We start from the raw sequence: 141,364 nt of genomic DNA, 5'->3' as shown, positions 1-141,364 counted from the left end.
CTAGAGGCTAAAGCTGTCCCAAGACCAGGTAATATCTCCGGGTCTGTAGCCTTCCCATCTCTCCGTAGTACTGGAATTCTGATGAGTCACCTCTACAAACACAGCTTCTCTTCAGGACTTCTTGTCCATGCATCTATTGACACAGTTTGACCTGGCCTCATCCAGTCTCTGCGAATCTCACTAGGCGCCTGACGTGGCAAGATCCTTTTTTTATGTTCAGGTATCATTCTCTCCTTGGTAGGCTCACCTTATAATCATCAGAACACACACATCCCACGGTCACCAGCACTTACATGGGCTCTACAGGACAACAGACAGGATTCTCAAGTTCAAAACAAAAACAAAAAACAAAAACAAACCAAAACAAACAAACAAACAAAAAGGTATCATTTCCTCCTGGATTGATTCAACTGTACTGTTAGATCCTAAATTCCTTCCCAGGGTGAATGTTTTGTTTTGTGTCTCAGCAAATCAGCACCCTGAGCATGCTTGGCCAGGGGAACAGGGCAAAAGATTCAATTCCACTGTCTTCTAAACTGTAACCCAGAAGGAGACAAAATGCCAGTCCTTCCTTGCTCTCAGGAATCTGCAGGTCAGGAAAGAATTTCTTCCAGGGTGGCCCAAGACTGGGAAAAGCAGCAGCTGCCTTGGGCTGGTATGCCTTACTCACACAGCTGAAGCGCACGCTGGGGCATTAGCTCAGGGCAGAGTTTCTGACCAGACTGAACCAACGGGAGATACTTTAAGAAGGGGTATGCATTTGCAGGGGACTGAAAAGAAGCCCACTTCCCCAAATCCAAGTTCACCCATATCTCAGTCCCTGGTATATATATATATAGGCATCATCTTCTATAGCCAGGAGATCTTGTAAATGTGAATAAATGAAGGCCCTCGAAGTGGGCGGCCTACCCTGCATCATTGGTGGGGCCCCCACTGTAATCACAGAGTTTTTATTAAAGGGAGGCAAGGGGCCAATGAAGAAGGTGGTGCAGCGAAGGCCGCAAAGGGTGGAGCATTGTGTCCAGGAGTCGAAGCCTGCTGCTTGGTGTCTAGCAGCAGAGCCAAGGGACTGGGTCACTCCCCGAGGGGCCAGCCCTACATCCCTGACTTCCCAGGGGAGCACTTGTCTCTGCAGGTGGTGCTGAGACATTCTTGATGAGGTATAGACTCCCCCAGCCATGCACTTCCTTAGGCCTCCCCAGATCCACTCTAGGCAGAGAGGCCAACAACTGACTTTCCTGTGGGTTTGTGACTGGACGGTGGGTTGCTTATGCCGTGAGGAAAGCTCACACCTCCTGCCAGAAGGATACAGGAGTTGCTTTCTCTAGGGCTACCAAGTCACTATAAATAGCATCAACTACTCTTTCACAGTACTGGCTAGTTTTGGGCCAGCAGACACAAGCGAGAGTTATCTGAAAGGAGGAAACCTCAGTTGAAATGATACCTCCATAAGATCCCACTCCAGGGCATTTTCTTAATTAGCGATTGTTGGGGGAGGGCCCAGTCCATAGTGGGAGGTGCCACCCCTGGGCTGGTGGTCCTGGGTTCTATGAGAAAGCAAGCTGAGCAAGCCAGTAAGCTGTACCCCTCCATGGCCTGATTTAGCTGCTGCCTCCAGGTTCCTAGCCTGTTAGAGTTCCTGTCTTGACTTCCTTTGATGATGAACACTGGTGTGGGCTGTAAACTGAAGAAACCCTTTCCTCCCCAAGTTACTTTGGTCGTGTGTTTCATCACAGCAATAGCAACCCTAAGGCACACGGGTTTGGAAAGCAGGCTGAAATCGAGTTGCCATGGCTCCAAGGGCTCTGGGGATAATCTCTCTTTGCCCCTCTTAGTTCCCAGTGACTTCTTAAATCCTCTGGTTTAGAGTGACAGAACTCCAGGACCCGCCTTCTTTTTCATGGCAACTTCTTTCCTGTGTCTCCATGACTCAAACACCACCTTCTTTCTCTTATATAACACCAATATGTAGTGATATTTTACTTGTATTTTAATAAATAAAGCTCGCCTGAAGATCAGAGTGCAAAACTAAGCCACTAGAGGCCAGGCAGGGGTGGCACACACCTTTAATCCTAGGGCTTGAGAGACAAAGGCTGATGGAGCTCTGTGAGTTCAAGGCAGCCCTGGGCTACACAAGATCAATCCAGAAACAGATCCAGGTGGTGGTGGCTCACACCTTTAGTCCCAGATTTTGGAAGTCACATGCCTGTAATCCCAGCCCCAGGGAGGTGGAGACAGGGGCGATGTGCCTGGACAGAAAGAGAAGTAAAGGAGAAGAGACAGGAACACACTGGAGAGTGAAGTCTAAGGATTTGTGGAGACAGAATCTTGCCCTTTCTGTCTGAAGATTTGGTAGAGGTAAAAGGTCTCTAGTGGTTGACTCCTTTGCCTTTCTGGTCTTCACCTTGAACCCCAATATCTGTCTCTGGGTTTTTATTATTCGTGCTACACCACATTTGAATGTAAGGCCTAAATTTAAGGGTGATTTCATTTTAAAACCCATGCCTCGTTACATACATGAAAATACTGTTTCTAAATGAAAAACAAAGTATCAATGGACACACTACAGTGGATTTTAATTGGGCCAACAGAGTTAAGATAAATATGAAGAAAGCTTACCTGAGGTAGGTGGTACCCCCACCCCCAAAATAAAACAAACCTTGCACTCAAGGCAAGAGATCACATGGGAGGCCTTGGAGACCAAAGCGCTTGAGAGCCAGGGGAAACTCTTCACACAGAAGATTGCCTGAGTCTGGACTGGGGCGAAGGGGAAGGAGTTCTTGAACAAGAGGAACTAAAGGTACCGCTGGGCCTCTCTACCTGAGTCCTGGGAAGAGGGCGACAACTTTACCATGACAGGAGTTTGGGAGAATGATCTGAGCCCACAGGGTCCAGGATATGAGGGGTCAAGGAAGACGACCAGGGATAAAAAGATAAAGGCAGAAAGTTGGGGACCAGAAGGTCTTGCATGAGCTGATGGCTCATGTCCAACAATTATATTGAGAGATGAAGGCGTAAGTCACAAACAATCCCACACCAGTTAGGAATTATGATTAATAGAATGGTTATTTATTTGAAGGGGGAAAACTTACAGATCACTGTCCTAGAAAACAGCCCTATGCGCCTATGCGCAGAGCACGAAGGGCAGTTGCTGCATTTTTAAAGGAGAGGCCACGCCTCAATGGGCTGGTATCTCAGCAGCTATTGGCTGAAGGAGCAGAAGGAGCTCCAGCAATAGAGAAGTGGGGAAATGGGCCAAGGTCAACAGAAAGCTAAATAGAAAAAAAAAAAATGTTGGCAAAGAGAAAACAGGATGTCTCAGACACAGCAGCTCCTGGACTGATAACCACAGCCTTTCATGAGGGAAGCCTGGAACCAAAACCTTAACTCCTTGGTAGCTCTTCTTTTTCTCTTTAGCTTCTTTTTTTTTTTTTTTTTTTTTTTTTTTTTCCGAGACAGGGTTCCTCTGTGTAACAGTCCTAGTTGTCCTGGAACTAGCTTTCAAAGACCAGGCTGGCCTCAAACTCACAGAGATCCGTCTGCCCCTGCCTCCCGAGTGCTGGGATTAAAGGTGTGCGCCACCACCGCCCTGTTTGCACTTTCGTCAGGGCCTCCCAGAAAGTGTTGGCTCGGCCCAGATCCCAGCAAAGGGCCTGGCCTGGGGAAGTCCCAGGATGTGTCGGAGCCCAGCTCTGAATGGCAGCACAAATAGCACTGTCCTTCCGGCAGCTGGCACTGTGGCTGGAAAGGGAGCTAGAGGCTCAGCTGGTTTCTCTCCACCAGCCAGAGGACATGCACCAGGCTCTGGGCATCCCTGGGGTGAGCTTACGCCCCAGGATACTCGTCTGTCATCTGGGGAATACCTGCACCACTTACAGATCTGATGGAGGCAGGAAAGGAAGGCAAAGATAATTTATACTGAAACCAAAGGGAAAAATAAGGAAATATGATCTCTGTGTGCTTCTCAGCACAAATATTCTACTTCTCTGCTAAAGAGGTATGTCCGACTTCCACACTTGTACTATGGTATGTGCATACCCTACACACAAAATAAGTAAATTAATAAAATTAAAAATGAATAAAAATATGGGTAGGGGACCAGATGGAGTCCTGCGTGAATATGTATTATTAACATGGGCTTGGTCACGTCAAGGACCTCAGTGCCTGAAACCCATGGACATTGCAAAGCCGTCCCCAAGTGAGGCTCAGAGGCGAGGCAAATGTGGTCTAAATGTGAGTGTTGATGAAGGATTGGTCAGTGTGTGCAGAAACTCAACCATAGCTTGCTCTTCCCAGAAGGTAGCAGCCCGAGACCACTCTGACGGAGACCAGCACTAGCTAATCCTGTCTCCTTTGCTGGGCATCTTCTGGGTTGTGTGGCAGGTCCCCTCCTTCACCGTGAATACAGTCCACCCTACCACAGCTCTCTGTGTGTGTGTGTCTGTGATTTCTCCATTCCCCAGTCGGGTTCCCACGACTAAACCCTGCAGGATGAGGCACAGGTACTAACAGACCTTCGAATTATTGTGTGTGGGTTTTCTTTTCCCTTTTGATTCTTGCATTTATTTATTTACTTGTTTGTCTACTTGTGGTGCTGCTGGATTGAATTCAGAACCTTGCACATTAATTAAACAGATACTCTATCAAACCCTGAGCTGTAGACAGACTGCTCTTTCGTTCCTAGCTACCCAGACCCACCCAAATAATCACACCGAAACGATATTAACTACAACACTGTTTGGCCAATGGCTAGCTAGCTCTTACATCCTAAATTAACACATTTCTATTAATCTATGTATCACCATGAGGCTGTGCCCCACCAGTAAGATTCCACATCACTGGGTTTTTACATGAATTTCGTGTGTGTGTGTGTGTGTGTGTGTGTGTGTGTGCACGTGTGAGCACATGTGTTACAGTGCATGTGTGGCAAGCAGAGGACAACTTTCAGGTCTGTTCCCTCCTTCGTCCTGTGAGTCCTGGGAATCTAACTTCGGCTGTCAGCCTTGCAGCAAGTATCACCCACTGAGCCATCCTGATAGCTCAAGGCCTTGGTTTTTTGAGACAGGTCTCTTATCTATAGCTCAAGCTGGACTCTAATTTATGGTTCTCCTGCCTCCCCCTCTCAGGTGTTGCCAACACACCTGACATGATGAACAATTTAAAGGAAGTGCTAGGAACTGAACCTAGGGCCTCCTGTATGCGAGGTAAACGCTCTACCACTGAGCCACAGCCATAGCCACAGCCCCCATGGACCTAGGGTCTCCTGTATGCGAGGTAAACGCTCCACCACTGAGCCACAGCCACAGCCCCCATGCAGATTTTAGACAAATATTTTAATAAAACTCCAAAGCATCAGAACATCCCTCCAAGTTACTTCACCTGTGTGATCATCAGCTTCCTTTGTGAACTGGGATGCTCTTCCTTTGGGCAGGGACTCTCTGAAACTCTGCAACACTCTGGAAGGAGAAGTTTGAATTATCTGGTCTGTCTGGAGCTCAGGTTACTCCACTGTAAACTAAGAATCATAGCATCCGCCTTCCAGGATTCACTCCAAGGAGCTGACACGCGGTGTTGAGAGAACTGGAACACAGCAGGCTTTCTCGATCTCCGTTTTTTTGTTTTATTTTGTTTTCACTATTTTATGTTAAAAGCAATATTATCAATCAAAGAGAAACATCTGACATGAGATGAAATAGTTTTCTTTATGCTTCTATGGGAAGGAGACTTCTAAAGTGGTTTCAGTGCCTGCTAGCCTCTAGTATCCTTTATTTAATCCCCTTCCTTTCGGGAAAAGTAGAATCTGTGACTTATTTGTATTTAAGAAAAGCATGACAGGGGCTGGGGAGTGCAGTGCTATGGGAAACTGGTTGTGCCAGAAAAAGCTGTAAAGTTCCCTGCACACACTGTTAACCAAGAAGGAAATCTGTAGGCGTATGTAAGTAAACTCAATTTAGCTAAAACCTTGTTGTCGAAAGTTGTAAATCTTAAAATTCAAAATATCTCTAAGCATTAGCCTAGAAATTGTAAAAAAAAAAAAATTCCTTTGTCCATGCCTAATGCTTACTTCTTGCTCTAAAAGGGGGCCAGAACCCCCTTTGCCATGGTTTCAGAAGCCCGAACTCCGACTGTGGTCTCAGGTAGCTGATAAGCTTTTTGTGACCCATAGTGATTTTTTTTTTCCTGGAATGAAGTTTGCTTCTGATTTCATAGACGTCAGGCTCTGTTCCCCATCATTGTGCAACCCCGGACCCATCAGGGAGATAACTTAACTGACTGCTCTTGCAATGGACCCAGGTTCAGTTCCCACCCAGGACGCACGTGGAGCTTAAAATAGGCTTGACTCAAATCCAGAGGATCTGGCGCCCTCTTCTGGCCTCACAGATATCAGGCATACACGTGGTGCACATCCATCCATTCAGGCAAACACTAGTACACACAAAATAAAAACAAGTATTTTTTTTTTATAAAATATGACAGTTTGTTGTGGTGGAACATTCCTATATTCCTCCGAGGCTGGGTTTAGGAAACGGAGTGTCTGAGTCACTGTCGCATTGCTGTGAAGAGACACTATGGCCAGGACAACTCTGATAAAAGAGACCATGTCATTGGGGCTGGCTTATAGAGCAGAAGTTTAGGCCGATGTCATCATGGCGGGAAGCATGGTGGCGTGCAGCCTTGAGAGTCCTACATCCAAATCAGCAGGCAGCAGGAAAATACATTGGGCCTGGTTTGAGCATTTGAAACCCCAAAATTCGCGTCCAGTAACACACTTCCTCCAACAAGACCACACCTACCTCAACAAGGTCACACCTCCTTAGGCCACTCCCTAATCATTCAAAGATATGGGCGGGGGAGGAGGGGGCATTTTTATTCAAACTACCACACTAAGGTGGGATAACTGGGAGTTTGAAGCCAATACGGCCTACATAGCAAGATATTACCTTTGGGGGGAAGAAAGAAAGAAAAAAAGAAAGGCAGAGGTGTGCCTGCTGGGGTGGTGGTGGTGGAGGGTGGGGAGTAGGATGTGGTAATTGGAGAAGCCTCAAGCCTTCCTTGGGGTACCGAAGTGCACCACCACAGGCCTGCACCACCAGAACCAGCTCGGCGTGCAGTTTCCAGTGATTATATTTTTAATGAGACTGGGGATAGTGGAGTCCCAATCCCAGATCTCTAGGTTAGCCCTCTAACCCCAGGGACTTCTGGACTTTTTGTTGTTCTCGTTATTGTTGCCCTTAATTTAAATTGGTTGCTGTTTGTGTTGTTGAGATTTTTCTCAGCTATTATTCAGAATTAACTGCAACACTTTGAGAGTCTAGTAGGTTCTCAGGTGTTTCGAAACACATTTTTTTCCACAAAATCCTGTGGTAGTTTTGTTTGTTTAGGTTTTGATTTATTGTGTTTTATTTAGGGTTTGGTTTATTTGGTATTTGGTAGTGGGGTTTTGAAACAGGGTTTCACTTTCTAGCTCAGGGTGACCTCAAGCCCCAAATCCTCCTGCCTCAGCTTTCCACAAGGTGTGGTTACAAGTATGTACCAATATACCTGGTAGCTACTTTGTATAGGTCTGTCTTGTTTGTTTTTACTTAATAAGATTAGGAGTTATTTGGTATTTATTGTTTGTGTTTGAGACAGGACCTCACGCTGTAACACAAGTTGGTTTGGAACTCACTATCGAGTCCAAAATAGCCTCAGGTTTGCAACAGTCTCTGCCTCAGGCACCTGTGCTGTGAGGGGGTCTCTGCAGATGTCAGGCCAGAAACAAACCAAGAAGAGATGAGAATGAAAACCCGGGGCAGACTGACTTCAGTGACCTTTATCAAGACGTCTAAAGCGTCTGATATCAGGCAGCTTACTCCGAACATATTTAAGCCCAGTATAATTTGGGGAAAGTTTCCTGGTGTGATACAATCCCCAGCGCACAAAGAAGCAGAATTGCATTGAAACAGGGTACATGTGATTTCTTCCAAGAAGATGGGTTCTAGAGGTAGGCTGCCTGTACTAGCTGCAGGGCCTAGGGACACTCTGGACTGGTCTCAGTCATGCTGATACTGTAGAGAGCATTTGGACAATCAATCACCTCGGGTCCTGGTTGTGAGAGTTTGGAGAACCTCTGGCTGTAAGGGTCATTTAGATTCCTACGTCTCTAGTCCTGGTAGGAGCTTGATACGGCATGGCCCAACAGATAATCCAGATCATCAGGCTGTTAATCTCTTCCAATTCCCAGCCTTCTGGGTGGAAGAGCGGGTTTTTCCTATTGGAAAGACAACCACACACACTTAACAGTCCTGGTTTCTCTGGAGATCTGTGGGCTCAAGGATTTGTTATGCTCGCAACATTGCTGGGATTCCATCCACCAGCCAGCACTCCTGGCTAACAATATTTTTAAGAGCACATGCACAGTAAACTACAATTATAAACGATAAGAATGAACAAGAAAAAGCTTTCCCCTCCCCCAAATTCGTACAAGTAGCCACCATTGTTGTTTCTAATGTAAAATTCCAAAACAGTGATTTATATAATAACAACATATATATGTATATATATAACCTATTTACATAATAACGACATATGTGTGTATATATAACTGATTTATATAAAACAGCATATATGTGTGTATGTATAACAGTGATTTATATAATAATAACATATATGTGTATGTGTATATATATATGCATATATGTATACATTTTCTTTCCTACTTATACCAAGAGGGATCCTACCATCTACCAAGAGGTGAAATGCGAACTTAAACCTAATCAAACCTCTACTGATTTGTGCTGAAAATACAGAGGAGAGAGACTAGGAGACACCATATGATAAGGAAAGCCACCAATAGAACCAAGATGGAAAAACTGCTACAGAAACAGCCCAGTTGCTTCAACTAAGGAATTACAGGGGGAAAGGCCAAGAGGATACACAGTATCATAGAGTTAGAAAACATTACACTCGATCATGGTATGTATAGGACTCCTCAATTTCAAGTTAGAGGTTTGTTTTGTTTTGTTTTGTTTTAAGGTTAATTCATTTTGATTTTATGTGTATGAATGTTTTTGCCTCCATGTATGTCTGTGGACGGCACACTTGCTTGGTACCCAAGGAGGCCAGAAGAGGGCCTCAGATCCCTTGGGACTGGAGTTACAGATAGTTATAATAGGGGACCTGGGAACTAAACCCTTATGTGACAGCAACAAGTTTTCTTAACAGCTGAGGATCTCTCAGGCCCCAAGTTTTTATTTTTGTTGATTTTGTTTCATTTTAAAGTTTATTTGAAACAAAGTCTCAGTCTGTAGTCAAGGCTGGCCTTGAACTTAAGATTTTCCTGTGCCTGAGTGTTGGGAGCGTACAACCATGAGTGGGCGTGGTTGATCGGCAGTTATGATTAACCAGACTAGCTTTAATATATAATATTCAGCTTTAATAAAGGAAAGAAAAGGGAACTTACAAAAGCCAAGGTTCCAGTGAGGAGCTCAGGAAAACAAAGAGAAGGCAGGCCGCACACCCGCAAGATTTTATAAGTAAATATTAGCCTAAGGGGGACACGCCTTACAAACAAGGTGATTGGCTAGGCTTCCCCTTCACAACCATACCTACCAAAGATTAGTTTTTCACATATAAATATAAAAAAAAAATCTCTAAGTAAAAAATGGTGGGGTATTTGTTCAGAGGTGTTAGCTAGCAACTTTGAAGCACATGCATTCATGATTAGGCATGGCGACACACACCTGTAATCCCAGAACTCCAGAACTTGAACCACAGTTATGAAGATGCCAAAATGTCTGAGGTCATCCTGGTCTATAGTGAATTTCTAGCTAGCCAGGGCTGCATAGCGAGAGCCTTCTCCAAAATAAATGTAATGTGTTTTATGTTCACATGCTATAACTCAACTAGGCAACCCAGGGTCATTTTGAAGGAAATTCCAGATGCCATATTATGTCTCAATGAAATGTTTCTTTGGGTATCTTTAAGAGATAAAGGCTGTGGGGCTAGCACACATCTAAAACAATAGGTCATTATGCTTTAATTACTAAAGATACAGTTAGTATTCAAATTTCAGTTTCCATCTTTGTGTATGTATTTGAAAAACACTTTGAATGGAGCCAGTTGATATGGGAGGTCCCTCTGTGTGCTGTGATTACCATTAATGAATAAAGAAACTGCCTTGGCCTGTTGATAGGGCAGAATTGGGGGGGAGGGGAACTGTACTGAATGCTGGGAGAAGAAGGCAGAGTCTGGGAGACACCATGGAGACGCCTGAGATAGATATGCTGAAACTTTGCTGTAGTGAGGAGCACCCGGCCGCCTGGCTAGCTTATGCCCTGAAATAACAACACACAAACTGTATTCATTTAAACACTGCCTGGCCCATTAGTTTCAGCCTCTTATTAGCTAATTCTCACATATCTTGCTTTAACCCATATCTAATAATCTGTGTAGCACCACGAGGTGGTGGCTTACCAAGAAGATTCTAACCCACGTCCATCTTGGGCCAGAGCTTCATCACGTCTGCCTAACTTCCCTTCTTCCCAGCATTCTGTTCTGTCTACTCCACCTATCTAAATCCTGCCCTATCAAAAAGCCAAGGCAGTTCCTTTATTAACCAATGAGAGTCGTCTGATGTAGGTGTGTCTTCTGTCTATCTGATGATTTCATTGGTTAATTAATAAAGAAAACTGCTTGGCTTGATAGGTTAGAACATAGGTGGGTGGAGTAGACAGAACAGAATGCTGGGAAGAAGGGAAGTGAGTCATATGCAATGAAGCTCCGACCCAAGATGGACGTAGGCTAGAATGTTCCCGGTAAGCTACCCCTCATGGTGCTACACACATTACTAAATATGGGTTAATCAAAATATGAGAGTTAGCCAGTAAAAGGCTGAAGCTAAAGGGCCAGGCAGTGTTTAAATGAATACAGTTTGTGTGCTGTTATTTCGGGTATAAAGCTAGCCGTGTGGGAGCTGGGCGGGACGAAAAGCAGGCCTGCCCGCAGATCATCACTACAATCCTCCATCACTTTGCTGGTAGGCCACGACCTCATGGTGATGCACAGATTAATGGAGATGGGTTAAATTAAGATGTAAGAGTTCAGGGGCTGGAGAGATGGCTCAGTGGTTAAGACCACTGGCTGCTCTTCCAGAGGTCCTGAGTTCAGTTCCCAGCAACCACATGGTGGCTCACAACCATCTATGATGAAATCTGGTGCCCTCTTCTGGTGTGCAGGCATACATGCAGGCAGAATGCTATATATATATATATATATATATATATATATATATATATATATATAATCTTTTTTTAAAAAGGTGTAAGAGTTCCTTTGGAGGGCAAGTCTGGTGCCAGCAGCCGCGGTAATCCCAGCTCCAATAGTGCATCTTAAAGTTGCTGCGGTGAAAAAGTTCATATTTGGATCTTGGGAGGGAGCGGGCAGGCAGTCCCTGTCACCACCTGTCCCCGCCCCTTGACTCTCAGAGCCCCCTCTATGCTCTTAGCTGAGTGTCCCAGGGGCCTGAAGCATTTACTTTGAAAAAACTAGAGTGTTCAAAGAACGCCCGAAAAAAATGTAAGAGTTAGCCAATAAGAAGTTAGAGCTAATGGGCCAAGCAGTGTTTTAAATAATATAGTTTCTGTGTGATTATTCCAGGTCTAAGCTAGTCGGACGGCTGGGAATGGCCTCTTTCTAAAGCCAGTGAGAAGGCTCAGGGGGCAAAAGCATTTTGCTGGAACTCACTTGGTGGAAGGGAACTTATTCCACAAGTTGTGAGACCTTCACACAAATGCTGAAGTGCAAACACCCACACACACCATGCACATCACACACCAAGAGATACAGACAATTAAAAAAATGCTTCCCAGCATCCTCGTGTGGCAGCTCACAACCACCTGCAACTCCAGCTCCATGGGCTCAAGCAACCTCTCTGGCCTCCATGGGTCACACACACACACTTGGCATATACTCAGACAGACATATACATGCATCATAATTTTTTAAAGAAGTCTTTTTTATATTTATTTATTATGTATACAATATTCTATATATGTGTGTATGCCTGCAGGCCAGAAGAGGGCACCATACCCCATTACAGATGATTGTGAGCCACGATGTGGTTGCTGGGAATTGAACTCAGGACCTTTGGAAGAGCAGGCAATGCTCTTAATCTCTGAGCCATCTCTCCAGCCCCTAAAGAAGTCTTTAAAAAAGAAAATCTCTTATCGATGTGCTTCAGGGTTTGTTTCCGTAATGATTCTAAATCCTGTAAAACTGACCATTAAAACTGACCATCACATATACCTGTTGAGTGGGAAGAACTGAGATTCAGTACAAGGCAGTCTGGAGTCAGATTCTGTGCTCTCAACTTCTAATGGGAGATGAAGTTACGAAGTATCTAAAAAGTATGTGTTTGGTTGGGTCCAGCTGATCTTTCATTTGTTCAGCAAGGTCAAACTTCAAAGAAAACCAAGCTACAATAAGAAAGCCACTTGCTGGAGAGATGGACGTGGGGTTAGGAGCACTGGCTGCTTTTCCAGAGGGCTCAAGTTCTATTCCCAGCACCCACACGGCAGCTCATAACTGTCTATAACTCCAGTTCCAGGGAACCTGAGGTCCCTTTCTGGCCTCTGTGGGCACTACACACATACGGTGCAAAGACATAGATGCAGGAGAAACACCTATGTACAAAACATAATAAAATATCGGAAGAAAGCAGCTTGCAGGATACTGAACTGTCTATTGTCAACCCGATTAGCCTGAAGCGCCATTTCCAGTTTAAAGAAAGTTCCATTGTAATGAACAGTCAGAGGACCAGGGTACCATGCATCTTAGAGCACTGGGCCAGGACATGCCATGTTGCCTCTGAGAATTTGAGTTCCCTGTTTTTAGTGCCATCCAGTTACTCTCTGTTCCCAATCAGGTTAGCGTGGAGCTCACCGAGTTCTTCCACGTCAGCTATCTCGAATCTGATCTGCAAGCATGGCTGACAACACTACCCTCTGCACACTACGGCTCCACCTCTCCTCCTCATCACCCTCTTTCCTACTCCCCTGGGGCCTTTGCCCACACTGCCTACTGCTTGAAACATTCTTTCTGAACCTTCCCTGCTCTTGGCCTACAAGCCTCTCCCTTGCCTTCCTCTGTGGTGGCTTTAATGGCAAATGGCCACCGTAGGCTCCTATATTTGAATGATTGGTTGTAGTGATATTTCATTTGTATTTTAATATAGCATGCCTGGTGATCAGAGAGTAAAACAGCCCCACTGGCCAGCCTTACAGACCAGGAAGTGGTGACACACACCTTTAATCCCAGCAGCCACACTAGTTTGCCATAGAAACTCGGCAGTAGTTGTGCACACCTCTAATCCTAGCCTTAGAGAGGAATATAAAACGAGAGGAGACAGCTCTCACACGCAGTCTCATTCTGAGATTCCTGGAGGCAGGGCCGCCATTTCAGACTGAGGTAGAGAGAGGTAAGAGCCAGTGGCTGGCTGTTTTGCTTTTCTGACCTTCAGGTTGAACCCCCATATCTGTCTCTGGGTTTTTATTAATCATTGCTTCCCAGTTGGTGGAACTGTTTGAAAAGGATTAAGGCGTGTGGCATGTGGAGGTTTGTCACCGTGGGTGGGCTTTGAGATTTCAAAACCACTCACTGTTTCTAGTTAGTTCTCTTTAGCTCTCTTTAGCTCTCTTTAGCGCTCTCTCTCTCTCTCTCTCTCTCTCTCTCTCTCTCTCTCTCTCTCTCTCTCTCTCTCTCTCTGCGTGCTGCATGCGGATCAGGATGCAAGCTTTCAGCTACTGCCCCAGAGCCATGCCCGCCTATCTGCAGCCACGCCTCCCACCATGATGGTCATGGACTCTCCCTGAAGTTGCAAGCCTCCAATTAAAGGCTCTCTCTTTTATTAGTTGTTTGGTCATGCGACTCTTCCCTGCTGTCTTAGTCACTGTTTGTTGCTGTGAAGACACAGTGGCCATGACATCTAAAGGAAACATTTAACTGGGGCTGGCTTACAACTCAGAGGCTTAGTCCATTATCACCATGGTGGAGAGCATGGTGGCACACAGGCAGATACGGTGCTGGAGAAGTATCTGAGAGTTCTACATCCAGATCCATAGGCAGCACACAGCCTGGCTTGAGCATTTGAAACTTCAAAGCCCACTCCCAGTGACACACTTCCTCCAACAAAGCCACACCTACTCCAACAAGGCCACACCCCCTAATTCCCATCGAGGAGTACTACTCCCTAAAAAACAGCATTCAAATATATGAGCCTATGAGGGTCATTCCTATTCAAACCACCACCAGAGCAATAGGAAAGTAGCTAGGACAACCCTCCAACAGTGAGTAGGACACCTCGCATCACACTTCCCCATCTTAAGACTTTCCATTTTTTATTATCGTCACTGACTTAACATCTTTCTTTCTAGGCACTAAAAGTCTAGGGAGCCAGAAGCCATGCTGTTCTGTTTAATCTTGTATCGTCACTGCCTAGACAATTGTCTGCCATCTAACAGACAGGAATTTGTTTGTTCTTGTTTGTTTCTTTGAGACAGGGACTATGTAATCCCGATTGTCCAGGAACTCTCTATGTAGACCATACTGGAGCCCAGAGGAGAGCAGAGATAGCCCTGCTCCCACTTGCACAGAATGGATGTTTGTGTGTGTTTCATCTCTCCCTCTGTGCTCCCATTCAACTAAGGGGGGAAACTTTTACTGTGTTTCTCTATGGAATCGTCATGGCCCAAAGTTGGAGAACATTCAAAAAGTAAGGGAAGGAAAAGGAGAGAAAAAAATACAAGAGTGGGGTAAGGACTGGGGCAATCCATTACACATTAACAGGTAAGTGGATTAATAATTACATTGTAGTCAGAAAAAAAATACTGGTATGTGTGCACCAAGATGAACAGATCTCTAATATGTTAAAGTCAGGTGTGGTGGCTCCTTTCTGCAGCCCAGCACTTGGATGTCTGAGGAGGGATCCCTGCAGAATTGGTGGCAGCCTGAGTTACACAGTGAGATCTCACAATAACAAAAAGGTGTGCACTGGGTTGTAGTTCTGCAACTTGTTCAATGATCCCAGATGAGCCATTTAAGCTTTCTAAGGCTTTCCCCATTATCTGTAACATAAAGACAACAATACTGAAATGTACCTTAAACAGTGACTGTGAAGAGTAGTAATAATAATATTATACAATAATAATAATAATAAATAGTGACATGACATGTGTAAACTCCTAAGCAGAGGACCTGGTCAGCAGTCAAGTGATCAGTAAGTAGAAGCAACAGTTATTTTTGCAGCAATTATTATTGACCTAAAGTAAACAAATGAACGGGAGAAGTTTAATGCAAGGTTAATCTCGCTGTACTAATTTCTCCTGCAGGGTTAAAGTACCGGGTTCTATTACCACTTCCTTCTTCGTCTGTGTCTGCTACAAGACTATCATAAGAGCCTAGGGTTGGGGGTTTGGGGGTGCCCCAAACAAGCTACTAGGTCTCTTATGCTGGTGAAAGGATGTGAGTTGGTAAAACCCTTCCCCCAAATGCCCCCACAACCCCCTCCTCCTACCAGGACAAGCCAAACTGGCTGGAGCTATGACTTCTGGGATGGAAAGTCAGTCTCCCAATTCCATTCCCAAGGTTAGCCACCACCCTTCTGGATTTCGATGCAGGGTGCTTTCGGAAGGGGATGGAGGAGTTGAATATTAAGTATGGATATTTCAATCCCTCTTCTCAAATGCAGAGCATTTTTCCAAATGCCCAGATTTTCAGGTAGTAGTCCAACTTTCTCAAGTCCCATAAAACTAAACTGGAGACTTTGCCTCCAACAGTTTGTGAGGGACGGCAGAGCAGGTCTTCCGTTTCCATCGCTCTAAGATGGGAGATGATAAGGGGACCAACTTCCTAAAGTTCTCTGTGAAGATAAAATGAGCCAGTATATACAAAGAGCATAGAATACTCCCTAGTACATCCCATGGATTCTGCAGGTGTTGGCTAAACTTTACCAGGGGTTTTATTTCACACATCCTGTTTGTAATACCTTTTATACATGGTCATATGTTTCTCAGCCACTAGGCTTCAACAATGGCCTTGATGTAGGGTATTTCAACCCCAATGCACCTCTGAGGAAGAAGTTTGGCTGGAGGAAGGTGTGTGTGCATGCATGAGCATGAACGTGTGTGTGCGTGTTTGTGTGTGTGTGTGCCTGTGCATGTGTGCCTATGCGTGTGTTTTTGAAACTAGGGCCTCAGTGCATTTTTGGCAAACCTTCTGAGCTACACCCCAAGCCCTGGCTAATGGCTTAGAAATGTTTCAAACCAGAGGCACCCAGCTTTTCCACAGCACCAACCACAAACGGTTATATCTGCTCATTTTATTTTTTGAGAAAATGAGTTGCACATAAAACAATCCAGCAAAAATTTGAAACTAATTGGTAATATGATTTAATAACAACAGCATCTGGATTCACAAAGCTCCTTAGTCAGCTCCAGAAACCCTTAGCCTAACACAGAACCGAGAAAGCGATCAGAGAGCAATCGAGTGCCCTCACCAGCAAAATCAAGACTGTGAAGGGAAAAGTCACAAAAGCAAGCCAAGGCAGCTGACTTCAGACGGAGACAAAAGTGGGCAGTGTTGGGCATGGCCATGGGGCCAACCACTTAGCTTCCATCAGTTTCACTAGGAACTCTGGGGCCTATCTTGCAGAACCCTCTGAAAAGTAAATGAGAGGGAATATTGTAAATTGAAAGTTCATCTCAGTAGGGAAAAGAAAAATTAGGAATGGGGGATGCTGGCGGAGGTAGAAGGAGGCTTTTCCCCAAAGCCCAGTACTCTCAATTTAATAAAAATCCAAGAGTTTACTCTAAATTGGAAAAAAAAAATTAAGGAGCCTACTATGGCCAGCTCCTGGCAAACACACACATAAACACACACACACATATACACACACATATATATACACACACATATATATATACACACAGAGAGACTTAACACCTCTGGCTCTGCTTCAGTTACACTGAGGTAATTGTATTAATCAGGGTTCTCAAGGAACAGAACTTACAGAGTGAAATATATTTGTGATTTTTTTTCATAAATATATGGCTTACAGGCTGGGGTCCATCTAGTCCAACAAACAGTGGCAACCTACCAACAGGAGGCCCATGAATCCAGTAGCTGTTGGGCCCACCAGGCTGGATGGCTCGTCTTCAGTATATTCCAGAATCCAGAAGTAGGCTCTAATGCCAGTGAAGCAAGAGACCAGCCAACAAGAGCAAGCTTCCTTCTTTCAAGTCCTTTATACAGGCTGCCAGCAGAAGGTGTGGCCCAGATTAAAGGTGGTTCTTCCCATCTCAAAAGGTTCGGACTAAAAGTGCTTCTTCTCACTTCAAATCATTTAAGAAAAAAAAAATCCCTCACAGGTGTGCTGTCACTTTCGCTTTAGTTATTTCCAGATGTAGTCAAGCTGACAACCAAGAACAGCCATCGCATTAATTATAAGGACGGATTGGGAGAATCTTCAATCATTTCTGTTCCATCGAACAGACACCCCCCCACACACACACCCACACACGGAAACAGTTACAAAAGCAGTGATACAGAAATTAATTCAGTAATAAATCCTTGAGCATTTGGAGTATGTCAGGCATTTGCGGGCTCTGGACTTATCAGAACATCAGGCCAGCTTGACCAGAGAGAGACAGTGTAAACAGGAAAACAAACAACTTCAGACAGTGTAGACGCGACAAGCAGGAAGAAGTTTAATTCCTTGTGTTGGGTGAATTAGATCGCTTCATGGGTCCGGAGCGAAAATGAGCAATCTTTGTGGCAGCCCGGCACTGCGGCGTTACTAAAGCACAGCAAAGTATTAAACGGGGGAGGGAAAAAAAAATCATAAGCCACGAACAGGAATCTAAAGCTTGAGGGAGAACCCCAACAGACTTCTACCAAAGCCGCAGCAACGCTGAACGTTTGTATTAGTAAACCAATCAGTTAAGGGCGAGGACACCGTAAAGGGGGGGGGGGGGGGGGGATCACAAGCCACGAACAGGGAGGGATCTAAAGCTTGAGAACCCCAACTGTCTTCTACCAAATTCGCAGCAACGCCGCACGTTCGTGTTGGTAAATTAATGTTACAGGCGAGGACACCGCCCTAAACTACCGGAAACTGCCGGCACCCAGAACACATAATATAACTGAACCGAGCGACTTCAGTTGTTGAGTGGTACACAGCATTCGTCCCCACAGGTTTAGTTGTGTACTGGAGCCCTCTAACCGCCAAAGTAATCAAGTCAGTCATCTCATTTTAGGTAGACAAAGTGCCCGAACAGTCTAGAACAGGGAAGAAACCCGGACAAAAGGCCAACCTCCATTACCCTAGTTTGAAAGTAACTCCTAGGAGCTAAATGGGGTGCGATGAGCTCTACAGCCAACTGCAAACCAGCTCAGACAACCTCAAAACTACAAATGCTTAAAACTGTGAAGTGTACCTTCTCCAAGACCCTTAAAGTTTAGCTTTGGAATAGGAACTAGAAACTAATGCAAGTGGACAAAGCTCTTTCCTGATTTAAGCGGGTGGTTCTGTAAGAGCAAAGGGGGCAGCGAGTGCCTCATCCAGGCAGGCCTCTACTTGGCGCTGGTGTACTTGGTGACCGCCTTGGTGCCCTCCGACACGGCGTGTTTAGCCAGCTCGCCGGGCAGCAGCAGGCGCACTGCCGTCTGGATCTCCCGGGACGTGATAGTAGAGCGTTTGTTGTAATGCGCCAGGCGGGAAGCTTCGCCTGCGATGCGTTCGAAGATGTCATTGACAAACGAGTTCATGATGCCCATGGCTTTGGACGAAATGCCCATGTCGGGGTGTACCTGCTTCAACACTTTGTACACGTAGATGGAGTGAGTAGCTTTCCTTACGACTGCGCTTGCGCTTCTTGCTGTCTTTCTTTTGCGCCTTGGTGACTGGCTTCTTGGAACCTTTCTTGGGAGCCGGGGCGGATTTAGCCGGCTCAGGCATGATTGCAAAACACAGGAGAGTTGCCTAGTAAGTGAGAAAACAAGCTACAATCCAGGCGAACTGAGCCTTTTATAACTACCTTATGTAAATTAGGCCTCAATACTTTTCATTTCCATTGGTTCATGCATGAAACTTGTGTTTTCAGTACAAGCCTACGTAACAAAGACTAAATTTCAGATTTCATTGGATTTCTCTGCGAATAAATTGCAACCAATGAAAACCTGGTTCATGACCCCACCCCTAGGAAAGCGTATAAAGGCCTTAAGACGTTAAAACCTAGTTTTGTAGTAAAGTCTACAAAAGTTAGTTTTACTGTAAAGTCATGTCTGGCCGCGGTAAGCAAGGAGGCAAGGCCCGCGCCAAGGCCAAGTCGCGGTCGTCCCGCGCCGGCCTGCAGTTCCCGGTAGGGCGCGTGCACCGGCTGCTGCGCAAAGGCAACTACGCGGAGCGCGTGGGCGCGGGCGCGCCCGTGTACATGGCGGCCGTGCTGGAGTACCTGACGGCCGAGATCCTGGAGCTGGCGGGCAACGCGGCCCGCGACAACAAGAAGACGCGCATCATCCCGCGCCACCTGCAGCTGGCCATCCGCAACGACGAGGAGCTCAACAAGCTGCTGGGCAAAGTGACGATCGCGCAGGGCGGCGTCCTGCCCAACATCCAGGCCGTACTGCTGCCCAAGAAGACCGAGAGCCACAAGACTAAGAGCAAGTGAAACTGACGTCAGCCCCAAAAAGGCTCTTTTTAGAGCCACCAAGTCTTCATTAAAATGAGCTTATGCGCTAGCTCGTGATCAGCCCTTTTAGTTGACTCTTTGGTGGCTCTTAAAAGAGCCTTTTTGGGTAAGAAGGGATATTGAATGAATTATTTGTTCTTGCCGGGCTTATGGCTCTCTGTTTTCTTTGGTAATAAAACAGCCTGGATATTGGGCAGGACGCCGCCCTGGGCGATGGTGACCCCTCCTAGCAGCTTGTTGAGCTCCTCGTCGTTCCTCACAGCCAGCTGCAAGTGGCGCGGGATGATGCGCGTCTTCTTGTTGTCGCGGGCCGCGTTGCCCGCCAGCTCCAGGATCTCGGCCGTCAGGTACTCCAGCACGGCCGCCATGTACACGGGCGCGCCCGCGCCCACGCGCTCCGCGTAGTTGCCCTTGCGCAGCAGCCGGTGCACGCGCCCCACCGGGAACTGCAGGCCGGCGCGGGACGACCGCGACTTGGCCTTGGCGCGGGCCTTGCCTCCTTGCTTACCGCGACCAGACATTATGGCGGAATAGGCAATAACTGCTGCTTTTTCAAGAAAAGGATAAGGAAAGGTGAAGCAATTTGGGGTAATTTATAAGATCTGTCGGGAGGGGTGAAGGAAAAGTAGTTTGATTGGTTGAAAGCAGAGCTGCCTCCAATAGCCAATGGGAGAGCAGAAGGTAGACTCCGTGCTTTACATCCTGCAGTACCGGAAACGACGGATTTTTTTTTTTCCCAATTTACCAATCGATGAGCGCCACATTAAAGCTCCCTATTTACACCTCAGAATTTTTAAAGGCAGAAGACTTTCGCGGAGCTGTTTATTTTAGTATGGTAACTTAAAGGTTTGTTTTGTTTACCTAGTTCATAGCTGGAAAATCCAAACCACCACCACCACCCTCAAGAGCACAGAAAGGCACTCCCCTCAAAAGTATTGGATTTTTTTCCCCCTGAAGCTTTAAATTACTATTCAAGTCTAACCTTCCCTGTCTCTTATAGGCAGGCTCCTTAAAAGAACTAACGAAACTGCCTCCCTCCCCTTCCTTAGCCTTGTCTGTGGCTCGCCCAATCCCCCATCTCTGCTCTGAATCGTTTGACCAAGGATTAGATGAGTTGCCATTCTTTGACCTCTAGGAGGCGTCTATCGCCACCATACTTGTTCCCCCCAGCTTTCAAGATATCTCCCTCCTTTGATCTCTTCTCCCATTTTCTTTACCCTGCTCCTATTCTCTCCCCTCGTCTAAATTCACGAGTTTATCGGAACTATCCTATCCCCAGCTCTTAACTCTGAGAAAGAAGGCTGGCAAGCTTCCTGCTAATCCAGACTCGTTTACCTCAGACTGCTGTATCAAATCAACGCTTACCAGATATTTAGCCCGTTTGTCTCAATGAGCATCTTATAGCATCTGAACGTGAACTCCGCTTTCCTTTGCCCTCCCCCAAGAATTGCACACACAGAGACTTTCAGGTACCAAGATAGACTCTGATCTTGTCTTTGTCACAACACTGTATCCTGTCATTTACTTCCTTAACATCAATCCACCCTTGTCCACTTCGTTTTCCTCCCTAAGATTCCAGCGACAAGCCGGAATGAATAGTTTTGTCTGCAGACTCTGGCTTGAACAATCGTCCCCATCCCCACCCCTACCCCAGCACTTGTCCTATAAACTCTCTGGAAACCCTCTGTTTCTTCCTTTCTAGTGTCTCCTCCGGCTCCTACCTAGCAAAACCCTTGCCCTTTTCTTGGTAACCCTGTGAAGGCGGTAATGCTTATGAAGAAAACAATAGAGTTCAATTCTGCCATTTTAGCGCTCTTCTAATATTAATTTTCATCCTCTTTTGGGGGGGTTATTTATTTTTATTTTATGTGTGTGGGTGTTTTGTCTGTGCCTGGTGCCAGTGATGGGCAAGGCCTCTAATCTTCCGGAACTAGAATTGCAGACTGCTGTTAGCCATCTTGTGGGTGATGAGCGTGGTACCTAAGTCCTCCGGAAGACTAGGCAGTGTTCTCAATGACTGCTGAGCCACCTCTCCAGCCCCTCACTGGCATTTATTGAATGTGCACCACTGGCCAGTGAAGGATACTGGTCATTAACACTAGTACAAATGAAATGTCTAGAAATGGCAGCAGCCTAGTTAATTATGTGAATTAAGTTTAGTTAATGTTAGCTATATACAGAAATTACTCCTAGGGAAGATGTCACATACTTGGGGAATGACCAAACCTAGTCATAGGGCTTGAGGTCACAAGTCTAACCCCACTGAGGTATGAAGATTGCCAAGAGTTCAAGACTAGCCTGTGCTACACAATTCTTTTTCCCCCCCGGCAAGACATGGCTTCTCTGCATAACAGCTCTGGTTGTCCTGGAACTAGCTCTGTAGACCAGGCTGGCCTCAAACTCACAAAGATCTGCCTGCATCTGCCTTCCAAGTGCTGGGATTAAAGGCATGTGCCACCACTGCCCAGCCACAAAATTTTAAAAAAAAAATCAATGAAGGTGTTTCCTTAGTAAGTGAAATGTACCATAATTCAGAAAATAATCCTAACCCTTTTTTTGATGATTTCATTTCATTTTAGAAAGTGAATGAGTTCACAAAATTCACAGGTGGCATTTATGATGGGAATATGTTGTATTTCTCCAACATTAAGAATATACAGAGAGCCCAGAAAGACAAGTATATGTACTCTCTCATAAGTGGCTTTTAGACATAAAGCAAAGAAAACAAGCCTACAATTCACAATCCCAGAGAACCTAGACAACAATGAGGACCCTAAGAGAGACATGTATGGATTTAATCTACATGGGAAGTAGAAAAAGACAAGATCTCCTGAGTAAATTGAGAGCATGGGGACTATAGGAGAGGGTTGAAGGGGAGGGGAGAGGAAGGGAGGGGAGCAGAGGAAAATGTAGAGATCAATAAATCAATTGAAAATCTAATAAAAAAAGAATATATAGATAGAGCACTCGCTGCTCTTGGAGAAGATTTGGGTTCAGTTCCAAGCACCCACACAGTGACTTGCAACCATGTGAACTCGAGTATCAGGGGATCCACACACCCCTCTTCTGACTGTGGGCACCAAGAAATACATTCAGGCAAACAAAACACTCTACACAATAAACAAATCACGGGGCAGTGGGGTGCATGCCCTTAAGAGGGAGGTGGATCTCAGGATGAGTTTCAGGCCAACCTGGTCTACACAGAGACCTTGTCTCAGAAAAGTGGAACTCAGAGGTTGAGAAAGGAGAGCCTGCTATGGGAATGTACCTAATGCTGGGGTCATGCTTTCTTTCCAAATGGCTCATAAATTTCCGGAGTATTTTGTTAGCATAGAAAACCATTCCACTATGCAAGTTCTAACAGTATCAACTTTTAAGACATTGGGGGCTAAGAACAAAACCTAGATAACAGGGAACACCGCCACAGAGCCCTGGCACCTTATAAGGCCCTGCTTGATGAGCCAGTGAACCCCATTCCTTGGACCTCTGGATTTCTTTTCAGTGACCTGTGTTATGAAGAAGGCTAAAGGGAAAGCCGAACCCAATAAGCCCCGTGCTAGAGGCTACCTACAACATGGGTATAACTTTCTGTTTCACAGATAAAGAAAAAGGGGCTTGGGGATTTAGGCACTTGCTGAAGATCACATTAGTTATTCACTATCCCAAGTTTTTCAGACTCAAAGAGCATGCTCCTCATGGCTTCATAATCTTTCACTCACCAGATCCTGGACATAATGAAGTTGTCAGCGTTACAGCTCGGATGGAAAAGTGTCCTGGCGGCTGAGAGCCCAAGGAATCCCACCCACAAAGTCACACTGCACAACAACCTCACACAAGAGATTTATTGGGAGGAATAAAACCAGAAGGTTGGCTGCCTCTGCTCGGGTGAGAAACAGCAGGAGACTGAATTGGATACAGGGCTTATATGGAGTTTCCTGGGAAGGGGTGGAACTTTTCAGGGTGATGCTTTCCAGGGTGGCGATTGGTGGGATTTAATGTCCAGAGATTGGATTTTTTTTACTCTGTAAAATGGGGGAAGGGTTCAGCAGTTAAGGTAATTAGAGTATTCTGTGGGTGGAACCTGGCAGCTCGAGGTCCTGGGTGCAGAGGGGCTGGCCACTTGTGTGGCTCAAGGGACTTACAGAAGTCACTTGTCCGCCATTACTTTCCTCCTCTGTGAAAGAGAATATTTTGAGACTTTAAATTTCATACAAAACTTTCTTAGATAAGTCTACATAGGCCAGGAGGTATCTGTTTATTGCTCTCTAGAACTCCCTTCCCGGTATTTTAACCCAAGTCTGCCTGGAACATTTGCTAAGTACACAACTGTTCACGAGCTGACGACTGTTTCCTTTGATGCCTCTGGGATTATTTGCCGAAGGCAGCTGAGTTTCTTCCCAGACAATTTAATTAAGCAAACATTTATTTTGTGCTCTACCTTTATTCCAACTGTAGTCCCTTCTCCTCTCCTTCCCCTTCCTTCCCCTCCCTCTCTTCCCCTCCTCTCCCTCCCTACTGCTCGCTAGTCCCTACAGGAGAAGAGCCAGGCCTCTCCATGGCTCTCCTCCCTGAGCCTCCAGGTGCCTGGCTCATGTGCTTCCTCTCCTCTTGGCCCAGCGAGTTCTCGCTTTTCCAATTTCTGCCCCCACATCCTTTGTGAGGGTTTCCCCACTTCCGCAGTGGCAGCATTTGCCCCCGACCTTTTATTGATGCTTTTTCACCTTCAAGTCTTCTCTAGATTTGTGACAATAGTGATTCCTTCTACCCGGCTTACAGTCGGTAGTTAACTATTTGGATATAAATTAATTAAACAATACTTGGAGAGAATTCATGGGTTTTTTTTTTTCCTATGGTATTTGTGTTACTCCACAACACTTTCCAAAAGCCACCACATGCTGGTGGAATGCTCGCCTAGCATGCACAAGGCACTGTGCTGGATCTCCAGCGCACCAAAAAACGGGCATGTGGTTCATTCCTGCAATCCTAGCAAATCAGGAGACGGCAGCGGAAGATCAGGAGTTCAGGGTCATCCTTGGCCAAAGAAGCCCACCTGAGACAGATGAGACTCTTGTCTCTAAAACAGATATTGGAGGTGGGGGCTAATGAAAGTCACCCTGCTCTAAAAAAATCTATAATCATTTAAAGGTTGCTGCGGGGGAGATATTTTCTTCAGTCTGGAGTCACTGATAAGTCTCATTTTCCTGCAAATAACCCCTCACCCACAGTCCTATAGCCAATAGTAATTAAACTCAGTGGGTCACAAAAGAAAAAAAAATATATGAAAAAAATAGTAAGACAGCTTTGAATAAAAATAAACATTTACAAAAGAAAGATTTGAATAAGTTACCTGTGGGCCAATAGGATTGACTCCCCAGGGTGCCTTCTGAAGCAGGGAAATTTCCTCTCTCTTCATGTGGGTACACTTGTGCAAAACTAAGCTGTACAGTTAAGATGTCTAAATTTTGTGTGTGTGACTTATACCTCAAAGAACACAAAAGTTAGTGAACAAATAATGAAATGATGTCACGCCATGGGGTAACAGCGAGTGGCTCACTGGGCCACCCAATCCCCATGTTACAGGTGTTTATTTTGTGTTGTGGCCACACAAAGGAGCCACCATAATTTCTCAGGACCTAATGCCTCAAAAAATTTGGATCTGCCCAAGACAGACCCTTCAACAAACAAGAGATATTATTGCAACTATGATTTTATTGTAAACAAAGATAACAAGCTTACTATATACAGCTTACACTTAATTTTTTTTCTTTTAAAAGGAATGAATAAACAAAAAATAAAAATAACAATTTTTGCTTGTCAAGTTCAGTCTCTTTATGTGTATGTGGTGACCATGAGTAGCCGAGGGCACATATTTGGACATATTTGGTACATCTTTATGTTCTGGTTAACTTACCTTAATATGCTTCTTTTACTCATTTATTTTTATTGAATGACTGGCCATCATACCTTTGCGGTCATCCTAAAAGTTAAGTTTACCTCTTAAAGTGCTAAAACGATCCGTATCTTAAGCCTTCAGACATGAAAAGCACTGTAGAAGCTCCACAAAACTCTTTGCAAATGTAATAATAATGTTGGCCCCTTCCCATCATACTCGGGTTCATTTATCCACCCAATGCAGTTTTTGGTTCTTAATACAGGCCTTACTGTATTGCCCAGTCTTACCCCTGCCTTTCTTACTCATTAGAATCAGAGACAGGTGCTACCATGTCCTAGCCATTCCATCTAATACTTCATACTGAACAGCTGAGTTCACCAAGACCTTGGTCTCACACGTTTAGAATACGGTAAACGCCATGCCCTCTGCCTGGAGGCTTCTTTCCACGGGTTACTTATCTGCGCCCATTCAGATCACTGAATGTCATCTTCTCAGGACCACAGCTTCCCAGTATTCCCCAGCACAGTGGATTAGCAAGTATCCAGGCCATGACCCCTGAGCCTTGATCCCATGACAACCTAGAGTGTGTCAGGCCTTCACTCCTGTTCTTTCCCCCACAGTATGGACAAAGGTTCCTCTTGTCCTCTGCTGCCTCAAACACTCTCCTCACGCACTAGCCAGAGTTGTCACTGAGGCAAATATTTTCTTTTTTTTTTTTTATTTTCTTTCTTTTTGATTCTGTTATGGGTCTGGGGTCATTCAGAGATTGACCAGTCTGAGCGTTAACAGATTTTAACAAAAAAGATTCTTTTATTCAAATATTTGCACCAGGTCTACACCCAGGACTCCAGCCACTTTCGTCAGGGCTTTATAGAAGTTGCAGAGTATTTGTTTAACTATGCAAAGATGTGTTGCCTTTGTTAGACGATGAAAAGATGTGTTGTGCCGGGCGGTGGTGGCACACCCCTTTAATCTCAGCACTCAGAGGCAGAGGCAGGAGGATCTCTGAGTTCAAGGCCAGCCTGGTCTGTAAAAGCTAGTTCCAGGACAGGCACCAAAGCTACAGAGAAACCCTATCTCGAAAAGAAAAGATATGTTACATTTGTTTAACAATGAATAGATGTGTTGCATTTGTTTATGCTGTGGAATATTTGTTTAACTATGAAAAGATGTGTTGATGTTTTACCTTGCCTGCCTAAGGTACCTGACTGGTCTAATAAAAATCTAAATGGCTAATAGCAAAGGAGGAGATATAGGAGAGACTTCTGGATGGGGAGAATAAGTAGGAGGAATTTAGGCTTGGGGGAAGAAAGAAAAAGAGATGCCAGGGAGATAGCAGGGGCCAGCCAGACGAGGAGGGAAGAAGCAGGAAAGTGGAACATGCAGAATGGAAAAAAAGGTAAAAAAAATCCCAAGGCAAAATGCAGATGAATATAAACAGGTTAAATGAAGTTAAAAGAGCTAGTGGGACAAACCTAAGCTAAGACTAAAAATTCATAATTAATAAGTCATCTCCACTTCTTTATTTGGGAGCTGGTTGGCAGCCCAAAGAAAATTTCAACTACATGTATAAGAAAAGAACATAATGTTACATTCTGGTTACATGCAAGCAGAAGGTTGCGTTCTGATTTGCAAAGTCTTGGTTATCTGGAACAAAACAAGCTTTTGTTTACAGAAGCAGAAACCATAGTTAACCTTATTACAAGACCAGACAAATACAGGAACAACCCTTAGCAGCCCTTAACATTTAGAAAGTTCCAATTTTGCTTTATAGGTCTCTTAAGCACAGTAATTTTAAAGCTGGCATCACAATTCTTTTTTGATCATGTGCTTTCTCTTCGTGTGACTTCATACACACCCCACGCACACTCACCTATCCCAGTAATTGTGTTTCATCTTCAACAACCCCTGGCTAAGAGACACCTCCAGTACACTTCCCAAGTGCTAAAATTAGTGGACAAAACTTTAATAAGAAACAAAAGCATTATTTACACTCAAAATATACTGGTCTTTCCTAGCCTAAAAGAGAAGCATCCCAAGATAGTTGATACCTGGGACCTCAGATAATGCGAACCCTCTGTACCCAGTCATCCCTCAAGGGATGGGTTCCAGTGTGGGTACCAACACTGCAGTGGCATATGAAATGGTGTACTATTTTGTCATTTGTTCTGCAGGGCTAGTGGTGAAACCTAGGGCTGGGTGCATAGTAGTGTAGTGTGGCAGTTTCTTCCGTGATGGATACTTTCCATCTTGAAGGGAAACTCTTAAGACAGAAAGTAAACTCAAAATAGCTTCAGGAAGTCCCTAAAGATGACTAGAGTCACCAGGTCCCTCCATCCCTAGGAGTAAACAGTAAAGACTGCAGAGAGTGACTCTCAGAGATGCCCAGCTACGAAACCTGAAACATTAGGCCAGCTGCCTAGAAGAAGTAGAAACCAGCCAAGCTGCCTGGAAGAAGTATAGACAACTGAGTCACCTGGAAAAGATGCTCTCCAACCTCTTTAACTTCCTTCCTATGGACTATGCAGTGTGCTCCAGGTTCCCGGCTTTGTGAGCTGTCACTCATGCTGGAGTGGGCTTGGGTGATGAAGCTCTTTAGTCATTTCTGCTCATGTAAGTAACTCCTCACCCACATTCCTATAAGTAACCCCAATAAAACTCATTGGTTCATCAAGTTGAACTTTGGTGATATCACCACATTGGTCTGTCTTGGGCTCCCTGTCTGGGGTGAGTAGATGCTTGTCTCCCCAGATGGACTGACTAGCTAGTATGAAACCAAAACAGGAGCCACATTGTTATTAAGTCTCCATACTTTATAAGAAAAAGTTTCTGTTTCTTAAGCCTAATGTATCCTGCAAACCATGTTTTTCAACCTGCACTGAACTTGTGACCCCATGATATATACCTACCCCTTTGCCTTCCTAATCTCCTGAACCTGTGATATATGATTGCCTACGAAAATGTATCTGGGAGACACCTTGATAGCTCCCCTTCCATGTGATGTATTCTTGCACACTTCTTTTTGAGACGGTTTCTGCCAGTGCCAGAGGACCAGCAGGTGGCAATTGAAGGTGTCAGCCCACCAGGAGGCAAATCTCTGATGGGTGAATCTTGGATAGGCAAGACCCCAAGACCACAGACTCCAGAGTGTCTTTTGCTTCTGCTGTGCCTTTACATGTTTATCTTTCTCTGGTATCTGGCATGGTGTGAATGGGTGTGGGGAGATCCTCTCTTGATGGAGGACTTTCATTGGTTAATTAATAAAGAAACTGCTTGGCCCAATAGGACAGAAAATTAGGTAGGTGGAGTAAACAGAACAGAATGCTGGGTAGAAGGCAGTGGGGAGACGCTTCAGGCAGTCATCATAAGCAGTCGCCATGCCTCTCCTCTCCGAGATGGATGCAGATTAAGATCTCTCCTGGTAAGCGACCACCTCATGGTGCTACACGGATTACTACATATGGGTTAATTAGCCAATAAGAGGCTGAAACTAATAGGCCAGGCAGTATTTAAAAGAATACAGTTTCTGCGTAATTATTTTGGGTAAAGCTAGCCTGGTGGCGGGACGCAGCCCCACCACACCATCTACACTCACTGCCTGTAATGGAGTCTGTTTATCTCGTGGAAATATCCCATTCTACTGGGCATTTTTACCTGTGGTAAATTATTATGAAGATGATTTTCTCCTGAGCTGTACTATCTCATTGATAACAATAATGTTAGTATAAAGAGAGTTTTGATGATTGAAAATAAATACAGGGGAGTGTCATACGGCTAGGGCCTATGAGTTTCACCTGAGGAGCTGTATAGATGGCAGTTTAGGTTAATATTAAGGAAAAGAGTTGAGTCCTAGGGGCCAGGCTGGGTCGATCTCTTTTCATCTTTATGTTGAAAGATGCATTCATGGGTTTGGGTGTACATCATAGCTGAAACAAAGCCTTAGAGTGACTTCAGGTTAGATTAAGATAGTTTGGACAGGCTCCAAAGCTACACAGAGAAACCCTATATAGAAATATATATATATATATATATATATATATATATATATATATATATATATATATATATATTGATAATAGTTTTGAGGTTAGGGATTAAAAGCAAAGCAGCCCAATTATTACTAGTGACGTACTTTCCTTGAGAGTATTGGTTGGTAATCAAAGATGATGATTATGCTGGATGGTGGTGGCACATGCCTTTAATCCCAGCACTCGGGAGGCAGAGGCAGGCAGAGCTCTGTGAGTTCAAAGCCAGCCTGGTCTACAAGAGCTAGTTCCAGGACAGGCTCCAAAAAACTACAGAGAAACCCTGTCTTGAGGAAAGGAAAGAAGGAAGGAAGGAAGATGATTAATTCCTTGTACCCATTTCTGTCCTCAATCTCCTGCTATAAACACTAATGATGAGTGGGTATGCACACAACAGACTTAAAGTAGAGCTGACTGATTGTTTTTCATCTACAAAATTTGGGTTTGGGGCTGGAGAGATGGCTCAGTGGTTAAGAGCACTGGTTACTCTTCCAGAGAACCTAAGTTCAATTCCCAACAACCACATGGTGCTCACCAACCATCCATAATGAGATCTGGTGCCCTTTTCTGACCTGCAGGTAGAACATATGGGCAGAACACTGTATATGTAATAAATAAATTTTTTAAGAAAAAAAAATTAGGTTTGTGATTCCTTTAAGATTCCTTATAAGAAGTACAAAAAGACAAGATCTCCTGAGTAAATTCGGAGCATGGGGATCATGGGAGAGGACAGAGGGGGAGGGGGAAGGAAGGGAGGAGAATGAAGAAAAAAATATATAGCTCAATAAAACAATATATTAATTAATTAATTTTTAAAAATTCCTTATAAGATTATCTTTCAAGATAAACAATAAGATGATTGGTCCTTTTTTTATAACCAGTAAAAGAATATCTTGCTTGCTTACATTCTGTTAATCTAAACAAGTTGCTTGGGTGTGTATGTGGGTGTAGTGTGGAGCTGTGGGCGGCTTCCCACCGCCCGGCTCCCAGCCACCGGCTAGCTTTACCCGAAATAAGAACACACAAATTGTATTCTTTTAAACACTGCCTGGCCCATTATTTTCAGCCTCTTACTCACATCTTGACTAACCCATATCTAATAATCTGTGTAACACCATGAATGGTGTCTTACCGGGAAAGATTCAGCACATCTGACCTGGTGGCTGGCTTCATCGCATCTCTCTCTCTCAGGAGAGGTATGGCAGTCTGCCTCAGAGAGGAGAGGCGGGGCAATTTTCTGAGCCATCTACCTCACTTCCTTTTTCCTGTTCTGTCTACTCTGCCCACCTAAATGTTGGCCAATCAAATGGGCCAGGCAGTTTCTTTATTAGCCAATGGGAATCCTCCATCATGTGGGTTCCTGGGACAACTTGTTTTTAGCTTGTACTACATAAAATGTTAAATCATGTAAGGGAAGTGAAACCATGTATTCATTGTAATCATTCACTTGAAAAGTAGACTGTACCACACTATAATTTCTATATTGCCTGAAAAAGATTGTTGGGGTATATAAATTGTAGAGGAAAAATAGAATACAGAACACAGAATAAAGGCTACAGAAGAATGAAACCATCCACAGAGTGTGTGAGTGTCCCTTTCCCTTACATCCTCCCTTTAAAAAGGTCTTTTGAACCCTGTGCTGCTGGAAGCTGCCCCCTCAGGCAGCAAAAGGTGTTTCTGTGTAGCCTTGGCTGTTTTGGAACTGCTCTGTAGACCAGACTGCCCTTTAACTCACAGAGATCCACCTGCCTCTACCTCCCAAATGCCAGGATTAAAGGCGTGCACAATAACCACCATCTTTCTGCACTTATTTTTATTGCCTCCCTTCTAACCGCCAATGATCCCTGTAGCTGTTCTCTACCCCACTTATCTGCCCCACAGGCAGCCTTGAGCCCTGAGCCCCCAACTCTTCTGTCCAGGTGCTAACAGCCAAATATCTCGACAACTGTTGTCTGTCAACCTTAACTCTTCCTCATAAAAGGGACCTCAAAAGCCAGGGAAAGACTGTACTCTGAAATCTGGACTTAGGGGGAGGCAGTCATGTGACCAGTCCCTTGTGTACCTTTAAATGGAGCTTGCTTTCATCAGACAGCCGTGTGAAATTGGTTTGTTCTCAAGCCTAACATTATATGTCATCTTAACACAAGCTATAGTCATCAGAGAGGAGGGAGCTTCAGCTGAGAAAATGCCTCGGAAGACTGGGCTACAGGCAAGCAGGTAGGGCATTTTCTTAATTAGTGATTGATGGGGGAGGGCCCAGTCCATTATGGGTGGTGCCATCCTCATGCTGGTGGTCCTGAGTTCAGTAAGAAAGTAGGTTGAGCAAGCCATGAGAAGCAAGCAAGCCAGTAAACAGCGCTCCTCCATGGCCTCTGTGCCAGCTTCTGTCTCCAGGGTCCTGCCCGGTTAGAGTTTCCATCCTGACTTCCTTTGATGAGGAACACTGATGTGGAAGCATAAGCCAAACAAACCCTTTCCTCCCAAGTTACTTGGGTCATGTGTTTCATCACGGCACTAGTAACCTTGTGACAGGAGAAGCCTGTCACAGAGCAGCTAACCAAGCACTTTAAGCTGACCTGTATTACTAACCCTTTTTGTTATTTTTAAGACAGGAGCTCCTTGGTTGCCCAGGCTGGGCTTGAAATCAGTATGTAAGTCAGGCAAGCCTTGAATCTGAGATCCTCCTGCCTCAACCTCTTGAGTGGCTAGGATCCTAGGCCTGAGTCACCAGGCCCAGTTCTCAGATTTGGATGCAATCTGTTTACTTTAAGTCATCTCTAAATTACTTACAATGCCTAATACTACGTAAATGTCATGGAAACTGCTGTTATACTACATAAATGTCATGGAAACTGCTGTTATACTATGTTGCTTGGAGAAGAAAAAAAGTCTGTAACTGGTCAATATGAACGTAGTTTTTAGTTTGTCTGGGTTTTTGTTTGTCTGCTTGTTTGTTTATTTTCAAGACAAAGTCTCTCACTGCCAGGACGCGGTAGCACACGTCTTTAATCCACAGCTGGGAAGGCAGAGGCGGGTTGATCTCTGTTCAAGACCAGCCTGGTCTACTTAGCAAATTCCAGGACAGTCAAGGTTACAGAGAGGGAAAAAAAGTCTCTCACTGTCTCACTGTATAGCCCTGGCTGGCCTGGAACTTGTAACATAGATCAGAGTAACTGGCCCTGAACTAACAGAGATCTACCTGCCTCTGCCTACCCAGTGCTGGCATTAAAGGTATGCCACCATACCCAGCTTTATACACACACACACACACACACACACACACAAATTGCCAATGGACTTAAGTCTGGTGAAGGCCAGTTCTCAAAGATGACGCTGTCCAGATATCTTTGCAGAAGGGATAAGGAAGTAGCCTTGCATCCTCAAGCCCATTTCTAAGGCACTAGTCCATTCTGAGAGCAATGCCATCTTGGCCTCACCATTCCTAAAGTCCCACCCCGGGTCACTACTATAACAAGCATTATGATCCCACACGAGTGTTGAGGGCACAGTCAAAGCATAGCAAACAGGTGAGAGGTAACCCAGACCACCAACTGGTATTAGATGGGCAGGCTGTATGAATCTTCAGTGCGGAAGCTGCTATAACAGTATTTTAGGATGGCACCTGGTTCTTAGAGGACAAGTGGGTATATTTACAGCAGTTACAGGTGAAATAGTTTACACCCAGAGGTTGGAGACGTGGATGACTCAGTAGTTAAGAGTTAGTACTGCTCTTGCGAAGGACCTGGGTTTAGTGGCCAGCACACACGTTAGCTTGCAAGATTCCACCAGCTTCTCTTAGGCTTCTCAGGCACCAGGCACTTACACGTATTCAGCAAACACTTGTACACATAAATTAAAAAAAAAAAAAAAACAACTTTTTTTGCAATTGAAGTGATTCAGCAAAAATAATTATTTTATTATCATAATACACACATTCAAAGAGAGATGTGAAACAATTCTAGCAAAATGTTGCTGGTAAAAAAACAAGGTGTGGTGCTATAAACCCAGCACTTAAAAGGCAGAGGCAGGAGGACGTCTGTGAATTCAAGGCCAGCCTGGTCTACACACTGAGTTCCAGGCCAGTCAAGACTTCACAGTGAGACTGTCTCCAAAGCGTGGGGATAAAAGACCAGTGGATCTAGGTAAAAGCAAGATATATTGTCTGCTACTATGCCAACACTGTAATTTTTCTGAAAGTTTTAAATGTATCAGAAGCTAGGGAAAATGCCATTACATGTTAAATATCGTGAGTCTAACAATCAGCATTATGATTGTATAGCAGAATGTTCATGCCCTCAGGACACCCAGGCTAGACCACATCAGGTCTGTAAAATTTATTTTCTAATGACTTCAGCAAAACAAATTTAAAAAAACATGTCTGAGGTGTACCTAAAGTACTTAAACATGTAAATGCATGTGTACGTATACAAATGTAAGAAACGGCGAGCCTAAGGCCGCATAGTGGCTCTGAGCATAGGGGCACATGCCTGTCAACCCAGTCCAAGGAAGGTGAGGAAGGAGATTGTGAGTTTGAACCCAGCCAACCTATGGTTATTTTATCAGTATCAGGGTCCAGGCCCCCAGCACACCCAGCTCAGACTGCACAGAAATCCACAAAACAAACAAAACAACAACAAAAAGCAAATCTAGTAAAAAAGGAGAAGGCATGGAAACCAGGGCTGGAAAGCAGACTGATCCAGGGTTTTCTCTGAGGCCCAGATGAAAGGACAAAGGGAACAGTAGTTGTGTTGCCGAGGGGCAGACTTGGCAAGGTCTGAGTTTCAGTTCCTGGGGAAAACGGCTCCTCTCACCCCCACCCCACCAAGAGCTGTGGTTACCAGTCATGAGGCAGATGTGTCTGAAGTATCCTATGTTCTTTAGCCAACGTTGTCTGACTTAGCTCTCTGCTGGCCTTGGCCATTTTCTTCTGCAAACAGATGCTGTATTTCTTAATGAACTGGCTTGGCATAAGACCTACCTGGTCTGTGTACGACCACCTAATCCTAGCTTTCTGTGTTCCTTATCTTCCCATCTCCTGACCCTCCCCCTTAGGACTCACACCTCCCTCTCCCTACCCTCTCTCTCATCTGTTTTTGTTTTTTTTTTTTATCATTATTAGGTGTCTGGGGCGGGTGTATGTAAATGAAGGTGCCTGCAAAGGCCAGAAGCAGCCTGCTGTGGGCTGGGTACAGGACCAGGTAGGTCCCCTGGAAGAGCAGAAAGTGCTCTTAACCACTGAGCTGCTTTCCAGGCCTAGGACTAAAATTTTTCAAAATGGAAAATATATATATGTGCTAAATATATATATATGTGTGTGTGTGTGTGCGCTGAATATTATTATATATTTATTATTATATATTTATTATATAAATAATTCATTTATAATATAATTTATTATATATTTATTTTATAATATAATTTATTTATAATATAATTTATCATATGTTTATTATACGATATAATTTATTTATTATGTAATATAATTTATACATAAATATTATGTATTTTTATGTATTTATTATGTAAATTTTATATTTATTTGTTATATGAATATTATGTATTTGATATATTATTAAATATGTGCTAAATATTATATATTTTATGTCATCTATTTATGTCATATGTATAACATAAAATAAGCTTAAATTATATAGCATCTTGAAAAAGTAACACCTTGTTACATTTCTAACTAAAACCACTAGCTTTCAACTGCCACCTAGGGGCTGAAGAGATAAAAGCACCTAAGAAAGCCAACTAGCAGGATCTGACCCCTGCCTCTTCTCCCCACTACTGCCCACTTGTTGGGTCCCATAAGGCGTGCAAATAATGGGGAGCAGACCACAGGAGTCTAGAAACCAGAAGCAAACTTTATTCCAATGACCATGGGGAACAAGAAACTTCCAGTTCACTGTGGGCACAGGTCAGAGTTCGGGCTTCTGACACTGTGACAATGGAAACAGGTTTTGAACCTCTTCTGATAATAAAAATCACTCACAGAGATCCACCTGCCTCTGCCTTCTGCATGCTGAGACTAAAGGCGTGCACCACCACTGTGCACCCCAGGATGTCTGCCTTTAAGCAGAAAGCGATTGTTAAAAGTTAACAATGAGGGGTTGGAGAGATGGCTCAGTGGGTAAGAGCACTGACTGCTCTTCCGGAGGACCAGGGTTCAATTCCCAGCACCCACAAGGCAGCTCACAACTGTCTGAAAATCCAATTCCAGGGGATCTGACACCTTCACACCAATGCACATAAAATAAAAATAAATCATAAAAAAATAAAAAAAAGTTAACAGTGAGTGTTAGCTTCAATTCCCCAAACTATGTTTAGGCTTGCAATTTTATATCCTGGGCTCTTCACACTCATTCAAACAGTACAGCAACAGGAAGGCCCATCAAGGAAAAACTGACTCCTCTGGGCGAGAAGATGGAACCTCTGTCTTGGGTGGAGCCCTAACATTCTGAACTACTCAGACATGAACTAACTAACTAACTAACATAACTAACATGAATCCAGTTAGGCTATTCCACCACCTGGTCAATGGCTCCTGGGGAGGCAGGACCACCCTTAGAAAGCCAGGCTCAGCTGGGCAATGCTAGCCCAAGCACTCGGGAGGCAGAGAGAGGTGAATCTCTTAGTTCAAGGCCAGCCGGGTCTACAAAGTGAGTTCCAGGACAGGCAGTGATACACAGAGAAACCCTGTCTCAAACAAACAAAAAGGTCAGGTTCACCTTAAACCTTCTTAAAGGGATGGGTGGAATAACTGTCTCTTTAATTAGATGATATATATTTCCTTCCTCTAACTACACACACACACACACACACACACATACACCAGTGTTAGTATTCAGGCATCTGTACTGGCCTGCTCTTGGGGTCCTGACAGGGTACGTCCTCAGCTGCACCCACTGAGAGCAGCATCTCCTGTGCACATTCACTATGTTCCCTTTTAAAAGGGGCCTGACCTCCTCTCTCTCTCTCTCTCTCTCTCTCTCTCTCTCTCTCTCTCTCTCTCTCTCTCTCTCTCTCTCTCTCTCTCTCTCTCTCCCACTTCTCCCTCCCCCTCTTCTCACCATTCTTTTCCCCAGGGACTGGTCTATGCCTCTTCTCTGTCCCCTTCTTTTCCCCTTCTCTCTCCTCTTCCAATAAACCTCCCCTGTGAGCCCTCTTGTATGGCGTGACTCTCTCTTCCACCATTTTTAAATAAATAACTACACCCAGGACGGTCCCGACTAGCAGCCGTGAGGTTGTGTTGGTGTTCAAACTGACACCATGACCGCTCCGTGGAATGGTTTAGGGGGAGGTTTTTATTAGAGACGTGAGAGAGAGAACAGCCAGGCCAACTGGAAGAGTCCAGAGCAGAGAGAGAAGTAGACTGAACACGGCCCACAGAGTGGTCCTGGCCTCGAGAGAAGCCGGAGCGGAGCAGAGAGACGAGGGGGAGAATAGAGAGCGAGAGAGCAGAGAGATCAACAAAGAGAATGAGTAGCTGCTGGGGGGAGGGAAGCCCCCAGCTGGAGGGAGTTTAGGGTAGCGGGGAGGTTAGAAGGCTTAGGATGCTAACTCGGAGGGAGCCTGGAGGCCAGCGTGGGCTTTGGTTTGTTAATAGGCACCACAGACAGCCACTTTGGAGTTAGAGGAAAGGGAATTTCCTTTGGACTTGGCGGCTGGGTCTACCCAGAAAGGTACAACTTTTTCTTTATTCTTTCTTTCAGACGCTGTCCAGACCTGAATGTTCTTTTTCTGGTGGGCTTCCTTACCGTTTGGTTGAAAGTGTCATTTCAGCCCCTAACATCCTTATCAAAAGAAGTCTGGGATGTTTGGTTGGAAGCGTCACCCCAACTCCTGGCATCCATCTTGGAATGTTGGGTGGAAAGTTCAATTTTAAGTCCCCTCCCCTGGGAGTTGCCTCAGTCCAGACTCTATCTCCGAGAAAGCCCGCCAACCGGTGACCCCTCCCCAGGGAGGGTCAAGACCTCTCCCACAGGGTATTTAAACTGGCCCCCCCACCACCACCGAACGCAGGGTCTCTCCGGTTCTCCTCCCCCACCCCCATGGTTTTCCAGTCTTCCTCCCCAGGGGGTCTGAAGGGCCTCCCGGGAGCGCTGGCATCCATTAAACTTAGCCTTTTTCTAATTCGGTTTGATTTGGTCTGATTTGGATTATTGCGTCGGCGGAGGGGTTTACCGGGCTGGAAAAACTTCACAGTTACTTTTTCTCTAAAGCTTCTGTCTCCACTGTGTGGCTGTCCTCTATGCAGGACTAACTCCGGCAGCAGGGCGATTTTTCCTGCTTGTCTCCATCCTTCCCCCTTGGGGAAGCTGTTGAGATTACAGCTTGCCTGCCCTGGTATTTATTTGGCTCTGTTTTAAAAACAAAACCATTTAATGAAGTTGTCTTCTTTGAATAAATTTTGCCTTTTCTTGACCTTTGAATTTTCCCTGTGTTTTATTTCTTTAATCAGTGGAGAAAATGGACTTTTTCCTGCACCCTATTACCGTCATCTCTGCCCCCAGAGCCCCAACCATACCTGTCTTACCTACATCCTCCTACTTCCAGAGGGCAGAGCTAACACTCCGAAACTCTCCACTGCCTGGGTTTGGCACATGAGGTCCAGAAAGGAAAGGAAGGCAGAAAGGGTAAAGGGGAGCTGGGAATGGAAAGGCACGCCTCGGCCCAGAATCTAGTTGAAGCTTCTTCACCATCTTTGGTGATGCGCTCCAATATGGCTTACATTTGCTGAGAAGGTTGTTTGCATAGCCAGTGTTCTTTTTACATACAGATATTTCAACTAACAATAAAATAGCCCTGGACCATGCTTAAAGCCTAAGCGTGCATATCCCTTACATACCTTCCTGAGATATAAAACTATAGATTTCTGGAAACCTCACAAACAAGACAATAAGCCATATTTGCAGTAAAAGTATATCTCAACTCACCTTGTGTAGCCCTGATGACAGGGTTTTGCTTTATCAGATGTCATGCTGTCTGTTTAATCTCAGAAACCACCTGTGATCACATTTTGAAGTCCTTAGCCACCCTTAGGGATGTAGCTACAGAAGCCACCAAATTATAAAAGGCTAATGTAAAGATGTACCTACTCCCCTTGAGAAGCTCACCACCCACACTTGTGCGTACTAACCTTTTCCTCAGCGCTGTTGGGAAGCTCCACCCAGCCCCGCTCCTCCCATTCCAGACCCCGCTCCTAAACAAGCCTGCCATCTGTGGCTCCACCCCCAGAGGGCAACAAAAGCCCCCTCCTCGGTGGTTCCCCTCGCGGTTTCTCTTCTTCGCCTGGGACCATGAAGACTGCTTTGCTCAGATTAAATCTGTATTTATTAATTTGGCCTGATCTGATTTATTACATCGGCAGAGAGACCCAATATTGGGGTACAGAAACCTTTCATACTCCAATCAACCTCCATGCTTAAATCAGTGTTAAAATAAATCTCCCCTTAATAAATTCCACCTCTAGAAGAACGTGGGGATATGTGGTTTTAATCCCTGCACTTGAGAGGCACCGGTGGGCGGACCTCTGTGAGTCTGAGGCCAACATGACATAAATGAGTTCCAGGACAGCCAGAACTACGTAGAGAATAAAACGTTCTCAAAAAAGCAAATAATAACAAAACAAAATGAGTAAAATAAGCTCCACCTCTGTGTTATACTGACTGTCCTGAAATTCTTTTCTGCAGCAAAGTCGAGAACTTGGCCTCCCCCGAGTAGATGTGCCTGACAAATCTCATCAGGCTGCTACAGTCTGCAGCAGCATAGAGTTGACCATCCCACTGCCAGGGGCTGCTGCAGGTCCCAAAGGAACCAACAGCTAAAGGTGGTGCCTGTTAGCGTACCAAAGTGCACAATGGCCCTCTAGGCTGGCTCGGTACCTGTAGTGCCCCTCAGCTCCTCTCACCCAGCCCTATCCTAAACCTCTCTAGCCCAGGGGCTTCCCCCAGCATCTGACTCCTATACAACGCTGCCATTTCAGCCATGAGCTCTCTTGGTTCTCTTGGTTTTCTCTCTCTCTCCTCTCCTCTTCTTGTCTCGTCCTCTTACACTCTTGTCTCCTCTCACTCTCCTCATGGCCTAATTCAGTCTGCTAATCCCTCTCCCAGTTGTCTCTAGCTGTACTCTCCCTCATAACTACAATAAAAAAAACCTCCTCAGTCGTACCTTGGAGTGTTCATGTCTCATTTCATTCAGCTACCACATCCTGACCAAATACAGTAAGAAAGTAGTCTTGTTGCTTCTTCTAGAGTGAACTCTATAAATCTCTTTAAAAGTGTAGTAGTTTGAACGTAATTGGCCCCCATAAACATATAGGAATTGGGACAATTAGGAGGTGGGTTTTGTTGGAGTAGGTGTGGCCTTGTTGGAGGAAGTGTGCCATTGTGGAGGTGGGCTTTGAGGTTTCCTGTGCTCAAGTTATGCTCAGTGTCTCAGTTCACTTCCTGTTGCCTTGGCATCAAGCTGCAGAACTCTCAGCTCCTTCTCCAGCACCATATCTGCCTATACTTAGACACTGGGACTGTGGGTTAAAAAAGCAGTTGAAAGTTTTAAGTGCTGCTTAATGGGCCATCCTAGTAGGAGCATGGAAGACAGTGGTGCTGAGAGTGATTTGAACTGTAGGGGCATGACTCAAAAGGTTTCAAAGAATAATTTTAGTATGTTGCCTAGAAATTGTTCTTGTGGTATTTTGATGAGGAATATGGTTGCTTCTTTCCCTTGTCCAAAGAGTCTGCCTAAAGCTAGAGTGAGAGATTTGAATTAATTCCATTGGCAGCCTAGTATAGGCTATGTCATGTTGTTACTAGTGTTCATGTTTATAAAGATTTATAATGAAAAAGAGCAAGCTGAGAAAGAAAAAAATACAAAATGTACAATTTGAGGAGAAAAGGAGCACCAGGAAGTGGAATGGAACTAAGTCCTGTGTTCAAGGAGATAAACAGATTAAGAAATGGAATTAAAGGTAAGATGGATCTCAGGGTAAGATCCCATTTGCTAAGTTTCCAATTTGTGAAAATGAATTAAAGAAAAGTTTAGAGCCGGGCGGTGGTGGCGCACGCCTTTAATCCCAGCACTCGGGAGGCAGAGGCAGGTGGATCTCTGTGAGTTCGAGACCAGCCTGGTCTACAAGAGCTAGTTCCAGGACAGGCTCCAAAGCCACAGAGAAACCCTGTCTCGAAAAACCAAAAAAAAAAAAAAAAAAGAAAAGTTTAGAGCCAGTATGGTGGCACATGTCTTTAATCCCAGCCCTCCAGGGACAGAAGCAGATGGACCTCTGGGTTTGAGTCCAGCCTGATCTACAGATTCAGTTTCAGGACAGAAAATCTTAGGCAGTGAAGGAAACCTTGGAAAACAGAAAGCTGGTGAAGATGTAATTGAATGGGAGAGCCTTGTTCCAGCCCCAGCAAGTAGTAGAACTTGACAGCTTTGGCTACATGGTTCTGGCTTTAGAGTTAAGGATAGAAGAAAGGAGTTATGGAATAAAGCCCCTTAGGCCAGGCATGTGTCAGGGGTGTCCCCAAACAGAAACCTAGTAGACAGGCCATTGTGTGAAGCTGTGAGGGAGAACCCTGATTGCCTGGGAGGCCCCAAGATGTCAGAGATGCCAGAGTCTTGGGATACCTGCTGAGGAGAGCTGCTAAAAGCCTAAGAGAAAGAAGTGTGTTGCAGTCAGCAAAGCTGAATAGAATTGCTCAGTGTGAGTTCACTTCCTGTTGCCTGCAGATGAAGATCTAGAACTTCTCAGCTCTGTTGACAGAGGTTTTCTGTCCCTCCTGGTCCCGCAGACATTCAGTCCCAAAGAAACACATAGAGGCCTACATTAATCATAAACTGGTTGGCCTATTAGCTTAGGCTTCTTAGTAACTCTTTCTTACATCTTATATTAGCCCGTAATTCTTGTCTGTGTTAGCCATGTGATACCTTTACCACTGAGACATGCTCATCTTTCTGCCTCTGTGTCTGGGTGATGACTGCAGACTGACCAACTGACGGTTTCCTCTTCCCCAAATTCTCCTGCCTCTGCCTCCCAAGTGTTGGGATTAAAGGTGTGTGCCACCACGCCCAACTATTCTCTTTCTTTCTTTTTTTATTTTAAGGACTTTTATCCTTTTTCTTTTCTCTCCCAAGTCTACATATATTTTTAAACACACTGTATACCACTTAGAGGGTTTTTTATCTAATTCTATTTTTACTGTATATCTCTCTCTTTAATTTGATCACATGAGTCTTTAATTTGCTAAGCAATATGGCTAGGATTAAAGACGTGGCTTTGACAGCTGGATCCACCCCATTCCTTAGCTTTCTGGAGTCCAGCCTCATGGCAGAGGTACTGGCCAGAGCCATATTTATTGCCCAACTCTATGGAGTTTCAAGGTTCTGCCACCACCAAGAAGCAAGCTGTCAGCTATTCATAAACACCTACCACAGATTGGCACCCCATGTTAGGCACCAATATGTTGTATGAGGATGCTTGTGTGTTCCTGGCTGCCCAGACTCCCAAAATAAACTGTATTGATTAAATCACTGCTTGGCCCATTAGCTCTAGCTTCTTATTGGCTAACTCTTACATCTTAATTTAACCCATCTCCGTTAATCTGTGTATCCCCACGTGGCTGTGGCTTACTGGATAAAGTTCCAGCATTTGTCTCCGGCGTGGCAACATGTCTTCTCTCTACTCCACCTTCTTTCTCCCAGCATTTAGTTTAGTTTCCCCCGCCTATGTCTGTTCTGCCCTGCTATAGGCTCAAATAAGCTTTCTTTATTCATTAACCAATAAAAGCAACACATAGACAGAAGGGCTTTCCACACCACAGCTCCTTCTCCATCACCATGTCTGCCTGTACACCACCATGTCCCCCCATGATGATAATGCACTAAACCGTTTTGAACAGTAAGCTGAAGACAAACGCTAAAAAGAAATCCCACTCTAGCTCAGAACTGAGTGTAATAAGGAGTTATTTATTTAGGGGTAGACTCACAGATCACCGTTCTTAGCTTGAACAGGAAACAGCAACCGAATCCCGGTGCTGGAAGAGAGAGGGAACGTGTGCTTTACATAGACATATATAGTATAAAGAGGCCACACCCGAGTGGGTCGGTAACTTAAAGGCTACTGGCTGTAGGATTTCTTATAGCAGTAAGCCACTCCAATTAAATGGATTCCTCTCTAAGAGTCATCATGATGTCTCTTCACAGCAGTAGAAGCCCTAACTAAGACACCAAGCTCCTTTAGTTCCCAAGTCTGGGGGTGACACTTGCAGTAAGCCGTCGTCATACAGGTGGCACAGTTTCGTGGTGCCCCTCTCCCTGCTTCCCCAGTGCTCTGCAAACTCTGAGAGCAAGGCTTGTCTTTATTCTCCAGCCTCCAGCACTGGTCTGGCTCATGATTCTGTGCTTAGGATATAGAACAAGGCTTCCATTTTCTTGTATGTATAATAAATGATTGGGACCCACGGGTGTGACTGTTAGATTTAGAAGTAAAGCGACAGAAGGTAGAACGAGACCAGAAACTGACCTCAACAGGTGAGCCTGTTTATCAGTGCACACCGAGAGGGACAGCCTATCTCTCTCTCCGGAATGAAGGGGTCTGCGAGAGGAAAAAAAAAATGCTGCTTGGGTCTCTATATATAGGGGTGACTGAGAGGCTTTGGAATGAGGAAGTTGATGTAGCTGTAGGGGGCTGCATGAGGGTCTTCAGTTTCTTCTTCCTGGACTTGCTTACTTTAAGCAAGACAGATTACCATGGGAAACAGGCTGTCTCAGCAGACATTTCCTCTGTTGTGACTGACCTGTTGTGCAAAGTCAGATGTCATTGCATAGGAATCCTGTTTTTACTTTGGAGGCACTCTATCACTGACACGGGACAGTAATCCCAGCACGTAAAAGGTAGAAGCAGGAGGATCAGGAAATAACGGGCATTCTGGAGAGGTGGAGGCCAACCTGGGCTGCATGAGACCTTGTTTTTAACTAATCAATTATAAAGGAATAAAACTATTTGAGTTACAAAACCAAGAAACAACAAATTCGGTGCGACGATCCCAAATTTGCAGGAAATCCTTTTATCCTTGTATTTGCTTTGCGTTGCTCAAATTCCGGACGTCGCAGGACTTGGCCTATTGGGAGGAGCAAGGACTACAATTCCCATGAATCCTCTGGGTACTACGTAACTCCTGCCAGACGCAACCGCTACAGCATTTCCTAGCTAGCTTTCCGACGCTCCGTAAAACTGAGGTAACGCAGGCTCCGCAGCGAGTACAAAGGTACCCCCCCCCCCCCAGGGTCTGAAGTGGGTGTTAGGGCTCTGACTCAGCCAAAAGGACGAGGTTGCACACCCTCCATTTTTGCAGCTCCCAACCATGCCTTCCCAGTGTCCTTAGTGCCCAGCGCTCCGGTCGTCGAACAATCGTCCTTGTCCCTCCGCTGCCGGCGTAGAAGCGGCGTTAACCCGCCACGCAGTGCGGAGGCGGTTTTGGGGTGCGTGGGGAGGGTGTGTGGACCCAGCTCTCAGCCCTGCGCCCTTGGTCTCTCCGCAGCGGATGCTGAAGGCGCATTTGGCCCGGTGCATGGTCTCCATGGCCACGCGCGCGTGTGTGTCGCGGGACAGCACGGGATCGGCGGCTGGCGGGCCAGTGGAGGCCGCCATCCGCGCCAAGTTGGAGCGAGCCCTGAACCCCGAGGTGCTGGAGCTGCGCAACGAGAGCGGCGGTCACGCCGTCCCGGCAGGCAGCGAGACGCATTTCCGTGTGGCGGTGGTGAGCTCTCGGTTCGAGGGGCTGAACCCCCTGCAACGGCACCGGTTGGTTCACGCGGCGCTGTCGGAGGAGCTGGCTGGGCCGGTACACGCACTGGCCATCCAAGCGAAGACCCCCGCCCAGTGGAAGGAGAACCCACAATTGGACACTAGCCCCCCCTGCCTAGGTGGAAGCAAGAAAACTCGAGGGACCTCCTAATACCAGATTGGGAAAACAACCATCCGAATGGGCCAAATGAAAATAAAACCACTAAGTCACTACTACCTCATACCTTGATTTGTATGGACCACTACCCTTTATGCTAACATACACCATGCAGAGGTAAAGAAGCTCCTGGCCAGCGAAAGCTAAGCTAGAGAGAGCAGCTACTCACAACTGCCCTTGCTTAGGCTAGTCAAAAAGGGCTGCCCAGTCTGATGAATCGGAAAGGGCCATGAAAATAAAAGAGAAGCTGCCTCGCGGGGTCAAAGCTGTGTTCTAAATAGCTGCTATTATTGTGTGTGTGATGGGGGTACATGACACCAGGGCCCTTATGCAGAGGTCAGAGGACAAGGACAACTCTTGGGAGTCTGGGGAATTAAGGTCATCAGCTTTACACAGCTGTTAGGCCCCTTCAGACGTTTTTGTGAGAAGAAAATTACATGTAGACTAGAGAAGGGGTCCATGAAGAAGTGAAGTATTGGTTTTTACAAGGATACCAAGAGGCCGGGCAGTGGTGGTGCACACCTTTAATCCCAGCACTCCAGAAACAGAGGCAGACAGATCTCTGTGGGTTCGAGGCCAGCCTGGTCTACAAGAGCTAGTGCCAGGACAGGCTCCAAAGCTATAGAGAAACCCTGTCTCGAGGGAAAAAAAAAAAGGATATCAAGATTAAACCGGAAAGGAAGAAATCCCTGTATCTGAAGCAGGAAAAGAACCGAAACAAACACAGCCTGGTTTTTCAAGGGAAGTTCAGGTGATGCTTAAAAGCTGCTTTTCAATGCCCTGTATGTGGACATTGTCAAAGAAAGGTGTTGCTGACCATAGTTTGGGCCGAGGACGAGGCTCAGTGGCAGAACACGTGACTAGCTCCTCTGAAGCCTTGGGTTTAATCCCAGCAAAGCAGATGTGGATGATATGTATATGGCTGAGTATATAACCTTGACCGTTTCTGACTATAAGCCGTTGCTAGATTGGACCTATTGGGCCAGTTATTAAAGGTTTCAGAGCCCTGTGTAGTGGTGCACGCCTTCAGTCCCAGTATGAAGAGCAGAAGCAGGCAGATCTCATTGAATTCAAGGCCAGTCAGGACTTAATAGTGAGGCTTGCCTCAAAAAAGAAACAAAAACCATGTGGTTTGATTAAAGTAGCAATGGACTAGAGTAAAGGAATCAGGAGCAAACTGCAGGGAGTAGGAATTCCCGAAAGAGAGCTAGTTCAGCACTTTGGAGCACTTCCTGCTCTTCCAAGAGTCCAGGTTTGCTTCCCAGCACCCACAACCCACCCTAACAACTCCAATCGCAGGGTATCTAATGCCCCCTTCTGGCCTTGATGGGTACCAGTCATATACACATGTGCAAGCGAAACACTTGTGCACATAAGATGCATGTTTGTGTTACTTTTTTGCAAGAATAACAAGGGCTCTTAACCCATAGGGTCACCTTTTTTTTTTTTTTTTTTTTTTTTTTAAGAACAGCTTAGGGATCTTTATTTTTTTATTTATTATTTATTTATTATGTACACAATAGTCTGTCTGTGTGTATGTCTGCAGGCCAGAAGAGGGCACCAGACACCATTACAGATGGTTGTGAGCCACCATGTGATTGCTGGGAATTGAACTCAGGACCTTTGGAAGAGCAGGCAGTGCTCTTAACCTCTGAGCCATCTCTCCAGCCCTAGAGTCACCTTTCCAGCCGCCACAAATAAATGTTTTTTAAAGAAACAAAATAGATTTGAGGTACCCTATTCCACAATAATAAGGGGGTTGCTTATTTTGGCTTTGGAGAAGAAATGGTTTCAGCAACACTATTTTACCTTCCCCAGACTGTCCAGGTGCAGTCAGACGTGAGTAGAGAAGCCAAGAAGCTGACAAAGCCACTTTGAGTTTTAAGGATTTGTACCCTTTATTTTTCAGCAGTATTTTTCATTTCGTTTTTCACATCAATGAATCAGGTTTAGGGTTCCCCAGGAGATGAGAAAGTAGATGTGTCTCCCCTGGGGCTGTACAGGAGAGGGCTACGTCCAGCAACGGAATGGTGAGAGAAGGGGCACACACGTACACTGGGCACTGGAGGAAGAAGGCAGTCCTCTGAGCAGACACCAGAGTTAAACAGTCACTACCTGGTTCAGTGTTACAAAATCAGGGAATGGCCTTGGGGGCAGGGGCACCAGAGGAAGCGTGAGGAGGGCGAGTTTGGATTTTCTTTGTTGTGGTTATTTTAACTTCCTGTTAGCTTTTTAACATTGTACAAACAGCTAAAAACTCGAACGTGTCACAGCTACAGAGGAGGCGTGGCTACAGAGGGTGGGTGAGAGAGGGGGTACCAAAGAAAGCAGCCACATGGGGTAGGGAAAAACGGAGAGGCAGCTCTACCTACGGAGGCTGTTCTGTGGAAGGGCGAGATGGGGAAACTGAGGCTTCTGGTCCCTGCATTAGGAGTCCCTCACTGCCCAACCTCTTTAAGAAGGGTTGAGGGGAGGACCCCTGCTTCCTGCCCCTGCCCCCAACTCCTTGTGCTTTTGGCTCTGCTGGTTTGACCTTATGCCTGGTTATTTTCCCTTTCTTTCCTCTGGTCCCCTGCCTAGGAGGACAGGCCAGGTGGGAGGGCTGTGGCTAGTGGGTGGAACCTCTCTAGAGAAGGAAGGAGAGTGAGGCCTTGTCAGATGCCCCCAGGTCTCCCTAGATGGCAGGACTCTCATCCAGGCCTGGCTGGTGCTCCTCCCTACCCCCACCCCCCAGCTCCAACACAGAAGACTCTGGGAGGTAATAGAGAAGAACAGTGTTGTGTGTGTATGTTCACTGACACTACCACCCTTGGCTTATATGTGAACAGTATAGTGGTACCCCTACCCCCTGGCATACACACACACATTCACACATACATACACACACATATATATACACACACACAGAGTCCTGCTAAGCTGCCTCAGAACTTATATATAAATAAGAATCAGAAAACTAATTCCATAAAATCCAGGCTTCACATTTGTAGCCTGAATTGAGGTGAAAATGGAGGCCAGAGGGCTGAGGTTTATTGCTACTCCCCAGCATCCTTGGGAGGTTAGACGGCACCCAAGGCCCTTCCCACTCAAGAAGTTCTTTTGGTCCAAGCCTCAGCCCCCAACATAACTCCATACCTGTGGTTCACCATGGTCTAGGCAGAGGGAATGAAGGGGAAGGCAGAAGTTCTGGAACCCCTGGAGCAGGGAAACAAGGGCTCCCCACTAACACTGGGGGAGAGAAGGATGCAACCCAACCTTCTCCGGTGCAAAGTCAAGGGTGGCAGCAGGTGTGGGGGGTGCCTCCTCCCAAAAGTGGGATGAAGGGACCTTCCCTGTAGTCCCTGCCCATCAGGGTCACACACATGCACACTGGCACACACAGCTAAGACACCAAACACAGGGGAGTGAGGACCAGGACGGCAGGGCAGGGAAGGGATCAAAGGAATTATTGGTCTCACAGTGTGCCTGCCGTCCCTAAAGTCCTGAGCCCCTATCCTCACTGGAGTACCTGCCCCCGGGTCTCCGGCAGCTTCAGGGCCAGAGAGCTACCAAGAGCAAGGGCAGCTGAGGCAAAGAGGATAGGAGCAGCCTTGGTGATTCCCACAAAGGATGTGAAGATGCTGATCCCCAGAACTGCTGCCAGCTTGCACAGGGCATTGAGGAAGCCAAAGGCGGTGGTCCTGCTCAGGAGGCCCCAGTGCCAAGCCACATGGCCGTCAGGGCCCAGAAGAAGGAAGACAGGCAGGCGGAAAAGTGAAGCCGGGAAAGATGGCCAGCGTTCAGGAGAGGGGAGAAAGGATGGAGAAATGAGGGGAGAAGGTGGGGAGGCAGACAAACCGGGAGACAGAGAAGGAGACAGAAGCATGAGGTTAGTAGTTAGAAGTACAAGGAATGAACACCGAAGCTCCCAACTGTTCGGGGAAAGCTCAGCAGGGATGTGTGTCCTGTCCCTAACGATATTCTTCCCATTCAGCCCCCCACTTCACCCTACTTCCCCCGTCCTGCAGCTCCTAAACCTCCTCCCCTGCCCCCACCACACTACCTCTTGTCCGACGGGTAGAGTTCAACAGTCAGCACGTCCAGCGCGTTCCAGGATGCAATGCTGACCCCCCCAAAAAGACAGAGCAGAGCGATCATGGCTGACTCGCTGTTCCCGAAAGATAGGAAGAAGCAGGAAACACAGGACATCACACTGGAACCAGCTGGAACCAGAAGGGAGGCAATGAAACCCAGCCGTGGTCCACCTTGCCATCAGCTTGCTTAGCGACATCTCCAGGTAACTGTTTCCCAGGGAAGTCCTCAACGCCTGTGCTTGTTACTATCGGTAACAGTGACAGCCATTTATTCAATACCAATTTAGAGACAAGTAACTTGAGTACTCAGATGTACCTACCCGAGACAACAGCCCTCCTTTCCTACGTCGCTGGTGCAAGCTCACCCAGGGCACAGCCTGCCCAAGGTAAGTGGCAGAGCTGAATCTCCAACCTATAACCTCAAAATCTGTACCCTACTTGCCTGACATTCTCTTTTACCACCTAGAGTAACTTCTAGGCAAGATCCGCCCCCATTTTGCAGCACCCCTAAACAAAACGAGACGGGAAAGCTCTCTGGCCAATCTCTTCTGCGGCAGGAGGTGAGAAGCCTACTGAGAGCCCGCCCCAGCCCCAGCGGCCTCGATGCTGATCAGCACCCAGCCCTCATCGCCTTACCAAGCATTCTGAGCCTGCCAATCTTGTCCATGAGTAGGGCAGACACGATATTTCCAGGAAGCACAGCCAACGTCCCCAAGAAGCTGACAAAGTACACCATGTAGGCACCTTCACCGGTTCCTGTCACGTCGAGTGGGCAACCTTCCTTATTGTGCAGGAATGTGCTGTTTACCAGACGACTGTTCACAAACTTGTACTTAAACAGGTCTAGGAGATCAAGACACAGAGCAGATGCTGAGGTGGAAACAGCTCCTGCTGATGGCTTAAGGATCTGCTGCATTTGTGGAAGTTAGAAGTCAGGGGCTCTCAGCATTATCCCTGGCACCCATTGCAAAGCATCAAATAAGATCACCATGGAAACTAGCAATCTTTCAGCAGACCGTACTCAAGAAGCACGGCGTGTCTGAGGCTTTGCTGGTCTTTGTTTCTTGTTTGTCCCTTTTGTCCACCTGAGCTGGCTACAAACAGGAGCCCTGCTGCTGGCCTAGGAACTGCTTCAAAAGAAAACATTAGACATGAATCTTAAAGTCCTACCCTCTTTCTCTTTCTTCTCTTTCTCTGCAAGGTGGGAAAAACTTGCACAGTACTCTATTTTGAGGTGAGATGCTTCAATCTCACAGAGCTACCACACAAAACAGCCATCTAGCTAGGACCATTGTTTAAAAAGTAGATTCGGAGGGTTTTTTTTTTTTCTTACATATTTTAAAAAGATATATCTTAGTAGTGTGTGTGTGTGTGTGTGTGTGTGTGTGTGTGTGCCATGAGCTCTCAGAGGCCAGAAGACAATGTTAGACCCTCTAGAACAAGAGTTACAGGCACGTGCGAGCTGCCCGATGTGGGTTCTGGGAACCCAACGTGGATCCTCCGCAAGACCAAGTGCTCTTAACTGCTAAGCCATCTCTCCAGCACGCTTAAAGATTTGGTTTTGAAACAAGGTCTCACGTAGCCTGGCCTGGTCTTAAACTCGCTATTTAGTAAACTTGCCTCCTGATCCTCCTGCCTCCACCCCCAGGGTGCGCTACCATCCTCAGCTTAGCTGTTTGGTTTGTTTGTTTCTTACTAGGGACTGGAACCAGAGAGCATCACAGGAGCTGGGCAAGTGCTCCACCCACCACTCAGCCACACTCTCGGCCCTTTTATCTGTTTTCATTCTGAGACAGGATCTTATAAAGTTCTGTGGGCTGGCCTTAAACTCTCTCTGTAGCCCAGGCAACTTTCAATCTTCCTGCCTTGGCCTTCTACAGAGGGGGATTACAGGTCTGTGCTGCTAGCTGGGCTAAGAAAGAGATGGGTGCCATGATCCCCAGTCTCTTCCTTTTTTTAAATATTTATTTATTATGTATACAATATTCTGTCTGTGTGTATGTCTGCAGGCCAGAAGAGGGCACCAGACCTCATTACAGATGGTTGTGAGCCACCATGTATGTGGTTGCTGGGAATTGAACTCAGGACCTTTGGAAGAGCAGGCAGTGCTCTTAACTGCTGAGCCATCTCTCCAGCCCCCCCCCCCCCAGTCTCTTCCTTATTGAAAATCCCTGGGGGCTGGAGAGATGGCTCAGTGGTTAAGAGCACTGCCTGCTCTTCTAAAGGTCCTGAGTTCAATTCCCAGCAACCACATACATGGTGGCTCACAACCATCTGTAATGAGGTCTGGTGCCCTCTTCTGGCCTGCAGACATACAGACAGAATATTGTATACATAATAAATAAATATTTTTAAAAAAAGAAAATCCCTTTTCATTGTCTTCCCTTTTCCTCATAACCCAGATTACCTCCTTCATACTCCCATTAACAATACCTCACTGAACTTTTATAATCACAGCTAAAGATAAAGACATGTGACATTTCCCTCTGATAGTCGATCAAAATACCCAATGTTCATTCTATGTCCCAAATCACTGATGGTAGTCAGTAAGCGACTCCAAGGCTCCAGGGGACTTTCAGCTTGAGAACTGTAAGCTAGAGGAAGAGGAAGCCTCCTTCTCCCTTCATCCAGGTCCCAGTCCTTAGTCTGACACCCGCTGGCCACCTTACCAGTGTTATAGAACACGGTGTTGATGAACGTGCAGTTGCGGAAGAATGTGTTGCTGGACGTGACGTCTTCGAAGTAACACTCCTCAAATAGGGAATCCTCAAAGGACACTGACTTCAGACGCAGCCCGATGAACCTGCAGGACCAATATGATGAGACACGCCCCTTCATCCTCAGCCCCTCACTGGCTTTACTCCCCTACAGAGATCATCAGCACTGAGAACACACAGGCCTTGCCTGGGCTCAGACTCATCACAGTGACAGAAGTAACAGGGACAGGGAAGAGTGGCGTTGGAAAGTCCCCACGTACTTGTCATTGAAGTACTGCCCCCCTCGGTGGATCTGATTCTCCAGCGTGAAGTTAAATGTCACATGCTCTACACGCTCCCCTGGAAACACTTTGGTTCGAGCTGCATAGTCCACAGCCTGGAGATGGCGGATCATGTCAGGGAACCAGACAGTCAGACCGTAGTAGCTGGAGAATCAAAGGCATGGAGTCAGACAGGACAGATAAGAGCCCTACCAGAGGGAGGGATGAACACTTCACCTGTGTGCTTACCCCCGCCTCAGACACACACACCCCTTCCAGGACTGTGGTTCTGGGGGCTTTAAGGTCTGCTTCCTAGGTATTCCCTCTTCTTCTGCCACCTCCAGCCCCTTAGCTTGTCTTATTCCCATTCTCTCTGAGGCTTTAGATCCCCAGCCACCCCGTCCCATGCGTCTCCACAATGCAATGCCCTACCTCAGTGCGCATGGCATCACCACACAGACTCAAGAGCTAGCTTTATCTAGTCCTGGCAGAACATAAACTATAAGGACTGGAGCACGTCTACTCATCCTACTGCATTGTCCGCACAGGATAAAAATGGATACCCGCCAGCCTGAACTACAAGCTTGATGAATTCGTTAAGTCGGGAACCCGGATAAGGCATGGCGAGGATGCGGACAGACAGCATCTTCCCTCATCATCTGCCCTTCATTTCCAGTCTCCTCGCTCTCCGGTCCACACACAGCCCTCTCACCTGAAGGACATGGTGAACCACACACCCATCATCATTAGCGTGATCCGCCGGTACTCCGGACTGAAGCAGGAGAGGAAGTTTCCCCACACCTACAAGGGACACAGTGAGCGCCAAGGGTGGCTACACCCCCGTCCCTACTCATAGACCCCCATTTTCGTTTGTTTTTCCACCTCCCTCAGCTCACTTTCACCATCGCACGGCCAAGCCCTCCGCCCTCCATTTCTCCCACTCCCTTATCTTTCTCCACCATTCAATCCCCCATTACCTGACTCCCCAGGCTCAAAGCCCGGACTCCCCAGCGCTGGTACCAGGTCCCTGTGTCCGACTGAATCTCAATCAATTCGTCCTCCTGATGAATCGTTTTAATGTGGGTGACCTGGGTCCAGAAAAGGGGTGAGTTGTCATACACTATTTCCCACCCCACTCCGCGTGTCTCGCAGAGGCAAAGTGAGAGGCAGGGAGTGACATAGTGCCCGCGGGCAGGGGTATCACTGAACTACAGTGCGGGCATCCAGAAAGGGTCCGAGAGGGGGGTTGTAGTCAGGACAGCGGGAAGAGCAGCACTTACTGAGAAGACCCGCTCGGGATGGCCCTTGGCTCGCATGTTGGTGTCGTGAACCTGCTTCAGCACCATCCAGGCTTCATCGTGCTTCCCGTTCTAGAAGCACAAGTCTAATTCCCAACACGCCCTTCAGGGCAGGCTCCCAGATGCAGTGTTACAGAACCCATCCCTCCAGTCCGTCTTCCAGGATCCCAAGATGCAAAAAGATTCCCAGCTCCCCTGCAACCCTAACCTATGGGGATATGCATCAGCCCGAGCTGGGGTACAGCAAGGCATGATCAGACTCGGGCGAGAGTTGGGGTGTGGGGGGATTGCAAGGGAACAGGTGCCAGCATAGGTCCTAGGTATTTCTTCAGTAAAACAGAAAGGGAAAACCCAAGATGTGGAAAATGATGGTCGAGTATATGGCTCGAGGCGGAGCCACATCCCAGTCTGCGCTAGAGACAGGTGTAGTTGGAGGTGGGTGGATCCCATCCTGAGCCTGCAGAATCTTAAGCCACCCATAGATGGGTGGGTTTCCTGACCTCTCCAAACCCCTCTGGAGACACAGTTTAAGACAAAGGAAGCAAGATAAAGTCCCCTAGAGTCATGGGCACATGAAGGAGGAAGCAGTCCCAGGAGTGAACCAACCCCACAGCCAGCATCTTTGTCCCCTCCCCATCCTACCAACGCAATCCATTCACCTCTAGGAAGAAGCGGGGACTCTCTGGCTGCGTAGTCAGAGCCCCGATGGCAAACACAGAGGGGAAGGCACAGACGAGGACGAAGACCCTCCAGCTGTGGAACTGGTAAGCCGAGCCCATCTGGAAACTCCACCCTGACAGACAGTCACGGAATCAGCAGAGAAGCAGGAAGCTGAGTGCCCCCATCATGGGGAGCACAGCAGAGGTGGGAGAGACTCCTGCTTACCGTAGTGGGGAATGATGGCCCAGGCCATTGCAGCCGCATACACCCCGCCGATCATCCAGAACATGCAGAGCCAGCTCAAATGTTCCCCACGCTTCTCCTGGGCCAGAAACTCCGAAAAATAGGAGAAGACAATGGGGATGGAACCGCCAATCCTGTACCGTTCACAAATTAACATCAGAAAACAGCCATCTTCCCAGTCCCCCATCCCAGCACTCTGGGTCCTCAGTCCCCAATCATCTCCACCTCATACATTATGTCCTACAAACTCTTCTTGCCACCAGCCAGCCACCAAGTCATCCTTCTTGGGACGGCAGGAAACAGGCGAGCAGGTCTCAAGGCAAGAAAAGAGCAAGCATTCAGCCTTGAAGGTGGCTAAGACTCGGGACAGGGTAAGGCTGAGGCCCGCTGGACCTCAGTGTAGAGTCTCAGAGACAGTTAGAGGTCAGCTGGAGGGCTCAGGGATGAACCGGGCATAGTGTTCTGCATGTTACCAGACAGGCCTTGGGCAGACAGAGCTGGCCTGAAGACGGGGTGGGGAGTGGGAAAGGGGTCCATTCACTCCATTCACACGTATTTAAGGTGTATCCAATAGGCCTAACACCAGCATACCAAGTGTCTGTTACAGCAGCGTCTTTAAGGGTTTAGGATGCGGACACTCACCCAACCCCAGAAAGGAGGCGGCAGAAGAGGAAAGTGCCGTAACCCTGGACGAAGGACGAGAAGAAGGCGAAGACACTGTTGACTGAGAGCGAGATGAGCAGACACTGCCTCCGACCCAGCCGGTCAGCCAGGCCGCCCCACAGGAAGGCTCCCACCATCATGCCTAGGTACACAATGAGGCCTGCGGAGAGGAAGAACCCGGAGGGACGTGAGTCCATACGCCTCAGTTCTCCCAACAGCTGAGCACTGTAGGGGTTAAAACTCCTGGAACAGAAACTCTGAAGAGCCTTCTAGAAGCTAAGTCTACCCAAAGACAGGGAGGTGGGGGGAGATGGGTGAACAAAGACGAATCGTCATTACTGCAGACCAGGGTTCAAAGACAAAAAGGCAAATATTTAAGAAAAACCCTCCCTCACTTTCCTCCCCTTCCTTCTCCCAACCCCCTTCCTCTCTTTCCTCTTCTCTTCCTTCCTCTATACACATAATACTCACCCCCAACTCACCTAAAAGTAAAATGGATCTGCCTAGATTCCTAGATGCGCCCCCATCCACTCTACCCTCCCAGTTTGATTTTTTTTTTAAATTGTGTGTGTGTGTGTGTGTGTGTTTTTTTTAGATGGTGTCTCACTATGTAGCCCTAGCTGTCCCAGAACTCACCGTGTAGACCAGGCTACCTGGAACTCATAGATCCACAAGCCTCTGCCTCCTGAGTGCAGGGACTAATGGGGTTCATACACATCACCCCTGGCTTCCCCTCCCCTCCCCCAACACAGTTGTGATGCCTTCAGAGAAAGAAATTTCTCGTTCCTTGGAAAAGGGGTTTCAATACAACGTTTCTCCTTTATCCTTCTAGCCCCAATACTTGGGGTCCTAAGATTCCCCCGGTTTATTGTTTCTTTCCAAAAAACATATTGGAATTTTTTTTTGTTTTGTTTTGTTTTGTTTTTCGAGACAGGGTTTCCTTGTAGTTTCTAGAGCCTGTCCTGGAACTAGCTCTTGTAGACCAGGCTGGCCTCGAGCTCAGAGATCCGCCTGCCTCTGCCTCCTGAGTGCTGGGATTAAAGGCGTGCGCCACCACCGCCCGGCTTGGAATTTATTTTTTAAATCATCTCCAAATTTTGCATTTTATCAATGCCCAAACCAAGCCCCAAGAGAGAGACCTGTTCACGGCAAAGCCAGCCCTCTATAATTTCTCAGTGAGCCTATAGGATTCCTCCTTCTAGATCCCTGTCAGGAAAGGCCATCAAAGACATTCCCAGTCCCCAGACACGTCTATGTCTGAGATGTCCCTTCCTACACTACTCCAAACAGACCCTTCCCATGGGTATCAAAGCGTTTCAACGCTGTTGTGCTTGCTCTGCAGCAGGGAAAGGCAACTCAGCACCAGGGTAGAAGGCTTTGAAGACACACTGCACAGTAGCCCAGCCCACTAGGGCCATATCCAGCAGTTAGGCAAACTACCACCCACTCAGACACTATTAGTGAAAGCCCCAACCCAGCTACAATCCCTCTCTTTCACATACAATTTCATTTGCTCAGCCTCCAGAAGAGGGTGTCTGGAGGGGGGGGGGGCGGTGTGCGGAGGGTCAGTGGGCCCTCTAGGTATATCATATACAGCTATTGGGAAGATCTGGGCAGTCCCCAGCAGCAGGGTGCCCACAGGGTTCTTACCCAGCATGCCTTTGTTGGAGTCAGACAGGCACATATCTTTCTCAGCACTGGGCAGCACAAAGCCCACCACAAAGACCTCGACGCCATCTGCCATCAGCGCCAGACCCAGCACGAAGTAGAGTGTCCACTGGAAGCGGCCATGGCCACACTCCCGGAGGATGGTTTCATACTGCTGAGCCAATTCTTCCCGGTCTTTCCGCCGCTGTGCCTCCCCGCGACCCCCAGGAGGACCCTCCCCATCACTCAAACCTCCTCTTACTCCAGCCAAGGGTGCCCCATCTGCCATCCGTTCGCTTTTGCCCCCAGATTCTGCCCTGGGAATGCCCTGATATTCCCCCTCGTAGATCTCATCATCCTCATCGTGGCCCTCAGTGGCATCACTGGAAGCGCCGCCTTCCTCCTCATCCTGGGCCCCTTCTCCGCGGTAGTAGCCACCAGCAGGGGCCGGGAAGTCATCGTCATCATCTTCCTCCTCAAATCGGGAGTAAGACCTTCGAGAATATTCATCCTGGACCCTGTCCAGGCCCTTCACCACCTTTTTGGTCGCGTGCTTCTTGACTTCTTTGGCGATGTCTTTGGCCCCACGGATGAACGCTGCCCGGTCTCGGAAGCCTTCTTCCATGACGGGGCTTGGGCGCACCTCACTTGATCTACCTCCCTCGTGGTTTCTTTTACAGCCTTTTGTTCAACAACTTGAGGGGTCAAGAAGACCCTCTCCCCAGAAGAAATGTGATCTGGTATCTTTGGGCTCAGAACAAGAGGAAGTAGGGCCTGGCCAGTGACAACAACGGTGAAGGAAGGGGAGAGTTTTGTTCTGCACCCAGTTCAATAGGGGGAGTAAGGGAGGAACCGGGGAAGCAGGGGGGGTGGGACAGGAAAGGGGAGCCGGGTTGGAGAGGAGCCAAGATATCTCAGGGAGGGCTGCCGACTTCTCCTCCAGGAGCCTCTGGAGACCTAGAAAAAAAGAGAGGAAAAGGAAGTTCACTAGGCTAGTGAAGGAGGGCCAATATGGAACCCCTCTCAACCCAGAAATTGACATAGACCATGTGGAACAGGAAATGCCTCTACCTCAGGCCACCAGCCATCAAAGAGAGATGATTGGATGAGCTAGCTGACTGTGGGCCACCCAACAGACAAGCCCCTTGACTTTGACCTTGGAGGGTAGCTCTACAGGATTTGCTCTGGAAATCAGCCTTTGCCTAACCTCTGCCCACACCCAGTTCAGACCCACTGGGAAGAAAACTCGGAGACACGAGAATTCCCTGCTCTGGTCTGATGAGAGATTCCCATTGAGACCGAGCTGAGGTTGAAGTGCCGACGGACAAGCCCTCCTCCCAGGTTCCTCACGCCACTGATGACTCTGAAGGCGGGGCCTCCACAGATCTTCCCTGGAGGTCTCCTCAGGAGAGATTTCTCCCAATTTAGCCTAGTAGGTAAAGATCAGCCTCCAGAGTAGGAGGGACTTGGGTTTGGCACGGATTACACGAGTATGACATGTCTCCGAGCACCCAAGCCTGGGCTCCCTCTTACTTAAATGGGGAAAATAAGGGTTTAGCAGCTCAATGCAGATGTGCTGACCTCAGGCCCTGGCATAGGGAAAGTGACAGAAACATGTTAGCTCTGGTGTCGTGGAGACAGAAAGGCCCACAATGGGACGCCCTGCAATCCCTCCCAGAGATGCCTCAGCTGAGCCACCTCTGCATGTTCTGTAGGGTGAACAGCAGAAAGGGACATCATCAAGGAGAATGCTGGCCGGACCCAAAGCACGTGGCATCTCAAGTCCCCAGCCCCCTACTCGCTAACTTCAGATGGGCAGGCAGGTTGCCCCAATTCGCCTGAACCTCAATGTCCTTATATTTAACTTGATGATAATTAACTTGGGAAAATCCATTTCTCAGAGTTGTAAAACTTAACCTTACAGTATAGCCTATGAATATAAGCTTGTCGCCTTCCCTATTATATTGAGAAGGCGCGAACAAAGCAGGGAGGGGCAGTCAGCAGAGGTCCATACTTGGCTGTTGATGCCCAGGATCTCCCCAGAACTCTGGGTTTAAACTAATTCCAGCAGCTGGAATGATTAGAGCCTCTGTAGACCAACAGGATAAGGGATCCCAAAAGGGAGACCTGGAACCTGGGTAGAAGGGACAAAAAGGAAATCACGAGCTAAGAAGACACAGCTGCTATCTCCTTCCTTCAGAATGTCACATATAGGCCCCCTTTCGCCTGTGGGGTGGGAGGTCACAGTTCTAGCGAGTGTCTAAGTCTATAGTGGTGCTGCGTTTCTCCAGGGTCTCCCTTCCTAATCCCCCTTAATTCCTCAGATCCTTCCTGAGTCGGTGACAGAAAGAGTCCACAAATACCGCATTGCGTAGGCAGCTGGTGGGAAATGAAGGGGGCCTAGGACTTCCCCTTAAAAAAAAAAAAAGACACCCCATAAAGGGAGGTAGAAGATAACCTCCCTCCTGGCAACAGAGGACACAGGCCTAGACTCTGAGCAAGATCATTCCCCTAAAATAAGCCTTTGCTCCCACCCAGCCGGAGCCTTGACTAATGTCACACACACACACACACACACACACACACACACACACACGTGCGCGCGTGCTGGTTGAGAAGGGTAAAGAGTGCTATGTCATTCACAAATGAAGCACTGGCAAGGACAGATGTAAGCAGCTGTCCATCAGTGACCAGAGCGGTGACCCCTGTGTCACCTTTTCTTCACAGCTCAGGGAACAGCCATCCTCAATGCAGGTAATTTCCACCCCTTGCTTTCTTTCTCAACCATGGTCTCCCCTCGAAGGAAGCATTTGGACCCACCAAGAGCTGTTCCCCGTGCCTGTTGACACTGTTTGTCCCTCACAGGTGACTGTGGGGGTAGGGAAGGCTTCCACAACAGTAGACAGAGGCTCAAAAGCCAGATCCCCCCCCCTCCCCGGCCAGCAGACCCAGGAGTGAGGGAAAGAAGACAAATTCTTTGAGCTGGTGAGGAAGCGGTGCTATATTTAGCCTGCAGAGCAGCACAGAGTGGCTGAGCCTGAGGAAGAGAGACAGCACCGGGAGAGGCGGAGTTAAAGACGACCAGACTGGATTCACCAAGTCCTTTAAGGCTGACTGGCTTCACCTGACCGGAAGAAACGGGTCCAGATTTTCTGCAGAGGGTGCAAAGGGCGTATGGAAAGGACCTCAGAAGCAAACCATTCCTTTCAGGACAACTGGTCAGGTCCCTCATCAAAGCCCTTGATTTGGGGGCTACCCAGGTCAGCCCATCCTATCCCGGGTCATTGGGAAGTGACAAGGTCATCAGCAAGCAGTCATTTATCAAAAGGTTCTCATGCCAAAGGACAAGGGACAGAGAAGGTAGGGTGTGGGGGTTCCAGAGCACCCTGTCACATCCAGCTGGATAACTGACTCTCCTACCCCTCCGCAGGGCCAGCAAGGCTGAGCCTCACCCCTACAATCTACCCCTGGGTTCGGGAGATGGGAGCATCCAGTGTCAGCTGAGAATGCTCACAGAGAGGACAGAGATGCTGAGAGAAGGCTCCCCACATGCACAGGCTTAGAGACTGCCTCTACCAGGATTGCAGAGACCCCCCACCCTCACCTAGCCTCAGCTCTGGCACAAGGCACGAGGCCCTAGGGGTGACTCCACTGCTACCCCCATCCCTGGTCCTGCTGCTGGACAGGTGCCCACTGTCATTCTGCGGTCCTCCCCAGCCCTCCTCAGCAACTGCCTCCAGCCCCAAGCCCCCCACCTGGGTGCTTCCCATCACTGACTCTCCAGTCTTGCCTCCCTTCCATCCTTCACCAACCCTGCTCCTCTGCCCCTAAGCCACCCCAGCCCAAGCAAGAGAGGCAGTACCCATTCTCTGGCCCCAGCCAAGGTCATTTATCATGGGATGGTGGGGGGGAAACATACGTCAAGGTGAGGAGGGGACTGGAGTCTCAGGGAACCCCAGCCCTATTTAACAACCCCTCACCAGGTTTATCTCCAAAGAGTGTAATGGGGACTTAGGCTAAGGTAGGAAAAAAAAATCCTCAAAAATATGTGTGCACGTATGTATGTGTGTATATACATACATATTCATATATGTGTATATGCACATATATATTCATTTATTCAAGTATATTCTCAAAGCCACTGAAATAAATGATCCAGTCCCCAAACCAATACCACCACCACCCTCACCCCTACAGCAGGGACAGTCACCCTCCTCAATAAGCAAAGCATCAGAAATAAAATGGCTGCAAGGCTAGGCAAGGATGCTTCTGCCTTGGGCGGGGTGGAGGTGAGAGGAGAGGGGTCTCACCTGAGCTGGGTTCCCGGGGTCAGGGAGTCCCCGGGTGAGGGAGGGGGTCCAGCCGCAAGGCTGAGGCGGCAGCAGCGACTGCTCCTCTACCAGGGGAAGCAGCACTGCAGACCTGCCCCCCGCACGCGCTCCGCCCCGCCTCCGGCCCCCCTCCCCCTCTCCAGTGAGCAACGGGAGAGACCATTGTGGGGGGGGGGGTGGCGAAAGAAAAGAGGATGGGGAGGGGACTTAGGACACAGAAAAAAAAAAAAAAGATGATGAAGGGACTGGAGGGGAGTGTCAGGGTGACAGCTGGAAATGACAGTCTTTCCCAGTCCCTTCCTTCTAGCACAAGATGAACTAAGGGAAGACCTAAGCTTGGTTAGGGGAAGAAATGGGAGACAGTAAGGCAGTGATGAATGAAGCGGCCCTTTCCTTAGCACCCCAAAGCATGACAGAACCCAGGAGGCCCAGCCCTGGACGCTCTTGCTTTCCTTTTCTACTGCTCTCTGGAATTAAGAACAACCCACCCAAGACCAACAGCTCAGAGCCCAGGTTCACCTGACTACGTGAAAGCAGAGATAACGAGGAGTCAGAGTCGGTGACTCCTGGGTCCCTGTCATCTGTCTCCTCCAAAACCAGTCCAGACTGTTTACCACAAGGTGGACCTCCTCCCTTCCTTCTCCACTCGGTTGCTGGGAGAAAAAGCCAGTACTGGAGAAGGGATTTGTTTGTTTGCAAGTCTGACCAGTTGGACATTTTCCTTTCCTTCCACTCTCTCCAGTGACAAAAAAAGAAAAAAAAACCATCATCCATCAGCATCCCTCCCCCTCCTCCAGAGGAGGGCATGAGCTGGCTTGGGTTCTTCTTGTGTCTCTCCCCATGTCATTGCCAGATGACCTGGACCCTGACAGATCCAAGAGCCATCACTTGGTGACACACATCACTTGGTGTGGCTTTGCTTCAGAAGTCAGGTGGTTTGAAGGTGCACACCCTGAACCAGTCTACTCCAGGTAAGCCTGTGGGACTGTCTGCACAGAGCACCAACCAAGATCTAGCTCAGATGTCCTCTTCTGATACTCTGTTGGCTTTTAGCCAAACCCCCTGCCTCCGTGAACCTCAAGTTTCTTGTTTAGAAAATGGAGTGTTTTGGACTGGGCACTACATCAAGTCTTTTTTAGATGTAATACTGTTTAAGTCTGCTTGGTTAAATGTGGCTTCAGAATGTTGAGATCTATTAAATACCAAAGGCCAGAGGTCTATGCACTGAGAGATTTCCAGATCTGCTTGGACATGTTAAATTTACTAGGCGAGGAACGGGGACCTAAGTTTCACAATTTAGTTAAAGTCACAATAGACACTAGTTTACCCTAAAAGCTTACTCTTACCTAGCCTGAAAATGCTTGTGCCCTGTACATCTCCCCCGAAAGCCAAATCACGACGTGTCACTATATAGTTGAACAGTGGCATTACTGAACAAGAGGGTTTGTATCTTTAATGGCATCTGGCCATGCCCAGTAGGATGCCAATGAATCCAACAACACCTGGCACCAGTCCTCTGCCCCACCTCTCGGGAAGCCTTGCCAGTGTTCTAGAAGTACTCTAAATCTGCTGGCTGGAGGACTCCTTCCAGGATGGCACAGGCAACAGCGCCGCCCACGTGAGCCTCAGGAACTCGCCCTCTCCTGGACTTTCATTGATGAAACTTCTTAAGGTCAATACATCTTTTAATTTAAAGACATCATTTCCCATCTTCGGTTATAGTCAACACTGGCTGGCAGGAAGCTGCTTCTCTTTCAAGCAATTCTGCACTCTGCATGACATGTTAGCCTCCCAGAAGAAATACTGTACTCGCCAGCCAAGGGTGCTACAAGCCTGTAGTCCTTGCTAGTCAGGGAGCTGAGGCAGGAGGATCACAAGTCACATGCCTGCCTGGGCTACAGAATGAATTTAAGGGCACCTTAGTGAGACCCTGTATCAAAATAAAAATGGTGAAGAGGGCCCGGGATATAACTCGGGGGGATTCAATCCCCAGTACTACAAGCAAAAGAAAAAGGAAAATTAAGTTTCTCTTTAGATTCCGAGGGAAGACTTCGATCACACACTTCACCGCCTACACTTCCAGAGTTCCCTGAACTGGATTCAACTCCAGCTTCTTCAGTTGGGTACCAGGCCCTTCCAGCTCCTTCTTACTCATTCCCTTGTTACTGTGTCTGCGTAGGTGATCCCACATTTACATCTCCAGCCCAGGTCTGTCTCCAGCCACCGAGTCTGATAAACATGCCACGGGGGCAGCTGGAATTCCTGAGCCCAGAGCCCACAGCCGCAGAAGCATCCCTTTTACCCAATGCTGTTCTGAAGGGCTCCGAGGTCACCAAGTGAAGAGCTGAGAGGCCTCCAGGGGCTTCCACACCTCACTCTGAACTCAGCCAGTGCCCAACACCCCAGCTCTAGTGCAGTATCCACCCCTCTGCATGGCAATCCCACCTTTCAAGTTACCGTTCAGCCAGGAGCTGTGGAAACCCCATAACGCCAGCATTCTACTGGTAAAGGCAGGAAGACAAGGCAGGTTGAGGCTAAGCTAGGTTAGGGATAAACCATCTTTTTTATTGAGACAAGCAAATAAGTCCTATATGGCCGCAGCTGTCCTAGAACTCATGATATAGACCAGGCTGGCTTTGAATTTACAGAGATCCACCTGCCTCTACCTCCTGAGTGCTGGGATTAAAGGCATGTGCCACCATCCCTGGCTAGTAAGACCATCTTTGACAAAAAAAGACTACATTCAGACGTCAGTATTTTTCTAAGAAACTCTTCCTGAACTTCCAGACTAAGTTAGGCATGTTTCGGTACTGTGCTGTCAGTTCTGACAAGTTATCCGTTGAGCTTGCATCCTTGCCACTAGCAGAGTCTCTGGAGGAACCGTGAAAATGTTATTATATTGTCCTTACTCATTTTGTCTAGCAATTAAGACGTTTATATCGCTCCAAATGAAAAGCCATGTTAACAGTACACTCGGTAAATAAAACTTCAGCTAAGCATGGTAGCGTACGCCTTTAATCCCAGCAGAGCCAGGAGTTATCTTTGTGAGTTGGTTGACAAGCCTGGTCTACATATCTAAATAATGAATTCCAGGACAGTCAGGGTTACAAAGACCATCTCCATATTTAAAAAAAGGAAAGAAGTTTCCTCTATATTCCATATTCCCTACCTCCCCAGTGATAATTTCCATTGGTTATCTATTTTTTCAATATAAGCAAGCACACACATATGTGCTACCCCTTAGATAAGGTAGCAGCACATCATACATAATACACGGCATGTGTGACTTCATTTCCTATAACTTACACTCCACCACTCAACCAAACTCCCAGTCCCTCGTGGTTTTCAGTCATACAGCGCTCTAGTGTGTGGATTTTCCCGGTCATGTGCCCAGCCCCTTACTGACTTTCCAACTCAACTCCAGATAGCTTTACATACTTTTCTGCATGTTACTTTCCTTTTCCCTCAGTTTTTCGAGACAGGGTTTGTCTGTAGCTTTGAAGCCTGTCCTGGAACTAGCTCTTGTAGACCAGGCTGGCCTCGAATTCAGAGATCCGCCCGCCTCTGCCTCCCTAGTGCTGGGATTAAAGGTGTGCGTCACCATGTTATTCCTGCTCTGGTGCACATGTCTGGTGGTTGAGCCACTGTAGTCTAGCAGCGGCGCACGTGACTAGACCTCTCCAAGGGGAACGCCCTCTTTCTATACCACTCCACCACAGTACCCCGACTGCTCTTACAAGTTACTTCACCAAAGAGTAAGAAGTATACTTTTATTTTCTCTATACACCTGTAAAACAATTAGGACCAACATTTTGAAATAAAAATGAAGAAAACCCCCCTGTGGAAAAACTGGCACTGAAAGAGGGACAGAGTTGCTGAGGTCAGCGCACTCGCCCTGACAAGCTGTAGCAACTCTGATTGGTCCAAGAAATGGCGGTACTGGGAGGGTATAAGAGGGAGACAAAGGACGGCAATTTACTGAGGAAGTGGACCCCGAAGTGGACCACGAGGGGGAACTGGGGGCCGTGGAGTGGGTCTGGGTGGAGGAAGGGGCCCCCGCTGGTAGCCGTAGGGAGGAGGTCTTGGAGGACCAGTGTATCCATGAGGGGGCATCAGTGGAGGAGGCCCGCGCATACCATGCGGAGGCATGGGGCCTGGGTGACCTGCAGAAAGAGAAAAGAAAAGTTAATAAGAAAGTAAAAACAGGAAGCAGTTGATGCTGACAGGACAGAAGAAATGTGAGAAGCACCACAGGGCAGGGGGCAGGACAGTGACAAGATGCTGTAAGAAGACACGCAGAACTGACAGCTCGGCCACACAGGCCCCATAACCCAAGCACCGAGGCAGGAGGAGGAGGAGGAAGAGAGGAGGAGCAGAAGCTAGGGCTACCCAGGGGGTAGGCCTGTCTCTCACACAGATGTATACGTGAGGATGGATAAGAAAGGGGCTAGCACCCACTCACCCATGGGAGATCCAAAAGGAGGCCCTCGGGGGGGCATGCCCATGGGAGGAGGTCCAGGATGCGGCATTCCAGGAGGTGGCCGGGGTGGTGGCTGTCCTCCAGAGCCTGGAGGCCCGGCATGGGGGTGTCCTAGGCCATGGGGGCCATGGTGGGCCAGCTGCATCTGGGACATCCCTATGAAAATAAAACAAAGAAAGGAGACAAAAGGACAAAGGGCAAAGACAGAACAAAATGACAAGAGCGACACAGCATCAAAACAGGGCTGGCACTGTCCTTCAGCCTGTCAACAGTAAGACTCAACCAGTTCTGTAGGCTCTTCTCTTTCCTTCTAGGATTTTATTTTTATATCAATACTCGTCTGAAGGTGACTGACAGCAGTGGCCAAAGTAGCCACGCTGCTAATTTACCTCCAAGTTTGTTTAGCACATCAGAAATATCTTTTCTCTTGATGTGAAGAAAAAAGACAATGAAATGTGCACTCATCTTTCTTCTATGATTCAAGCACAGGGATGTTGACAGCAAAATATACAACAGCAGAATTTTTGCTCTAAGACAGGAGTTGGGGCGGTGGCACTCATACCCCAGGGCAAAGGCTTAATTCTACAAGGCCAATGAGATCTCCCAGCAGCAAGGTGATGCCACACACTGAGTTCGGGGCCAGCCTGGTCTACAAGGACTAGTTCCAGGACAGCCAGAGCTATACACAGAGAAACCCTGACTCATGTAGCTCGCACCTGCATTCTCCAGCATGTTGAAGGCTGAGGCAGGAGGATCAGTAGCAGATGAAGAACAACCTTAGCTACCTAGAAAAGTCGAGACCAGTTTGGGCAAAATGAGACTCTGGCTCAAAAAACAAAAACAAACTAAATTATAAAAAAATAAAATAAATGCCAGACGGTGGTGGAGCACGCCTTTAATCCCAGAACTTGGGAGGTAGAGGCAGGCGGATCTGGTCTACAGAGATAGTTCCAGAACACAGAGAAACCTTGTCTCGAAAAACCAAAACAATAAAATAAACTTTTTTCTTGCCATAGTAGTGCACACTTTTAATCCCAGCATGAGGGAGGCAGAAACAGGTGGATCTGTGTACGTTTCGGCTAGCCTGCTCTACAGTGTTCCAAGCCAGCCAGGAATATACTGTAAAGCCACCACCAGCACTGAAAAAAAGGTTCCTTAAGAGAACAGCAGAGTGGACATCAACTGCTCCCGGCAGAAAGTCTGGCGTGCGCAAATCGTCAAATGGCAAACATGGAAATACTAAAAACTAGGCCATCAGGAGAACCTGAGTATGGAGTGCTGTGGCAATTTCAGTAAGTGACAGGAACAGAAGAATTTTAAGGACATGTCTATGAACATCCTAGAAAAATCACTCAGTAAAAGCAGATCAAAGACAGAGAAAATTAGAGTCAAAGAGACAGGAGATCAGCAGTCATTACGTGTGCAGGAGAGCAGGGTGCTGGCTTGTGGCAAAGGGTGGGAACACGCGTTAGATTCGCAAGTGGATGCCAGAACAAACTCCCAGAGCTGTGAACTTGGTGGCTACAAACAAGGGCTGTGGAAGGAGAGAGAAGCGACCTGTGGGCTGAGGAGCAACCTTGTCTAGCCTGTCATCAAGATCCATGGAGCAGAGACCCAGAAGGAATCAGTATCTGCACATTTAACACTACAGATAAACAGAAAAGAGAACCAAACATAAAACCTACACAAGACAGAAAAGGAGGGGAGAGGGGCTTACCCAGGTTGCTAAGGCTGATAAGTCACATGGAGAATAAAGAAAAACAGAAAAACACAAGAATTTCAAACAGGAAGACATGGCTAGTCACATGTACAGCAGTGGTTGAGAAGCAGAAACGGCTGGTTGGTGGTGGTGCCATCTTTAATCCCAGCACTTGGGAGGCACAGACAGGCAGATCTCTTAAGGCATGCCTGGTCTACAGTGCAAGTTCCCAAAAACGAAACAAAATCAAACAAAAAAAGGAAGCAGAAACGTCACCTAGATTTGGCAACTGAGTTACTACCTAGAAATGAGGAGGCTAAGAGTAAAAACAGCAGCAAGTACAGCCTATTCTGCAGAGAATGAAAAGCTGGAGATGAAGTGGGAGCGTAAACGAAGTATTGTTTTCTGACAAAAGGGGGACTCTGTACTGCTTCCTCCCAAGACAAAGAGCAGCAGCCAGGCAATGACCAAGGCAGTCTCAGAAGCTCAGCTCCTCTTCCCAGCAAAGAGCACTCACCTGGATGGGGCATCCCACCTGGGGGGAACGGGTGAGGATGTGAATGTCCGTGACCAGGATGTCCAGCTCCTGGAGTTCCCGCTGCTGGGGGGCCATGTCCTCCAGCCCCAGGTGGCATCGGCGGTGGGGGCATGGCTGGGGGTATCCCAGGAGGCAGGGCTCCAGGAGGTGGCACCGGAGGTGGGAAGGAGCCAGGAGGAGGCATGCCTGTGTAAGAAGCGAGAGTTGGTGCTAGTGTCCAGCCTCCTCCCAGCACACTGAACCCCAGCCTCCTGAAGACACCCAACAATTTCGTCCCTTCCACCACCGCTCCCGCTCTTTCTTGCTGCCCACTAATTTAACGGCTCACTCCTTCAGGGCCTTTTCTGCCCCCTGACCCTCCCTCCCATGGGCCTCCCTGGTGCAGTTTGAACTAAAAGCTTTACCTGGTGGAGGAAGTCCAGAACCCAGGGATGAAACCACAGGGTTGGGGGCAGAAGGTGGAGGGGGTGCGTCGGCAAACAGCTGATGAGGGCGGTCAGCCTGGGACAGCGGGTTCTGGGCTGCCAGAAGTCGCTCGGCTGCTGAGCCATGGCGCTCGCCCTTCGAGTCCTTCTTGAAGGCGTAGGACACAGTGATAGGACGGTTACACAGGTACTGCCCATTCATGGCCTCGATTGCTGCATCCGAAGCGTCAAATGAAGCGAAGTTAATGAAGGCATAGCCCTTGGAGTTGCCCGTGTCGGGGTCCCGCATGATCTTGGGGGTTTGTAAAATGACCCCAAAGGCGCTGAAAGTATCATAGAGCAGCTTCTCATCGATTTCGGGGTCCAGGTTCCCAATGAAAATGTTGGCCCCTACGTCCAGGTTTTTGTTGTGAGCGGAAGCCTTGTTCACCCGGATTGGCTTCCCATAGAGCTTGATCATATTCATGATCTTAATGGCATAGTCGGCATCCTCCTCACTCAAGAACTCAACGAAGCCGTAGCCTGCGGAATCGGAGGAAAGAAGACGACTCAGGCGAAGAAGGGAAGCGAACATCAACTCACCAGCCTCCAAACTGAGAACAATTCCAGGAACTTCAAACTAAAGCTAAGAGAATACTCCAGAAGCAAACTACGAACTGAAGCTTAAGGAGAAGAAATCTTTAGGTTGCTCCTTCCAAAACAGTTGGGTCTACTAGGGTTGAGACTCTGCAGGGGCTGTTAACCCTACGTGGAGTTCCTTCTTGCCATCCACTCACCTTGGTGCTGGCCAGTGACTCTATCCTTTGGCATGTGGGTGTTGACCACCGGCCCTGCCTGGAGAAAGAGTTCCCACAGCAGCGGTTCACTTACTTTCTCGTCTAGACCGCCCACGTACACCGTGGCATCTAAAGCGAGGGAGCAGAAGGTAAAGGCAAAGTCAGGAGTTAGAAAAAAAAAACATAAATGAAAACCGCTAACTAAAGCGCTGAAGCCTCCCTCTGCCTCTGCCTGCCTGGTCGAGAAAGTCCGCTGAAGTCTAATTCGGCGCTCTTTCCTGGTGGGCTTCCGTCTGTTTGGGGATGGGAGTGCCGAAGGGACTAATCTAGAAGCATCACCCCTTACAGGCCTCGGCCTGCACCCGGCCTCCAGGCCCAGCACCCAGAGGTTGGCCTCACACCGGGGGAATCTAGTCTCCCACCCTGGCAGACACGCTTCTGGCACTAATCCGCCCTCCGCCTCCCCTGGGCCCATCTTGGGCTCTTCTCTCTCAATTACCCTGATTCCGTTCGGAGATCGGTCCGGCAGCCATGGCGAAAAGACTCCCGCCGTCTCTAAGCAGCAGCACTGCCCTCTGACCTCAGTTACTACTTCCACTTCCGGGCCAAGGCTCTCATTGGGCGGGGCCGGCGGCAGGGGAGGAACCGGAAGCGATCGCGGCCATCTTAGGAGTCGGCTTGGTGCCTGGAAAGACGATCCGGAGCTGTCACAACACCGGGGCGGAACAAACGCACTCGGCCCCTCTTGATGCAGGTCTCGACTGTCAGAGGATCACACTGCTCCTCAAGTGCAAACTCAAGTGCTCAGCCGAGCTTTGTATGTTCCGTGACGCAGAGAAGTGTGCTGGGGGGAACCACCGGGCGGGGGGCGGGGGCTCCCCCAGGGCTGCCTTCGGAAGCAGCCTAGGACCTCAGTCCACGCCCCTCTTGCAGATCCGCCCTCAGCCCTGGCTTGAGCTCGAGGTAGATTGTTTTCCGCTTCTTAAGTGTCTGAGCTCCACTAATGTTTGGGAAATGAGAGGCCCAAGGCCAGTATTGAACCTTTCCATAACACACTCCGGTCTCAGCAGCGTCACGTTCTTGTCCCATCGCCTGTATAAAAGACACAAAGAGAACCTTTCCCTGGGCGTGGTGGGCGTGATGGCACCTGGTAATCTCAGCACTCAGGCTGGTGGATCTCGAGGCCAGCCTGGTCTACAGAGCTAGTCCCGGGACAGCCAGGGCTACACACACAGACCCTGTCTAGAAAAACAAAACAAAACAGCAGGTTTCAGGACAGCCAGGACTACAGTGAGAGACCTGTCTCAAAAAAAGAAAAAAAAGTAAAGGGGGGGGGGCATGCTTCTGTCCCCACATTTCACGTGAATTCGGCCCAGCCCCACCTGACTTGTGTCCTTTATTTCCTTATCAATAACATGAGTGCTATTCTCTCAGTTCATACTTTTCCCCCAACCGCTTTTCTGAGATCATCAACACAAGAAACGCTACCAGCAGTGCGTAGAAGTGCTGTACTTTAATGAATTCCTTAAATAGAAATACTACTACAAAAATACACAGTGGGAGGGGAGGGTGTCTCCCTTATTCACCTCGTTCCGTAGAAGACTAAAAGACCGGGTTTCAAAGCCACGGTGAGGCTTGAGAATGAGGTCTCTAGGACATCTTGGGACTGATCTCAGTTTGTGATCTAAAAGGTATGGACTTGCCTCGGGGGCGGGGGGGGGGGGAGAGAGGCAACCACATTCTGAACTGGTTTTGTTTCTTATTCTTCAAATCAAGAGAAACAAAAATAGCTCTAGTAACCAAACTAGACAGGCGAGCTGGAGGCAGCTGGAGGTTGGAAGCCCGCCTCTGCTACAAGACTCACGCAGGGCTTTATGGGCTGGGATGTGAAAACTGAGCACCAAAGTCAGATACAAAGAAAGCTTTGCAGAACAGCCCCCTCCCTCTGCCCTGCCTTCCGGAATGCTAGCAGTTTCAACGGATCTGAGAGAGCATGGTCTTTGGATCTCTTTTCTTGCAGTGATCCTCAGGAGATACTCTCGGTGTCAATTTTCTTAATAGTTCCTGGAGACAAGAGAGCTCGTCCTGGAGGCCAGAGACTGTAACTGCTGAGGAGCCCATCTGGGGAGGAGAAAAAGAAGGGCACACAAAGGTATATTGTTGCAAGTCTAGCTGGTTTGCTTGCTTTTTTTGTTTTGTGTTTTTCAAGACATGGTTTCTCTGTGTAGCCTTGGTTGTCTTGAAACTCGCTTTCAAGACATGGTTTCTCTGTGTAGCCTTGGTTGTCTTGAAACTCGCTTTGTAAACCAGGCTAGCCTGGTCTGCACACAGGCATGGGCCACACTGCCTGGCAAAGGAGTATCTATTTTTAAGATCCTCGCCACTTCTAGAGTCTTAAATGCTTCCTCTTCTGCCTGAGCCTTATATTCTACATGACTCAAGCCACAGGCAGTTTCCCACCACCTATTAGCCCAAGTGGATAAAGAGTATCCCAGCTTGATTGATAGCGTACCCCCAGTTCCTCCAGCCTGTTGCCTTTCCAGCTCTTTCTCCCCCTCCAGTCTGTCTTCCCTTCTCACCTGGACCTCAGGCCTTCCCCTCAGGTAACAACGTTTCCAGAATCTGATCTGAGGTCCCAGATACCCAGGCAGCAGTAGCCCAGGAGGTAAAGGGCAAGCTCCCCAATGTGAGGGGAGCCCCCATTCTTGATCAGCTAGGCTTTCGGAGGATCTAGCAGGTCGAGGGAGCCAGTGAGAAGAGACTGCCAGCAAGGAGGGACTGTCTTGCCAAGGACAGAGCTGATTTAGGGGTGTCAGGGCCCCTCGAGAGAACAGCCACACAGAACTGGGGGGTCCAGGAACCATGAAGCTTTTCTAAAAAAGAAAGTGAAGTCAACAGGCACCTGAGAAGACAACTGCTTTCTGAAGTGGGAGGGTATCCAGCTGCCGCCTCTGAGCTCACGTCTCACTAGGCTTAGGGCTTCAGGGTTATTAGGTTCATTTTTAGAGAAACTTGTAATATATGGACATGAAACAAGAGGACTAGCAAACAGAAATGAAGACAAAAAGGATGCTGTCTGCTCTTCTGGGGCAGCAGTCTTACTGAAGACAGGCTACTCGTGACAGCTTTAAAAGACATGGCAGCGTTCTCTGAGGATCTCCAATATCCTGTCTTTCTACATCATCTAGTAGTGTGAACCCGAGAACGTCAGGGAGATTGAAGGGTAGGCATTTTACCTGTTGTCTGGGGAGCCAGGAATCTGGGCAGTGCTCCGGACTGTAGCCAGGATTAAGGAATTGTGATATCTGTTCCTTGCTGTAGCGTAAATCCCAGTCCCAGACAGACAGATGTAGATTAGCAGAGCTCCCAGCTAGGGACTGGGAGTACTCGGGGTAAACTTGTGTGTAGGAGTTGAACTGGACAGCGGAAGAAAGGGGTGGTCAGAGCTCAGGAAGTGGCTTCGTGGAGAAGAGGTAGGCTGGAGTGTGCAGACAAGCGGTGGGTGGAACGTGGAGACTGACGCCTCAGGACCCACATTCACACACACACAAATGTGCACGCACACACAGATTTTAAACGGATTGTTAAACCAGTGAGTGTGTGTGTGTGTCTACCTGTCCTACATCCTCTTCCTATTTCAGGCATCACATACAGAACAAAGGGCTAATCTCAAGAGGGAGCTCCCCCAACCCCTTCCACACACCTCAATTTTTTCTTTTTCTTTTTCTTTTTTTTTTTTTTTTTTTTTTGGTTTTTCAAGACAGGGTTTCTCTGCAGCTTTTTTTGAGCCTGTCCTGGAACTAGCTCTTGTAGACCAGGCTGGCCTCGAACTCACAGAGATCCGCCTGCCTCTGCCTCCCAAGTGCTGGGATTAAAGGCATGCGCCACCACCGCCCGGCTCAATTTTTATAAATCAAGACCAAATCTCAAAGTTTGAATACTCTACCGGGGGAAAAAAACCAAAACTATAGAGGTCACTGACCTGCCCACTCTTCTTCCCACGCTCCCAGGGAGTGTCTTTCAGGAAGGTAAGGGTGTCAGGAACCCAGATGCTGTCATGCACAGCAAGAAGGAAAAACTCAGAGAACTCAAATTCAGCTGGAAACTGCTGGAGGAGCTGCCAGGCACAGTCAAGGAAGAGAGGAAACACTGGGGCCTAAAAAGAGAAAAAAGAGGCTGGAGAGTCTACAGGGATCTAAAGAAGGGGATAGCACAATACAAGAAGAGAGGGCCCAGGAGCAGGACACTAAAGAGGTCAGAGTTAAGAGCATTAGGATGTGAGCCTGGTCATCCGAGTGTCCACTCAGACTGCGTTCACTTCCAGTGGGTCAGCCTCTGCCATTCTCTCACCTCATTTCCTTCAGAGTGACCGCCCCCCAAAACAAAACCTAAAGTGTTCTCACCTCCTCACTGCCCCCAGTTTCCCCAAGCCTGGTCAGGAAAGGGTGTCCAGCTGCCACCCACTCTCGTTGCACTAGTGACTGGAAACCAAACAATGTCCGGGCTTCCGGGGCCAAAAGCAGCTGGACGAGTGAAGAGAGGAGGCCATTGAAATCACGATCCCCACGCTCTGGGCGATGAAGAAGGAACAAAAAAGGGGGTCCGAGAAACTAGGGCAGGAGGGAATGAGAAGAGGAAACATGGGAGAGGACAGGAGGGGCATGGAAAGGAAAGGAAGAGTAAGCAGGATTGAAAGGGCACAGAGAAGAGAAGAGAAAACAAAGCTCAAATGAATCACTTCATAGACTTCACCTTCTAGAAACATCCAATGTCTCAGAGGAAGTAGAGCCACGCTTCCCAAACTACCATCCCAGGTGCCCTTCCTGGGGACCTGCATGGGGACAGGTCCCCATCCACTGATGAAGGGGCCAGAGGGACTAAGAGCATCTTATTACAGTAGGGAGACTGCATAGCTCTGAAGGATGCCTTAGCACAACTGCTTCCTAGAGCAGAAAGATGCTAGAATTTAAGGGTGTAAGGAAGCTCTACAGATCTTCCAGTCACATGAGGGAAAAGGTCAGGACTGCAAGGAGCTGACCCAAGGAACTCACCTTGAAGTACTACAGAACGGACCCGAGATGTCACTAATACTGAGATGTCACTGGCCTTTCGAAGACAAGATCTGGAGGGGCATGTGAGGAAGGGAGTAATAGATTAGGAGAGAGGCAGATTTCCAAACACCTGCTCCTTCTAAGAAACAGTAGTACAGTCTTCTTGGGAAACTGAGGGAATAATTTATGGAAGGCCATTGGAAAGCCCAAGTCAAGAGAAGGCTGGAGAAGTTGGATTTTATTTTGTTTGTTTCAAGACAGAGTCTTACTAGTATCCCTGGCTGTCCTGGAACTTGGCTAGGTTGGACTTGAACTCATAGACATCCACCTGCCTCTACCCTCTACCTCTGCCGCTGCCTTGAGTGCTGGGATTAAAAGTGTGCACCACTACATTAGGCTACAAGTTGGAATTATTAACCAGAATTAGAAAGTTGAGCATACCTGACATAGTCCAGCCATCGTGTTCCTTCCAAGGCTGAGAGCCACTTATCTTCAGCTACAGAAGAATCTAGCAGAGAGGGACCAAGATAGGCAAAGAGATCAGGATCCTGGTCTAGACCCTAATGGTTAAAGTCTGATGGAGAGGGCGAAGGAGATGGCTCAGTGGTTGAGAGCACTGGCTGCTCTTCCAGAGGACCCAGGTTCAATTCCCAGCACCCACATGGCAGCTCACAGCTATAACTCAAGTTCCAGAGATCTGACACCCTCACACCAATGTGCATAAAGGGGTATCACTCACTCCTTTAATCCCAGCACCTGGGAGGCAGAGGCAGACAGATGTCTATGAGTTCAAGGCCAGCCTGGTCTATAGCGCGAGTTCCAGGACAGCCAGGGCTACACAATAAGACCCTGTCTCAAAAAAGCAAAACAAAATAAAATGGTTTAGTAGTGGGGCTAGATAGATGACATAGTGTTAAGAGTGCACATCACTTCCAGATGACCTGAGTTTGATTCTCACAGCCACCTGTAACTCCAGATCTAGGTGGTTTGACACCATTGGCCTCCACAGGCACCCCCAAATACACGGCACACAGACACATGTATACACATGTTTAAATATAAAGGAAGGCCTTGGGTTTGATCCTGAGCATTTAAAAAAGGTTTTTGAGTATATAATATAGTAAATAAAATTCACTGTACACTTAAGATGGATAGAGTGAATTTCATAAAGATTTTTTTCATTTTTGTTTTAAGACAGTTTCTCAGAGCCCATGCAGGTCTCTGTGTGTGTGTGTGTGTGTGTGTGTGTGTGTGTGTTGTGTGTGTTTGTACCACTGGACCCATACTCAGCCAGCAGTGGAGTTTTATTTTTAAAATTGGGGACCAGAGTGTGGTAGAGCACGCCTTTAATCCCAGCACTCATGAGACAGGCAGGCAGATGGGTCAGTGAGTTTGAGGCCAGCCTGGTGTACATAGTGAGCTGCAGATCAGCCTGGGCTACATGTGAGACTCTGTCTTAAAGAATAAGAAATCAAAACAAAAAAGATTTGGGGGAAAACAGGCTACTGGTAATCTGTAAGTGATGAAGATGGGATAGAAAAGTGGAGGTTTATGGGCTAAAGGGCCATTCATCTATAATACACAAGATAGTAAACCAGGGTAGAGTTGAGGGCTCACAGGTTATTCTCACCAGGCAGGCAAAGGGCCCTCAGCTTCACGTAGGCAAGCTGGAGATCAGCAAGACTAGGCATCTCGTCCATAGAATTTACCAAGACAACATCAGGGTGCCCAGCCTGTAGCATGGACTCCACTGCTCTGCAGGGAAGGAAGGGAGTCAGGAATTAAGGCAAGGCGTCTCCTTAAAATACCTAGCCCCAAGTGTCATCGCAACTCCTCACCTGACATCTTCTTTGTTAGGGTCACTGGCTACATAGAAGCCTCCACATCGGAGAAGGTCACTGCCTCCAGGGTGGTGCCAGGACAAGCGCTTCACAAGGGTGAGAAGAGGGTCATTGTGGAAGAACTATTCTTAAGCTACCCTTGTCCCGACGATGACCTCACAGGAAGCCCTCCAATCCCTTTTCCTCTGACCCTCTAATCTCAGACTGACCGGTCCACGGCCCTGCTGGAAGTGGGCAAATGCTCTTCTGACTTCACTGTCCAGAATTCGATTAGGGACCCAGAAGTAACCCGAGAGGCTGCAAAATAAAGAGTGACGTCACAGCCTGTCAGCGACCTCTGCCAATAGGAGCTGGTGTGACAAAATAGTGATGTCACATTTGTCAGTGACCTCTGTCAATAGAAGCTGGTGTGACAAGGAAGTTATTTTGGAAAGACCATCCCAAGGGATCTCAGGTTTTAAAAACAGAGGTAACAGAGCCTGGAGTTTATGGGAAGTTCTGGCTTAGAGGATCAAGGAACCCTGGGAAGACCTGGAAGGCAGCAGGAGTGGGGTGGATGGGGACATCACCTGGTAGCTATGTCGAACCTCTCATTGACTGTGCTAACCCTCCAGCCTCTGGCCCCCTGCTTCTTCCGCTCAGCTTCCCAGTCTTGTAAAGTCTCCAGAAGAGGAATAGGTGGTTTTCTGGAGCCAGAAGCCTTGCCTGGAGCAGCAGTGAGCACAGAGGAAGAAGAAATACTTTATCCAACTAGCCCTTCCGTTTCAGACCCTTACCCTCTCCTTACACTAAGGCGTCCTCACTTACCAACTTTGCTCAGGGTTATTCCTCTATAGTGCTGGATTTGACTACTCTGAGCTCGGGCTTGAACAATGGCCATGGTTACCTGGAGAGGAAAACATTCCATCCTTTAGCCTCAGACGAAAGTAAAAAGAATGAAATGGAGCACATGTTGTTCCACCATCTGTACCACCAATAGCGCAGAGAAGCTAAAGCAGGCCCCAGAGAAGGGACCTCCACAAGTAGGTGCTGGGGTCAGAGGGACAAATTCAGAACCACAGACTCAGAACATTAATTTGGGACCATTATCCAACTCTCCACATTTTTCAGAGGTAAAAACCCATCGTTACTGCCCATAACAGAGGCAAACTACAGTTCAGGCCCCTCCCACTCATGAGACTCCCGCTCATGAGACTATCACTCCAGTCTTTTAGCTTCTTGAGTGGTGTGGACTGACGAGAAAGCCTGGAGCATGGAGAAGAGGCTGGGTTCCTAAGGTGAAAAGAGTTCTTCAGATGAAAGGATTCTTACCTGAAAGGCCTGAGGCTCTAGCCCTCCAGCCTCAAAACCAACTCGAAGCAGGCGGAAGTCTCGGCCATGAATGAGAATCTCCTCTGGGATGAACTTAAGCTGGGACCCTGGGCGGAGGAGCTGCACTCTCGACAAGCCGCTCACTGAAGCAAGAGTCAGAGTAGAATAGCCATGGCTCACTCGGGAGGACTCCTGCAGTCCAGCCTGCCCAGCCCTTGCAGTCTTCTGACCCCTTTATAAAACCCTCAGACTCACCAGCCTCTAAACGCCCAATGTTGACCAGGGCAAAATCATATTCACTGCTCAGGGGAGTGTCCTAAAGGAAGCCAAGACTGGTGTTATTGACCTCTGACAGCCATCATTGTCCCACCTTGGTGACTCCTCTCTCCCCTCCCCAGTAGAAGGCAACTTACTTCCCTAGAAATAATTCCTACTATCAACGATACATCCAAAAGAAAACCCCTAATCCTGTTTGTCCAAATCCAGACTCCCTTGCTCTTTACTCTAGCTGTCCTTTTATTTTGTCCGGTAACAAGAGTATTGCTGTGTAGCCTAGGCTAGCCTGAAACACTCATGGTCTTCCTATCGGCCTAGGGGTGGGGGGGTCACAGGTCACTGCCACCATGCCCAGCTTCTGTCTTGTCTATTATCCTAACCATCTCACCTGATTTCGCTGCCATCCACAAGGCTGGAAGGTGACCCTAAAGTTAGTGCAGATCAGAGTTCCAGGCAGTTCCAGTTCTTGCCCCTTTCTCAGCCCTGGTGCCCATGCTAGGATCTTCTCCCCTAAAAGGGAAAAAAGGAAGCAAAGTTCTAACTGTTCCCTGTGTTGCCCACACGTCTACATCTCCACTCCTCTTTCTAGAATGGAAGATAAAAGGGAAATGATTTGCCTTTTTTTTTTTTTTTTTTACTCTCTCTCTCTCCAGACAGGGTTTCTCTGTGTAACAGTCCTCAGTCCTGGCTGTTCTGGAACTCACTTTGTAGACCAGGCTCCAGGCTGGCCACGAACTCACAGAGATCCACCTGCCTCTGTGTCCCAAGTGCTGGGATTAAAGCCGTGCACTGCCATCACCACCTGGCTATGATTTGCATTTTTTAACCTCTAAAAACTCAGTGTACAAAACACGGCACATTGTAGACATGCAGTGATCATGGACTAGTTAATAAGAAAAGGGCTAACCAAGGCAAGAAAACAGAGGGAACATTGAGGTTCCCCACCAGCTCTGGGGAGACAGGAGAGCAAGCCTCAGGCAGAACCACTTCGAGGAAAGGAATCCAGAGCTATGTCTGGTGAGAACTTATGAAGGCTGGGGTAGGAGGAATCCTGATAGAGTCTTGGGAAGTGAAATTATTACCTGGGAGACACCCAGAGGCCAAGCAACCGCCAAGCTGATGACTGCTGGGCTCCGGCATCCTGTTGCCTCCGCCAGACTTGGGTCCAGAGAGCTGAGAAGGGGAGAGTTAATCTGGGACTTCCCAACCTCAGGATCTGGAATTTCTTCAGCAGCTGCCGGCGACCCACACTGAGCCTCTCCCTCTCGGGGAAACTGAGACCAGTGTCTGCCAGGAGCTCAGGCCTGGGACTGGCAGACAGGACAGGGAGGGGCTAGTTAATGGATAATGAGACAACTCGAGACTGAAAAGGGCAAAGCAAGCTCCATGGCAGTTGATAAAAACAGATACACCCTCCTCCTCTGGACCCTTTGCGTCCCTCTTAATTTCCACAGCATCCCCATTCACACCGTCTTACTTCCCCTCCCCCATTCCTTCTCCTTACCCCCATCTCTGGCTCCTCCTTCTGGGGGGCAATGTTGAAACTCTGGCCCCGGCCCCCCCACCACATTTCCCTGGCTCCATCCGGGAGTGGAGCAGCTAAGGGTGGGAGTTCTCAAAGATGCTCACTCTCTGGGGGAGAGGCTAAATCCTAGCGGTGGGGAGAAAGAGGCCAGGGAGGACTCAGGAGGAAACAGCCTTTGGGATGCGAAGAGCACAGTTCCGGTGGTCTTACTTGAAAGGTGTGTCCTGCCCAGACAGGGAGGCTCTTTGGAAACTTCGGTGAGTCTAAAGAGGACAGGCGAGATGCCCAACCCCTTAAAGGAGAATACGCACAATTTTTTTGGAAAGTAGAAAGGAAATGGAGGACCTTAAGAAAGATGGAAGAAATGGGGTAACTGGGGAATACCCAAATTCCCTTCACCCAATCCCACATTCTAGTCTCTTTCTGTTCATTAATATTAGAAGTGTGGGGGCAGTAATACAATTATTAAATAGAAACATTTTGTGCTAGCTCTACTGTTTCAGTGGAAATGAAACACTAGGAAACTCAAGTGTTTTGTTTGGTTTATTTATGGGTTTGTGATTATGTTATTTTGGCCTATGTTTTGATTTTCAACCTTCACCGACAAGCTAATGACAAGGCTTGAGAAGAGGATGTAAATGGGAACAGGACCTTGTGTCCTTTTCCGGAGAGCGTGACAGGCCGAGAGGGGCGAGTGGAGTGGGCGGAAGTTGGTGCGTCTAGGATGCAGGCGTAGTACAGGTATTTTGGCGTGCAAATCTCGGTGGGCGGGGGAGGGGGGGGGAAGGCGGGTAGAAAGCCCTGGAAAAACTCTTAGTATCTAACCCAGTCTTTACGCACAGCAAGCGCACCTCCCTGTTCCCACCCTCACCTATTCCCCTGGAAAGCCCTGCCTCCTCCCCTCCAACCCAGTCACCAGATCTTCTAATGAATGATTCATGTTCTGGACTTTGAAAGCTAAGGGTTGGAAACCGTCTTTCAGCTCCAGGATCACATAGCCCCCTCCTTCCCTGCTTAACTCAAGGAGTGAAGATGGGGGTGGGGTGCTAGGAGACGCAGAACGTAGATGGAGGTGGGGAAGGCAACTCGAGGGCAGCATGTTTCAACACGAAAAACACAGGAAATGAATACAAAATTGGTGTTAATGAGCTGCTGTTTTATTGTTTCTGAGTCTGTACAGAGGCAGCAATCCTAAGGTGGGGGCCGTGACATCCAATACTCCCCTCCCCACAGCACACATCCTTCCAGCCTCAGCTTCCCAAGTTCCCAGTGTTGGCTGCAACTGTGGAAATAGTGAAGCTAGCCCGAGCAGAGTCAGTCTGGAACAAACAGGTATGTACTTGCTAGTAACAGCCCCAGAAGCCCGACTGTAGGAGTCCAAAAGGCCGCTGACCAACCCCCCCCCACACACACACACACCCCACACCTCACACCTCAATGTCTTGTGGAATAAAGTACGGGCTGTAAGAAGGAAGCAATGTATAGAGAGGTGTGCCCCAACCCCCATGGTTTAAAATCCCATGATCCACTTTTCTTCTCCCCACCTTCTTTCTTCGGAGAGCCTCATTCTATTTTTTAATACCTCAAGGTATAGGAGCAGCAGAATACTGAGGAAGGAATTGTCAGAACTGGGAGAAATCAGAGAAATAAATTGGGTGATTTGAATCATCACCTAACCAGAAATGCGAAGGGGTAGCAGCCGTGGGTTGGGTAACGGAAGACTGCAGCACAAACCCAGATGTCCATGGGATGGAAAGGGCATAGACCGGCAAAGAGCTCTATCAGAGTTTTTCATTTCAGACCCCTATTTTGGTTACAGGTTTGTGCCAGGAGCAAGGGCTGTTGGGAGGGGCAGCTGGAGGAGGGAGGTGGAGCTGAGTGACTCAGAGGATGAATCACAGATCCAGTTATAAACACAGAAAGAGGCCAAGGTCCTTCCCACCCCACTCCTTAGACAGCTTCCATCACTTTCTGCTGCCCCCGACCCAGACAGCCAATGGGGGAAGCAGACACAGGAATTCTACATGGAAGCAGGTAGTTTTAATCAGCTCAAGCACAATCTGTGACTGGGTATCTGCAAAATATTAAAAGAGACAGAATGCCTCTATGACTCAATGAATCAGCAACTGGAGACGGAGGGAAAGAAGAAAATTATGAGACTCTGGGGTACATGTGTTTCTAAGCCAGAAAATGGCTTCCAATTCACCTATGGCTATATGGCTGATACTGCCTCCTTGGAAAATGAGGGCACAGTCCAGAGGTGTCTGAGTAACTCACAATTATTTCCCAAATGCTCCTTTATTGAAGGAAAAACAAAGTGCCTGGAACCTTGGGCATGTGACTGAAGGAAGAAAGGCAAGAGCCAGCTCTCAGAGAACCAGCTCCATTCTCTGGGCTCAGGATCACCTCCCAAGTGTACAATATAAAATCATGCTAATTTTTGCTTTATTGGTTTGTGGCCTTTGGAAGCCTATAGCGAGGAAGGTACTTCTACTTTAAGGCACAGCAGGGAGCTTAACACCATCCGTCACTCTTAGAAATTGCATCTTAAAAACTAAATAAAAAGATACAATTTATATTATTTATAAAACACAGAATGAGGAAATCTTTTGCAATTCTCAATTAAGCCAGCATGAGTTGAGGAAGGATGTGGAGCTGGCCCTCTAGTGTGTTTGCTGTAAGCTGGGAGCACAGAACGTAGGGTGGAGAGAGTGCAACCATGTTAAGTGGAAGGAGAAAAATAAGAACCCTGAAGATCTCCTCTCTGCATCCCACTTAGCAGAAGCCCAGATGCCCTGGATTGACAGGAATAATTGCACTTAAATGGAAGCCTGAGAGATGAGGCCATGCCTCACCTAAGGATACAGGGTCAGAAAGGATAACAGGGTCTGTCTTCTGTTACTCATGTGACCTCCTAAACAAGGGAGGTTCTACTCACTTAAGCCCCCACTTGGCCCTCCCTCCCTTCTCCCCACCACAGCAATTGCATGGGCTCGTCATTCCCAAAAGACAGGCCAGTCCTTCCTTATCTGTTTTGTTTTCCAGACATTATTAACTCCATCCTACTCAACCCCTCCTTCAAAAAAGAATGAAAAATAAAGTTCACCACTCCTTATTTTAAAAAAGAATGTGTCTCAGACAATGGAGAGGCCTTTTGGTGTCTTAATAGTCATCCTCCCAATTGAAACGGATTTAACAAGAAGTTAAAGGGCCTAAGACGCATTTTCCACACGATCTTAGAACTAGAACACCCTTCGCTTTCCCTGGAACTTCCTTTTATTTTTGCTTTGGAAAGGCAAACAATTAAGACTGGGTACCATATAAATAAAAACAAACATGATACAAAGTTTCTGTTTCTCTTCATTTGTCCTCAGTTTTTAAAAACAAGAGTGGTAAATACAATCTAATAACAGATCAAGTCCAAACACAGCAGTCCAGGGGAGAGCAACTGCCCTGGTTTTACTTGATAGGAAAACCCCTGCCAGGCTCTCTGTTCCTATCTACTTAGGCAGGCATCTATGCAGGGTATGGGAGAATGACTGAGCAGTGCACACCATGGTGTCTGTAGTGTCAGAAGGGAGAGGCTCATCTGGTGAAAGCTTCACCAGTGTCATTCAAACTCCAGGAACCGGGACAAGTCTAAAGGCTGAGAACAAGGCACAGGCATTCATTCACCTTGGGAGAAAAACTGAAGGAGTGCTTAAAACCCAGGAATCAAGATAAATACTATCTTGATGCAATATTTTTTTAAAAATCAAAAAAATGTTTAAAAAGAACAAACTTTATGAACATATCAAAATTTAAATAGGATTTGTCCTCATAGTTGTTCAGTTCAGGGCTCACTTCTTTACCTTAACACCAATTCCTTTTATATCCCAAGATTTTGATGTTTTGGTCAATCTGGGTTTTTATATTATGTTTCTATACTTGACGGTGTGACCCCAGCACTTGAGAAGCTGAAGCAAGGGGGTCATACATTTGAGGCCAGCCTAGACTACAGAGTAGGACCCTATCAAAAAACAAAAACCCCTCAATTTCTGAATAGACCTTTAAATTATACACCAGTCAGAAATCCTTGTCTCATACTAGGTTCCAGCCTAAAGAAACCTGGGCGTGGTGGCTCATGCCTAGATCCCTCAGAAGATTGAGGCAGGAGGGTGGCTATGCGTTGAAGGCTAGCCTGGGCGCTATAGCAAGTACCAGGCTGGCCAGCCAGGACTAAATATCAAAGAAACAAACAAAAAATTGCCTAAAAATAATGATGGGAAATTATTAAATCAACAGATTGGTAGATACAGAAGTGAGTGACTTTCAAATTTTTGGAGGGAAAAAAAGCCTTTCTAAACTAAATAATTTCACTGAGAAATTTTTGACTAGCTTCGTTATCAAGGCGAGGTGTGTGACCATTTTCCTAACTAGGCAGAAGAAACATGTAGACGAGTTCCTCAAGCGTGCGTGCACACGCAAACAACACGCGCGCGCACGCACATACACACACACACACACACACACACAGAGCCATTTGTGACTTAGATCAAATGTGAGAATTACATTCCATTAGTGGGTGATGACATACCTCACTCAGCAAAGAAATCAAAGCCCAGAACACAGTCAACACTCTGGACACACCCCTTCTTCATATGCAGCCACAAGTGTACATAATTGCATAGATGATTTTTCCCCCAGAAAAAAAAATAGAAGGAAAAAGGAAAATTGGTGAAAGATAGTCTTCTGGTTTAAAGCTCTTAGAAATGGCTCTGGTCAGAGCATAAGCTGTCCAGACTTGTGCTATGTGCAAACTGCAAGGGAGCTCTCACCACTGGGGCCACTCCACCCCTCTGGAGAACAGGGTTGGCTCAGGAAAAGGGAGAAATCCAAAGGCAGATCCGCTCACTGGGCTAATCTGGGCCTGTGGCTACGGTTCATAAAATATATTTCTCTAGCTACCTTTATAAAAAGGCCCCTTCCCACACTTCAATACCAGTCCTAATATCAAAAATATTTTCTTACAAAGTATTTTTATTATTTTAATAAACTAACCATAGATTAAGGTCAGCTATGGCTTAACAAAAGAAGCCAGGATGTTAAGTTCATTCTCCAGCAGTAGACAGGAAGGAGAAAAAAAAATCACTTAAATGGGGATAAGGAGTAAGTAATTTTTAATTTTTTTGGTCAGGATCTTATTTCTTTTTCTTTAAAAAATTAGTACACTAAGCTGCTTTCTCTCGGAAGGCAGCCGCAGAGGACGAGAACTCTGTATAGGGTTTTGGTATTGTTTCAAACAGTCTGGCCGAGCGTCTGGCCTTCCTCCGCCTTCCTCAGTGCACTCAAACCCCACATATAGTTATTGCTAAGTAGTTAAAAATAGATTCCTCTGTACCCACCCACCTGAAGAGAAGCCCACACACAAGGCTGCTCTTACCACCCTCCTCTCCCACAAAGGGGACTTGCTTTTAAAATAAAAACTTTTAAAATCACAACTTCTTAACTTAGCTGAGCTCAGTCCTCAAAAAGGATGAGGAAAAGATGGGGGCAATAGACAATCTCCCCTAAAACTAGAACGGATGACAGATGACTATCTAGAAGAACATAACACTTACGAGGCAAAGAATCCCCCTTGAAGGTTCCTATTTCCACTCACTGGGATTTAAATACCCTTTCTAAGTAGGCCAAGCACACATGCCGGACCCTTCCAGAAGAATTTACCAATGCCTGACATCTACCTAATTCAGACCAAGATCAAACCTGTTCTCAGATTTGCTCTATGCTCCCAACTCCATCACCATGTGCTTTTTTTTTTTCTTTTTTTTTTTTATAAAGTCAATGAACTTTGGTCTATTTTCCTTAACTGACTGAAAACCTTCTTTCCAGGTTCCTCCCCCAAGATGTCCACCCACCTCCCACCCACACACACACCAATTATTTCCCTACTTTCCCTTGGGCCCTGGGATAGGGCAAGAGGTTATGAGACAGTCTTCCCCTTTTGTCTTGCAGTCTCAAGCCAAACTGCATAAGAGTAGTACAGCCCTTGAGGTAGTACTAGCCCTGTCCTGCTCTCGCCAGCATGCCAGCACTCTAGCTCCCACAAACACTTCTGCACTTGCCCCATCAACACGGGCTGGGTCTTGATGAGCCAGAGATGAGCTTCACTTTTCTTTGTTTAGCCCCTTTCCCGCCGAGGTCCCACCCATTCAGAACCTATGAGCCAGCAGTTCCCCACTAGGTTCCCGTTCCCTCCTCCTCAGTTCTTCCCTGTAACAGCAAGAGCAGAAGTTGTTTGTCTCAGGGTGTCCGTAGAAGCTGCAGTTCGGTTGTTTGCATTTGGTCTGGGTTGGGGGAATGCCCCGGGGACCTCCAGCCCATCCATCTGGCTCAGGGGGCTCTCTGTAGCCATTGCTATAGGAATCAGCCACACGGAACTGGGGTGGTAACAAAGCACCCCTGTGAACTCCATCTTTGCCTGGCTCCAGAGATGGGATGTTGTCCTGGTGGGGGTAGGGTCGCCCAGAAGGGTACTGTCTGGGAAAGGTGGCATATGGTGGAAGGCCACCTACACATGGGCCCCCTGCCAACTGCCGGCGGGGCTCCTGGCAGTGGACTCCACCCCCAGAAGGTCGTGGGATAGTAAAGCCCCCAGGGTAACCAGCAGAGAATGCCAGTGCCTTGGACTCTGCTGGAGGGTCACTAGGTGGGACCTCCCCACCATCTGGCTCTGGCTTTTTGGCTGGAGGAGGCCCACTAACTAACCCTCCATTCATGATCTTCCTCTCAGCTTCCTTCTGCTTCTGTTCTGCCAGGAATCTCTCCTCAGCATCTGCAAGGTAGCGCTGGATCATCTCCTCCTGATACTGGTGCCGGTGGCCCATCTTCAGGGTTCCAACAAAAATAAATTTGCCCTCCCCTTGCATTGCAATCCTCATAATGCTCAAGCTTTGCATCACTTCCTGGCTATACTTGCTCCCTCCGTTGCCAGCAGACTCAGACGAGGGTTTCTCTGACACAGGCCCATCCCCAGCTGCATCCTCCTTGCCACCCTTCCAGCTCTTCAGTGAGTTGTTCTTCTTCTTCTTCTCTAGTGTCTCGGTACCACTGCTTATTCCAGACCCACTCCCCAGTCCTCCAGGCTTGGGGCCCTTGCTATGCATCAGGCCCCCCATGTTCTTCTTAAGCTTGCTGCCCAAGGTCTTGCCAAAGCTGCCCAGTTTGTTAGCCACAGAATCTGCTCTCTTCTTGTCCTTCTCCCGGTCACGCTTCGACTTCTCCTTCCGTCTACTGCCTTCATTGCCGGTAGAACTGCTGCCAACTGACTCCTTGTCTGATTCTCCAGACTCAGGAGTAGACCTGGGCTCGTCTCCAGCTGAGGCTGTGGGGGACTCTGGCTGGGCCAGAGGAGCCTGTAACAGAGAGCACCATTGACAGTTACCTCACTGGTTGGTGTGGGTAAGTTCCCACAGGCACGGAACCTATCTAACAGTTTATGGGGCTCCCTGTCACCTCTGCTACTGGCCACACAAAAAAAAGGGTACTATCCTGATGAGTGCTTTTATCACTTTGATATTAGTTAGGGTCATCTAGGAAGAAGGAATGTTAGTTAAAGAGCTGCCCCCATCATTCTGGCAAGCTGGCAAGTCTGAGGAGCCTTTTCTTGATTAGTTACTGATGTTGGAGGGCCCAGCTCACAGTGGGTGGTACTACTTCTGAGTAGGTAGTCTTGGGTTGTGTAAGACAAGTCAGGAGAGCAGGCTAGTAAACAGCGTTCCTCCATGACCTCCGCTTCAGTGCCTGCCTCTAGGTTCCTGCCCTGGCTTCCAACAGTGATGGAGTGCTACCAGAACATGTACACCAAATAAACTCTTTCCTCCCCACATCAATTCTTTGGTCATGATCATTACCATAGCAACAGGTAGCAAACTAGAACAGGTGGCAAGTGCACCATGACCCCCATCTGTGAAGTGACTGTCTAACTCCAGAGAAGGTTACTAGTATGACAAAGTTCACTCAAGAGGCCACTGTCCTTCTCTGGCTTCAGCCAGATGGTCATGGGCCAAGAAGAGATATTTATCTTATATCTAACTTTCCGTCACTCACTGAAGTCTGACCTCCTGTAATGAGGAGATTCGAGAGGGAACCTGAGTGTTTCACAGCAGCGAGGCCCTGTAGTGCATGGCCTCCGGGTGAGCAGGGGTGTTTCCTTCCTTCCTTCCTCTCTCTTTACTTCTTTCTTTCATTTGAGATGGGGTCTTGTTACACTATCCAGGGTAGCCTAGAACTCATAATCCCCTTGCCTCAGTTTCCCAAAACACTAGGACTAAGGGTATCAGCTACTTTGCCTGGCTGGAAATTTTTTTTGCAGATACCAGTATGCTCATTATTACAAGTCTGTCTATGTCCAATTCTGTTCAGAATTCGTTTCAAGGAAGCCTTAACTAAGCACAAACGCCCAGGCCTGAGCACTGCTTTTGTAGATTCCACCTGCGGAGTTCACAGCTTTGCCTCTGCTCCTGAACTCATGACCAGGAATCTTTGGCTCTCTTTCTGGTGCCCCAAAAAGATCTATCCAAGGAGTGACGGGCAGGACACAGAAATGGCAATCTCAAGTTATTTAGAGGAAAGAGAAGGAAGGTTTCTTAAGGAGTATAGGTTAGTGTTAGGAAGCAGAGTCTGGAGCTGGGCATGTCACTCAGTGGTGAAGCACACACCAGCAGGTAGAGGTTCTGGGTTCAATCTCCTCGGAGTCAAATAGTAAAGTAAATAAGGAAGCAGAGAGAGACTGGAGACAGAGAGGAGGAGGGCATGCTCTGACATCATCATCAACTGTACTACAACAGATTTCCAACTGAGCTCACGGGCTCTCCTTGTTCTTCCCGTCACTGACAGTGAGGACACAAAGGGCTATGGTGGGAGCCTTCACCTGTGCATCAGATGACAGTGGGATCCACTTCACATTCATATAGCTATGCAGCAGATGTAATTTGACCTCCAGGGACAGAATTATACTGTGAAAAGGAGGGAAGAAAATTAAACAGCTATTACTTCAAAGGCAGCAGTCCTTTGGGAAGGACTCAACAGTGTTCAGACACCAGACGGCAGTCATTGTCACTGCTGTGATGTCATTTGGCAGATTCTGACAATCAGGTGAGGACTATAGCTTTTGGTTTTCCTTTTGTTTTAATGGAAGGGACTCATTATGTAGTCTGGGCTGGCCCTGAACTTGCAGTGATTCCCCTGCCCCAACCTCCTGAGTGCTACGTGGGATGTGGCCCACCCACAATGCTCAGTTCTAAGGACTTTTTTTTTTTTAAAGTACTAGATTTGGGGGCTGAAGAGATGGCTCAGCAGTTAAGAACACTGCCTGCTCTTCCAAACATCCTGAGTTCAATTCCCAGCAACCACATGGTGGCTCACAACCATCTGTAATGAGATCTGGTGCCCTCTACTGGCCTGCAGGCGTACATGCAGACAGAATACTGAGAATACTGTACACATAATAAATGAAGTTTTTTTTTTTTAAATAAAGTACTAGACTTTAAAATCAAACCCTCTCAGGCAGCTCCCACAGGGAGGCACTGGGTAAGATGTAAGGGAGCTGTGTTTACAGCTATATCTCTGCAGGTGTGGAGGGAAGTGGGAGAAGATGCTACCAGACCACAAGGAGGCAGCTTTGAGAAGCAGATGAGAAAGAACACATCTTCCTTGCTAGCTAAACACCAAAAAGAAATTTAGGAGTAGACTATTTTGGTCACTTGTTTAAAATCCCTCTGACTTTTGCTTAGAATCAAATGGAATTAGCTGGGCAGTGGTGGCGCCTGCCTTTAATCCCAGCACTCGGGAGGCAGAGGCAGGCAGATCTCTGTGAGTTCGAGGCCAGCCTGGTCTATAAGAGCTAGTTCTAGGACAGGCTCCAAAGCTACAGAGAAACCCTGTCTCGAAAAAACCAAAGTGGGTAAGGGAATCAAATGGAATTTGGGTGTCTTGCTTTTCTGAGCACTGTTTGAGGATTCTGGGATGTATCAGCAGGAACACTTGTCCTGCTCTAAGAAAAGAAGACGAAGCAGCTGCAAAAGCCCAGTGTCCCAATGCCTGGCCTGCCTTCCATCTCTCCCCCTTCCCAATAAGCCTAGACCAAGGATGCGTTCGTTGTACATGGCCACTGCACATGGAAGAAAGCGCAGCTACAATGCATACAGAAAGGCTAAACTCGCCTCACCTGGCCAATCGGACATTGTCATTGTCATCTTTGCCCCACTCCCAGCCCTTTCCTGGATCCACAGCAAAGTGCAGGGGCAGCAGCTTATGCTCTGAATCTGTGAGCGGGATCACAGCTGCAGAGGGAAAAACAGATGTCAAGAAGTCTTTCTGAGAAGCACAGAAGGCAAATGAACACGCATTGACTTCACTGACTCATATGTGGGCCTGTGACAGACTGTAGTTCATCTACCCTCAACCCTTAGACATTAAAAACCAAAGGACTTCCCCTCACCACTCAGTGCACAATTTAGCCTATTAATCTCCTGGACTTCTGCCAGAGAACCGGCCTACTTTCTGCAGACAGGTGCAGCAATGTAGCCCTTAGAAGGCTGGTACCTTAGAACAGACCTTTACTCCAGAACAGGGACAGACACACCTTTTCACCAAACCACCCCCACTTTTTAAAGCTAAAAACTCTTGGTAATATTGTATAGCTTGGTTTAAAAACAAAAGCTGGCACCGTCTGGACTTGTTTCCTCCTTCTTAGCTACCATTTTCACTTTTGAGTAAAAATAACACAGAGCAAAAACAAGACAAAAAACTGGACCCTCACCTTGTTCCTTGGCACTGTCCTTCTGCTCCATCGACACGAGGGCAGAAAAGTGGGCCTGGTCATAGGCAAGCACCAGAGGGGATCGGTGACACTGGCTGGCTGGGACCTCCAAGGGGAGATAGATCCCTCCAAATGGAATAGGAGCAAATGCTGCAGGAAACCACGGAGGTTGTCACTAAGGCTAGGCCCTTTTGCAGTTGTCTCTCTACCCCACTTCCTGCATCTGTGTAGGGGCATGCACACAACTGTGTGAATGCTAGGTCCCCTGGAGATAGAGTTACGGACAGGTGACTGCACAACGTGGGTTCTAGGAACTAAACCTGGGTCCCCACAAGCAGTTCAAGCTCCTAAGTGTGGAGTCATCTCTCTAGCCCCTCAATCCCATATTTGAATTGAGCACCCCATCCCAATTAATCCCAACAGCTTTCATTTGAATCTCTTGAGGATTTTCCACTATTTTAAGCCCCACCCCCACCCCAAAGGTCTGTATATCTCCTTGTCTTTTTGTTCTGTCCAGCCAAAGTCTCTGTAAACAGGACAGTCTGAAGGTAGAATGACAGGAATGGCCAGCTGACTCACCTTCCCCTCCGGAGTCCCTCAGCATGGTGTCTGCCACGACCACTATAGGCCTCTTGAGCACATGAGCAAGGACAAAGACATGGAATTCCTCTAGGCTCTCATATACTGGCTCCTCTGAACTCTCCACTCTACAGTTACAGGAGACGAGAATGGAGGGGGCACAGCAGAAGGAAGAAGAAGAAACAAGAGTCCTGAGACCAGCTCCAAAGCGAGGGGAAGCAATGCCCTGCAGATTATGTTGGGGCACATGGTTGAATCTACTCCCACTTTACCAAGAAAAAGGCAGAGGATTCAAATGGTGTTACAAGTCTGGAAGTAAGGGGCTGGTGACAAGGATAAAGGAGCTTGCCACCATGCCTAATGACCTAAATTCAATCTCTGAGACTCATACTGGAGACAGGTGGAAAGTACTGGCTCCTGGTACTGTTTTCTGACCTCTGTGCTGTGATGCACATAAGCACTCACCACTCCCCCCCCCCCCACACACACAAAATAAATAAACATTCAACAATCTGGAAGTGACCCCCATCTCTTAATACTCACCCTTAATATTCAACTCCCATGTCTCTCTATCCAGGATCCAGTGCATTCACTCATAGCTCCATCCTGCTTTCCTGACCACCACAATCCACACAGCACACACGGCATGGGAAAGACCTCCATCTACTCGGCGGCCTAACTAAAGTTTGTAAAATGTGTTCTTTTTATTACTTAGCTTCACCTATTCACTGGCTGGATCAACTCCATCTCCTGTGTGGCTCTTGCAGCTCCTGCATGTCTACCTACCACTGTATTCCCACACTCCTGGCCAGGAGTATTGCAAACACTTACCCACCACCACTGGTTCCATTGGTACCTAGATGCATTCTGGGTTCACTTGAGGCAAGCTTGATCAACTCATTCCATTCCTTCTGCCATTCATCTTCAGTGTACACCAGTCCTGACTATGAAAGAACCCGTACAGTAATGAGGGCACACCGGGGAACCCGAGGTTAGGTTCTAAAGGCAATAGCCATCCCAACCCTCCCAGCGTTACATCCACTCTTTATTCTCTGAGCACTTGGTTTACACTTACACGGAGGCAAATTTCTTCTCCTTTTCAGAGTCAAGACCCATAAAATCAGTTGGCTGGTTTTGAGACAAGGTCTCACTGTATAGTTCTGGCTGTCCTGGAACCCCCTATGTAGACCAAGCTGGCCTGCCTTGGCCTCTGCAATGCTGGGTCTAAAGGCACGTCACCATGCCCTATCTCATTTCTTTCTGAAACAGAATCTTTTGTATTGTCATTGAATTAGCTGTGTATTGAGGCTGGCCTTACAATTCTGGTCCTCCTGCACCTGTCTTCCAAATGCTGGGATTAGAGGCACGTGCCGCCATGTCTAGTAATCTCACATTTCTTAATCTTCTGTTCCTTTCTCCCATGTTGCAATCTGACCCCTAGTTCTGCTCTCTCTGCTACTACCCCGTCCACACAAGGTCCATCACCTGCTGACTAAACTGACAGTCAACGGACTCTGGCTCTCTTTTCAGTCTTTGAGTACTTTCCTCTTGAGTGTTCTAGTTTAGCTTCCACACCACTGTCTTCTCTTATTCTCTGAACTCTCCTTACCACACAACTGGGGTTTGGGAAACCGTGTGAGCCTTGCTTTCCTCTGGATGACTCCACTTAGGTGCTCAGGACTCCAGAGTCAGCCCTCTCACAATTCCTTTTCATGTTTTTGTTCTACAAAAAACTGCAACCTATCCAAAGCAACTTTAAATTCTATTACTTTAGAATTTAAATTAAAGACCTGTCTCCTCACATACTCATTCTTCTTCCGATATTTCTACCTATCAAACAGCACCAACTATCACCCAAATACCCAGACTAAGAACCAGAGAGTTGGCTGAAGTTCCTCTTCCTTCACTCGCCCCACACCTGCATGCCTCTGTCAACACTTCTAAGCACGACCTGTAATGCAGCTCTCTCTGGTTTTCTGTATTCTTCAGATCCATTCTTATTAGGATACTGTATTTTTCCCCAGTGATCAAAATCTAATGGCTTTTTTCCTGAAAAGTCATTCTAAGAATCTTTACTACCCATGGTATACAAAGCCTACCTCCTGTACCTGCCCCTTCTCTGCACTGGTCTTCTGTTGCACGAAGTCTAATTGGTCTTAATAATCAAAACCCAGAGCCAGATATGGGGCAACTGTTGAAAGATCAGAGAAACAAAGGAGCAAACCACAGCCAACTCTTACTTTGCTAACTCCTCAGCCAAAAAAGGGCCAAGTTCCTGTCTCCTCCCACCTTATACTCCTCTCTCTGTCCAGCCATAACACTTCCTGTCTGTCTGTACAGACCTCCAGATCTCTGTGGTTAACTAGTGGCTAGCGCTGTCCTATGATCTTCAAGCAAGCTTTATTTGTTAGAGCACAAATAAAATATCACCATATTTCCCCTTTTTTGTCTAAAATTAAAAAAAGGTTATAACTAATGTAAGAAAAACTATATATAATAAGTACAATAACTATATACAATATATACAGGCAATAACAACAATGTCTGATCCATTAGCAATTGACAAATTGAAAGAAAATACTCCGTATCTATCCTGTCTTGTTAAGTCCAAAGGTTGTACCTAATTCACTATCTATTCTAACTTGTATTACCAACCCAAAGTTATCTTTTTATATCTTTCAATCTTATATACTTAACACCTCATTTGTGAGTTTCTTTTCTGAATTTGTTAACAAGGAAACTATATTTGTTGTACCAACGTGGATCTCTCAAGTTTCCACATAAGACCTGAGAAAGCTTGGGGGGGGGGAGGTTTTGAAATGCATAGACTTTTGTGTCTCTCATGCAGGCCATGGTGCATAGACAGCACAGCATTCAGGCTGGAACACAGCATGGCAGATTCTCACCACAGTACACAAAGGTGTCTCTAAGCCACACAGAGCACTGCATGGTGAAATTAGCTTTTACTCATATAGACAAAGCATTTATGGGCAGCATGCCTGATGCTGGCATGAACCTGCTGCTTCCCACGGGCGGTGACCATGGCTCCCAGAACTGGCAGTGACCTTACCTCCGCCATGTTGGAAAGCCAAATAGGGCCGAGCCAACAGTTTAAGCTGCCATGTTGATCCTAGTCATGCCTGCTTAGTATTTTAAAAATTTTCCAGGCCAGAAAATGATTAGAGATACACAATAAAAACAGATTCAGAGAAAGAAAGAAAAAAACAAACAAACCTCTAAACAGGTCACAACATGTTTAAACAATGTACACAGGCTTAAGAAAGAAAGAAAATGGGTATAGGCAGTTATAATACAGAGGGTCTGGATTATGTATACTATTATGTTTTCTTTGAAATTTTGGCTGCTAATGAGCTAACAACAGAGAGACATTTGATTGTGGGGGCTGCTAAGCTAAACCAACATGCAGATATCTTGACTTCAAAATACGGGAAAAAATGTTCTGCTTTTGTTTCCACAGGTGACAAGAGGCTGTGGATTCCTTTCAAGTTACTGTGGTTTGATTGACCATGACCTCCCAAGAGGTCTCCAATGGGAGTGATGGCCCAGGTGATCCAACATCTAAAACAGTTTCCAGGCTACTGGCTGAGATGGACCAACCACACAAAATACCCCGGTCAGGACTTGACCATATTTCTAAATTTTCTCAAGTATCCCATGAGATTACCAACACCCCCAATTAGCCAGAAGTAGTATAAAAAACTATGCCTAAATTCCCAAAATATTATTTATGAATGTTTGTTTTCATTTAAAGGGGGTTGGTTATTAATGATCATAGTCAATCTCTTTCTAGAGAAAAAAGGGGATATGATATGAAAACAATTTTTAAAAAGGTAGATTATTAAATCTACTTTAATACAAAAACAACTGTTAACCTCAAAATACTTTACATTGGTATATATTTTGATTTACTGGTATAAATTTAAGGTCAATTTTGTTATATTATATGTATATTTCTATTCTTGTTTAAGGTATTATGTTTATGTAGTTCATTTAAAATATAATGTATAGGTAAAAAATACAAATTAATAGTCATCTATCATAATCAAACGTCACGTTAGTCAGGTTTTCTAGATATGCAGAGATATATTTCAACTGGATAAGTAATCTTCAAACACTTTAAAGACCTATAGAATATGGCATTTAAAATGTTTAAAAGAACTTTGAATTCTTTGGATGTGAAATATCTGCTCCTTATGGAGTTTGCTTTTGATGTGGTGAGACAAGATATCTGGTTAAGAAACTGCTCTTTACTGGACTGTTTAACAAGATGCTATATAAATTGAACATGCAGGACCCATAGGAAAATGACTGCTGAACTTGCCAAGACAAGGTGGGACAGTCCTTCAGGGTTCCTGCTTCATGAAAGAGTCTGCCAGACATTCTACAAGACACAGAAGAAAGTGACTGATGAATTTTGCAAAAATAAGGAAGACAGTCCTTCAAATTTCCTGCTTCACTGAGAAATCTGCCAGATACTCGAGGCCTATAGGCTGAAGATGGAGGCCCCAACATTGCAGAAGAACTTTGGACAACTATCCAAGAAGTCAGATATCTCTGTCGATTCTAGATTTTTGAAATTGCTTACAATGTACTTCCTGTTTGATTAGGTAATATTAGATCCTTCTGGGGTCTTTGATTGAGTTGAAGACTAAACAGTAATAATTACAGTTTTCCTTAGTTAAGATAAAAGATAAAATTAAATATAAAACTTTAGACTCACAAAGATAAAACAGATGATAGAGTATTTAATTTTGTCAAATATAAATAGACTAAATATTGTAACTGTAATTCTTGCTTGATAACTGTTTTGTTATATGTAATTTTACTATATTAAAGTTAAAACCTTCCTTTTTAATTAGACAGAAAAGGGAGATGATATGGGATGCCCCTCTGTATGCTGTGACTATGTTTTATTTTATTACCACTGGTTAATAAAGAAGCTGCTCTGGCCTATGGCAGAGGAGAATATAGCTAGGCAGGAAATCCAAGCAGAGAGAGAGGGAGAAAGAAGGTGGAGTCAGAGAGACGCCAGCAGTCGCTGGAGGAGTAAGATGCCAGGGCATTATTAGTAAGCCACGGGGCAGGTACAATACACAGATTACTAGAAATGGGTTAATTTTTATGTAGAGATAGTCAGTAAGAAGCCTGAGCTATTGGCCAATTATAATTAATATTAAGCCTCCAAATGATTATTTCCTAAGTGGCTGTGGGGATCAGTCCAGTGGGACTGGGTGCAGAGACAGACTCCAGCTACAGTCTCCCCTCTATCAGGGCTGCTCCTGAAGAGCACTGCCTCACACTCTGATTGTTTACCATAAGGTATTCCTCCAGCCTGTAATGACCACTCCTTCCTGTGGATCTCTCCTCACCTGTTCTATAGAACTCTATTAGAGACACCGTGTCTGAGTCAGGTGTAGTGGCGCACACCTCAACCTGCAGGAGGCAGAGACAGGCAGATCCCTGAGGGTGCCAAGCCAACTGAGGCTACCAGTGAGACTGAGAAATCAACAGGAAAACAAGACACTACACTGTGTCTGTTTTGCTCTATATTTTTAAATGTCCATTTTATTCTAGTGCTCTACAAGAAAGAACCATGTTTTATGCAACATGGCCCAGTGCCTATTATATGATCGATAATCAATAAATCCATGCTAAGTGAAGTTATAATTTTTATTAAAGGATTATGTATAGTAATACAAATAATTTGTTTTGTTTTCTTGCTTTTTGAGACAAGGTCTCACTGGGTAACTCACAGTAAGCCTCCTGACAGACACGCCTCGACATCTAGCCAAACGACTTTAAGATATATTGGCTCTAGGGGTTGGGAATGCAGCTTAGGTGGTAGAGTGCTTGCCTAGCATTAACGAAGCCCTGGTTTTTATCTGCAGGATCAGATAAACTGGGTATAGTGGTATACTCCAATAAATATGGACAATCCTGGCACTCAGGGGAAGATGAAAAGTTTAAGGTCATTCTCAGCTACAAAGTAAGTTGGAAGCCAGACTGGGCTAACTGAGACTCCATATTGAAAAAATAAAGAGAGAGAGAGAGAGAGAGAGAGAGAGAGAGAGAGAGAGAGAGAGAGAGAGAGAGAGAGAGAGAGAGAGAGAGAGAGAGAGAGAGAGAGAGAAGAAAAGGTTTTAGGATGTGTGATGATTTGATTTTGAGAGAGTAAGTTTATCTTATCAGTGTATTTTGTTTCGCATTAAAACTGAGTTTCACCAGATAAATCTAAAATAGCTAAAAGAAACTTAAGGAAATGCTCAACATCCTTAGCCACCAGAGAAATGCAGATCAAAAGAACTCTTAGATCCCATCTTACACCTATAAGAATGGCCAAGATCAAAAACACTGATGACAACTTATGCTGGAGAGGATGAGGACAAAAGGAACACTCCTGCACTGCTGGAATGTCAGTGTGGCAATTTCTCAGAAAATTAGGAAACAACCTACTTCAAGACCCAGAAATACCACTTTTGGGTATATATCCAAAGGATGCTCAATTGTGTCACAAGGACATGTGCTCAACTATGTTCACAGCAACATTATTTGTCATAGCCAGAACCTGGGAACAACCTAAATGCCTTTGACCAAAGAATAAATAAGGAAAATGTGGTATATTTACACAATGAAGTACTACACAGTGGGGAAAAAAATAATGACATCTTGAAATTTGTGGGCAAATGGATGGATCTAGAAAACATTGTATTGTGTGAGGTAACCCAGACCCAGAAAGACAAATATATGTACTCACTCATAAGTGGCTTTTAGACATAAAGCAAAGAAAAACCAGCCTATAATCCACAATCCCAGAAATGCCAGACCACAAATAGGACCCCAAGAGAGAGAAATACATGGATCTAATCTACATGGGAAGTAGAAAAAGACAAGATCTCCTGAGTAAATTGGGAACAATGGGAGAAAATAAGAGGGTAGTGGGGAGGAAAACGGAGAAAAGTATATAGCTTAATAAAAACAATTAAAAAATAAAATAAATGAATGGGGAAAAACTGAGTTTCACTGCTCAACTACATGCTGACAGCACATACGCAACCACTGTGGGTGCATGAGCAGCTCCAGAGCAGATGGAGTGAGCGCTGGAGCTAGGCTGAGAATACTTTAATAAAAATCCAAAGCAACTTGAAAATTGTAAAATACTATCACAGACTTCAGATGAAAATAAAGAAGACAGGGGCTGGAGAGATGGCTCAGAGGTTAAGAGCACTAACTGCTCTTCCAAAGGTCCTGAGTTCAATTCCCAGCAACCACATGGTGGCTCACAACCATCTGTAATGGGGTCTGGTGCCCTCTTCTGGCCTGCAGGCACACACACAGACAGAATATTGTATACATAATAAATAAATAAATAAATAAATAAATAAATAAATATTTTGAAAAAAGAAAATAAAAAATACACAGAAGTTATATATGGAATGCTCATGCCATTTTTATACACATCCAGGAGGACCTGCTCTGATTCCTCCTCTCCCTATCACCTAGCTGGTTCTGGGCTTTCTGAGACAGGGTTTCTCTATAGCCCTGGCTATCCTGGAACTCACCCTGTAGACCAGGCTGGCCTCTGCCTCCTGAGTGCTGGGATCAAAGATGTGCGCCACCACTGCCTGGCTTTTCTTTTTTAAAAGATTAATTATTTTATGCATGTATTTTGCCTGCATGTATGTATGTGCACCACATGCTTGCTAGTGATCATTGAGGTCAGAGGAGGGCACTGTTTCCCTGGAAATGGAGTTATGGGCAGCTGTGAGTCAGCAGAGCTCTTCCACAAGAGCAAGTGCCTTTAAGAGCTGAGCTCCTCTCCAGCCTCTTGGCTTCCTGTTTCAATACATACAGCCACCAGGTGGCAGACGCTCCCAACAAGTTTTACCATCAATTTCAACACAATATAAGAAGAAACAGGAAATAATGAGTATCTTAAAACTCAAGTATCTCAGGTCATCTCCTTCCTGCTCCCAAGGTAAGGGATAAAGTCATCAAAGTTCAAGCAAGACAATCATGAATGACACATTTCCAGTAGGAGACTTTCATTATGCCACCAAAGGAATAAAAGGATTGCTCCTTCACTAGCCTCTAGTCTCTGCACACATGCCCCAAAAGGAAGAGCAGAAAACATAGAAAGGAACTTAGCTACTTCTGCTTCTCCTGGATAAACAGTTCCAGAATCTAATTCTATCTTTAAAGTAACTATAATAGGTTTAATAGTCATAATTGAGATCTACACAGCAAGTTCCAGGACAGCCAGGGTTGTTAAACAGAAAATCCCTGTCTCGAAAAACAAAACAAAACAAAACAAAAATCCATCATTACTTTCTTATATAAAAGTAATCACAATATCAGCCAAATCTCTGAACAGTAATATTTAAATTCAACTTAACAAGTATCTTTTTACATGTTTTAATCAAACCAAAGCTAAGTATATGAAGAGCAAAGTTGTAAACTATTAAAAAACATTCAAGCATTTACACAAGAATTAAAAACATGGGTGGCAAGCAGTTAAGGGTACTTGCCACCAACCCTGAAAACCTGTTCAATTTCCAGACCCCACACTGTGGGAGCAAATTGTTTCACACAAGTTGTCTTCTGACTCCCACATGTGTGGCATGACATGCACACATTCACATATAATAAACAATATTTTTAAGAATTAAGAACAAGCTGGAAATAGTGATTTACCCATATCCTAGCAATTGGGAAGTTGAGGCAGAAGAACTGCTGCAAATTCAATGCCAGCCTGGACTAAGTAGTGAGTCCCAGGCTAGCCTGGACTAAGTAGTGAGTTCCAGGCTAGCCTGGGTTACCAGAGTAAGAGCCTGGCTAAGGAGAAAAGGGAAGAGGAAAGAGGGGGGAAGAAGGAGAAGTGTGAGAAGGGAAGAACAGGGGGTGAAGGAAGAGAGGGGAGGGTAAGAGAGGGGGAGAGAAGAAGGATTCAAAATTAATCTAGGACAGGTGAGATAACTCCGCAGATAGAGGCACTTACCACCAAGCTTGATGATTTGAGTTTTGATCCCTGGAATCCACACAGTGGAAGGAGAGAACCAACTCCCACAAGTTGTCCTCTGACCTCCACATACACATTGTATGCAGCCCCCCACCAAATGGATGGATGGATGGATAAATAATCTAGCCTAATAATACAAAATGAAGTACAAAAATCCTATGAAATTGAAGCCAGGCGGTGGTGGCACAGGCCTTTAATCCCAGCATTCAGGAGGCAGAGGCAGGCAGATCTCTGTGAGTTCAAGGCCAGCCTGGCCTACAAGAGCTAGTTCCAGGACAGGCTCCAAAGCTACAGAGAAACCCTGTCTCGAAAAAAAAAAAAAAAATCCTATGAAATTATCATAGCGCATTAAAACAACAAAGCAAAACAAAACCCCTTCCACTAAGAACTACTGAGTATCTGTAAAAGGCGCAATGTTAGAAACCACAGGTTTTTCTCACAGGTACAGGCCTCGATTAGCTGGTCTTGGTAGATAAGAAGGCACTTGTCCTGTGGCATTACCTGCATTTTCTGCGAGTTTCAGAAGTACACAGGAAGACACAATCCAGCACTAGGAGACTTTGGAAACAAGGTGCTCCCACCCAAGCTCACCCACCTCTTTATTCTGCTGTGTTTGCTGCCACCTCCAGCGTCTTCTCAATGCTTCCTTCTCGAGACCCTTCTCCATTAGTGCATACAAAGCTTTCCTCAGCACCAAGTCTCTATCATGGAAACCCCACATCCCTGTGGGGAGAAAGCAAGGCATAGGACACTGTCTTAATTCAGCTCCACTTACTAATTCAGCCTTTGTTTTGTGATGATAGGGACCAAACCCAGGGCCTCAAAAAAGGCTGGGGGTATAGAATACATTCCCCAAACTCCTGAAAGGAAGCCCTTACTTCTCAGCAAATCTAACAAACCAAACACAACGGCCAGTAAGACTGGTATGGCACCACGACCATCAGCATCAGAGCTCATGAAATAGCTAGAAAATGGGGACTCCTTCCAAAGCTAAGAACAAATATATGGAGTTGTGAGTCGGTTTATTAATCCAAAGTCAGTGTCACAAGGACCAATTAGAAGAATAATCAAGTATAATGTCGCCACCACACATGTAAATAGCCACACAAACTGCTTACTATGCTCATTACTCCTAGGGCTCAGCTCGGAATGGAGCCTAAACCAGCCCTGTGCTCATCCATCTCTAAGGACAAGCCAAGGCAAGGCTTGCTCATCTCTCTAAGTCTGCTGTGAACCATCACTTGACCTGAGATGAAATCCTACACATGATGCTTAGCTCAACTGCTTTCTCTCTACAAGGGAGGGAGGACCATTTTTAAGACTCACCAAGAGAGGCTGCATGCAGGAGGCAGTTCCCATCTCCAGTAGTTGCTAAAGGAAGCAGCCTCTGACAGGTGGAGTCCACACTGACCCACCAATTCAAACGTCCTACAGACACGACAGTAGGAGAAAAGGAGAGAAGTGGATTAGGAAGACAGCCCAAAATAAAACTACTCTTTTTCCTCTTGAGATGGGTGTCTTGTTACACATGATCCTTCTGCCTAAGCCTCCTAATAGAGATACTGCATGCTCTGTATTATTGTTGTTATTATTATTTATTATTATGATTCTGAAACATGATCTTATGAAACATGACTGGCTTTGAACTACTGATACATCTGCCTCTGCATCCTTAGTGCTGAGATTATAGGAACACAACATTAAGTCCAGCCTCTGTGACTCTAGTCTTTACTTACAGTTAGAATGTATAGGGATGACTGGTGAGATCAGTGGTCTTAAGAAAGAACAGTTTTGTCTCATGGGATCATTAGACAATGTATGAAGATATGTTTGTTTGTCACAATTGGTAGGGAAGTACATACTTCTGGTATCTAGCACACAGAGACCAGAGAGAGCATTATATTATATTATATTATATTATATTATAAACATAAAATAATGCTCAAGGTAGCATGTACAACAAAGAATCAATCTGGCACCAAAAGTCAATAGTGCTCAGACTGAAACTGTTAGCTACTTTGCCTCTGAATCCTTCACTCTGGCAAAAAGACTGGTAAATACAATAGAAGCAAAGCTCAACTTAACTGAATCACAAACAAAAGAAAAACTATGTATGGTATATGTCTGTATCATTTAGCACTCTGCAGGTATGTGGTGTGACATTAAAGTTATAATCAAAAAAAGTACATAAAGCATCCAAGTAAATCAGACTCAACTGTGAACGGCAATCTCACAATTGCCGAGCCAGGACTTACAGGAGGGAGATAGTATACAAATGACCCTTAAAATTGTGTTTCCTTGAGCAATTAAAAGTCTACAAAAGGTAAAATGGCTTCTAATTTCACTAGCCCAGATGACTTGCTAGCTTCTAGAGCTAGAGTTAACACAGATGGGTATGAAATGAAAATGCCCCCTTTCCATGGCCCCACTTCCAACCTCCAATCCCCTCCATTAGAACTGAAAATCTTTTTAATATTTATTTAAGTTACGTGTACGAGTGTTTTATCTGCATGTATGTCTATGTCCCACAAGAATGCCTCGTGCCCTCAGAGGTCAGAAGAGGGCACTGGCTCTCCTGCAATAGAGTTACAGACAACTTCAGGCTCACATGTGAGTACTGAAACAAAACCTGTGTCCCTGGAAGAACAGATTCTCTTGATTCTCTTAAGTGCTGAGCTATATCTCTAGCCCCCTTGGGGATTTTTTTTTCCCATTTTGGAGAAAGGTCTCACTAGGTTGTGATAGCTAGCCTGGAGCTTGCTGTGTAGACCAGGTAGATCAGATGGGCCTCAAACTCCTAAGAGGTCTGCCTGCTTCTTGTCTCTAGAATGCTGAGATTAAATAAAGGAACACACCCTAAACCTGGCCTTTTTCAATCTCCACAACCACCATGAGGATATTCAAACACCTAAGTTCTTCCCAGAACCGCCAACTACCATACTGTTTTACAGTAGCTAATTGTTTTAAACTACACTTAGTGTGTGAGTGTGTAAGCAATGGCCCATGTGTGCATTGCCATAGCCCTGTGTGGACGTGAGAAGATGACCTGTGGGAGTCAGTTCTCTTCTTCAGTGTGAGTCCTAAGGTCAAACGCAAGTCATCAAGCCTTGGTGGCAGATGTCTTTATCCACTGCGCTATCTTGCTGACCCAAATTAATTTTAATGCTAATTTAAAATGAACTCAATTGTAAAGGTAAATAAATGTGGAGAAAAGTCATAGATGTGACTTTCAGTGCATCATCTATAGCCTTGGTCCTCTGTGTTTGCAAAGGTACTCCATAGCCAATTATAATCAGTCATATTTGTTCATGTATTGATTTGGGGGTATCAATTACCAAACCCTTCACGTACATATCTGGTTTCCCTTCTATTAAGAAGTTTCCCCACACACCTGGCTAATTTTCATTCATTATCTCAGGACACGTATCTGACTGACCCCTACCTCTGACAGCTATCAGATCACACACTTAAGAGGTTGCTGACGAAGACTGGCCCCTTTCTGTGGCTGCAGGCAGAGACTAGAGGAGACATCACTGAAGAGGAAACACCCACTGACCTGCCTGTTCCAAGGCAACCAGCATGGACTGTTCAATGAGGTCCCTCTCTATGAAGCTTCGGAAGTCTTCTTTGTACACAGTGAGATCTGGAAGCTGGAAGGCACAGATGGGCATTTCCAGGGGGTGCTCACTGCTCCCCCCACCCCCACCATTGGAGGAGACATGGGACCGGGCCAGGGAAACAATGCTGGAACTGGCGTGGGAGATGCCCCTAGACAGGCGTTTTTCTGCAATGAGAAATGGAGTCACCTTAGAATATATGCAACCCATTTTGAGAACTCTCCACAGATGAAGGTGGTAAGAGCACTTGACAGTTTCCAATTAAGGAAAAACTGTACCTAACCAGCTACTTCTGAACCTCATGGTATTTCTTTTCTTAAGCCAAATACAAATGGGAGAATATACAAAATGGTAGTTTTGTAGACACTTACAGTAGTACCAAAAACACATTCACCTAACCTTGTTGGGGTTTCCCTGACTTTCCTTTTCCTATGACCTCATCTTTGACTCCCAGTTTTCAACATGAGTGTGAGTCATTCACTTAGCAACTGGGTCATTTTTCAAGTGGGAAGAAGAACAAGTAAGAGAAATGGGCTTTCATTTGGTAGGATTTAGCCAAATAATCACTCTAGTAATCCTTAGGGTCTTAGAGGATGTAGAAAAGATTTCCATTATAGAAAAGAAAGTGACAGTGTCATCACCAACATCTATATTATTTACTATAACTTTTATTAGTATTCATATTTATCATAAATAATTTTAATATGCCAGAGAGCAAAACCGTAATGTAAACTGCATCCCCAAATCATTTCATTTGTTTTAAGTACATGGCACCTGCAATGCCCCAGCCCATGTAACATTATGAGAAAAATTTGTCAGTATAATATTATGTATTTGCACAGCTTGAAGTACATGGGTAATTATCACAGGGGATGGGAGCTCTAATGTTATGCAGTTGTTGATGTGAAGCAAGCAAGAACTGTCTCAGCCCATTGTATAGCTAGCTAAAATTACCAGCTGGATTTGGTGGGAAGAGAGTTAAGGAATGAAAACACCTCTAAAAGAGCACACAAACTCTTCCTAATCCACATGGAAAAGCTTAGTCCTCAGTTCAAGCAATACCTTGAACGATGTCATCCTGTCTCTGTAGGATCGGTCGAGAAGGGCGAGTGGGTTCTCTATCAGAACACCCTTTTTCAGGGGTCTTAGAACAACTACTCCCTCCACTAAAGGGTGGGGACAGGTTCCCAGCATGGACTTGGCGTAGCTGTTCAAAATCACTGAGGGCAGCACTCACATCCCAGTTCTTTCCTAACAGGAAAAAAAATACCATTTTAGTCCCAGAGTATTATGAAACTGGAGAGAGACATAGGAAGACCATTCTAACCATCCTAGCACAACCAAGCAAGCCAGGTATAGCAGCACAAACTTACAATGCTAGAATTCAAGAGGGTGAGGCAGGAGAATCAAAGAATTTGAAGCCAGTCTGGTCTACCTCAGACTCAGTCTCAAAACACCTCATATCAAAAATAAACCTAGTAATGCCAGGCAGTGGTGGCAGATGCCTTTAATCCCAGCACTCGGGAGGCAGAAGCAGGCGGATCTTGGAGTTAGAGGCCAGCCTGGTCTAGACAGGACAGCCAAAGCTATACAGAGAAATCGTCTCAAAAAAGCAGATAGATAGATAGATAGATAGATAGATAGATAGATAGATAGATAGATAGATAGATAGATAGATAGATAGATATAGATGAACAAATAAATAAATGAGCCAAGTAAGAACATACTAATAATGCACACTACAATTCTATTAACTTTCTTATCCAACTACTTTAATTTTCTTCAATCTGAAGCACTGATTTTCTTTATTGTCTATTTCCTATGTAAACTATATAATGATACTTTGTCTCTAAACTCAAAGGGCTCTTCAGAGATTTAGTCACTAAAATGAAACTCCTTTTACAGATAAATGAGACAAAGCTTACAGAAGTACCATGACTTGTTCAAAGTCACAGTTAGTTTGTACCGGGCTCATGAGCTGAGGTAGATTCTAGGATGTCTTAAAGCCACCCAATGGTGAAACTCTCCAGTGAAGAGTTTCTGGACATCACAGCCAACAAGGAGCTGCGCTGCTGTTGCTTTACAAACAGCTCTCTATCTGAAAGACCCTATGGCAGTTTTCTGCCGCTAAATTATTTCATACATGTTGGCTGTTTCCCCCTGTGCACTCTAGCTGCTGCAGCCTTGGGTTAGCGTCTCACCGAGTACCCTACAACTCCAATCTACCCAAGAAATCCCATGAGATTTCTTTTTCGAAAGCACCGTTCTAACCATTTTAGCTCTATGTTCAAAATCTTTATGTAATGGCTCATCACTACTCCTTTGCCCACTATTCAAGACTTTCTATGACCTCTCCTATTTCCTAGTCTTTTCTCTGTGCTGTAATTTACTTATTTATGAAAAGGTAGATAATAATACTAGCAGGCTGTGTAGCCATTTCTTCCAGGTTGGATATGATCACTGCCATCAGACACCCTCTTCTGGCCTTCTTGGATACTAGGCATGCACAAAGTATACATACATGTCAGGCACTCACACATAAACATAAAATAAGACCAATTTTTTTTTAAAATTCCCCCTTAGTAGGGAGATGGTAATGAGATTAATGACGTTCATTAGGTCCCCCCTCTGCTCAAGGATATATAAACATTGAAGAATTGCTTCAAAGACAGACGTTTTGGTGGTATAGCTGTCCAGTTCTCCACATGCTTGGCATGCTGCCCATGCTCCTAAAGTAACCTCAGTAAGTTCTGGTTCAGAGGCTAATCTTGGTTGAGGTGGCCTTTATGATCTGCTCCCTTGATCAGGGACAGACAGAAATATCCCTCCCCAGAAAGAAGTCATGCAATGTTGTGCCTGAAGCACAGCGTTGTTCTGAAGGTAAGTGAGTCAAAGCACGCACAACAGCACCTTATATGCAGATTCCCACATGCATTTACTGCTGCTGCCGCAGTCTCTGTCCTAACCCATGCTTGCTGACTTAATTCTAACACTGTGCAACTCTCTTTCTTCACTCTTTGTTCTAGTCTCCACTCGTGTTCTGGTCTCCTTGCTGTTCCTAGACCACACCAAGGCTGCTCCCACCAAGGCCTCTCCTGCCTATTCTACTGCATAGAAGACTTTTCTTCAGTGTATCTACATATGTGAATCTTTGTAAACTTCAGGTATCTGTTCAAATATCACATTCTTAGTCCTACCCTGGCTTCCCAGTTTAAAATCACATGCATTCCATCACTCTGCTCATCGTTTTCCAAATGCACTCCATACCCTAGACCATACTTTACAATGTGTATCTCTACCATACTTGTTTACTGTCCATCCTACTACAACATTAGGGTAGGAACTTTTGTTTGGCACAAGCATCCAAAATAATACCTAGCATCTAGAAGAGACTCAATAAATATTTGAATAAATGGAGAGTATTTTCCCTAAATCGATTCATCTATTAATCTATAGTCTGTTTTGAGAACAGGATCTCCAACTGTCAGGAAAGTACCTTAAAACCATCAGGCCCTCTTAACACTAAACATGGCCAGCACGGAATGCCAACCATCTCCACCCCAAAACACGTGTGCCCTCTCTTCCTCATGTGACCCCTAAATCAGTAATAGCATCACAATCTCTGAAAGTCCCAAGCTTTCAGTTTCAGCTCCTCACACTCTCTTCTCCCTCACCATCCCAGTTAATCCTCAGGGTCTAAATATCTCTCACATCCATTCCTTCTTGTCTATTTTTATTGTCTATGCCCTGACTCAAATCCTCATAATACTTACCTAGTCTTTGGTGTTTTGAAAGGGAGACTCTCTAATAAGACTTTCTAAGTCTCTCTGATCCTAATCTTTCTTCTTTCTAATTTATTCTTTGTACTACAACCAAAGTTAATGTTCTGTTGTTTTGATTTGAGAACAAGGCTAGTCTTAAATTCACAGAGATCCGTCTGTCTCTCCTGAGTGCTGTGATTATGTGACATTATGCCTTGGAAAGAGTTAACTTTCAAAGAAAAACAGCATGAAAAGAAGGAGACAACATCAAAGTTCTTTCTTTTCTAAATTGTACCCTTTTAAAAAATCACTTATTTTTTTTTATTTTATGTGTATAAATGCTTTGTCTGTATGTATGTGTGTGTATCACATGCTTTCCTGGTGTTCAAGGAAGCCAACTAAAGTTGCATAAAGCTATGAGCCACTATATGAGTACTGGGAACTGAACTCAGGTTCTCTGTAAGAGCAGCAAATGCTCAACTACTGAATTATCTCTCCAGCTACTAATTTATATCTAAATTCATCAACTTCTCTTCCTCTCACCCACACTGTGGTCTAAGTCACCATTATCTCTCACCTGAACTATGGCAATTCTTAGCTGGTTTTATCACTGGCCACCTTCCAATACAATCCTATTGGAATAGCTTGAACACTGAAACTGGAAAAATTATTCTTATTCTATTAAAAACTTCACTTCCAATGAACATAGAAGTCCCTTACTATGGCAACAAAGGCCCCGTGTTCTGCTTCTTCCACCTATGCAGCTCCCAGTCACTGTCATCTCTCTCGCTAGTGCTCTTCACAGCACACCCATCTCTGACTACTTCTCCTGGGTAGGCCTTCCCAGCTCTGGGGCTGAGCCAGAGCTCCATCTTCATGCTCATAGCACGCTCAACTTTTTTTTTTTTTTTTATAACATGAGTGTTTATAACATATAAGAAGTAATTTGTAACATAATCATTAAGAGACACATTCTAAAAAACTGTCAAGGTTCAAATCCTATGTAGCTTCACTGAACTCAGTTTCAAAGTTAAAGCATGGTAGTTGAGAAAATACATCTCAAGAACCTGGCACATGCTAGGCGCACTGCACAGACATATTATATAAGAAGATGATTTCATTTTTAATTTTTTCTTAATTTTGAGTGTGTTGTTGCACATGCGTGTAGTATATATGTGTGTGTGTGTGGTGTGTGCATACAAGTGTGTAGAGGCTAGAGCTCAAGATCAAGTGTTTTTACCTATGATTATGATTTTAGTGAGCTAATCTAACTTTCTTCTTGGATCATCTGAATATAAACTCATGAAGAAAGCTCTAGAAAACATACAAGGTGAAGGAATTTTGGATTTTAAAACTTTTAAAAATTTTGGATTTGGGCACACCAAGCAGGTAATAAGAAGCAACTTAAAGGAGGTCTATGGTATACTTTTCTAATCACCTTAAATATTCCTAGTAAATATGGCATTTTGCTTTCTCTTTCTCACTCCCTCCTTACCTTCCAGAAGATCTCGGGCCAGCCCTGGCTCTGCACCTGTAGAACGGACAAAATCCGACAGGACAGCATCCATGTCCAGGGTCATGGGATCATCAGGTACTCTCAGGGAGCAGGATGTGAGCAGAACATAGATCAAAATCCAGGCTTGAACCTGAAAGGAGATAAGCACACAAGGCTCAAGTAACTAGTACAACATCATCCCAGCCCAATCCCAACAGGTTTATATAAATGGGAAACTATTCTGGTTCCTTCATTCTAGTTGAAGTTTGAAATAAAGGAGTTTAAAATTATTTGAAGAATCACACAATTTCCTCATTAACAATAATGTCTTATTGCCTACAATAACAACAAACCACTATGAACAAAGCTTTCTCTCCGCTATTTATTTATTTATTTATTTATTTAATTAATTAATTTGCTTGTTTGAAAGAGGCACTAGGTATTAAACTCAGGGCTTGTATACGCTGGGCAAGTGCTCTATACCCACCCCAGTGTCAAGTTTGCTTCTCCAGTTGAAAGGAAGGAGGCAGCAGACTGCTGCCCCATAAAGCTCCCCACCTGCAATGTTTCCTAACATGCCCCATGTTCATTTCTTTCCTGAAACATTATTTATTATTAAGGGTTTTGGTTTTATTTTTTGGAGACAATGCTTTATTCTGCAGTTTTCTTGCCTCAGCATCTTGAATGCCATCATGCCCTGGGTTTCCTCTAAAGTTAATTTAATCACTCCCTGTCTAACCTCTCTTGATTTTCATACGCCAAGTTTTGGGAAATGGGAAGTTTTGTGTGTTCTTTCCTGATGTATCACCAGAACGAATCACTTGACACAGTACATGGCACACTGGCCCTTAGCAGACTCTTATTAAACAAATGAGGACTACACAGCAGAGGAGTTCAGGGTTGACTAATATTCCCTTGTTGGCTGAGAAGACAGGAAGTGTAAAGTAAAAACTGAGAACTACTAAAAATAAAACAGCAGGCTATTCTGCACATCTGAGCAGAGCCCAAAGGCTTATCACAAAAGCAACTTCAGGAGTTCAGGAAGCAGGCAGAATCAGAAATGCTTTTCTCCTCCTCCTAGGATAGATGAGTACCAGGTAAGTTTACCTGGAAAAAAAAAAATCCCTTCTTTCAGACTTGACTTTAGCAAAAACTATGTCTCTGACCTGACGACCTGGCACCAAGGCAACATTCCTCTGTGGTTAACAGTCCCAGTTGAGAAAGCAAAATAGGGTGGAGAACAAGCTCTGACCAAATTCACTAGGTCTGGAGAAGGTGGCTCATTCATAAAGTGCCCAGGTACCCAACTTCCCACTACACCCACTAATTCCATCTTTCTGGAAAAGCCAAAACCAGAATTCTTGAAAACAACAGGTGACTCAGACAAAACAGTCTTCCTACACCTAAAGCCTAAGAATGACTCCCAGGCATTTTTTTCTTCACCTTGCTCCTGTCCCAGGATACAACTTGTTTAGTGGTGTGATCTGATCCCAATTTTCTTCATTCCTTACATATAGTAAGGCAAAAAGAAATATTTGTGGGTTATAAAAATTCTAACTCTCTAACCTGATAACTCATTGTCTTGGTGGTGGTAGGTAGCTCTTTTGATTTTTTTTTTTTGAGAAAGAGAAACTATTATTTCTTTTAGTTCTCTAATAACACAAGAAGTCAGTGGATACAAAACATGATTTATTTTATCCCAGGCCAATATTTAGCAAGGTATCTACAATATTGCAGGCAGTAATAAATACCTGCTGAATAAATTCAATGTAAACAAATGTCTAATTTTCATCTGCTTCAATATACTAAGCACCAAGTCAACACTCCTCTGAGGTTATTAACCTCTGATAACCCAGAACTACATGAAGAACTTCTGACCAAGCTTTCTAAAAAGCAACCCAATCCCCTTGAAGTCTGCGCTTAAGAACTTAACTTCAAGGCAGGCAAGTGGTAATGTCTGTAATACCAGCACCCAAGAGCAGAGGCAGGAGGATTGAGAATTCAAGGCTACAAGGAAAGACCCTATCTCAAAAAATAGTAAAAAGTAAAAAAAATTAAATGCTTTCAGAAATCATAGATGAATGAAAGGCTTTTCATCTCCTAGTGCATGTGAGAATTCTCTCCAAAGCCCTCTGTGTTCAGCACTTTGGTCACAGGACATGGGCACTGCCTAATAACAACATATAAACAATGCAAAATCAAGAGCCTAGCTCCAAAATGAACTCCAATCTCTGTCCTTAAAAGATAAAACAGAACTGATGAGTGTGGTGGCTCAGGCCTTCAATCCCAGCACTCAGAAGTAGAGGAGGGCAGAGCTCTGTGAGTGAAAGGCCAGCTTGGCCTACAGAGTGAGAGCCAGAGCTATGAGACCCTGTCTTGATAGACAGACAAAAAAAGTAAAGAAACAAAACAAGGCAAGCCACTTTAACAACCTTCTGAGAGGACATGGGGAGAAACACAAACAGCACTCGGCAGAAAGGAGAAGACCTGACTAAGCCACAGGCACGCAGACAATTTCCAGCCAGACTCAGGCTCCTAAGAAAGAGAAACAAATGAAAACTATTGGTGCCATGGCATCTGAGATCTTACATGGTAACAGAAGGTAGGTCATTCATTTCCAAACATCTAAAATAAACAAATAACTCATATCTGGAAAGACTGGCTCTTCAGCAAAAATGTGAAGCACTAAAGCAAACTTCTTGGCAGCACATTCTTGTATTTGATTCTCCAGGTACATGGCATGGACTGTGCCCTTTGCCCAACAGGTAAGGACAGCAACGCTTGTTACATCACCACACCTGGCTGAAGGTTCTCAAATTCCATGGGGATATCGAAGCCAATGGCAAAGACTCTGCCTCAGCACACAGGAAGGAAAAACCCAAACAAGTAAACAAAACACTAACCTTCAACTTTTAAATAAAGGGAGGCAGCACTCAAATCTTTGTTGATTATATGTATAGACAGATTCAAAAGCCAAAAATCAACCAGTTTCCTAGTAAAGGGGCCATCACCAATTACTCAGACCAGTGCAAGGACTCTTCTATTACATCTCTAGCAGGTCATCCAGTTCCTGAGTGAATACAAGCTTTGACAGGGAGCTCATTGCTTTCAGCTCCAACTGTTATAAATTGTTTTCTTCTAAACAAAAGCCAAGTCTATCAACAGACCCCTCCCCCTAATACTGTTCACATAATGGTTCTTATTCTGTCCTATAGAACAAAATTAACTCCTGAGAATGATGGATTTTTTTTTTCAATGAAAAATACTAAATCATTACTTCACATAAATACTTGTTGTGGCCCAACATCATGACTCTGTCATCCTCAATCATTTTGCAGAGAATTGCTGGTCCAGCAGGTGAGCTCTTTCCTCATTGCAAAGTATTGTCTTGAGTTCACTTTCCCCTTGGCGTGCCAATCGAATTTTGCCCTCCACATCTCTCACCATCTGGTCTGTCTTAGTTTGGGTTTTTATTGCTGTGAAGGGATACCATGACTACAGCAAATCTCATAAAGAAAATATTTAATTGGTGGTGGTTCCTTTACATTTTCAGAAGTTTAGTTCATTATGATCATGAAGGGGAGCATGGCAGCATGCAGGCAGACATGGTGTTGGAGCTGAGAGTCCTACATCTTGCAGGCAACAAGAAGTTGACTGACTCACATTAAGTGAAGCTTAAGAAAAGAGACCTCAAAGCCTGCCCCCACAGTGACACATTTCCTCCAACAAGACTATACCTCCTAACAGTGCCACTCCCTTTGGGGGCCATTTTCTTTCAAATAACCACATTCTACTGCCTAGACCCCAAAGGCTTGTAGCCATATCATAATGGAAAAAATGCATTCAGTCCAACTTCCAAAGTCCCGATAGTCTTTAACAGTCTCAAAGATGTTTGAAAGTCCAGTCTCTTCTGAGATGCATGGAAATTTCTTAACTGCAATCACCTATAAAAATCAAATCAAAAAGCAGATTACATATTTCCAACATATATATATTTCCAATGAGGAAATGCTAGACCAAAGCAAGACCAAAAACCAGCTTGGCAAACTCCAGACTCTGCATCTCCGTGTCTGATGTCAAAACATTCTCCACATCTCCAGCTCTATTCAAATTCCTCTAAACAGTCAGGCCTATTACAGCAATACCCCACTCCTGGTACCAACTTCTGTCTTAGTTCAGGCTCTTATTGCTGTGAAGAGATACCATGACTACAGCAACTCTTATAAAGAAAACACTTAAATTGATGGTGGCTTCCTTATACTTTCAGAGGTTCAGTCCATTATGATCATGAAGGGGAACAGGCAGATGTGGTGCTGGAGCTTAGAGTACTACATCTTGCAGGCAACAGGAAGTCAACTAATTGTCATACAGTGAAGCTTAAGAAAAAGAGATCTCAAAACCTGCCCCCATAGCGACAGTGTGCTCCTAATAGTGCCATACCTTTTGGGGGCCATTTTCTTTCAAAGCACCATATGGTCATAGAGCACAGATTTTGTTTCATGTTTATATCTCCACCAAACAGGAACACTGTGAGGTCAAATACCTGCTTTAATTCTCCTGTGTCCCATTCACTACCAAGTATTCAATTTTCACTCCAAAAAATTGAAACTTATTTGTATGATACCCAACTACAGACAGACAGGCAGACAGGCAGACAGACAGACACACACACACACACACACACACACACACACACACCAGTATTGTACATAGGCAAATTTACAGGGACTTATCTCAAAGACTTTTTTTTGAGACAGGATTTCGCTTGTAGCTTTGGAGCCTATCCTTGAACTAGCTCTGTAGACCAGGCTGGTCTCGAACTCATAGAGATCCACCTGCCTCTGCCTCCCGAGTGCTGGGATTAAAGGCATACGCCACCACCACCCAGCATCTCAAAGACATTTGTTGAAGACTGTTAAATAATTTTATTTGGAACAGCTTCTCTTCCCTAAAGATGGCTTAACTCAGACTAATACTGAATTAAAGTCCATCTGTATGTACAAAGACTCCTATTACTTAGTAACAGAAAAGAACCTAAGATTAAATACTGGTAAAAACTGGTGGAAGATAACAGATCTCTGTTAAAACGCCTAAGAAAACTGACCCTACATTCTCTGCTTGACACCATCCTCCAAGGCTTCCACATTCTCACTCTATACCCACTCTCCCAGCTCTGTGTCCTCTCCAATTCCTCTCAAACTCATTGAAAAACCACAACATTTAAGACTCAAGAATTTTCAAAGGTCAGAGACTCCTCCATGCTTATGATGTCAATTCCAAGGAATCCAGACGGGAAGAGAGAGGAAGGCAGGAGGAACACAATTCTTGATAAAGGTGGGAGGGAGAGATTGTTTGGCAGACTGTATTTTGGTTAATACAAAAATATAACCAAACTGAGAAAGAAAAAGGATATGGCCAACTTCCATTCTCAAGGGACCTATGTGACATTAAATGGAAACAAAGTGAAAGAAAATCACATGCTAAAGCTTTAGCGTTATCTTAAATTTCCAAACTCTAAGATGAGATTTGTATCACTAACCTTCTGTTACACATGAAAATGACAAATCAAAGAAGTTAGGTGATACCTCAATGTTACTCAAGAACAGAACCAAAATGTTTACAAATTCAACCCACAGCACGTCAGAGGCCTGGTCCTTATTCTATACCACACTTTGTCTGCAGAAGATGGAAGAAAATGGGCAATCCATTCATGCAAAGTCCACCCTCACTGCTTAACCCTCTCAATCCACACTCAAAGAATCAACTCTAGGTTCAGACACATCTTGTTACAAATCCCTAACCTAACACTTTAGGGAACCATGGGAATACAACTATTTTGTGCCTAATTTATAAAATGGAAAATACACAGTTCAGATATCTTGTTTGTATTACAAATATTTACAATCTTTAGAGTAATACCTGATATAGTAGATCTTTGAGAAATGCCAGCTGTCTTTGTGCCCAAATCCTTATCACAATACTAATCCCACCAGTACCCAACACAGTTACCTATATTATTTCTTCCAAAGTTCTCTCTTCCCAAACCAACCCCCTCCAAGAGTCTTACAAATCTTCTCTTGTTTTTCAAGTTTTATTTTGTTTGTGGGAGGTGTTGTTTTGTGCTTTGTGTTTTGAGAAAGGTTCCATGTAGCCTAGGCCTTGAACTCTTTGTGGCCCAATGGCCTTCAACTACTGATCTTCCTGCTTCTATCCGACAAGTACTGAGAACAGATCCATGCCACCCCACCTGGTTTATGTGATGTTAGGAATCCAACACAGGTCTTCATGCATGTTAGGCAAGCACTCTACCAAATGAGACAACATTTCCAGCTCAGCTCATTTTTTGCTTGGGGATTTGTTGTTGTTTTTTTTGTTTTGTTTTGTTTCGTTTTTTTCGAGACAGGGTTTCTCTGTGGCTTTGGAGCCTGTCCTAGAACTAGCTCTTGTAGACCAGGCTGGCCTCGAACTCATAGAGATCCACCTGCCTCTGCCTCCTGAGTGCTGGGATTAAGGCTTGTGCCACCACCGCCCGGCCTGTTGTTTGGTTTTTTAAGACAGATCTCACTGTATGGCCCAAGTTAACCTTGAACTCACTCTGAATTTGCAATCCTCCTGTCACAGCTTCCCAAATTTCCCAAGTAGCTGTAATTATAGGCCTGCACTACTGTGCCTAAAGCATTGGGTTTTGTTGTTGTTGTTGCTATTGTTTTAGACTTAGACAGTATGTGTAATTTATACACTTTTCTTCCTTTTCCTTTCAGATAGGGCTAAGAATAGGCCAAGGCTGGGTTTTCTTTTCTTGAGTTTTTGTTGTTGTTACGTTTTGTTTGTCTTTTGAGTCAGGGTCTCTCTACATAGCTCTAGCTGTCTTGGAACTCACTATGTAGATGAGGCTGACCTCGAACTCACAGAGATCTGTCTGCCTCTGCCTCCTGAGTGCTGAGATTAAAGGCGTGCGCCATCACACACTCAGTCAAGATTGTGACTTTTCAATAAAGTCAATTTTTAAAACATCCTACAAAAATAAAAGTTCTACTTGAACTCTTTAAAGACTGACTGTTGAATTTCTTATACATATACCACTACTAACAATAACAACAAATCAACCAGCCTACACTAAATGCAAAATAGCTCTCAAAAGTCAACTCTCTAACTTTTAGTAGCAACCAACCCTCTCCCCTTCTGGTCATAATTATTGGTCATTTCTTTATTGATTATGAAATATCTAGGTAATGGAGAAATCAGATAGAAGGGGAAAATCAAACTATTGTACTATCTGTGTTAGTTATCCATATTAATATTAATTTTATTTTATAAATCGCTTTTGGTAATTAATTTCCTTCCACATACAGTAATAGTTTTAGCCTTCATTAGACAAAGAAGTTTTCCTTTATAAAATTAGATACCTAAAAACCAGGCACACTGGTGTGTACTTGTAATCTCAGCACTCAGAAGGCTGAAGCAGGAGGATTGGCTTGAGTTGAAGACCACCCTAAGCTACACAGAGTACCAGGCTAGCCAAGGTTACGTAGTGAGATACTATTTCAACAACAAACAAAAAATTAGATACTTCAGCTCAAAGATTCTCATCACTTTCTTCTTTTTAGTTCTGCATCTATCTTTTCTGGTCATCTCTAAACTCATTTAGCTACTATAGGTTCTATAAAAAGCACCTGCCATTGTTATTAGTTGGTCTTTTAGGCACTTCCATCCTAACTTCAACTTGACTATCAGTCATTCATTCAAGATCTGCCAACCTGAACTACCATCTTCTAGATACCTACTAAGGGCTGGGATACAAACGATGAGGAGGAGACACCATTCCACCTTTAAGGCATTTGAGCTGGATGAGGAGTGTACACCTGTTAGTGTCACTAGTGCAGGAAACACACAGCAACTATTTTACCTACAAGAGTTAGGAAGTGGAATCTTTAAGAACAGCAGGAGGCAAGATGAGAGGATTACATTTTGGTGGATATCCTTGATGTCGGCATTATTATTTTATACTTTAGAAGCTTAGAAATAGACTTAACGTAACACACTTATTGTGCACGCACACACGCACGCACACACACATCCCTAACAAACAGTTGTGGTTTTAAAATGTTTCTGCTAATCTATGCATCCCAACTTAAAATAGGCTTATGAGTTATTTGTTGGTTTCAAATATTTACCATTTTCTGATCTACCCCATGATATAAGGAGGTCTGTATGAACAAATACAATTTACATGTGTGTAACTGAGAGTTCACTAAATAGCTTTTGTAGATTTGTTTGTGAAACACACTGACAGATCATTAAAAAAAGTTTCAAATTATAGTAGTATACACTGTAATCTCAGTATTCAAAAGACTGATGCAGGAAACTCAAGTTCAAGACAAGCCTTAGCTACTTAGTGAGTTCCAGACCAACCTGACCTACATATCATGACTCTATCTCCCCAAATATTTTTAACTAAATACTCCTTAAGGTTTTTAATTTTGTGCTTTCTGATAGCTGACATATATACACAGAGGCATTTGTCACATCTAAATGATGCCCAAAGGGAAAGGCGGGTGTTGTGTTGATTCTGATTCAGGTTCTCCGAAAGACTTATGGTAAAATCACATTGGTTTAATCGCAAGAAGAACTCTTAATAATTTTTCTTTTAAAAATACTATCCATGCTTATTGATAGTGGTCCCAGCTGTTACTATCCCTCCCAGTAACTACAGAGTCACACAAAGTCACATGTATCCCAGATGGAGTTAGAAGTGCACACTCTAATATGGGTTGTCTCCAGCACTCTTTGGACTTCTTTCACTTAAACAGGCTGCTCCCTCTTGCAGTCCTTGTTTCACTTTTTAGAAGCAAATTGGGGGCTGGAGGAATGCTCAGAAGTTAAGAGTACTGGTTTGCCCTTTCTAGAGGACCTGGGATTGAGTCCCAACACTCACAATAATACCTATAATTCCAGTCTTCTAGGGAATCCAACACCTTTTCTGGCCTCTGCTGGTACCAGGCACGTACAAACTACACAGTCATACATGTAGACAAAGTAACTATACACATAAAATAAATAATTTTTACAAATTGGGGTGTTAGAGAGATGGCCCAACAGTTAAAGAGTCCTTCCTGCTCTAGCATAGGAGTTCAGGTCGGCCCTCAACATTCACATGTTGGCTTACAACCACCTGTTACTTCAATTCCAGGGGACCTGATATCCTCTTCTGATCTGCACCAGACACCAGGCATGCACATAGTCTACATACATACATACATACATACATACACCTTAAAAAATAAGTCTCTTCCACTTATGTACATAGGATTAGGTATGAGTATACGACACAATCTGATGGCTCTAGTCTAGGGCAGTGCACTGCATGCTTTCATCATTTACATAATTAACATCCTATGTGGACAGAGGGTAAGGAGGCTCAGAAAGTCAGTGCTTTCCTGTGTCACCACTTTAGAGTCACAAACTTTTAGAAATATCAGAGACTTTTTTGAGACAGGGGGTTCTCTATGTAACAGCCCTGGCTGTCCTGTAACTCACTTTGTAGACCAGGCTGGCCTCAACTCACAGAGATCCACCTGCATCCGCCTCCTGAGTGCTGGGATTAAAGGCGTGCACCACCACACCTGGCTTTATCAGAGACCAGTTTATTGCACACTTCAGTTACAGATGACAAGAACTCAGAGCCAAGAGCCAGGCACTCGGGAGGCAGAGGCAGGCAGATCTCTGTGAGTTCGAGGCCAGCCTGGTCTACAAGAGCTAGTTTCCAGGATAGGCTCCAAGCTACAGAGAAATCCTGACTTGAAAAAAAACCAAAAAAATAAAAAATAAAAAATAAAATAAATCTAGTGATGTCCAGTAGCTGTTACCTGACATCACATATCATTAACTTTCAATTTCCTCCAGTACCCAGCTAAATCCTGACATCTACAGATGTGAACCAAAGAAAAAGATGTGCACTTTAAAAATCAATCCCTTAAGCAATCCCTATTCACGAAAAGAAATCACCTCTAAAGACATCAGAGCAGCAGAGCAAAATCCACTTCTGTGTGGCTAATCAACACTAAGAGAGAAAAATCTACATGGAACATCATATCCCTAAGACTAAAGCACGACGGTGGAATAAAATTATGCATCACAGAGATATTTTCTTTTACTTTTATATTGATGTTTAAAGATAGATTACTTTTTCATAATAAACTTATTTTATTGAATAAACTTCTCTTGCACTAATTAAATATCACTGCTGAGTTTTGTACAGAACAACCTAAACCCAAGAAAACAAAACACCAACTTTAAACACATTTCTCTGTTTACCCTGACTGGAAAGCCTAAGCACCAAAGCATCTTCTTATGTTTATTCAAGCTAGTTTACTTTTAAAAAACTCAGGAAGGGTCACCATCTTGAGGCACAACAGTACCCAGGTGCAAAGTCCCACTGATGGAAATGCAATCTCCTAACTCAAATGGCTGTGAGGTGAAGGGAAAATATACAAGCTACAGCTAATCTTCACAAGTTCATAATGGGCTGATTCCAGGAACAAACAAAACAAAAACAAAACAAACAAACAAACAAAAAACCGAAAAATCAACCAAAAGGGCAGGTGTGGTGGAATAATCCTTTGGTACACTGTAAAGATTGTCACTCGAATTGGTTTTAATAAAAAGCTGACTTTTTATTAAAGTCAGGCAGTGGTGTGCACACATTAATTCCAGCACTCGGGAGGCAGAGGCAGACGCAGATGAATCTTTGTGAGTTGAGGCCAATCTGTCTTCCAAAGTGAACTTAAATACAGCCAGGGGCTACAGAGAAACCATGTCTCAAAAAACAAAAAAGAAAAAAAGAAAAAACAACAAAACAAAACAAAACAAAAAACTGACTGGCTGGTAGCCAGGCATGTCATGTTGAGAGAACGTACAACTCATGGGGCAAAGGGTAGATAAGAAATATGAGTTAATTAAATGTAAGCATTAGCTAGTAACAAGCCTAAGCTATTGGCCGAGCCTTTACAATTAATATTAAGTTTCTGTGTTATTATTTGGGAGTAGGAAAAACTCCACCTACAGAAAGATATCAGTTAACTTCCTTTACTGAATAAATATATACCAAGTATCAGAAATTTGAGACAAAAAAAGACAAAAGAAACCATAAAAGGAGGAAGATCTTCATATCTACTGAACAAAATGCTTTTTTTTTATTATTATTACAGTGAAGTTTCTCTTCAAGAATGCCAATCAGCCGGGCGGTGGTGGCGCACGCCTTTAATCCCAGCACTCGGGAGGCAAGAGGCAGGCGGATCTCTGTGAGTTCGAGACCAGCCTGGTCTACAAGAGCTAGTTCCAGGACAGGCTCCAAAGCCACAGAGAAACCCTGTCCGAAAAAACCAAAAAAAAAAAAAAAAAAAAAAAAAAAAAAAAGAATGCCAATCATTTGAAGTTATCTATGAAGTCCTTTGATGGAATACCTAATCAAATACTTCCAGTCAAAGACATCGTTTACTCAATCTCACTACTTTGGGAGTCAAACGAAACTGATCCGGACCCAAAATGTTTGCTATCTATTTACAGGATCCATATTAGAAGAATGTGGTCAGGAAAGCTGTTTCCTATGTTGATTGAGCGCTTCAGAAGAACACACCTGGAAAATGTCTGAGGGCAGTGTGGTGGTGTCTGCTATAACCCCAGCTTCTGAGAGGTGAAGGCAGAAGGATGAGGAAATTAAGGGCCGTCTTTAGCTGCCCAGGCTGGGCTGGAGGAAACCCTGTCAATTCTTCCTCCTTTCTCCTCCCCAATGACAAGTCCTTTTAAACGTGCCTGCACAAATATGATGCAGATAAGGAAACTGTTGAACTCTTGTGCATATAGACTAGATAAAAGTAACCTAGACAACCCTTCCACAAGACCAAGTCTGTAAAAGAAAGGTCTTTCCCTCTCCCCCAGAAACTACAAATGCACCAATTACTAGATAAACACCTCACTGTCCTGACTCTTCCCTAGAACTACCTTAGGAATAAGCTATTATCCATTACTGTTTGCAGTGGTAGTAGTGTTGGTAGTAATAATTACTGGCTTTAAAAATAGAAAAGACATAAAAGGAATGATAGAAAATTATCTCAAAAACCAAACCCAGTTTTAACGAGAATTCAAAAGCAAGTAAGTACTCTCAATTCTACCAGAGGGCCAATAAGTTACTTCTATCAAAAAACTGTAGGACTAACTCAAGCAAAATAAAATCAACACATTTCCCTTAAATTATACACTTAATAGGCCAAACTGACTCAGTCAGCAAGTGTTAGTCTCAGACCCCGCAGTGAGAATCTGAAAACCACAGAACTGTGTCACTGCGCCCTTTCCTCAAAAGCTTTACCTACACAGGTAAATGCTTAGGATTACATTAGTGGAGGGGCCTGCTCCACAATGCACATACGGAGGTCACAGAACAACATGTGAGAGTCAGTTCTCTCCTTCCACCACGTGCATTTGAAGTAACAAACTCAGAGCAGCACAAGTGGTGGCAGATGCCTTTGCTCACTGGCCTATCTCACTGGCCCCAGGACAGAACTTTCAAAGAAGAAAGACTGAAATGTCTGAGGAAGGCACTGGTAACGTACAGCACCTGAGATCCTTTTTAAATATTTAACACAGAGTGGGCACAGGGGCACATGCCTGTAACACCAGCACTGTGAAGGCTGGAGAAGGTAGTCACAATCCAAGGTGAGCCAGGGCTACAAGAACAGGGAGACTATCTCGGTGACTAGGCACCTACCAAATATCACACATTACTTACAGGTTAGACACACCCACATCAACTATCCCATTAATCTCACAGGATATATTCAGATTCTCTTAGTACCCAGTGTGTGTAATAGTCTCCTTGGAGATTGAAACATTCTATCCCAGCATATAAAGAGTCCCTAAGGGAGGGGACAACTTAAATTAGACAACAAAAAAGCAGAGCAGGTGGGTGGTGGAACGTGCCTTTAATCCCAGTACTTGGGAGTCAGAGGCAAGTGGATCCCTAGTCTACAGACTGAGTTCCTGGACAGCCAGGGCTACACAGAGAAACAGTTCTGAAAAACAAAAACAAGCAAACAAAAAGGTAAAGCAGAGAGGGTCTAGAGAGATTGGCTAACCTTGGACTCAACTTCCTTCCCAACCTTCACAGTGCTGGTGTTACAAGCATTCGCCCGTGCCCACTCTACTTTATGTTTAAATCTTCAAAAAGTACTCAGCAGTTAAGAGCACTGGTTGCTCTTCTAGAAAACCCAAGTTCAAATTTCCAAGCACCCACATGACAGCTCACAACTGTCAGTAGCTCTAATTCCAGGGGATCAGACACCCTCACACAGATAGACATACATACAAGCAAAACACCAATGCACATAAAATAAAAATACTTAAAAAAAGAGAAAAAGAAAAAAAGCAGAGGAAGAGGTCTGTCTGGATACCCAAAGACAAATGTGACAAGATTGTGTTGAGCTGGAGTTTGTAAGGAAAGAATTGGCAGAAAGTCAAATTGTGTGCTAAAGTGCTTTCTGGACAGCTTTAAACTCCAAAGAGCAGTTCACTGAAGACATCTGCTGTAGAAACACAGGTTAAACACCATCAAGCCTGTCCCGAGAGTGGGTAATTATCCCCTAGATTGAGGAGAGCATGTTTTCCTCCAACAAAAAGACCAGCCAGGAACTCCCTCAACAGCCAGGTACAGTGTCAACACAGGGCCTGTCTGACCCAGGAAGCCTGCAGGTACAGCAAGACCATGTTCCCCTGTGGTCCTGGGTAGGAGGTCTGAGCAGATAAAGTCAGGCCCACTGAGTTCATCAGGTGTGGAGAGATGTAAGGAGGCTTTATGGAAGAGCTCCAGGGTATGGAGATGTAATGCTCAGAATGGTTGAGGACTACAAGGAGCTAACTAAGTTAAGCACCTCCCAGCCATGCTCTGTACCCAACCCTTGACCTATGGAGGAAACAACTGATACAGATAGATGGAGCCTTTCTGTGCTATATCAGACCTCACTGATATGTGCCTTTAGCATCTTTAGTAGTAAACTTCTGGGATCACCTGCCACTTTGCTCAGAATCCATGACAACAGACTTTCCGGAGTGCTTCACCAAAGTATCTTGTAACCCCACAATTTATTATGGGATGGTGGTTCGGGATGCCTTGCCCTGCCCGTCCTCTAGAAAAGGTTTTGTTATATAGATAACATAATGCTAACCCTGAGTGTTTTGCAGATCTGGAAAGTCATTAGACACACGTGCATGTGGATGGGGGCTCAGTCTGCACACAAAAGCAAGGTCTGGGCACAGCTGTAAGATGCATATGATACCTGACAATGTTACTGACAAAATCCTACAAAGCCCCTGCCTGTAAATATAAAGCTACAGGCATTCTTGGGACATTGGCAGATTTTCATGCCCCATCTTGCCTAAGCTGTCTGTCTTCTGTATAACTTGATGAAGAGCATTATATAGAACTGGGACGGGAGAGATTCAAGAGCAGGAGGTTCAGGAGCAGGCTAAGCTCCTTGTAGGACAGGCTAGACAGCTGTGTGCCCCCACTACTGTCCTTCCTGTTACAAGTCACCAGTTATTCAGAAGGCTACAGCTGGTGGCTATGACAAAAGCAACCTGAGCGAGTTCCAACTGGATTTTGCTTCAGTCATGGAAAGCAGAAGAAGCCTATATACACCACCCAGTATAAAACTGACAGCATCCTCAATACCAAATAGTTCTAATACCTATACTTTGGTCCTACCTAAACTCTAGAACACAAATGGAATTCAGATTCTGAGTCTTAAGCATTTGTTAATGTTTTCTAGCAATTTCTAAAAGAAATCCTTGTGCCTATTTTGAAACTGTTGAATATCACTTATCCCAGGTATTGGCACATGGGCAAGCAACAGCCATAATTAAAAAATACTCTCGAGCCATGTAGTGGTACATACTTTTAATACCGCAACTCAGGAGGTTGAGGCAGACTGTATCTTTATGAGTCCGAGGGTATCCTGCTCTACAAAACCAGCCCAGAACAGCCAGGGCTATTACATGAGAACCTCTGTCCCCCCCCCCAAAAAAAACCCAATAATAAATAATAATAATAACTACAATAAAATACTCTCTCTTATAACATGAGCTAAAGAATCAACTTAGAATACAAATAAAACTGATCATGGCTACGCAAAGGACACCCAATTCTTTATGTTCTTTCCCATCTCAAAACTCTTTCTAGAATTATAGTACAGAAAACATTTCTAATTGAATGAGCTGCAGAAGGTAAATTTAACCAAAGTGTTCCTGTTCACATATTCATAAGGAAGAACTAGGTAAAGAAAATGTCCCAACTGGAATAACTACATGACACTGTTAACGCATTACTCACTACCGAGTGACAAGAAGAACATGAAGAATGGGCATGGAACATTCAGGAAGCCTAGGATGCTAATTCTTCCCAGTCTTCAAAGCACATGGTCTAAAGCAGGCCAGTGTCCAGTTTATGCCCGGGTATAAATGGGGAGGGAAAGAGAAAAGGTATTATGGGCAGGTGGGCCTGTCAGCACAGACACATTTCTTTTTTGTATTCAAGAAGCCTTTGAAACAAAGGAATTCATAAGGTCCCCACCTATTTTTATACTTCTCTTACTTATGTATTTAAAGATTGTCATTTATAGACAATGTATGTAAATGACAGTCTATGTAATAAAGGTTGCAGACATTACCTCTGGAATCCACCAGAGCTCTATCAAAACCCCAAGCTCTATCGCCCTTCTCGTAACCTTGGGTAAGCTGTTTAGCCTCTGTAACCCTGGCAGAGACTCTTGTGCCATTCACCACCGTATTCTCAGCACTTCGGTACTCAGTACTCAGCGCAGTGCCTCAGCCAACAGCAATGACTATTTAAATAATTCATCTGTAATTGTGTGTAAGAATGCTACCTTAAGGGAATGCTGTACTAAATGAGATATAAAGTGCCAGGTGGAAGTCCAGGATAGGATCTACAATCAAGCAGTAATACTGTCTTCCTTTTTTTTCCTCCAGCTAGGTCACAAGTTATGTCAGAGACCCTGGCAGAGAACAAAATGGGGTATGAGCCCTAGAAACCAAGTGTTGGAAGGTGTTTATTACTAGAAATCTGGTCACAAAACCCAGCAAATGTAGTCTTCGCAGATGAAATTAAGAGCAGTGCTAGTTTACACTTGAACAACAAATGGTGATTCAGAAAATGTTATTCTGAATCGTTGGGCATCTGTCAATATGTAGATAAAATCATGGCCAAAAAGAAAAGAAGAAGGTGAGAAGGAGCACTACCTTAATGAGTCACATACAAGCCTCTGATCTGTCAGTAAAATACTAACAGCTTCAGGTACTCACTTCCCTGTAGGGAAGAACACCTATGGGAAGTTGTCAACCCGCTGACAATATAAACCAGCAAGAGCTGACTTCAGACCCACTTCCTACCTTTACTCCAAAAAGACATTACCTACAGCTTACTAGCCCAAGCAGCCATTCCACTTGCAAGGGAAAATTATTTCATCTTTAAAACTGAGAGAAAGAATATACATTTAAGTCCAAATTCCAAAGGACTCTTTCCCTTTGAATACAAAGAGCTGAGCCTCAAAAGAAGACAACACTAATTACTTGTTGTAGTGCATGCTGAGCATGACAGCTGAGAGCACACAGTAGTGTTTAAGTGCACAGAAAACCTATCCAGAACTGAAACAGCCTGTGGTTAGACCTCATCATAATGTGGTCTTTAACTTCCCATTCCATTTCCCAGGCTTCTGATCTGCACTTTTAGCCATGACCTACCTCCTCCTAAGCAATATGATACGGTAAAAGAGAACACTGAAGGACAGTCAGTCAAGAGAGCTCAGGCTGAGCTCCATTGCTCACTGGAAGCAAACAAACTAGTGACTTCAATTCTCAATTCAATATTAGCTGAAAGCCTCTGGCTAGAATCAGTGTTTTCCAAAGGTTCCCATGAGGGAAATCTTCCCAAGAAAAATACCTCAAACCAACCTAATGAAGCTTTCCTATTGCCCTAAACTATTTGAAAATATGCACATTATTTTCTACCCCTTTCCCACAATAAGAATTACTAAATTGTATTTCTCTCCAAATCACTCAAATTTCTCACTATTCATTAGGGAAATTTTTACCTCTACCTTCCATACTTACACAGAATGCTACATGAATTGATTCTGCACTTGGTATTTAGTGTTCATGACTTTGCATTAATATTTATCTTCTTTGCAAATATTTAGTACTCACAGAATGTTCCTGTGTATGCAAGTGCACACTGTGGAAAGACAAATGTGGGTACACACGTGGTTTGTACATGGAGGCATAGAATTGTATTAGGTGTTAGTTCACCTTTAATTATTTATTATTTGCTCACTTACAACTGTTTGTTTATTTGACAGCAGGATCTCTCACTGGCCAGTGAAAACCAGGGACCTGCCTGTCTCCCCTCCCCCAGTTCAGGGATTACAAGCATGACCACCACCACCACCACCGACAGCTTTTCTATATGGGTACAAGAGACCAAACCAATGTCCTCATGCTTGTGACTGACAAACACTTTAAGAACTGCGCTATCTCCCAAGTCCTAATTATTAATTTCTTGATGCATATAACTCTATACCGGAGGCTCAACTTTTCAGAAAGCAAATATACAAACAGTGTTTGTTGTTAATTACCATCTTGGACAAGCAATTCAAACTTTCTGGTCCTTGTTTTCCTCAGCTAGAAAATGATAGTAACATGTAAAGTTCCTTCAGCTCTAAAAATCTGTATGATGCCATATATGCTGCAAAGTCTGCATGTGTTTCTCTCTCTCTCTTTCTCTCTCTCTGTGTGTGTGGTGTGTTGTGTGTGTGTGTGTGTGTGTGTGTGTGTGTGTGTGATGAGAGAGAGAGAGAGAGAGAGAGAGAGAGAGAGCCTGTCTTAAAAGCTGACTGATGGGCAACCTAGCAGGAAAAAGGAGAAAGGAGGGAGGGAGGGGGAGAGAGAGAGAGAGAGTCCTATTTAACCCAGAATGTGGACTCCACAGGACCTATCCTCTTACTCTTACTTATTGGACAACACCTTCTTAGCATCACTCTGGTGCACCTGCCAGAGCCGAGTACACAAACAGTGCTCAGGAGACAGGAATGTATCATCTTCACCAGTCAGCAAACACCAAAGGAAATTTACACAATCTTAATTTTCATGATGAACAAGTATATTATAAAAAATTACAGGGCTGGAGAGATGGCTCAGAGGTTAAGAGAATTGTCTGCTCCTCCAAAGGTCCTGAGTTCAATTCCCAGCAACCACTTGGTGGCTCACAACCATCTGTAATGGAGTCTGGTGCCCTCTTCTGGCCTGCAGGCATACACACAGACGGAATATTGTATACATAATAAATAAACAAATATTTTTTAAAAAAATTACAAAGATGATGTGAAAGAAGCAAGGATATGGCAACACTTAAGTCTAATTTTCAAATTCTTTTTCAGGATTCTGAGAAAAGTAATGGGGAATCTCTATCTCTGGTCAGTAAGTAATAACAATAGCAGGCAAGAATAAAGGACATCAGGGACTTGTCCCCTAGTAAGTGATGGTAAATCAAAAGAAACAGAAGCAGGTGCTCACCGCGGGCTCTAACAGCAGACAAGAACTTGCTGCCTAACATGTGTAGTTGTCAACACACACTTCCCCACGTCTGGACCTCAGCTCCTCCATGGAGACCAGCTCCACAGAACAGCAAGCTTTACAAATGTCATGTCTCAAAGAAGAAAGCTCCTTTTCCTTTGCTCTTAGCTGCTAATGATTCAAAAGGCACAAAAAAGGGGGGCTGGAGAGATGGCTCAGTGGTTAGGAGTGCTGGCTGCTCTTCAAGGACCCAGGTTCAATTCCCATGGAGCACATGGCAGCTCACAACTGTCTGTAACTCCAGCTCCAGGGGATCTAACACTCTCTCACAGACATGCATGCAAGCAAAACACCAATGCACATGAAATAAGTAAATAAAATAAAAATACTTTTAGAATGCACAAAAGGATTAACTCATTTAAAATAGCTTTGACCGAAAGAGAGGGAGAGAGGGAGGGAGGGAGGGAGGAAGGGAAGTAACCCTACTGCAGAACACAAAATTGACCTTTCCAGATATATTTTCCATATGATGTTATCCAATTAACTGTTAGTATACAGCCTGGAGATAGTTAAATTACAAGGCTTCTATAAAACCCTCCACCAGGTTTTGAAGAGTTAGGGAAAGATGCTATGCTCCTGTCCACAGTCCTATTCTGCAAAATCTAACCTCTGCTTCTTTGCTCTTTCCCTGACTTCAGCATCTTCCCAACCTAAGAATACTCTGAGAACCACAAGGTAGTAGAATAGTCTGGGGCTAGAGCTCCTTCCCCTCTTTTTTCCCCAAGTTCCTAAAAAAAGTCAAGGCTACAGGCAATTTTCTCCAACACCAGATCTCCCTATGGAGACAGCCAAAGGGGGGGGGGGGGGGTATTATTTATGGACTATGTAAACTTATTAAACCAACACAATCAATTACATGTACATAGTAACAGCAAATTTTTCATCTTAGGCTTTTTGTTTGTTTTGTTTTTGTTTTTTGAGACAAGGTTTCTCTGTGTAGCCCTGGCTGTACTGGAACTCGCTTTGTAGACCAGGTTGCCCTCAAACTCACAGAGATCCACCTCCCTCTGCTTCCCATGTGTTAAGATTAAAGGCATGCACCACCATGCCTGGCACATCTTAGGCTTCTCGACCAAAGCTAAGTTACCGATTGATCTATCTCTGTAACCCTAATTATTAACATCTTAATTCTGAAGACATTAATAGAAGCCACTCTAGCCCCACACATTCTCTTACAACCTTCATGTGATCCAAAAGAGACACTCCACCAAAATTTGACCTAACAATAACTGTAAAGAAAAGTAGTTGAAGTAAAATTCAGGTACATTTCAGAAATATAATTGAATTTGGGGTTATCTACTTCAAAAACTTCATGATATTATGCTTCAGAACTCCAAGAGGAAATTAAACTTCAAGTTAAACATACAAACTTAAGTATATAAAATTACTAATATTAGACTGTTCATACAGTTACCTTAATAGTTAACTTTTATTTGGGGATAGGGCAAATCACTGAGGCCCAAACAATGTTTTGTTAGGGCTTTAGGCTGCAGAACTAATATGACTTTGATGCTTTTTAAAACAATCGTCTGTAGCTTTTGAAACATCCTGCCTTCAATTTTGTTTGTTTATTTATTTATTTATTTGTTTGTTTGTTTGTTTGTTGAGACAGAGTTTTTCTGTGTAGCTCTGGCTGTCCTGGAACTTACTTTGTTCAGGCTAGACTAGAACTCAAGACATTCACCTGCCTCTGCCTCCTGAGTGCTGGGATTAAAGGTGTGTAACCAACAACCTAGGCCTACTCAATTAAAAAAAAGGGGGGGAGGGAGGAAGCAAGCAAGCTGGGCAGTGGTGGGGCATGCCTTTAATCCCAGAGGCAGAGGCAGGTGAATCTCTGAGTTAGTAGCTAGCCTGGTCTACAGGACAGCCAGGCCTACACAGAGAAACTGTCTCATAAAACAACAATAAGTAATTCTGGTAATCCCACAGTGGGTAGGCTGAGGCAGGACTGTGAATTCTGGAACAGGCCAGTGCAAGCTACATAGTTAGACCTTATCTCCCCCCCCAAAAAAAGTTGGGAAGTGAGAGGTGGGAGGAGACATGGCTAAAAGAACATGTACACATGTATATAAGAATGTGTGCTGGCCAGGTGGTGGTGGCGCACGCCTTTAATCCCAGCACTCGGAGGCAGAGGCAGGCGGATCTCTGTGAGTTCGAGGGCAGCCTGGTCTACAAGAGCTAGTTCCAGAACAGGCTCCAAAGCTACAGAGAAACCCTGTCTCGAAAACCAAAAATTAAAAAAAAGAAAGGAAGGAAGGAAGGAAGGAAGGAAGGAAGGAAGGAAGGAAGGAAGGAAGAAGAAAGAAAGAAGAATGTATGCTGGAGGTGGAGACATGGTTAAAAATACTTGTACACATGTATGTAGGAATGTGTGTATCACGTTTTCTTCTTTAGGTCAAAATTTCCTTGTCTTCAGCAGCATTTAGTAAGTAAACAGAGGTTGTTGTTGTTGTTGGTGGTGGTGGTGGTGGTGGTGGTGGTGGTGGTGGTGGTGGTGGTGGTGGTGTGTGTGTGTGTGTATGTGTGTGTGTGTGTGTGAATATTCATCTCTAATGAGGATATCAAGACCTTGACGACAAAAGCAGAATCTGATAGCTACTGAAGTGAGTCTGGCCACAGGAACACACAAGGATCAAAAGTCACCAGGATCACTTCCCAGGAGTTTCCCACTGCGATGATATCACCTATCCATTTCTGCTTTAACTTCCAAGGAATGTGCTCTTACTCCCTGCAGGAAATTAGTCTTGAGTGTACTTTATGTATATTTCAATATACTTTTTGTTGCAGGATGTTTCTTTGTAAATTTTACTTTTATAGGGACATCTCCAATTTTTAAATTAAAATAAGAGTTCACTAACTCAATAGATACCCTTATTTTTTTATTAATCTGACCATTTAATCACTAATCATAACTAATTGTTACTAAATGCTTACTGTGGTAAGACCCACAAGGAAAACAAAAATAAGGGACGACTTGTCTGTTTTCAAGGCACTTACTGTGCTTAAAAGAGGTATACCAATGGCACAAACAAGCCAAAGGATGAGAACATACAAATACTACACGACAAGTACCAACATCACGGTACAGATCAGCAGTTGCAACAGTCGGTCGCATCCTACTGGGAGACGAAACAAGAAAGATGCTGTAAAGACTGAACACCAGATCTTAATGGCTGGTAGGGGCTCTTTAGCAGTGGAAAGAGGAAGTAAACTTAAAGATTAAGTGGCAGCATAAACTAGATCCACATCTAGACACATCTGAGAAAGCGATTTTGAGAACATTGCAAACACTGTATTATCTGTTGACAATAGTAAGACTATACTTACATAAGATTTATACAGTATACATAAACATGTTTATGAATATGCAATATGTAGGAAAAAAGTATAAAATCTAAAAATGCAATGATCAGGACCACAGTCTCTTCTTGAAAAGAGGAAGGGGGACGGATGTAGGGTAGGACTTCAGCTATATTTGTAAAATATTTAAAGAGTGTAAGACATCTAAAACAAATATGATAAAATAGTAATATTCTTTAAATTTGAGTTGTGGACTCAAAATTATGTTAGGGCTTTTTCCCTAAAATTTCCTAAATGTTTAAAATAGCTCCTCATGAAAAACTGAAAAGCAGCCAGGCAGTGGTGGTGCACGCCTTTAATCCCAGCACTCAGGAGGCAGAGGCAGGTGGATCTCTAAATTCCAGAACAGCCTGGTCTATATAGTGAATTCCAGGAAAGCCAGGGCTATAAAGAGAAACCACGTCTCAAAATAAAATAAAATAAAATATAAAAAAAACAAAAAAATTGAAAAGGCTGGATAGGCAGCCGGCAAACTCTGGAAATCACGGGTTGGGGAACATAGCTCAGCAGCAGAGCAGCGCCTAGTACGCAAAGGTGACCCTGGGGCCAAAGCCTCACACAACAGAGGAAAGCCGGAAATAAGGGCCATTAATGCAATGGTAACACTCAGAAGTGGGATAGTTCTTCTAAACTTTTAAGGCAGTCGTTTTCAACCGTCCTAATGCTGTAACTCTTTAATACAATTCTTTCTCTATAATACACCGCCATGTGATGGTGACCGCCAACCATAAAGTTATTTTGTTGCTACTTGATAATTGTAATTTTGCTACTGATATGAATTGTAATGTAAACATCGGATATGCAGGATATCTGATATTCAACCCCTGTGAAAGGGTCCTTCAACAACTCCCAAAGGGGTTGCGACCCACAAGTTGAGAACCACTGTTTCAAGAGAACAAGTGATTGGTTTCATTTTAGGCTGGAGTCATAAATACTTCACACAGTATACACAAGAAGCGTCTAGAACAGGGTGGAGTAGGGGCTGACAAACTGGTTAAGAATGAAGTTTTTATATTGCCATCCCAAATCAGATAGCTGAGGGGAGTGAGAACCACCTTCCCAAATAACTTAAATGCCGGTGGAGCAAAGTCATCTCCCCCAAAACAAAGCCAAGGAAACTTCCAGCTACAAAGGAATCCAGACAAGGACTGGCTGTGAGTAGCTCTTCTGTAACTCCTTTCTCCCCTCCCCCAACACTCATAAACAAAAACAAAATGTACCCTTGCCCACTTGAGAAAGAATCAAGAATTGGCAGATCTGCTGAAGTGGACAGCTTCCAAACCAAAGCCCTTTTCTGGAGAAGATGTTGACACAGCTCAGAAAACAGAAGAAAATCGCAAGTCAGTCAAGATCTGAGGAAGGCCATCAGAAAGTACCCATCCTTCCACACTCCCCAGAGTCTTAACTTCCCCAAGGGAATCGGGAAACTGAAAATGTTCCCTATCTGATCCTGTTTTTCCCCAGCAAAGAATGACACACAAACTCCCATGAAAACCAATCTCCTTCCACAATTAAAAGATAATCCTAACAATACCTTCTAGGCACCTAATTGACCCAGGTCAAAAGTCCCTCCTAAGTGGTATTTCAAAGCAGGATTTTCTCAATCAAATCTTAGGAAATACCATTGTTCCCTTTGGTTAAAAATGACAGTGGGATGGGGGTAATAATAAGCCCTTCTGTCTTGTAGCACAACACAAGGAGGGAGAATGAAACAAACACTGAAACAGGACAGCAGAGAGAACAGTGGGTGACCTCACATTTATTCATCACCTGCCAAAGGTCAGCCACAAAGACTGAATTGTAGACTGAGCTACTAAAACTAGTCTGTGATTCTGATTAAATCCTCAGGTATTCAATTTGAAATTAATAAAATATAGTAATCCTTCCAGTTCTCTAACTCCATAAATTCCATCAACAAAAATGCTCTGGTTAAACAGGAAAGTACCAAAAGGCCCTTTGCCTTCTTCATTTCAAATACACTTTAGACACCACTGAAATAACCTTTCTTGGGTTTGAAACTTATCACCCATTTGCTTATAATCCTTATTATCGCCCCATTTACTGCACTACCAGTTAAAGCACGCCAGTGGTAGAGCACATACCTAGCATGCACAAGACTGAGTTCAATTCTCAGCACCACAAAATAAACATAAGTTAAGCATGGAGGTTCACGACTGTACTTAGGAACACTTATGAGGCTGGCAAAGGAACCGCTATAAATTCAAGACCAGCCTGAGTTACATAGTTTAATTCCAGGCCTGCCTAGGTTATAGCATGAAACTCCATCTCAATAAATAATGGATGGATGGATATACTGACAGGAGATAAAGCTCCACATGATCCAGCCTTGCCCAATTTTGTCTGCCATCCATAATTTCTTAGGCACTACATAAATCTGTTTCATTCCTTTACTTTTTTATTCAAGCTATAGTCTCAGCATACAGTGTGCTACTCTCTCTCAGTCTCCTGTAGGCTGCATGCTTAGCTCAACCTTCCCTTCCAATGTCATCCTCTGGGAGGCCATCTGTTTGTCCTGTCGTTGCAGACCCATGGCAGAAATGACGTGTGGGCCTCCACTCTCTACCCCTTAACTTTATTACAGCTTTTATCACACTTCATCTATATATTTACTATCTTTCAATTAGACCCATTATTCTCCACCTTCCTAATGCTGTGACCCTTTACTACAGTTCATGTTGTGGTGACCCCCATCAAAATATTGTTTTGTTGCTACTTCATAACTTTTTGCTTTTGCATAACTTTAACTTTGCTACTGTTATGAATAGTACTATAAATATCTATTTATACGACCCCAAAGGGGTTGTGATCCACCAGGTTAAGAACCACTAAATTAGATCCTTATGCTTCTTGTGAGCAGAGACTTTTCCTGACCCATTCCCACCTCTCCAGCACCTAGGACAGAAGTTTTTAAGATGCAAGACATCCAATAGACACTGGGTGGGGCAAAGGCTAGAAAACAGAACCAAATAAACAGGAAAGGAGAAAGAAGAAGCAACCGGGATGGCTTGAAAGGAAGAAATGCTAACACTCGGGCTTACTGCCAGTCTCCACCATGCTGCTTCCTCTGAAGCCATCCTCGCACAGCTGCAGCCAGTGCATCTTTGTGATACCTGTTATCCACGGCCGCCACCCCCAACTCTGGCAACCAAAGCAGCTTTCGTCGAACATGTGCCATTTGAAATCAAATATATCCCAAATTGAACTCATCATGTTTTCCTTAAAAATAAGGAAATCTGAGGCTGCAGAGATGGTTATGCATTTAAGAGCACTTGCTGCTCTTCTTAGAGGAGCAGGGTCATGGACCCAGCACCCACATTAGGTAGCTCACAACCAACTGTAACTATGGTTTAGTGAATCGGGCACCTTAACCTGGCCAAGAGGCATTTCCACGGTTCATATACATACATGCAGAACCTGCTATATACATCACATACATACAAAAATTTTTAAAAAGTAAAAATAAAGAAATCTTCTAAATGACTTTATCTCAGCCCACAGTGTCTCATATAGCCCAGGCCTGACAAGTCCTATCTGACTCCTCACCGTCCTGGGTCTCCTTACCCAGTTCTCAACTTGTCTTTCACTATCTCATTTCTACTCTTTTCTGTATTCTACCTTCAATCACTTCAGACTCCAGATATCAATCTCTATTCCCTGTAAAACAATAAGCCAACTTCTGTCTTACTGTCATATCACTATTTTAATAAAAAAAATCTTCATAAGTTCCCTTTTCCCTATTTTCTATCTCTCAACACATAAATTTATTAGCCTAGCTTTTAAGACTCCCTTTTCCTGTAAACACAGCCCCAAATAATCATTTCACTACTACTCAGGGCAATCTAATCAACATTCCTAGAATATCTTGAATATTATTCTGTTTCTAGGATTTTGTTTGGTCCCTTTGATTTCTTGGTTTTTGCTGCTGTTCTGTCTTGTTTTTTGTTTGGTTTTTAGTTTTTTGAGGCAGGTTTCTCTATGTAGCATTAGCTGTCTTAGAACTCACAGAGATCTGCCTGCTTCTGCCTCCCAAGGGCTAGGATTAAAGGCGTGTGCCACCTCCATTTGGGGTGTGTGTGTGTGTGTGTGTGTGTGTGTGTGTGTGTGTGTGTGTGTGTGTGTGACTATACCTGACTTCCCTAATGCACTTTTATAAAGTATCTGAAATGCTATAATTCCTATGTGGTACCTTCCATAATTACCAGAGTACTCTTCTCCTAAAGTGTCTATGGCATAAGACCTGGGCCATGCAATTCATAATATACTTTCAATTTAAAAGTGTGCCTCGCATGTAAATACAGGCTCAAAAGATATCCAACCATTTCTGACTTCCAGCCGAACTCAAAAACTCAAGAACACGAAGCTGCATGTTGCCCTGGTCCTTCAAGCACTTAGCACAGAACTGAATAAAAACAAGTTTAACTAACTCTTTTCACTTCAAACTATTTCTCAGAAGAAATAAAGGAATAAGATATCACTATAAGATAACACAGTTGAACTTAATCCCAATCTAGCTAGAGATGATAAAATTCTTGTCTTTGCCGCTTCTGGTTTCCAACTCGGAAGTACAACCACCTGACTAGAGGTCAGCAATGCCCGTGCTCATGGCGTCACAAATGCATAGCTCTGTAGTGACTGCAAGAAGGTCGCGGCGGGCAGGGTGAAGGCGGCAGTCCACTAAAGAACAGCTGAGTGCCTGTTGCATGGAGACCTTTCTTTCATACACACCTTTTTAAATTAGCCGTATTACCGGAGAATTTTCCTTTAAGATAGCTGGAGAAGATTTTTCAGTGCCCAAGACTTTTAAGAAAGCTACCTTAGTCGTTAACAATGCAGTGGGTTCCCCAGACAAGATGAAAGAAGATCCATTCTAGCTGGAACGCAGACATCATCGACCAACTGTTCTTATGCATGAGGGAGATAGCCTGAGAGGCCACATTCACCTTCACAGTTTTTTAAATTAGCCTACATTAAGATACTTAGTACAGTCTAGTTTTAATTACCTATAAATGGACTATTAGTTTTGTGGATTTCTAAAACCAAATATTTAAGCCAAAATTGTACAAACTGTACAATTGTACTCCATCATTCCTACAGACTTTCCTTGCTATCAGATAATATAGGTTTAGAAGTGTAAATTCAATATCAGTATAACCCCCAAAAGAGTAAGTCTGGCTTTAAAAATATTTTTTTTGGCAGGGTGGGGGTTACGAGGCAGGGTTTCTTCGGTAGTCGAGGTTGTCCTAGAACTAGCTCTGTAGACCAGGCTAGCCTCAAACTCACAGAAATTCACCTGCCTCTATCTCCCAAGCGCTGGAATTAAAGGCATGGGCCACCACCATCAAACAAAATAATGCATTTTTAAAATAATAAATTTGTTCAAAAAGTGTTGCATTCTTATGCCAGTACCCTCAACATTAGCTGCTAAATGCCCTGGAAATATGATGTCATCCTTACCACAAGCTTTGGAGCAGAACCCCGCCATAGTCTTGCGATTTCTCCACAGGCTGGTGCACTATGAGACAGGGACAAGCAGAGCTCAGACAGCAGGTACACAAATACAAAAACTTCTATATGGAATCTTTCATCTACTGGCTATATATCTTTGGGCCAGGATGGTACAGAAAAGAAGCAGAAGAGTCACAATGTACCGGCGCCTGCCTGACTCCTTGTCCCTGAGTTCCTGGACCAAAGGGCTCAATATTTCTCATTAAATCCACCCTTTGTTCAAGGACCTACAATGACTCTATTGACCCTTCTGTCCACATCCAACAGTTTTGGCCTCTGAGTCCCTTCCACCGTCTTACTCCCCGTGACTGGACCAGCCCACATTTTCCCCAGTCACTCTCACACAAAACTTAGTCATTCATACATACCATCACTGCACACTGTATATTCTACACTTTATTTGGAAAATGCTTTTGTTGGGTTTTTGATACTGGGTTTCATGTGTCCCGGGCTGGGTCTGAATTCACTACACATCTAAGGAAGGGTGCCCAGAAACCTCTGCTCTTCCTGCCTCTACCTCCCAAGAACAGGGATTACATAGATGCACCACCACAACCGATCTATGCAGGGCTGACAACAGCCCCCATCCCCTCAGAAAATCTTTTTCTTTTATTCCTAACACAGAAAAGATTTTTATTCAACTTTAGTGTGCACACTTATATAGGTAATAACCTGGGCAAGGTAATGTCATAAAGAGAAGAACCAAAGTTCATCTAATTTCATAGTCCATAGTTTCCTATGACTAATCCATAATCTCCCAAGTCCATTTCAAAACATACTGATTCAGAAAGCTCTGTTTAATTTCATTAATTCCTTCTTACTTCAAGTTTTCTCCAGCCCATCCACATGCCAGTATAACTGTTTAGACAGTTTCTGACATATTAAAGTGTTTAAACACTAAAGCCTCTTCCCATGTATGTCACCATTCACCATCCTCCTTTGCCCTGATCTGTGTCCCACATATTACCTCCCTACCCTTCACCTCCCACTCCAAGGGAAAAGACACCTGTTTCACATCTATCTCCCCAAAGGCTGCCACTGGAGCTTGCAGGTTGCTTCATCCATAGGGGTGTTCAAACATTATTCAGCAAGGAATGTTTAAGTCCTCTCTTCTATTATCTTAAAAAGCCAAGTAAATTCAGCAGTTCATGATAAAAACTGCCCTGCACAGAATTTTAATTGTCTGAATCTATCAGACACTACTAAGATTCCAGTCACCATTCCACATAGGAAACATATCACTGAGATCACATTTCCAAGGACTGATTTTTTCCCTTGGGTGGGATAAGTGTTTGTGCCAAGGAAGACACAAACACAGTCTCTCTCTCTCTCTCTCTCTCTCTCTCTCTCTCTCTCTCTCTGTGTGTGTGTGTGTCTCTATCTCTCTGTCTTTCTCTGCCTCTCTGTCTCTATCTGTCTCCTCTCTCTCTCTCTCTCTCTCTCTCTCTCTCTCCAATAGTCTCAGTCAGTACTGTTAGAATACTTGAGGCATCTGGGAGTCCAGAAACACTAACAAGCAATACAAATCTCCCACAATAATGTGAACATTCATCTGTGATAATAAATTGTCCTATCCCAGCTCACTTGGCTGCTACACAATGTGCCTCACACTGTACCTCAAATTTCTAAAAAGGCCTTCTGAGAACTAAGAATAGTGGTGGATCTATTGGGCTGCTTGCTTTACACTCATTTCTAGGTTTCCACAAACTCTTCACTCCCCACCCTGTGGAATAATATATACAGTTCAACAAAAGGAAGTCAGCTATAAACAGAAGTCACCCATCTGTCATAACTACTATGGGGACCAGTCAATTCACAAGGATTAAAACATCTATATAACAGTCAAGACTCCAAGTGGATATATGTGATTCTTATTAATCCGATTTAGACTCCAACTGAGATATTTTTCCACTAATGGGTAGGAGAGAAAAAGAGAGATAAAGCAATTATCATGCCAAGGAAGTTCCAGGCTAGTGATATAACTCCACCACAGAGCATCTGACCAGGTGCACCTGGTCGTCTTGCTTTACACCGCACACCAGAACCCACTGCTGCCACCCTGCCTTACACAGCGCACCGGCCTTTTTTCTTTGGCAAAGTTTTACTTTTTTTTTCCTCCACAGAAGTCGTCCCTGGTACTAAAGGAAAAGAATAAGACAAATCAGACCACCAAAAGTAATAAATCAGTAGTAGTTTGGAAACAAACTTCCATCTTTACCTCCTATTTGAATGTGTAATGTCCCAAAGCAGACATCTATTCGATTCTAAATTATTCACGGTAATGGGTAATGATTGGCCAAAAGGTGCTGATAATCCAAAGTGAGAGGGAAAAATCGAAAAAGAATCTATTTTGGTTTTGGAATATATGTTTTTCAGCATATTTGCCTTCTCAATTATTCGTAGCATGAGCTAATATTTGTGTTCATGTTCAGTCTCTAAGTACAACAGAAACTGGCCTGTTAGGAAGGCGTTCTGAAGATGCCAGCTCACTAGTGAAGTTAGAACAGACTGCTATTCAGTTCTGTACATGAGGAACAGCCAATTTCTTTTATCTTGCAGTTCTGCTCAGTCTTCAAAATATCAACAGACTAGTACAGCAGGTTAGTAAGCGGAAAAGACCTGCCTGAAAACAATGAGGGCAAAGAACATAATTAATTCTTCATTGTTTACCTAGAGCATGTTCATTTGTCAGCTATGCACAGCCGACATTTAACTACAAGTCTGACTCTCCATCCCTTCAGGAACACATCTCATAAGAAACACATTTTCTAAAATTAAAATAGAAATAAGCTATTCTTTTGGATTCATCTCACCACTACTATTTCTTATTTTGCTTTTCCACCTCTGAAACAGGTTCTGAGAGACAAAGGGATCCTGCCTTCTGAAAGACCTCCTAAGTATATAGTAGGAAAAGCCAAAGACGGACAAATTACCAGCTTCTAGTTTCCTAAATAAAACATCTGTAGTACTCACAAAAGATAAAGAAAATGCCAAAGTCGAGCTAGCTTTGCAGTCATGAAAATTCCCTAAGACGTGTGTGTGTGTGTGTGTGTGTGTGTGTTTGGTAGGGGATAACCTCTTAGATCAAATTTCATCAGTCCACTTCTTTCAATTTCCCCATTTTTACATGTGCCTTGCGCTCAGAAAAGACACCTAGGTTAGATAGACACTCTATCACCAGAGAGGAGAGACAGACTCTGAGGGCTGGTCCTTGTGAGCCGACAAGCTAAAAATACGCCGGCCCAGTAAACAAATCCCATTCCATCTCGACAGGAGCCACACACCGTTAACCTAGTAATTATGAGAAGAGTGAGATCACGCAGCCCCCGGCTTACTCATCATCAGCTTCTAAAGTTTCCATCGGCTCAGAGCAACTTTTCTTTTTTTCTAGAGTCCATAAGCCTGCCCTAGAATTTCTACACCTACACTTACAATCTCCCCTCTCTCCCTCTCCTCTCTCTCTCTCTCTCTCTCTCTCTCTCTCTCTCTCTCGCCCTCCCCCCCTCCCCTCACCCTTCCTCCATCACTGGTCGCACTCCCTTTGGCTATCGAGAAGCAGCACAAACTTGTCTTTTCATTTTACTTTTATAATGACTTCAAAAGAACTTTATCCCACTAGGTTGAGGGTGCCGACGGAGGCCACTTGACCCCCCTAAAACTCCGCCATCCCTCCCCAAAAGCCTAGCGGACAAGAGGGGGCCATCCAAACTGCCCAGCACAGCTCGGGAGAGGACAGGAACCGCCGGGCAGGGCTGGGAGCGCGGGACGCAGGTGAAAAGACTGGCGTGAAGAGGGAAGGTGGGGACCAAGCAGGGAACGGCGAGGCGAGACGAGGAGCGGGTACTCAAGGGAGATGGCTTCAGGTGAAGTCTGGTCAGAAAGAGGGAGCAGTGGAGCTCCAAGGCGCAGAGTTTGGGACGCTGGAGAGGCGGGGGGGGGGGGGGAGGACGGGGAGGGTTGTCAGGGCTGGGGGCTCCGTTACCCTCGCGACTCTCAGGGCAAGGCTCTAGGCCGGGGCGGAGCGCGGGGCCCGGCCGCCTCTCCTCATTCCTCGGCAGTGACCCCGGGGTCCGAGCGGCCCCTCCCCCGACGACGATGGAGGCGGAGGCGGACACTGCGACCGCGACTGTTGCTCTCCACAGGAACTGGAGCCGGAGCCAAGCCGGGACTGACCGAGGCTGGCCTCTCCCCAGTGGCTTTCCGCCGGCTCACACCGGGTCGCCACTCCGACTCCAGCGGCTGGTTCAGGATCGGTGGCTCTCGGCCGTCCGGCCGGAAACAAGAGCCCGTTTCCGGCCGGAGCGGGTTGGCGGTGACACCCTAGCCGCCCCCGGGCCTCCTCCCGCCCGGCGCGGCCAGCCCCGCCCCGCCCCGCCCCGCCCCGCAGCAGCCCCGCCCTCAGGCTGCTCTGGGGCCGCGGCCAGTTTGGCGCTTGCCCGGCGCGTGAACCCCCGCGCGTTCTTGGCTCGCGTGCCCGAGCCCCCGGGCTGAAGCAGTTTTGAGCCGGGAGCTGGGTGCTCGGCAAGGACTCTTAGGACTTTGGGGTCGCCTCAGTTGGCGCCGGCCCTTTGGGAAGAAATAGAAACGGGCGGATTAGTTTCTCGAAAGGTGAGAAGGATGAAAATATTTGAGAAGAGGGCTGAAATTCTAGTTACTCCAAGCAGTCCTTCTGGACCGACCAGAGGAAAAATAAACAGCGCTTCTTACAAACCAGCCCCGCCCAGTTATGCGTTCCCCCTTGTTCCTTCACTTGAGCGTAAGCTTTGCGTACAGTATTTACTTTGCATAACAATGACTCCCTAATGACGCCTTGGCCGCATACCTAGCGTTGTCGGTAAAAGTTATATAGTACTTTTGATGGTTAATGTGTTTTTACAACATTACAGCATAATTCGACGCCAGAATTTATTGAAGCCCTACTGTGGTAACGGCATTGCACTACTCCGTAATACTGGAAATAGAAAAAGTCAAAGGACACCAATTCCAAGCATCAACGGTCTTACAATGTTAGTATTAGTGAAATGCATTAACGTACTTTATGCAAGGCAAGAAAAACATGTGCCATGTAGGTTACAGTAAGCTGCGCCCAGAGAGGGCATAGACAAGCCGTCTCAACCTTCTGTATCTGTAAAAGAATATGGACTGCTTCCAGAAGAACCACTTGATTGCAAACACAAAATGGGGCCAGCCTCTGCTACGCACTAACCTAAAGAATCGTAGATTTTAGTTCAGACACTTAACATCGTGGTGCCCAGTGTACACATTCAAAGCAGGGTTTATTGTCAAAATTATGTTCTTTGGGCTTATGTGACAACAGATCCTACAGTCAGCTTTTCTTTTTCCTCACTCCTCTCTGGGTCTTTTGGTTTCTAAAGGGGAGGGAGGGATGAAGCATGGAGCCCTCCAGACTAGCAAACTGACACCTGAAACATGAACCCTGCTGGACAGCTCTGTCTCTTGAAAAATTCCCCTTAAGTTTAGAGTTGAAGGTTTAGGTCTGGACCTAGAGCCATGTGTACATATCTCAGCCAAGCAGAGCAAGGTGCCTTGCATGGAACAACATACCAGAACTTATAATGCAACTTAACAAGCAGCAACGTTAAGGCCAGAGCTTAAAAGATTCAGGGACTGCTGACTGTGGCCTCGGCTTAGTGACAAATTTGAAAAGAACAGGATGAGATCTGGTCACTTCTGTTGATTCTAATTGAATTCCGTAGATCCTACCAGACCTTGACAGCTAAGTCCTGAGGCGGGAAAGCAGAACTGTGCAAAAACTGAAGGCTGTTTTCACCATGGAATCCAGGACCCCGCTGGTGCTCATCTCAACTGTCTGTTCTGCTCACCACTCTCAACCGACTCTATGGGACCAGGTCTGGAGCCCAAAGGTTCTCTCCACCTTGAGCAGACTTTTTCTTTGGCAGGGACCACAAAAAGGGGTCCTGATTCAAAAAGCTGAGCCAAGTTGCTGGTCAAAGTTGTGTAAGTGACCACACACTGTGGGCCCTGCCTGGAAATTTAGGGATCAGGAAGTGGTGGTGTTGCTGTTGCTTTGTTTCTTACCCTGACCGTTCATCAG

The 141,364-nt window shown here is 45.3% G+C and overlaps 7 protein-coding genes, 1 long non-coding RNA gene, 1 other non-coding gene and 1 pseudogene across 13 annotated transcripts; 3 read left to right on the top strand and 7 right to left on the bottom strand.

Annotated features, from left to right (window-relative positions):
* Nucleotides 1-17,053: 17,053 nt before the first annotated feature.
* Nucleotides 17,054-19,080, bottom strand: LOC119800832 (annotated as a pseudogene).
* Nucleotides 19,081-19,295: 215 nt separating this feature from the next.
* LOC119800848 (histone H2A type 2-C) lies at nt 19,296-19,745 on the top strand. Its single transcript, XM_038311160.1, has one exon. The coding sequence runs from the start codon at nt 19,314-19,316 to the stop codon at nt 19,701-19,703; it is 390 nt and encodes a 129-aa protein (XP_038167088.1). The 5' UTR covers nt 19,296-19,313; the 3' UTR covers nt 19,704-19,745.
* A 107-nt stretch (nt 19,746-19,852) lies between these two features.
* Nucleotides 19,853-20,266, bottom strand: LOC119800816 (histone H2A type 2-B). The gene has a single exon (XM_038311104.1). The coding sequence runs from the start codon at nt 20,243-20,245 to the stop codon at nt 19,853-19,855; it is 393 nt and encodes a 130-aa protein (XP_038167032.1). The 5' UTR covers nt 20,246-20,266.
* A 23,466-nt stretch (nt 20,267-43,732) lies between these two features.
* Nucleotides 43,733-44,664, top strand: Bola1 (bolA family member 1). 2 transcript variants are annotated; one of them, XM_038311732.1, is made up of 2 exons: nt 43,733-43,880; nt 44,183-44,664. In XM_038311732.1, the coding sequence occupies exon 2, from the start codon at nt 44,186-44,188 to the stop codon at nt 44,597-44,599; it is 414 nt and encodes a 137-aa protein (XP_038167660.1). In that variant the 5' UTR covers nt 43,733-43,880; nt 44,183-44,185; the 3' UTR covers nt 44,600-44,664. The 2 variants fall into 2 exon arrangements, with proteins under 2 accessions (XP_038167660.1, XP_038167659.1); XM_038311731.1 differs by having other exon boundaries at nt 43,822-43,909.
* Nucleotides 44,665-48,101: 3,437 nt separating this feature from the next.
* Nucleotides 48,102-56,791, bottom strand: Sv2a (synaptic vesicle glycoprotein 2A). Its single transcript, XM_038311545.1, has 12 exons — nt 56,170-56,791; nt 54,499-54,679; nt 53,839-53,990; nt 53,613-53,746; nt 52,936-53,025; nt 52,633-52,743; nt 52,368-52,456; nt 51,656-51,820; nt 51,348-51,481; nt 49,315-49,521; nt 48,648-48,807; nt 48,102-48,285 (listed from the first exon to the last, which is right to left on the bottom strand). The coding sequence occupies exons 1-12, from the start codon at nt 56,789-56,791 to the stop codon at nt 48,102-48,104; spliced, it is 2,229 nt and encodes a 742-aa protein (XP_038167473.1).
* A 7,462-nt stretch (nt 56,792-64,253) lies between these two features.
* Nucleotides 64,254-69,070, bottom strand: Sf3b4 (splicing factor 3b subunit 4). The gene is made up of 6 exons (XM_038311509.1): nt 68,915-69,070; nt 68,416-68,544; nt 67,619-68,161; nt 67,194-67,400; nt 64,960-65,133; nt 64,254-64,660 (listed from the first exon to the last, which is right to left on the bottom strand). The coding sequence occupies exons 1-6, from the start codon at nt 68,946-68,948 to the stop codon at nt 64,473-64,475; spliced, it is 1,275 nt and encodes a 424-aa protein (XP_038167437.1). The 5' UTR covers nt 68,949-69,070; the 3' UTR covers nt 64,254-64,472.
* LOC119801520 lies at nt 65,312-65,438 on the bottom strand. Its single transcript, XR_005283210.1, has one exon. It is a non-coding gene; the product is annotated as a small nucleolar RNA SNORA19 (small nucleolar RNA).
* Nucleotides 69,053-75,695, top strand: LOC119801059. The gene is made up of 3 exons (XR_005283137.1): nt 69,053-69,232; nt 70,436-70,567; nt 75,324-75,695. It is a non-coding gene; the product is annotated as an uncharacterized LOC119801059 (long non-coding RNA).
* Mtmr11 (myotubularin related protein 11) lies at nt 70,292-78,661 on the bottom strand. Of its 2 annotated transcripts, none has more exons than XM_038311508.1 (17): nt 78,630-78,661; nt 77,977-78,067; nt 77,283-77,404; nt 76,874-76,934; nt 76,619-76,761; nt 76,115-76,193; nt 75,877-76,012; nt 75,517-75,604; nt 75,305-75,393; nt 75,097-75,221; nt 73,908-73,974; nt 73,467-73,537; nt 72,819-72,985; nt 72,398-72,571; nt 71,652-71,831; nt 70,995-71,288; nt 70,292-70,536 (listed from the first exon to the last, which is right to left on the bottom strand). In XM_038311508.1, the coding sequence occupies exons 2-17, from the start codon at nt 78,032-78,034 to the stop codon at nt 70,390-70,392; spliced, it is 2,001 nt and encodes a 666-aa protein (XP_038167436.1). In that variant the 5' UTR covers nt 78,035-78,067; nt 78,630-78,661; the 3' UTR covers nt 70,292-70,389. The 2 variants fall into 2 exon arrangements, with proteins under 2 accessions (XP_038167436.1, XP_038167435.1); XM_038311507.1 differs by lacking the exon at nt 78,630-78,661 and adding an exon at nt 78,399-78,622.
* Nucleotides 78,662-79,554: 893 nt separating this feature from the next.
* Otud7b (OTU deubiquitinase 7B) lies at nt 79,555-139,576 on the bottom strand. 3 transcript variants are annotated; one of them, XM_038311504.1, is made up of 13 exons: nt 139,271-139,576; nt 135,238-135,295; nt 107,710-107,860; nt 103,516-103,704; nt 102,393-102,620; nt 100,163-100,264; nt 99,432-99,559; nt 90,631-90,743; nt 89,800-89,927; nt 89,221-89,370; nt 88,627-88,741; nt 87,331-87,415; nt 79,555-85,813 (listed from the first exon to the last, which is right to left on the bottom strand). In XM_038311504.1, the coding sequence occupies exons 3-13, from the start codon at nt 107,792-107,794 to the stop codon at nt 84,611-84,613; spliced, it is 2,526 nt and encodes an 841-aa protein (XP_038167432.1). In that variant the 5' UTR covers nt 107,795-107,860; nt 135,238-135,295; nt 139,271-139,576; the 3' UTR covers nt 79,555-84,610. The 3 variants fall into 3 exon arrangements, with proteins under 3 accessions (XP_038167432.1, XP_038167431.1, XP_038167433.1); XM_038311503.1 differs by lacking the exon at nt 135,238-135,295; XM_038311505.1 differs by lacking the exon at nt 135,238-135,295 and having other exon boundaries at nt 102,393-102,486; nt 103,691-103,704.
* Nucleotides 139,577-141,364: the final 1,788 nt, after the last annotated feature.

Source organism: Arvicola amphibius, chromosome 14 (assembly GCF_903992535.2).
Source record: "Arvicola amphibius chromosome 14, mArvAmp1.2, whole genome shotgun sequence".
NCBI classification, from domain to species: Eukaryota; Metazoa; Chordata; class Mammalia; order Rodentia; family Cricetidae; genus Arvicola; species Arvicola amphibius.
The sequence above is the reverse complement of the archived record's forward strand: the minus strand, read 5'-3'. Positions and strand labels throughout refer to the sequence as shown.

Coding starts and splice junctions, on each gene's coding strand:
- LOC119800848 (XM_038311160.1), top strand. CDS start 19,314: ATGTCTGGCCGCGGTAAGCAAGGAGGCAAGGCCCGCGCCAAGGCCAAG.
- LOC119800816 (XM_038311104.1), bottom strand. CDS start 20,245: ATGTCTGGTCGCGGTAAGCAAGGAGGCAAGGCCCGCGCCAAGGCCAAG.
- Bola1 (XM_038311732.1), top strand. CDS start 44,186: ATGCTGAAGGCGCATTTGGCCCGGTGCATGGTCTCCATGGCCACGCGC.
- Sv2a (XM_038311545.1), bottom strand. CDS start 56,791: ATGGAAGAAGGCTTCCGAGACCGGGCAGCGTTCATCCGTGGGGCCAAA. Junction 51,482..51,655: donor GGGCAGTACTTCAATGACAA/GTACGTGGGGAC, acceptor TTGGTCCTGCAG/GTTCATCGGGCTGCGTCTGA. Junction 48,808..49,314: donor TGGCAGGCTCAGAATGCTTG/GTAAGGCGATGA, acceptor TTCTGGTTCCAG/CTGGTTCCAGTGTGATGTCC.
- Sf3b4 (XM_038311509.1), bottom strand. CDS start 68,948: ATGGCTGCCGGACCGATCTCCGAACGGAATCAGG. Junction 68,162..68,415: donor AGTCACTGGCCAGCACCAAG/GTGAGTGGATGG, acceptor CCGATTCCGCAG/GCTACGGCTTCGTTGAGTTC. Junction 64,661..64,959: donor TCCTTTTGGATCTCCCATGG/GTGAGTGGGTGC, acceptor CTCTTTCTGCAG/GTCACCCAGGCCCCATGCCT.
- Mtmr11 (XM_038311507.1), bottom strand. CDS start 78,464: ATGTGGTGGGGGGGCCGGGGCCAGAGTTTCAACATTGCCCCCCAGAAG. Junction 72,986..73,466: donor CCGTTCTGTAGTACTTCAAG/GTGAGTTCCTTG, acceptor TTCATCGCCCAG/AGCGTGGGGATCGTGATTTC. Junction 70,537..70,994: donor GGGGAAGGCCTGAGGTCCAG/GTGAGAAGGGAA, acceptor TCTCCTCCCCAG/ATGGGCTCCTCAGCAGTTAC.
- Otud7b (XM_038311504.1), bottom strand. CDS start 107,794: ATGACCCTGGACATGGATGCTGTCCTGTCGGATTTTGTCCGTTCTACA. Junction 103,705..107,709: donor GGCCCGAGATCTTCTGGAAG/GTAAGGAGGGAG, acceptor TTTTCCTGTTAG/GAAAGAACTGGGATGTGAGT. Junction 102,621..103,515: donor ACAGGATGACATCGTTCAAG/GTATTGCTTGAA, acceptor TTCTCATTGCAG/AAAAACGCCTGTCTAGGGGC.